The sequence below is a fragment of the Misgurnus anguillicaudatus genome, chromosome 3 (assembly GCF_027580225.2).
Source record: "Misgurnus anguillicaudatus chromosome 3, ASM2758022v2, whole genome shotgun sequence".
NCBI lineage: Eukaryota > Metazoa > Chordata > Actinopteri > Cypriniformes > Cobitidae > Misgurnus > Misgurnus anguillicaudatus.
The window spans coordinates 28303105-28447283 of NC_073339.2; the positions used below are offsets into that span (position 1 = coordinate 28303105).

A 144179-nucleotide genomic window follows, 5' to 3' on the forward strand; every position below is an offset into this window, starting at 1 on the left:
CTATTCATTTGAATGCAAAATACAATTTAACCACTAGATGGGGGAAAAACCTACTAATTGTCCCTTGAAGGCTCCTTTACTTGTCCCCTTCTTCCATTTAAGGAAAACAGGCTCTTCCATGGGCCCCAACCGAGATGGTGCCCCTAGTTTGTGCCCTTATGCAAACTGCGTCCTCTGCGCATAGGGAGAAGTGATACTGTTTGTTCGTATCCGGTGCTTTAGCATAATGTATAAAACAATAAATATTTGAAATATTAAAATTATGTTTTAAAAACACAATGAAGAGAAAACCAAAGCGCCCCCCCACAAATGGCCATTTACAACACTAAATCTATAAAGAAAAGAACTGTAAGCAGAAATAAAACACACACATACACACACACACACACAAAAAACATAAACGACGACAAGTTAACGTTTAATATGCATGCGCAAAGTTCTTCACAGAGGATTCTGATTGACGATTTGCTCTTTTATTTTTACTGGGAGGTGGGACTAGAGCGACAATTCTGTTGAGATCTCTCCCATTCATATCAATACCATAGACTGTAATAAAATATGGATGTAGTGTCCGTGACATTACCGGTAGGTTTGTGAAGAGCTTTGTTGAAGCCAATAGTTGGCAGGGCTTGCCATCACCATATTGGCATCGCGCCACCATGCATCATGACCACGGATAACTGAAAATGGGTAAAGAGGTGAAGCGTGGGTGAAGCTGAAGTGGCTGGTTGCTGAAAGCATGCCCACCTAGCTCAACAGTAAGTGACAGCAGTGGCAGTTCACCTGTCACCCAAGTGGCCACACCCTTAATTATGCAGAAATTTAAGGCTTAATATAATTTAAACGGATTAGTTATAAAAAAAATGTACCCCCTCATAAAGGCAAAATTATCTACGTTGACCTAAACCGCTTTTTACCAGGCTGTAAACACATTAATTTCTGCTGTAATTTGGGGCACTTCACAATGGGGGTCAATGGGAATTATCTCCCTTTTGGATCCAACCTCTAGCGGACAGTCAATGAATTGCAGTTTTAAGTCACTTCCATGTTGGCTTCATGATAAAAATCGGAAGTGATGCATCAGTGATCCATTTTGTTAACATTAGATATCTTTGGTGTGATGCGGGCTGCGGTGGAGTTAAAGCTGACTGGAAGATAATCATACATTACATATGTCTCAAAACCTGATTAATCCTTACGAAAATGTGGTAAAGTTTAATAACCATATTTTTTGTGTGTGTATTGATTACTAATAGCAAAACTACAGTAACTACAGTAAACATGTTTTTTGGTTTTACTGTAGTAAAACCATGGTTCATTTTCATAAGGGAATAGTCAGAATTTTTTTATTTATTTCCTATGCTGATTTTAATTTTTTTAATTTTTCATTTAACTCACCAATTGTTACTTTTATGATGTTATTATATTTTAACATTTTTGTTACTTTGTTGGCATTACATAAAGCATCAATTAAACGGAAATGAATAATTACATGTAATGTCGTGCAGAATAAGCACTAAATAATTTAATAATAATAATAAACTGAACAGATTGTCAATCATTTTAGAATTTTTGCTAATTAATTTACCAATTAAGTCATTCCTATCTGTTTAACATTTGTTTATTATTGTTTTATTAATTACAAAAGGTGATTTATTTAACCCTATACTGCCCAATATAATGCACATAACTAATATCTTGCTTCACCTTCAACCCTTAGTAGTTGTGCACACCAAAACTTTTACGCCCGTGGCCGGCGCATGTTTTCAATTGTTTCCAATGGAAGCTCAGTGTTTTTCAAATAAGCCAGCAGCTAGCGGTTTTCTTTCGCGCTGAAAATTGGCGCCCAGCGGTTTTTCCGCGCTCAGCGCTGAGTGTCGAGAGTTGAAAAATTTTCAACTTTGCAAGAAAAGCTCCGCTCGTCAATGTCAGTTCTCACGCAGCCGTCCAATCACAGTGGAGGTGGGGCGGGACAAGTAACCGTCTCACAGCTGACGTATCAGAGCCTAAGGGGTTGTGCACACCAAAACTTTTACACCCGCGGATGTTTTCAATTGTTTGCAATGGAAGCTCGTGTTTTTCAAATAAGCCAGTAGCTAGTGGTTTACTTCCGCCGGTTTTCAGCTGGAAGAAAACCGCTAGCTGCTGGCTTATTTGAAAAACACAGCGCTTCCATTGGAAACAATTGAAAACATCCGCAGGCGTAAGTTTTGGTGTGCACAACCCCTTTAAGCTTGCAGCCATTCATTAACTGGGAGTTTTTTGTCTATGCCAGAGTTCTAATTCATCCAGGGATAACACATTTTACGTTCCTTTTTTTCTATTGATTTGTAATTGATTCTCATTTACATTACATTAAGCCAACGCTTTTATCCAAGGTAACTTACAAATGAGGTAAACAATAGAAGGAATTAGAACAACACAAGAATTATTAAAAAAATCTATATTGATGTATATTGCATCTTTGTCATATATCCTAATTTTGTCTGGTGAAGCATCTAATGTGCCTAATATGCCTGCATATGATTATATGTGGCAAAATCTATCACTGTAATACCACAGCTATTAAAAACAGTAATTTGAAAGCCAAAACATCACAGATAAGTATTAAAGTTTATTCTTATGTGGTTTGTTTATCCATAAAATAAACCAACTCTTCCAAAATACATGTCCAGTCTTAGAGGAACTTAAAGTATATGCAGGTCTTCAGCAGTGTTCTGAAAAACAAAACATGGGAAACAGTATGGCAGTGTGAACTTAACACAAGTGGGCTGAGAGTGTTTGATCATATGTTAATATACAATTGTGTTAAAAAATAGCAGTGTACTTATAAAAGTGAATAAAGTGCAAAACAGTTATAGAGTTTATTTCCTTATTTCAAATGTGTTGAAAATATTACATTCAATTCCGAATCACAATTTATCAAGTCTGTCTTGTTCTTGTTAAGGGAAGCAAGGAAAATAAATATTAAGCTGATTCTCTGTAGACACTTAAAACTGAAGAAATTTCTTAAAGATTTAACCTCACTTTAAACTATTGAATGACGAATACTTTGTTGCATAACTATTGTTATTGATAACTGCTGCACATCTGTCTCATATCGAGTCAACCAACCTTTGGCATCTAGGCATTTCAGTCCAGGATCCACAGTTACTGTACATTTTTACGTTTTGCTTCAGAAACTGCATTTTTAATATCACCTCACATGTTTTCAATGGGGTAAAGATCAAGGGATTGAGCTGGCCATTCGTTAACCTCAATCATTTTTGTCTAGAACCAAGATTTTGTCCACTTGCTTGTGTGTTTGGGGTTGTTGTCTTGTTGAAACACTCATCTTAGGGATATCTCCTCTTCTGCAAAGGGCAACATAATCTCTTCACGTAATTATGAGGTATTCAAACTGATCCATGTTCACTCGTATACAATAAATATGCCCAACACGTCAGTATGAAAAATATCCCAATACCATGATTTTTTGCACTACCAGAAACTGTGGCTTGAATTTATACCCGGGGGTTGCCTGAGGTTCTGTTGATAACCACTAAACCCGAAAAAGAAACATTTTACTCTCATCAGGCCACAAAATGTTAATTTGCCATCTTGACTTTTCTTTGATCTGTTTTAAAAGTAGTTGCTTGTTTTCTTTCACGTGTTTCAGTTTTTGTTGCCATTTAAAAGCATTTGGAGATCATTTTAGCTGAGCATCCAAAATTTGCTACATGTTTTTATAAGGTTACCCTCTCAGATCAACTTTTTAAATAAAATAGCGTTGTTCCTCCGAGCAATTTTTTGAGCAGCCCATTTTTTTTAGCATATAGATTTTTTAACAATTGGTGAAACATTTGCTTCCACTCTCTAATGAACAAATTTTTAAATTAAATTTCACACTGCTATTATTTTGATTACACCACTTTCAATAAACGAGTCAATTACTCAAAACAAATAGTGTTGATATCATTACCAAAGGCTCTATTGTTTTTCTATTACACTACAACATCTGTAAGTAAATAATTTCCAATGCAGAAATACTACTACAACTACTACTAACAGTGGTTTATCAGGTTGCTGATGTTGCACTGCTTTTTTTTAACACAACTGTAAGCTGAAACTGCTGACATGGATGAACAGAAGATGAAAAGTATTTTCTTATGATGTCTTCAAAAGGGAATGTTCTATTTAATGGCCAGCAATCCAACGCAAAATAAACTGGAAAAACTTAACTGACAAGTTTATCACTATGCACCTGAGCAGAGAAGGCAAGTTTTGCAAAACACACACATCAATGAAGCCATTTACTCAAGCAGTTCCAAAGCAGTGAGGAAAAGCAGAGTAAGGTCTTCTGCACTGTCATACTAAAGAGGAGCAAATATTTTCTTTATTTTCTCTTCTTCATCATCAGTGCAAAAAGCAATCCAGAAAGAATCTTTTAGATCTGTGTCTGCTCTATATCTGTATCGGATTAGGACATACAAACTGGAAATTTTGATCTGAAAAGAAAGAGTTCCTCTGTGTTTATTATCCAAAATATTAGTCAAGAGATGCAATCTGAAGTTTTTTGAAATTAGATGGGTCCAGTTCTATTAGGTAGGTAAATGTAATCCTTGCATTGCTTTGCCATTGAGAAGCAAACTCTAAAAAAATTAAAAAAGTACTGCAGGTTTGAAGAAAAAAAATTGGATAATCATAACATCAGCTGTAAGGGTCCCAAGGCCTTCAATTTTTTTCTCTAGCATGTAAATGAGAAGTTAATGTTAGCAGTCATTCACTTTCACTAAGTCACTGCTTTTTATTCATCTTCATCCTCTTCACCCTCATCTTCATCCTCTTCATCATCATCATCATCAAACTGGTCCTTTGAATCCAGGTCATCCTCATCTTCAATCTTCAGGGAAACAATGAAACCAAAACCACCAATTAAAAAAAAATTGCTTAAAATACACCACACATTTTTTTTAGACAAACTACTAAGACTAAATAAGATAAACGAATCATCAGGGCCCGTAGAAGTTTTTAAGCTAAATTATAAGCTTTCTTAGAGGATTCCAAGAAGCTTTAAGAATATGGGCCCAGGTTCTCGAGTACAGTGAAAAAATTACCGTCTCTCCCAAGTCCTTGAGTCTCTGTTTCAGAGACAGAATCTTCTGATCCTGGTCAGCAAGCAGCATGAGAAGATCATCCTGTTCCTTTTTGGACTCCTGCACATCCTGCTGCAACTTGTCCTTCTCTGCTTGCAAGATGGCTACTGTGCTCGTGGCTGAAGCAAGATCTTTCTCCATTGATTCTTTGCTCTCCGAAAGACTTTTAACTTCCCCCTATTACACAGTAAAAACCTCAATTCATTTTAACAGCAAAGGGAGAGAATCTAAATGCACATTAGTGTCTTAATCCAAAGAAACATGAATGATTTTTAAAAATAAAAAAATCTTTTCAATCGGCCAGCAATTTTCCACACTTGTGTTTTCCCTGCAGTTTGTGGCGGCACATCCGCAAGACGCACCTCTACATGTATGCACGGCATTTGTGCAACTTAGCAGAGCACACCGACTGACGCCACAGGTGTTTGTACAGAAACTGTCATGTGACAAATGCGATGTGCAAACATCTATATGTGGTGGTAAATTTAGATTTTGTGACAGACTGACAACTATGCAATGGAAAAGCGCCACAATCAAAATGCAGTGGGAAGAGATCCAGCTATATCCCCTGGATCTGGCTCCAACCACGCCCCCTGGATGTCATGTTCTGCAGTGAGGCGCTAATGCCAATTTTCTGTTTGCCTCTCATTTTCTGTAATTACATTTGCGTTAAATCGACCAATTGGCCATACTGCTCTCTTAATATCAGTATCGACCATTAAAAACCCATATCGGTCGACCCCTACACAGGATACAGGGGTTCCCACACCTTAGTTAACTTCAAATTCAAGGACCTTTCAAGGACTTTCCAGGTCTAATACCCTCAAATTCAAGGAATAAATGTGGGGACACATTTCAAGTGAGAGCAAGGTTACATAGTGTAACATTTTAAGATACATCGTTACAGTTCCATTTTGAGGGAACTCACGCTGCGTCACAGCGGTGACACTTTGGGGATGCCTCCAGGGGTAACAGTACATTCACACGGGGCGTAAGCGCTAACGCTTCCCATTCACTTTTAATGGGCGACGTCATGCGTTGCCGAACTGAATTGTGGATCCGTCGGCACCGCGTTGAACATTTCTCAACTTTTCAAGCGGCAACGCGTGCATCAGATTGCCTCATGCAAATAACCTAGGCAGAGCCAGCCAATTACGTTTATGGAAGACCAGAGCATGTGCTGCGGCCACTGTGATTGACTGTTGGCCACGCTTCAGACAAGCCTTCCGTCAAGCATTAACGCTTTTGCCCTGTGTGAATGTACCGTAAGTGCGTCTGAATGTGTATATCAAATTCAACGGTGAGGCTTTATGACAAAGACAGGGTGACTCGGGAGCCAGGAAGTATATCGCTATCTGAAATATTGCCAAAGACGGCGTTACAGGGATGCAGGAAGTATGGCAAGGGGGACGCAGCATCTTGTTCCCTTCTCCGGGAACAACATTTACATACGTAACCCGAGACGTTTTCATGTGTCAAACACAATTATACAAAAAAGCATTTTGGTATAATTTTTATGATATTATCCTACACTACACAGGAAATAATATGGATTTTTTCCCCAGAAAACGTATTGCATAAAATAGATTCAAACACTTTCAATTACCTGTATCTATGTATGTACATTTTCAACCCCCCCCCCACCCTCACCCCCAGATTCACAAACTTTCAAAGATTTCAAGGACCCGTGGGAACCCTGAGGATATGCTCCAGCCCTCCCACAACCCTTCAGAAGACAAGCAAGTTTGGCAGGTACATGGATGAAGCACAGGTAGAAAAAAATGAACCCATAATTTTGAGTACAAACCTTGAGCTTTTGTGTTTCAGCATTCTGAGTAGAGAGTCTGCTCTCCAATTCTGCAATCTTCTCTAAGTAACCACTATCTTCTCCAGTGGCTTGGACTGCAGCCTGAAATAAAACAATAGTGAACTTAATAAGCATATAATTAGAAAGCAAACACGGTGCAATCAGTTTTTACACAGAAAGGCGTTTAAAAATGGTCCAAATCGCAGGTTAGGCTTGCAACAAAAAGAAAACAAAAGAAAGAAAAGGTGGTGACATCTAAAATAACCAATCACAGGTTGTTTTGTTAATTTGACAGGTATGGTAGTTTCTGACATATTCTTAAAAACAAAGCAGAATATACAGGTTCTCTAAAAACATTTTATTAGTATTTTAAACAAGACTACCTAAAATCTTAATGCCATTAACCTTACAATCAGTTTTACCTCAAAAGTGTTTTTCGTTAAGGGAAATGTACCCTTTTTGATTTAGTTTTTGATTAAGTGTTCTAGAAAATTGATTAAAATAACCTGTTCACCTTGTCACACAGATTTTTTTAAAAGTCAAAAAATAAATTCCGAGTTTTCAGTGCAAGTTTCTTCAAATAGTACATGGCCTGTGGCTCAGAATACAATGCAGTAAACTGAAACATCAGTACCACACTCACCATGGTCTCCGATCTTTTAAGAAGCTCCTGTCTTTCAGTCTGCAGCTGTGAAATCTCTGCTGTTTGGCTCTGCAGCTGAGCTTTCAGCAACTCCATCTCCTTCAAACACCCACAAAAATGTCTTTTTAGCTTCATTTAAATAATTGGTGTAGTTATGAGCAGGTACAGAGCAGTGCATATAGTTAGAATACTATTAAAGCTTTAATGACATTGTACAAGTAGGGACGGCACTTTACCTTCAACATTTCTGTGTTGTTCGAAGTTGATCCCTCTCCTGATGGTATGCCCTCAGCTTTCTGTGTGATACAAACCAATCATTTCCAAATATACCACTACAAAATAATACTACTGGAAAAGGTCAAGACGCTGTAATAATAATAATAAACATAGTTGCAAGAAGCAAATGCGGGGTCAAACCAAAAAGGGCAAAAAGGAAGTAAAGTTAAGTTGGGGTAAAAAAGCCTACCCCCATGTCTCTACGATGTTATGATGCTTTGGTTGTTAGGAAGTGAATTGGAATCCGACAATGATTAAACTCCAAGCCATGAAAGGAATCATCCATGATGAGTCATGGTTTTAGATGTAAGTTTGTAGTTTTAAGCAAAAATAAAAAAAAATCATATCTCTAGACCACTAGGTGGTGCTATGATGAAACGTGCATGTCACCTCAGGTCATGACTGTGATTACATGTAGCAAGTTTCATGACGATACACTTTAGTTTTGCAAGGTACAGCTGTATGACCATATGGCTTGCTTGCCATCAAAGGTTTTGTTCATTTATAAGGCCAACTAGTGGCCCAAGCCATCATCTTTTTGTGTGGCCTCAGACATCAACGTGTCAAATCTGGTAAAAAAATATCTCATTTTGTTGAGGAGTTATATAACTATATAGGTCTAAAACAATTTTAGACAAATTTATGCAACTTTTCTTTTCATTTATGCAACTTTTCATTTCCGATGGGAATTTTGACATTTAGTCATAAGTATATATTCCAAAAGCTATATGTATATGTGAAAAAAGTGGATATTCAAGCTTGTTTTTTAGCACTACTTCTCAATGTTGGACTAACCGTAAGGCAAAACCTGGCATGTTTGGTATCGTTGGACTCGGCAACGATTCAGGACTCCAAGTCCATTGAAAATACGTCAACTGCAACCTAAGTTATAGGCATGTAAAACATTTGTCTGAACACTAGGTTGTGCTAAGATGAAACCGTCCATGCACTCCCAGTTCCTGACTGTCATTACAAGCACCTGATGTTGTGTAAATACGCACAATTTTAGCAAAGATACAGCCTCAAATCCATTTTTTTCGCACTGTATGTAAAATTCGTTGACGCGGTATACAAAAAAAGGATTGGTGACTTGACACGAATTCCATAACTTTTTGCCCTGATTGTCTCTAGATGCTGCATACAAATTTGTATGGAAATCGGACAAAAGCTTTAGGACGAGTTTGAAAAAGTAGGTTTTACGAATAATTCAAAATGCCGGAAAAATAGAGTCCAAATTTGGTGTCCTCTATCTGAGTGCCAAATTTCCTAACTTTCCTACGCAAGTTTCTATGGGCTGCCATAGACGCAATGACGAAAAGAGAATAATAACCAAACTAACAATTTCATTAGAGGTTTTCGCCCATTCTTGGCTTGACCCCCTAATAATAAGGTTTTGGGGTGAGGATGAAGAGCTGAACATACCAGGCTGGTAATTTCATTGTCCTTTTCAGTGAGTTGTGTCTGAAGTAGTTGGTTTTGTCTGCGTAGTTCCTCGATTTGTTCTCTGAGCTGGCTTAGCATTTCTGACTGCAGGCCATTCACATGGGTTCCCTCTGCATTATTACCTGTCTGCTGATTATCTTTACCTGCAGAAAATAAACCATTAGTAGACTTAAACTATGTTTGTCTCCAGCCATGCAATTATTACAAATCTTTGAATTAACTCTTTAGGTAATATTTATGGGTTTGACACAGAGGACGGAAAAATTATATAATCATTGTGAAATCTTTACGTATCACCACCAGAAACATTATTACCTGAGATTTAAGAAAATTCAATAATTTGTACAGGAAGTGTGACAGCATTTCAAAATCTCTCACCGGGTGCAAACTTACAAAGTATAAAACTATGTAAAGTGGGGGTGTGATGAGACACTTACTCCAGGAGACGAGACATGAGATTGGGTTCAAGAAACAAGACTTTTACACTTTAAGAAATCCTCAATGATAAAATATATGAATGGGAAACGTAATTCTGAAATGTTCAATGTTCAACAATTTCCCTTACAATTATTTTGAAATTGATAATGAAGTAATTTGATATTTTTGGTAATAAAAATATTCCTAAGTGAGCAATAACCTTCAATATTACTTAATAATGACAATGAAATATTAATTGGTTCAAATAAAATATCAAAACCAAGCATGTGGTTTTATTAAACAAAAATATTGATATATATGTAATAAAAACCAGCATTATGTATTATAACAAATGTCGGCAGAAGGCACTAGCAGACTTGCAGATTTGATCTTTACTTTCACTTTAGATTGAGAAAATGCTTACTTTTAGCCAAACGTTTAAATCCATTTAAATCTTTAATATTTGTCTCTTTACATGCAGACATTCAATCATGTAAATTCAGAATGAGGGTTTAATCTGCTGAGACACTTCTCATGTGAATGGTTAACAAACACAATGCGTCTCAGACTTTATACGAGTACCAAAACGAACATTATTGGAAACCCAAATGTAAAAAGCACACGCAACTTTATGTTTTCTGGTTTCATGCCACTCACATGGCTCCATGATAAATCGCATGCAATTGTCATCCGCATCTCATTAGCAAACCCGGTTCTTTGATTAGTAGTAAATCGCCATCACCTGCTTTCAGATGGAGCCGCATTTACTACACAAAGCCATAGTTCACAGATAAGCTGGGCAATATCACATTCATTTACAAATCTGAAAAAAATTATTTTGCATTATCGCATTATTATAATGAATGCAAAATACATTTTTTCATATCCATAAAGTTCTAATAGTTTTGGCGCCCAATGTGCAGTGGTAGTACAGTGAACAAAGATTCTCTTTATTCAGAAATTTTAAAATACCTAGTTTGAGTTTAAGGACGTTGTACTGGTCCTTGTGCTGCTGGATCTGAGAGAGCTGCTGTGTTATGGTGTTCTGCAGTTTCTCATTTTGGGTTGTTAGTGATGACATTTGCTCCTTCAGCTCATTTATTTGAGAGTCCTGAAAACAAAGAGGAATAAAACCCATTCTTTAAAAAAAAACACACAACTTGAATGTTATTCATATGACTATAAACCACATAGCATGTTTACTATTATGTGTTACTTTATATGTAAAATAATGATCGAGACTCTTACAGAATGAAAGCACTATCCTTGGCAAGCGTTTATTCCTACAACATAGTATGATCGCTGACATTCTGTACCAGGTGTGTTTCTTGACTTCTTAATTTAGCAAAAGTGTATTTATACAAGAAATACTTGATTGTTTCTTGAAAAATAATCTGATAATGATTTCCCACTGTAATTCATGTCAGGGAGAACGTCTGATATAATTTAGAGTTGAAATTTAATGATTCACTAATAAATATAACTGGAAGAAAGAAGGTGTTTTCCCTAGATAGGGATTAGACATAAGTGTTTATATGTTAACTGTAAAATTACACAATGAATCCCTTTTGGTGGAGAGTAGTTTTTCCTTTAATTTTCCTTTAAACAATGCAATAGAAAAATAAGAATTTTAAAGAGGCTTGCTTTAAAGTTGTTAATTTTAACACAGATTGCAAATAAAATAAAGCAAACTACTTAACCTTTTGTATTTAAAGACAGACACACATCAAATATGAATGTGAAAGATGCCATTTGCGAATGCCAGCCACAATAAACATTTAAACGGTCTGTGGGCGGAGGTTAGTCAAAAACTCAGAATACTGATCTTTACAAATTTTGGGAAGTAGATGGCTGCAGTCCAAACCGGCCGTTCTCTGTGGTCATTGATAAGCGAATTCTGTTAAAGGAAATATATCGCTTGGCATTGAACTTTGTGTTTTATAATTTTGCAGGCATTATTTATGCTCTAACAGCAACCTTACACACCAACTAAAGTTTGAAAAAATGGGATGATGAAAAACCACCACTTTAAAGCGAAGCAAAGAAAATTAATTTTAAACTGTTATGTCAACATTTTTCTCTGTATACAGTGGGGCAAAAAAGTATTTAGTCAACCACCAATTGTGCAAGTTCTCCCACTTAAAAAGATGAGAGAGGCCTGTAATTTTCATCATAGGTACACTTCAACCACGAGAGACAAAACGAGGAAAAAAATCCAGAAAATCACATTGTCTGATTTTTTAAGAGTTTATTTGCAATTTATGGTGGAAAATAAGTATTTGGTCAATAACAAAAAAGCAAGATTTCTTTCTCTCACAGACCTGTAACTTCTTCTTTAAGAGGATCCTCTGTCCTCCACTTGTTACCTGTATTAATGGCACCTGTTTGAATTTGTTAGCAGTATAAAAGACACCTGTCCACAACCTAAAACAGTCAGAATGCAAACTCAACTATGGCCAAGACCAAAGAGCTGTCAAAGGACACCAGAAACAAAATTGTAGACCTGCACCAGGCTGGGAAGACTGAATCTGCAATAGGTAAGCAGCTTGGTGTGAAGAAATCAACTGTGAGAGCAATTATTAGAAAATGAAAGACATACAAGAACACTGATAATGTCCCTCGATCTGGGGCTCCACGCAAGATCTCATCCCGTAGGGGTAAAAATTATCACCAGAATGGTGAGCAAAAATCCCAGAACCACATGGGGGAACCTAGTGAATGACCTGCAGAGAGCTGGGACCAAAGTAACAAAGGCTACCATCAGTAACACACTATGCAGCCAGGGACTCAATTCCTGCAGTGCCAGATGTGTCCACCTGCTTAAGCCAGTACATGTCCGGACCCGTCTGAAGTTTGCTAGAGAGCATTTGGATGATCCAGAAGAAGAGTGGGAGAATGTCATATGGTCAGATGAAACCAAAACATAACTTTTAGGTAGAAACTCAACTTCTTGTGTTTGGAGGAGAAAGATGCTGAGTTGCATTCAAAGAACACCATACCTACTGTGAAGCATGGGGGTGGAAACCTCATGCTTTGGGTCTGTTTTTTTGCAAAGGGACCAGGACAACTGATCCGAGTTAAGGAAAGAATGAATGGGGCCATGTATCGTGAGATTTTGACTCAAAACCTCCTTTCGTCAGCAAGGGCATTGAAGATGAAACGTGGCTGGATCTTTCAGTATGGCAGTGATCCCAAACATACCGCCCGGGCAAAGAAGGAGTGGTTTCGTAAGAATAATTTCAAGGTCCTGGAGTGGCCTAGCCAGTCTCCAGATCTCAACCCCATAGAAAATCTTTGGAGGGAGTTGAAATTCCGTGTTGCCCAGCGACAGCCCCAAAACATCACTGCTCTAGAGGAGATCTGCATGGAGGAATGGGCCAAACTACCAGCAACAATATGTAAAAACCTTGTGGAGACTTACAGAAAACGTTTGATCTCTGTCATTGCCAACAAAGGGTATATAACAAAGTATTGACATAAACTTTTGTTATTGACCAAATACTTATTTTTCACCATGGTTTGCAAATAGATTCTTAAAAAATCAGACAATGTGATTTTCTGGATTTTTTTTCTCATTTTGTCTCTCCTAGTTGACGTGTACCTTTGACAAAAATTACAGGCCTCTCTCATCTTTTTAAGTGTGAGAACTTGAACAATTGGTAGCTGACTAAATACTTTTTTGCCCCACTGTATATTTAAAACTAGAGACATTTTACAACCTTTGTTATTGATAACTGCTGCAAATATGTGTTAAATCGAGTCAACCAACTTCTGGTACCTAGAAACTTTTCAGAAACTCGATTTTTAATATCACTCCACAGGTTTTCAAATGTGTAGAGAACAGAGGAATGCTCTGGAAACAAGATTTTGCCCTCTTGCTTGTGTGTTTATGGTTTTTGTCTTTTAGTGGCATTTCCTCCTTTGCAAAGGGCTATTCAAGCATTGGGGTTTTGGGGGGCAGTGGATGTGTTGATGATAAACAGCTTAGTTTCAATCAGATGGGTTTTTACTGTCACAATACTAACAGATCATTTTAGATCATTATGAATGTTTGTGCTTGTATTTCTGCACATCAGGATGTGTTTCGTACATAATATGGCAATGTTACAAAATGATCATAGAAACAATTTTAGGACGCGTTTGCGTTCACACAGAAGGCACACTGGCAATTTTATAGACTTATCCGGAGTGCTGTCTGAATGAGGTTACTGTATATAGTTGTATTGATGTGTTGTTACCTGTTCTCTGATCAGTTCTTTGTACTGGGTGACAATGCTGTCGTGCTGTTCTAGTGTTTTCTTCACCTCTTCTTCCTTTTTCTCTTCTTCGCTTGACTTAAGCACTGCTTTTGTGATCACACCTATGGGCAAATAAGATAAGAAAAGTGCATTTAAACACAAAATTGCACTTTTGTACACAATGTAGTTATTATTTGTGTCCCAGTAGCCGCATTTTTCTACTAGATGTGAACTGTAATGAATCTTCACTTAAAAACAGATCACTCAAGACTCGGTATAAGCAGGGCGCTATAGTGGGAAAAAATTTGTAGTTTCTATCCTGGACTTTAACACTAACCTTCTAACTCTTTGACAAGTTTGGTGAACTCATGATCAAACATCATGTGTTCTGGTGTAGAAAAGGCTGGTTGTGGTTTCTGGGCAGCACGGGAATACAATTCATGTTTGGTTATAAAGCCCAGCTTCTCCACAAAGTTTTCCTTCCCTATGCGCTTCTCAATCAACTGTTTCAGCTTTTCTCTATTGAAAAAACAACAACAAGAAAAATGAATAAATATCATGCATATCAAGAAATGATAATGACTCCTCCTTATGTTAAAAGTCTTTACATGTTAACATTTTATTTTAATCTACTAATCAATAAAACTAATGATTAATTCTGTCCCCATACTGACAGCTAGGGCTGTTTGATTCCTTCATCACTAAAGAAACGTAGGAACGTAGATCTAAAAAATAAAAATAAATACCAAACCTCTAATATTACCATAATATTAAACTATAAACCTAAAATATTTTACTACGGGCCTGTTGAATGCTTTATTCTGGTTAAGAAATGTTTTAATGGGTGTTGTTGTTTATTTTTCTGTAAACCAAACTCATAACCTTTAAAATGTCTTAAGAATAGGTACCAGAGCAATGTTTGGATCATGTTTCCCTTTTCCTCATATTCCAATGTACAGTATTAATAAAACAATACCTGGAAAATAACCAGACTGTTTTATTTAACAGCTGTTTTAAGCAAAAGAATATAACAATTTATATAATAAATGGTCTATTTTTTCTTTTTTAAGTCACTTCCAGTACATTGGAAGACTCTTATGGTGCGATTTATTAACTTTGTTGGAGACTGTGCATAGATAGATAGATAGATAGATAGATAGATAGATAGATAGATAGATAGATAGATAGATAGATAGATAGATAGATAGATAGATAGATAGATAGATAGATAGATAGATAGATAGATAGATAGATAGATAGATAGATAGATAGATAGATAGATAGATAGATAGATAGATAGATAGATAGATAGATAGATAGATAGATAGATAGATAAAGGAATCAATAATTTTTTGAATATAACAGTGTAAAAAGAAGAAAATAACATACTTTGTGTAATTCTCTAAGCTGTTGTCATTATAGTAAATACAAATGCCCAACAGCAGCGCACACAGACCCTGAACCAGTCTTTCATCCTCACCCAAATTTTCAGAGATCTGACCTGTCAACTAAACAACCCATTTAAGGAAACGTAACTTGCAACAAAAGGAGACAGAATTTACAATTTAGTTCATTAAAATCTTGGTCAATTCTAAACATATCTGTGATGCAATGCAATTCCCAAACTTGCTGGCTGTGATGAAAATTACAAGCCTTAAACTTACTGTATGAACTGCACAAACTTTTACCAAACTGACTGGCTGTGATAAAATGAACCATATGCAAATGTAAGCTTTTAATAGTTTTTTACAAATATAATGGGAACACTGACATGCTGATTGGATATATATCCATTAAGTTGATAATGTGTTTGTGTATTGACAGAAGGATACAAAGGGAACATTGTCTTGGTTGTGCAGGAAATGCATGACAGCGATAGGACAGTTGCAGATCCAAGTGCAGAGTAGCATTAGGAGTCCCACTTTCGTCTGCACCCTACTGCCCTGTAAATACAAACACAAAAAAACAGAGACTTATACTTATCACTCTAAGTTTTTTATGATAGAGATTTATTAACTTTCAGCTAACTTATATCCTTCAAAATATTGGGATTTTATTCCTTTATACTCCTTATTAAGCTCATATCTGCAGAGGCAAAATGAAAAGTAAGATTGCTGAATGTACTGAAAACCAGCTAACTCTCGTCTTTGGCACGGTGTGCCTTAAAGGCGAAGTCCACAATGTTTGAAAAACGCTTTGGAAAAGGAGACGGGCCGACTACCAAAACACACTTATAGCCAATCAGCAGTAAGGAGCGTGTCTACTAACCGACATCCTTGCCGGGTTGCGTATGTGTGGGGCGGGTCTATCAACAGAAGGTCCAGATTTTATTGGGGTAGAGGCGTGTTTGTTTAGGTGATTTCAAATATCAACATTGGCTTTCAAACATCATGGACTCCGCCTTTATTTGACCATCTTTAGGTCAAACTAGCCTTCAGATAATTAAGAAAGATCAATATAAAAAATGTGTCTGTGATGTCAGAGGGCCAAATGTTATTCAACATCTATAGTACCTGGTGTAGACAACAGTATTTTTATCCAATTTTAGTGCAATTTATTTGTCGTAGGGTGTTTCCCGTAGGGTGGTAATTTGTATACAACAATAAGTGTCGGGACTCAATACTCAATAGGCTTTATGCCCAGCTGCACTACCTCCTGAACTTCAGCCAGCTCCCTGCTTCCCGCCTACCATCACCGGACAAACCGATCAATCCTGGTGTGCCTGACCTCAGCAGTCACAAACAGATTAATCCAGGTGCGCCTGACCTCAGTAGTCACAACAACAATAATCAGACACACCTGGATTAATCAGTCCGTCCAACAATGGCAGACAGGAAACAAGGAGCCGGCCGAAGTTGTGCAGAAGGAAGCAGTGGATTTGGGCACAAAGCCTATTGTTTTATCTTGTGTACATAGTATACATAGCCATGGGTTATTAAGTTTTTTTGCATACAATGCATTCCAGCTATACAATTAATCAGTAATACATTGTGACAAGAAAGAGATGCATTGTTGCTGCTAGGTATAGCTAGGAAACAGAGGAAATATTTGAAAAGTTTGGTTTCAAAACGCGATAAACGTCTTTTTTTTTATGAGTTACTGCCAAAATCAGTATTATATCAGGTCAGTATTTAAAAGTAAATTCTTAATTTTGTGCAAAATCCAATATCCGCCGTGTTAATCTGTAATTTTTTTTCTCCCTTTTTTCCCAAAACGCAATGAACACCACTTCTCCTTTTCTACAGAATGCAATAAATCCGCTCAACAAATTACAGCGCACCATTCATGGATTTATTGCATTTTGTGGAAAATTTTTTTCGTTTTTATAATAAATCTTTGAAAATCAAGTTATAGATTTGAATTTTTTATGTTTTTATAACCTAAAGATGCTATGTGAAAGTTTGTAACAGAAAATAGTGCTTTTCATCTTGTCACTTTCTTGGTATAGAAAACACGTTTTTACCGAAATTTTGTCGAAATGGATTTATTGCTTTTTGGAACCAAACTCTTCATTTGTAGAGCTATAGCAATAATACTACTGCCTCTATGCTGTTTCCTTAAGCTGGGGACACCTAATGGTTTTCGCACAGATTATAAATGTAATTTGATCATGCCTATTCTTTTCCAGTTGTGCTTAGTCTTTGTTTACAATCACGGTCATTGTGATTTCACCAAGTAAAATGTGATCCTGAATCAACGTTTTAATCAAAGATACCCCAACTTACCCTTAACTCAAACCCTAACCATTTTAAACCCTCAAATTAGTGTGAAATAATAGATTGAGGAGTATTTTTTAAAAGCACCTAACCCAATCCTAAACCTAAATCTAACATGCACACTAATCCTAATCCTGCAATCTGATTGGTTAATGAAAATGTTGAGCCAGGATCAAATCCTACTTGGTGAAATCACGTTCACCTTACAATCACAGATAAAAATAATTTATGCAAGAAACACTCTTCATGTGTGTTGAGTCCAATCTTAAAATGTTTCAGCAAGTTGTTAGTTGTGCCCCAGCATTAAGGAACTACCAAAACAAAGATAACTACTTTCTCGGTGCGTACAGAAATTAGCATTATGCTAGAAAATCATTCAGTATGTTCATAAATATACACGAAAGTCAGTTGATACACGCAATGACACGCAAGGGACGCTTGATCGAGAAGTAACGTGTAGTTTGACGCGTTTCTTGTCCGTTTCTAAATCCGACACATGTAGTGGCTATCATGTAGTCTGCACCAGGCATAAGTCATGAAAAACAAGTAGGGATAAACTATGGAATTGTAAGTCAGGGTTTTTCCTGGCTCAAAATGATGTGGTGGTGCAATCCTGATGCACACATACTGTACATGTGTACCGTGGCTCAACTGCACATTTTACACTCGACATGTTATTGTGTACACGCAACAATTATTTACTTTTTTTTTAAAAAAACATTCAATTAATTAAAAACAACATAGAAGCAGTGTTTATTTACAGTTAACAAACAGCAAAGTTATTCAAAATCAAATGACATATAACCTTTGCAGTCTTTGGTGATCATTTGTGACCATCTGTGTCATCCTTTCATCAAATTGATCAAAATCCTTTCTAACTCTCATGTTCCTACAAACATGTACTTATTTCCCTGCTCCGACGAACACAAGAAAGACACCTTGAGAAATGCTTGCAACCCAAAAAAATACTATGGAAGTGAATGAAGCTCATGAACGGTTTGGTTACAAACATTCCTCAAAACATCCTCCTATGTGTCCATCAGAGCAAAAACACCTATACAGGTTTGCAACAACATAAGGGTGAGTAAGTGATAAAAGAATTTTCATTTTTGGGTGAACAATCCCTTTAAGATCCAAATCCTTGATCTAATAATAGTGTTATACTTAATAAATTATATTTAATATGAAGCCTTTATATTTTAGTCTACCATTGCTAAAATTAGTTAAACTAGCTTCTATCATTGCTTTCAGATGAATGCATCACCCAAGGCCTGTCAAAACAACAAACTTTTTAAGTAATGAACAAACCAACTCACTTGTCAAAACTTTTTCAATAATAAGCATTATCAGCATTATTATAAGTCTTACTAATAAGTCTTAATAAATGTGAAGAAAAGCTCTTTTACGGCATCTGTTTTGTGGTTCACTCACTGAATGAACTCTGATTGATTTCGCTTGGTGATTAATTGTTTTAATCATTCAGTAAATTGAATCGATTTAAAAGAATAATTCGTTTTCGAGCCATTACTGGTCACATTTTGTTAAACGCAACAACGTGATGCTGTGATGTTGAACCACCAAAATTTTTATGCATGAAAAACCCTGGTAAGTGTAATTTAAAAAGAAGAGTGGCCCCGAAACCAGACAGCTACAGAGACCACAATCCATATCCTATCACCGTTGTGCCTTAGAAAAACACATTTACCGTATTTTCCGGTCTATAAGCCGCGTTTTTTTTTTCATAACTTGGCTGGTGCTGCGTCTTATAGTCAGGTGCGCCTTGTAAGTCAGTATGAATTAATTTTGACATTTATGAGGCAAGAGACAACATTACCGTCTACAGCCGCGCGAGTCCGCCATATGCTGCTTCTGTATTTATGTAATTCAAAGGATTCAGTAATGTGGAATGACGAGTATGCGAACTTCACCCTAGTTGGCTTGTTCGGTTAATTTAGCCTATTCAACCTTCCAGGTAAGTTCTGTATGCTATGGTTTATAATTTAAATAACTGATAATATTACTTTAACGTACAGACATCTATTCAGCCTGCGGTTCTGTCTGCTATTGATTAGTTGAATAACTTGCCTTTCCAGATTAAATGTCTGTTCTTCAGCTTGGATTTTGTGAAATAATTTTCTAAATAAGCGCGACCTATAATCCCCTGTGACTGAAATATGCTATTTCATCTTAATGACGCATTTTTGGATGATGCGGCTTATACTCCGGTGCGGCTTATAGTCCGGAAAGTACGGTAACTCTAGATCACTCCTGGCATAACTGTAACTAAACAACTGGTTGAAAATCTGTTAGTGACAGAGTCAAAGCATAATGTTAAAAGCTTAATGTTAAAAGGTTACTTGAAAAACAGTAGTAGCAAATATTAGAATACAAGCTCAAGACCACCGTGAACAAGCAAGACAGGGTTGCACAATATACTATCGTTTAAGCACTGACATTGCATGTGCACATCTGTAATAGTCGCAGAACATGCAGCGCACTTCTTCTGAAAGGAAAACCATTTCAGATGCCTTTGCCAGTGTTACAGTAAAACAAGAAAGTTTTCAAAACGGCAGAGATAAACATTTCACCTCGCGAAGGACATGGTACCAATTTAATAACCCAAGAAGGTTTTAATAACCCAATCTGGTTGCTTGACAAGAGGTATGTCATAATACCATCACGCAACTGTTTTCCTTAAGTTGCCTTGGAGAAGTCATCCAATATTTTTCACAATATACAAAGCAGAAAAACACAATGTTGCAAAGTTAGTTTACCATTATCATGCTGCCCCAAATTTAAGTGTCTCAATGTGGATGGTAGTCTAAATTAAAACGCATTCTTCAAACAATACAATTTTGAGTGTTAACAGAGAACTAAAGAGTTATAAAATTAAAGAAAGCGTGAACACCAAAGCAGTCAAACACGGCTGAAAACGCCAGGCAGACGGCAACTGTGGCCACTTGTCCGTGTTTCTTCAGCTGAGGGCTTTGGTTGCTCTGATACTTCTGTTCTGTTTATCAGTAGTTGTACGATGCACCGGTTGGTTGTTGTGGTATTTTAAGTGAAAAGGGAATTTGCGTTTCAATCAAAGTTGAAATTTTTTTAACTCGCTTCTGGCGTTTTTAAAAAGCGCTGTGTTACCATTGGAAACAATTGAAAACATGCCGGCTGCAGGCATAAACGCCTTCGTGTACACGCCCCCCTAGCAGCAACATCATGAACCACTGATAAGTCTTACCATCATACATATATTTAATAAAGTTATTGTTAATGTATTAATAAAGCACTTATTTTTAGACCGTTTTATCCGGCGCACGTGCGGTGACGCGATAAGCGTCTGGTCTGAACTTTTCTTCCGGTTTCTGTTTGTTTAATGGACTGACTAGTTGCTGAAACTGAACTCTTAAACAAATATCTCGTCAAAAATAACAAATGTTTTGGGTTCCTATGTAATCTACGTGTTGTTTATTTTGCTTGTTATATAAATAAACTACTTTAAAAGGACTTTGTTGTTATTTATTCTTCGCAGAGTTTACCGGAAGTTACGTGATGACCACGAAAGCCATGTGTTTATGTTGTTACTGCTGAAACCGTCTAAGAAAATTACCCCAAACCCATATAGAGACACATTTATATGTAGAAATAAATCTGATACGAATCGGATACATGCATTTGCATATTTATTAATTAAAAATATGACACTGGCAAATGACGTCAACTTAGGTGGACACTACCCGCGACCACGACTCTTCTTCGTAGCGCAATGGAGGACGACAGCTTTTTTAAATTGTTTTGAATGGAAGTCCAGCGCTTTTTAAAAACGCCAGCAGCTGGCGGTTTTTTTTTTGCTCTAAAAAAACGGCGTTTACCAGTTTTTCTGTGCGCAGTGCTGAGCATCGAGATTTTAAAAAACTTAACTTAACTTTGGGTGTAAAGCTCAGCACGTCAATGTCAGTTCTCACATGGCAAGTCCAATTACAGTAGCGGAGGGGCGGGATAAACATCACAACAGCCAACCGGCGCATCGCCCAACAACTGACAAACAAAGCAGAAGCACAACAGCAACCAAAGCACTCAGCTGAAAAAAGCTGGCTGTCGGCGTCTGCCTGGCGTTTTCAGACGCATTCAAAAACTCCGGTGTGCACACCCCCCTAATGTCAGCGCTAAAAGATTAGTGCTGCAAACATGCAATCGAATGTCGAATGTAGCATAGATTTACATATACATCTATGGTCCGAGTTGTGCAATTGATTAGAGGCGTGGACTAATTAGCATAGTCATAGATCCTTAAATATGGATATTTCTCTTACAAAATCACTTCGATTACCCTCAGAAGACCTTTATCCCCTGGAGCCATGTGGATTACTTTAGCAAGGGATGGATGCACATTCTTTGGGCTTGAATGAAGTAGACCCCATATTAAACCTTTATATAGCTTGAAAAAGCTAGGACATTTTCTGAAATAACTGAAAATGTGTTTGTTTAAAAGATGAGGGACATAGGTATCTTGGATGGCTTAAGAGTGAGTAAATCATGGGGTAATTTTCATTTTTTGGCGAACTATCCCTTTAAGTGAATAGTTTTTGGGGATCATGGAAGGCATCCCGGAAAGTTGAAGAAACTTTTAAGATGCGATTCTAAACAGCAAAAAAAGTTAAATGTTTTGCCATTTACAAAATGTGACAAAAAAGTAATCATAATAAATGTTACTTTTGAGATGTTTGTTTACGTGAACGTTAAGTGAGTATTTTGTCGTAAAAAATTAAACTTAGTAGCCATCTGAAAGGGGTAAACAACAGCAGATTTTAAAGAGCCAAAATTAGATCCAAAATGCCTGTATTTTACAGAACATATCAGAAAACACCACAGCAGTTAAAAAAATCAAATGGTAAAGCTAAAGGGTTGCCAGGGTAAGTTAGGAAATACAACAAACAGGCCAGAAACAAAGCAAACAGAAGGACAGCAAAACAGCTAATGAACACCCAATGTGGAAAATGGGTCACCCTGCTGAGGCCAAGCCACACCATCACATTAAATTGTCCACACACAAAGTACTCACCCTCCGGCTGAGCTTATCACCCTGCAAAAATCACAGCACATTTCATTTTGAAAGTGACCACGAGCTACTATTCTGATGAGTTCCCAGTTTCCCAAAATTCATTTACGTTGAGGAAGATTTGAAAAACAGGCCAAAATCTGACACCATTGACCGTCAATATAAAAAATTCTGTACATTAGCAAAAAATGCACTGTACTTGGCAAGTCCAGCCCTGTTGAAAAGACTGGGTCTAGCTGATGGATAGTCATGATGGAACCAATAAAAATAGCATAGTTGTACAAGCGAATTTTGATTGTTAATTTAGAGGCATACTAGCGCACAAACTATTTCCAAAACACAACATATGCTGGTCTTTTCAACAGGGAGCGTTAAAAATAAATAAATAAATCAAATAAATTATAGAAATAACCGCTTGACTAAACATTAAGGTCTACAATTAAAATCTCAAGCTGTTGTTTTTTTCACACAGGGATGGCTTTGGCCCAATATACTTAAAACATAAAAATGTCCAAAAAGCCTTTAGAAGGTTAAGGTACCTGGGATAGAATATTGGTGCATTGCTGCAGAAGGGAAACAGGTGGCTTGCCCAGACTGGTGGCCAACTGTACCCGGAGCAGCTGTTCTTTCTGGGTGAGGTTATCCTGGAGCGCATGAGCCAGAGCCACAGCGGCACACCAGTTTGACAGAGAGTCGGCTGAAAACAAACCTCCACACAACAGTTGTCCCGCTGAGATAGAATTAGCTAAGGGATGGAGAGACAAGAAGACTCATAAAATGAATCCAAATAAAAAACAAACTAATAAAATGTGGTAAAGAGAAGGCTAATAAAAAGTATCAAAATCCATGAACATTTAAGCGCTTTTCTAAACATTTCTGTTGGACAGTTGTTTTCGTAAGACACATATCTAGAAATGTTTAAACTGTGTGGTGGTTAACTGACAGGTAACTGTTCCTTAGGAAAGCTCATATATTACATTACATTTATGTACCATATTACATTACATTACATTTAGCATCTATAGTTGAAGGCAGTAGTGTCGCTACTATCTCCCCCTGCCCTTTATGGTTCTTGTACAGGAAGCACTGGAAACAGTAGAGCACAGCACAGCGCAGAACAAACGGCTGTCTCTCGTTCACCATAGACATGAGGAGAACCACAATTGCAGGCCTAAAGAAAACAACAACAAACATGTTTATATTTCCTATTCTTCAACAAATAACACAGAATACATTTTATTGGGCATTTCTTCAATAAGCAGTGCTGAGGACAAACCAGGCCTTGGTGGATTGGAAGGTGCGTTAACAGATGCAAAGTAATCTTGATTCACTTCAGATCCACGGATGACTTCTGACACAGTATTAATGGTCTGCAACAAGAAGGGCGAACAGTTAGATGCCTATGATAATATTCACTATTTTAATGCATCTATTATAAGACGTATAAGAGCAATGGCTTTGTACACGGCGTACTACATTATATTCCTTCAAACTGTATGGCCACGCAGCGCTGAGACTTTACAAGGACTCCGCTTGTTACATATCTACATTATTTGCTATAGTAATGAGATGGCTATTAGCGCCTTGTCAAGTGGCTTTAATAAAACATTGAGCTATTATGTTTGTCCTTTGCTCATTTCCAGAGGCATCATGCCCATTTAAACCGAGAGGGCATGTGCAAATACGGATTTTGCATGCAACCTCCAAGTCAAAGAACCGACTATTCATTTGTTACTTGTCTTTTCATCTGTTTAATATCCACCACATTATCAGTTCTGTGCTGCATTCTCATCACTTTTTAGAGATTTGTCATTTTGATATGATTTTTTTGATCATGTTACATTTTGCTTCTTTCAGCTAGCATACGCTGTAGACGCAACAGCGCAGCTGCACACGTTTTAGTGCGTTCGCAAGCTCCTTGCTGCTGCATTTTATTATCTAAAGAATGAAAACGTTGTCAGAAATGTTCACAACACTTCCAAACCCGAGTACGGTAATGTGCAGTTATATGGAGGACCACAAGAGCCATGCAAAATGTAACAAAGAACCTCAACACTCAACAACCACCTGGACAACAAAAACAGCAATCAATACATTTGTTTAAAAATTCATCAATCAATCTACAAACAAACAGTCAAAGCCACAAAAAAATCAGTATGTAACATGTCATTAGCCAACAAAAAGTGAGATTACAAAAACATGCAGGAATGAAATATTAATCCATCAATAAATTGTTCAAATTAATATAACAAATAAATTGAACTACAAATACAGGTTTAAATTAGGCATTCAAAAGGGCATCCCCGTTCAACATCTCTGCTTTCATTTTCCCGATGGTTCTCCTTATTTTTTCGCTATTTGATTTGCTTTTCGTTTTGGCCTCTCTATTTGGCTTTTCCGTGACTCTTTGGGTCCTCATCCGAGATCTATAAATCTGCGCATGACATTCAATCAGAGCCAATCAGCGAGCTTGTTACATCCACCTGGCCATAGCTAATTTGCATTTCTCATTTGACCATTTGCAAGGACCCAAAGAGTCACGGAAAAGCTAAATAGAGAGACTAAAACGAAAAGCAAATCAAATAACGAAAAGAATAAGGAGAACCATCGGGAAATGAAAACAGAAATGTTAAACGAAAATGCCCTTTTAAATGCCTAATTTAAACCTGTCCAATTTATAAATCCAGTTATTTATTTCTCTTTTTAAATCGCTTTTTGAAATACAATTTGAAAATCATTATTTAATTAAGAATTTATAAATGCAATTTAAAATGATGAACTTATTGAGTGTTTTATGTTGTTTTTGTAAATTGTTATATTAATTTGCTATTTATTAATGGATTCATATTTCATTTCTACGTTATTTTTATAATCTCACTTTTTATTGCCTAATAAAAAGTTACTTAATTATTTTTTTGTAACTTTGTCTATTTATTTAAAGATTAATTAATGAATTTTAAAACAAATCTGTTAATTGCTATTTTTATTGTCCAGGTAGTTATTAAATATTGAAGTTCTTTATTACATTTTGCATGACTCTTGTGGTCCTCCATACAGTTAACCCTCGATGTTAAAAAAAGGTATGGTTAAAAATGTGTCTCAAAGTAATAAGTATATTTCTAGATACAGTGCCAGAGTTCGCATACAGTATGAAGTAAAATTTTGTGCAAAATGCATTCCTCTAATAATTTTATATAAATATATTTTTTAAGTTTTTAATAATTGCAAGGTGAAAATAAATGAACATTGTACATTACTGCATTATTGCTTTTGCAACATAAAAAATTAAATTAATCATGTCAATCGTTGTTTATGTCATTTTCATTGTTTATATACTTTATGCATGTAAAATTACATTAATTTTATAACATTTTGCAGTTGTTGTGCAAATGCCGTAATGGCACAATTGAGCAACATTAAACAAGCCATTAAAGAAAACGTAAATAAACATAAATGCTATATCAGATGCATGTCATTACTCTGAACTAACTGACTACTTTTAACACTTTTATTTGGGGTTTTTTCACATGAAGGCATGGGGGCTCAGAAGATTGTTAGAAATTTAAGTGGAAGTGCCAAGGAAAAGACTGTGAACCCTCTATAAAATTTCTTTAAAAGGGGCCATGACACAAGACTTTTATAAAATGCTAAATAAATCTTTGGTGTCACCGAAGTACACATGAGAAGTTTTAGCTCAAAATATTATATAAATAATTTATTATAACAAATTGACACTTTGTAGGTGAGAGCAAATATGTGGCATTTTGTGTATTTAAAATGCAAGTAAGCTGATAAAATTCAAACACTGATTGCAATGATGGTGGTTTGTTGCAATTGAAACTCAATTGTGCTGTGAATTATTTTTTCTCTCTCTTTCTCTCTGCACTAAATGGCTGTGCAGTGTAGGGCTGTCACTTTTCGTTCGAAAATCGATTGCACAATCGATCGGACCAACCAAAAAGAGTTTCGAAAACGAAAATAGGCAATCGATTTTAACCAAATATGTACACTATTAATTTTAAAAGAATTAAACAGTTAAAAATATAGATGTAACAAAACTCACAAACAAACAAAAAAAGGAAATAAAGAATTACGAAAGTGCAGTAGGTGTGCGAAAGCTAGACAGAAAATACCCAGCAATTTTACGCACCTATAGTTTCACGCTGTCAATCGCTGCATCTAGTGTTTTGCAAAGAAAATGGAGGACAACGTCAATAAACCTGTGCAACACGAGAGAGCGTCGAAATCGTGACCTTACAGGAGATGATGAGTTATGACAAGGAGCCACCCTTGCGAGCTGACAGCGACCCGCTTTTGTGATGGAAGATTGGCAGTACGAAATACGCAGCTGGCAACGAAGTACCCGAGTTTCCCTGGGACATCAGTGCGGTCGGAATGCGTCTTCTGAACAGATGGACATATAGTAAATGAAAAGCGCTCTGCTCTTGACCCCTAAAATGTTGATCGACTTGTTTTCCTGACCAATAATTTGTAATGGCCCTAGCCTTTTTGCGCACTTTTTATTATGCCTGCCTAGTGCCGCCTAAGTGTCGGTTACGTTTAATAAAAAAATACACAGCATGTTCTCGACTTCAAGTAAGTCTATTTAAAGTTTCATTTTTGAACAGTTGTTTGAAATGGATCGAATCATTATTTAAAATAATTTTTGAATTGCCTAAATCATAAAAGCAGCCGGATGAAGCCTGCAGTAATGTTTTTCATTTATGGCAGCAGTCCACTCTGCATATTTTTTTAGAGAATGTTGCACTACTGTTGCTGTTTTTTATTCTGCACGAAACTTGAATGAATAAGAAATATTGCTGACTTGTGCGTTTCAGGCGCTCTCTTTACATTTGTCTGTTATTTGGCGTTGAAAATGGAAACGTCTTTTACTTGGAAAATCGATTTTACAATCGATTCAATGAACACTTATATGTTAAAAATCGAAAATGATTTTTTCACAAAAGTGACAGCCCTAGTGCAGTGGTTGGATAGTGTAGATTAAGGGGCGGTATTATTATAATCAGATCTCCTTATGACATCATAAGGAGAGCCAAATTTCAATTACCTACTTTTTCACGTGCTTGCAAAGAATTGTTTACCAAAACTAAGTTACTGGGTTGATATTTTTCACATTTTCTAAGTTTATAGAAGCACTGGGAACCCAATTATAGCACTTAAACATGAAAAAAGTCAGATTTTAATGCTATGGCCCCTTTAATTAATGTTTATGCATACATTTCTGTGAGCTGTGCACAGTGTGCCCCCTTAAAAATAATTGGTGCTTATATCCATCACATCATCAAAATGAGGTTTAATTATGTGTGAAAAAGCCAATGAGACTTAAAATCTGAGAGCAATCTGACCTCTGTGAGGATGTCTGCAGGAACACCTGTAGCCATGAGGATGGTACACAGCTGTTGGAGGAGACCACACTGGAACATGGCCTTCTGACAGCTAGCTGTTGCCCCTGGAGAGTTCACTGGAGAAACCATTACTCGCACCAGCTACATTTTGACCAAAGAGATAAAATCCAACAGGAAATTATAATTCATCCAAAAATAATAAGCATATACAGCAAATATTTTCTACAAGCCAAGGAAGGTCATCCTGATCTCTATTATAATAAAGCAATTAAACACGTAAGCCATATGATACTATTTTTTACCTAATAAAATAAATACTTTTTTTTAATAATAATAATGACATTGCAGATTACAATATCTAACACAACTTAATACAGTGTGCAAGCCTTTAGGCTGCACATCAATATAGATTTAAATAGCTATTTCACAATTGTTTGGAAAGTGGCTATTTTGTAGATGTCTGTTTAATCTACACAATTTCAAATCCCATTGGTTTTACTGAAATTTGGTTATAGTTGCATGTACCTGAAGCATTAAATGGAGGTTGGTGACCTTCTGTGCCGACCAACCAGAGTTGTCATCCCCCACCTCAAACCAAGGTTTCATCCTTTGAATATAAGAGCCTTCCTTGAAAAAATTCTGGTTGGAGCTGTTGTTCTTCAGGAGGTTGAGCAACAATAAGAGACAGTCCTCCACCACAATACCTGTGAGGTGAGGATGGAGGTTAAAAAATTACCTTAAAGAATTCATGGATTTCAAATTTTAAGAGACCATTATTTATTGTCCAAATAAAATGATGTTTAAAATTTTTACCTCCATCACTTGAACCCTCCTCTGTGATGATATCAAGAAGTCTCTCAAAGGCATTTTCAAAAGCCACAATTTTCTGAATTGCAGCATTGCCTTTGGTTAGCTGCTGAAGCAGCAGGAGACCCTGAAGGACCAAAAAAGTAAAATTACTTAACAATTTCAGTTTCATTAACAACAAAAAAATCATGGAAATAAGAATCAATATCACTTACATCATTTCGGATTACTTCTCTTGAGTCAGCAAGTAGATCCATTAACCTGGAGACTCCTGCCAAATGAAGCAACATATCAATATTACATAATTCACTGTATATCAGAAATTGGGCAAATTAAGTTGCTTTTACTTATGATTTCACTCGAATCAAATGTGATTCTTTGCCAAATAAGTAAAGTGTGCATATTAGGCTAAGGACATAGACTGTGCCAATGGGGAGTATAGAAGTTCAACCCATTTACATTACAATAAACTACAAATGAAATTTTGTAATGTATTGGAAACTAAGCAAAAATATCACCATTCAAAATAAACGAAAGCCAATAGAGTCTGTATTATCAGGATAATAACACGGGATTTACACTTACATTAAATCTTTAATAAATTATAGATAAGCATATGACATACAGTGAGGAAAATAAGTATTTGAACAGCCTGCTATTTTGCAAGTTCTCCCACTTAGAAATCATGGAGGGGTCTGAAATTGTCAATCGTAGGTGCATGTCCACTGTGAGAGACATAATCTAAAAAAAAATCTTTGGACAGCTCTTTGGTCTTGGCCATGTTAGTAGTTGGATTCTTACTGATTGTATGGGGTGGACAGGTGTCTTTATGCAGCTAACAACCTCAAAGAGGTGCATCTAATTTAGGATAATAAATGGAGTGGAGGTATTTAAAGGCAGACTAACAGGTCTTTGGGTCAGAATTCTAGCTGATAGACAGGTGTTCAAATACTTATTTACAGCTGTATCATACAAATAAATAGTTAAAAAAATCATACATTGTGATTTCTGAATTTTTTTGGATTGTGTCTCTCGCGGTGGACATGCACCTACGGTGACAATTTCGGACCCCTCCGTGGTTTCTGAGTGGGAGAGCTTGCAGGATAGCAGGGTGTTCAAATACTTATTTTTCTCACTGTAACTTAGACACCCAAAGTAATCATGCCAAAAAACATGTATGGGATTTTAGAGTCAAATTCTTGAGTGGGTTTATTCCAGAGCTCAAGAGAGTTTTGGACTCCCATGGGGCTCACAAGGATGATCCCCTGAACCTGAGCACATTGGTTTTTCAAAAGTGCAGTTAGAAGCTTAACGCCCGGCCAGCGCACGTGAAAGTCAAACTCCTACCACAGACAAAACAGTAAAAAAGGAAAATCAGAAAAAAAAACAGATTCAACAAAGGCAGAAGATAGGTTGTCACATCAAGCCTACTTCCAACAGTGTAAGAAGAAGTGTGATATTTTCCGGTTCTTGGATGAACTTGTCAGTAAACTGAACTCCAATATCATCCTCCTGTTTTTGCTGGTTCTCCTCTAAAAGACAAAATGAGATACAAAGAAACTTATTCTTGCTGCTTTTACTTCATATATTCAACAAAGAAAATGTAGATGGGAACAGAAAGGTGAGAACATTTAATATTGCGATGTGATGCTAGGTGGGGATCGCTTTCCAACAGGATAAAACTGTAAAAAGGCAGTAAATAAGCTTTATTGTATGATGAAGCAATGGAATGGAATAGCAGTAAAGGGTATTAATACAAAGAGGGAAGACAAATAAAGCACATAAACCCACAATTTAAAGGAATAGCTAACCCAAAATGAAAACTAATTTATCAACTCTCAGGTGATTATAAACTCAACAGACTAGTCAATAACAACTGGATAAAAGATCCAATAATATGACGGCAAACCTGGCAAGGTACGTATAACACAGTGTCCTAACTAGCCGCAACACGCAATAAAAGGTATCTTTCCAAATAGGCGGTCTAACATTTTAGTGAAAACTGCTTAAGCGAGACCTGAACTTTACTGTCAATGTGTTTATTATGCAGATTGTATTTTATGAGCTTGATCATGATTTCTGTTAAAAGTGATATAAGACTTCATTTTAAGCGCTTATTTACTGACACATGTCAAGAGTGCATTATTGTTGTGCAAAAGTGCTATCAATATAGCCGCTTTCAAACAGTAATTTCAGTAAATTACCATGAATTTACCAGAATGAAATAACCAGTAAATACAAAAATGTGCTGTTCACACATTGGGCAATTAGGCAAATAGATGGTAAGGCATTTTAAACAACTTTGGTGAAGAGATGTGGACGTTATGTGTAAGAAACATCCGTAAACAGTGCGGGGGTAAATGCGTCATCTGTATCAAAATTTATGATTGGCCAGAAATGATTAGCACATTCTGACGTTGTAATTTCTAAATGCCGGTAATCCTTATTAACCGCTCACACGTAGTGCTTACCCGTATATTACTGGCAATCCTACAACACCTCTCACTGATAAATTGGCAGCACTGATTTACTAGAGGTTCTGTTCACTCGATTTGTTAACTGCAATTTACCAATAATTTACCTATAAAGACTGTAAGTGAAAAAAGGACTTAAGATGCGCAAGTGTGAATCTCTCCACTCATAGGTTTCTTTTTCTTGCCTGGACGCATGCTCTCAGATATGCACTGATCTCTATAAATTTCTGCATTGCCCATTGTATATTATTTCACATAACAGGGCTCCAGACTGCCACCAAAATTTGAGAGTGTGCCCCTGAATTTTACATCCAGTCGCACATGTGCGACCAGTAAATTTGACCTTTTTTTGTGATGTGACACTGATTTTGAAACAGCACATTGCACTTTCTGCATCTATCATCAAAGTATTTATTAGTAATACAGTGGAAATGTAAATATTTGGTTAGGATGTTGATTTACGGTGTGTGCCCCAAAATTTTCTGGTTGCGCCCCTAAAATTTTTCAGTTGTGGGCCACTGTGCTCCTAATGAAAAAAGTTAGTCTGGAGCCCTGCATAGCCTTTAAAAAACGATTCAACCCGCCAAAGTGGCTTGTGGAAGTGATTGTCTTACCCGCAACAGTTGAAATCTACCCGCCGTGTTAATGTCAAGCCCTGTTGATGATTAATATTCATAATGCGCAGAACTTTCATTAAATTAGATCTCTGCGTATACGGAGCTGTCAGCCAGGACAACGCAGAAATAGAAACCGTTTCTAAAACAGAAATGTCGCGGCATTGCGTCACAGGTTGTTAGGACAAAAGATACCCAATACCTGTTATTGTGTGTTGCATCTGGTTAGGTCACAGTGTAAGATATGATCTTGACAAAAGCTATTACAGTACATGGCTTTACATGACTTAGCGATTGAGTTATATGAACAACTTTCTTAACATTTGGGATTGACTACCTTAGCAGGGTGCCAGGCTGCCACCAAATGGAGCCCTGCTTAGGGTTATTCCCTTTACATAAAATGAAAAAGACTGGCCTGGATGTGTTTTTTAAACTTCACTTTTTGCTGCATGTAAGAAAGCTACATGGGTTTACAATGACATGAGGTGAGTACATGATGAACTAATTTTACATTTTTGGTTGAATTATTCCTTCAAGAAACTGGGGCAGTGGATAGGGTGAAATGTATAAAAACAGATAAAAACAAGAAAAGAACAGGAAAAGACAAAACAACCCATCAAAGCTTGACCTTTTCCCACATGGCACACTTTAAGATACAATATAAAGTTATCTTAAGAACAAAGATATTTATGCAGTTAGTGCAGCAATAACGTGACCTTAAACTGAACTACAACATAAAAGTAGAGCCTGACCAACTTATCTGCTGGCACCAATTTGCCACAATATTATTTTTACAGAACAGATAAGTGCAGATAAGTGCTTGTAAATGATATAATTACTTCGTTTGTCCAGCAGAGTGCGCTCCATTGTTTACTACTGGCGACTCTTGTCCACTTGCTACGTAATAAAGTCTATAAAGACAATGTGCTTATCATACATGTTTGCATTAGTAGGCTATGATTTGAAAACACAAACAAAAATCACAGAATCTAGTGATGAAAAACGCAATGTACTGTATAACGCGGAAGTTCATGGAATATTATATTTTTGATACATAAATAAAAAACAGGTCACTTAAACCAAACCTTTGGGAAAATTTTAACAATGAAAACATGAAATTTCTACGTTGTAGCGATTTGACCCCTGGTTTCGAAACAAAGCAATCGATCTACAGGTCTGAAAACACCTTTAGGCTGATTAAACAAAATCTGCTATTATATGAAAGTCTGAAACCAGTTAAAGGGTGTGTTGCAGGTTAACCACCACTGTCGATTAATGGGTACATAAATCACTCAAGATGTGTATATCATTTTTAAAATGTCTCAAAAATTTTCTTAAATACCAATTTTTTTACGTTTTTGGTATAACGTTTTTTTTTTACGCAATTCGGCGATGACGTCTTGTTGGGGAGAAGTGGAGAAAGCCTCAGCCAGAGCCATAGAAGTAGATGAGACATTTATTGCTGTTTAATACTTACGTATATAATATGGAAATCATTTATACATCGTAGGAAATATATAATGTGGTATACTGCAAAGTTACCATGCTAATTATTATTTATGATATATGTGGAGATAAATAAAACTTTGCAAATCTGCTGACTTGATCCATTCATGTCCTGACCACCAGGCTAGAGATTTTTAAACATCCTTAATCCACACTTACTAGTCTATCAAATAATATCTAAAATACATTGTTTTGTGAAATAAAAGGATGCTTTGTTATATTGTTTATGCGATCATAACTAATCACACAATCATTTTATACGCAGAAGCAGCAATCAGCAGCTGCAGCGCACTCCGACCACATATGTACTGTAATAAACAGGCGTTCGGCGGCTTTTTACATCAAATGATGTCAAACGCTATGCCATTTGAGGAGGGACCGCTCATTGCTCACCGTATTTTTATAAATCCTGTACATGGTTGGACCTGCCGAACAGGTTGAGCACTTTTATATACTTTGTTGAGCAGAGAGGCTGCACAGTTTGACCAGCGGGCTGCGGGAACCGGCCGCACATCACGCCGCCAGACGGTGTTGCTAATATAACTCGAAATGTATAACTATTATCAGATCGGCCCACCGGGAAAGTCCCGACTCTCCCGATTGTCACTCCGCTACTGGCTGTAAGGAAGTGAGTGCGTTTTGGTCGCTGGTCGACCCCGCGAACAGATGTGACGTGCCTCACTCAGCTTCCAGGATTTGACATGCTGTTTGTGCTGAAGATCGCATAAAGGTACACCCATTTCAGGCAGGATCATGGACCCCCTCAAGCCAGCACGCACGAGTATGTTAATTTTTGTTTACTTTCTACACAAAGTTATGCTAACGTTATGCTATCTGGCTGTCTGCCTATCTCTCTATACTAGCCTATCCATCTGTCTGTCTGTCTATGTATTTATCTATAATCTGCGCTATCATAACTGTATTTTACTCGTCTCTCTAGTCACTCTTAATGCTCTGAAGGCGGCTTTGGTAAATTCTTTCCCCAGCGTGACGTCATACAGTGCGTTGTGGGGGAAAGGAGAATCATTGCAAACCGCTGTACTTTTTCATATTATATTCCGTTTTGTGATACCCAACAACATAAAATACAATGGATAACAGTTTAAATGTTTAATATCAACAAGCAATTTGCACAAATTCGTTGAAAAATTTAACCTGCAACACGCCCTTTAAAGGTTCCGTTAACAGTGATCTTTCCCAATCAACTAGTAAAATGCTGAGGGATGACTGAGGTTTTTAATGCATGGGTAGGCTAGTGGTTAGACAGCATCATGCACAAAAAAAGTGCTTTACCTTCAGAATCATCTGGATTAAACATGAAAAGAAAAAGGAGTGAGATCAGATATACAATATACCCTCTACATAAAAAAACATATACAGCAGAGACACTAGTATTAGACCGAAATGTTTACTGAATGTGACAGAAGTACTTAAATGAAAAAAATTATTATTAAAAATGCACCAGTGTATTGGCCGCCAATATTACCATCTAATTTTTTATAAATGTAAAAACCTCTTAACTGGCGCCGTATCGTGTATGGGACACCTGAGTTTACTTCTATATTTTGATTCCATTCGAATCTTATAATGACAAACTATATATCATTAGAAAGAGCTAAGACTCTTGGTTACATATTTCAATGTTTAAATTATGTAGGCAGAGTAATTGAAATATTAAAAAAAGAGTGCGCCTCAAAAGATGTATCAGAATTCTGGTATCGGAATCGAAAATGGAAAAAGTGGTATCGGTGCATCCCTATTTGGGACCTGATCGATGTTAAAAAGTTATTAAAAGTGACAAGACAAAACTATCTTCCTCATACTGGCTGACACATCTGACAAATATATGACTTGTAAGGCTATAAATTTTGATTTTGAAACGCAAGACCTCGCGTAAACCCTGAAAATTTGCTCAACTTGCCGACTCAATTGCCAGCACAGGTCAGAAATAATAAATGGATCCAATCCATGTTGGATGAATATGTTTTAATGATGCAGCAATAAACAAGCCCAATTTTAAATATTTTAAAACGAGATCAAAAAAATTATCTATTTTAATTGAGCAGGTGGCATCGGTAAAATTGGTAACGGAATCGGTCAATGGTTTGTTAAAATCTGTATCCTATCGGTGCATTCCTAATAATTATGTTATCCTTAGGAATGAGAAATGAGACATGAATTACAGGTTTATTGGTGATTTCTGGACACTAAAACTAATAAATAAAAAGTGAACTAGAAAAGACAAAAAAAAGTAACCTACCTTGTTCCTCCTCCTCATCATTGCAAACAATATTGTATAATGTGTCCAAAGCATAACCCAGGATTTCAGTGTCTGAGCTGTTAAAAAAAATCCCCAGAAAAATGCACAATGTGTGTTAAATAACCCCAAATTCCACATCACAGCACATAAAATAAAATAAGATAAAAAATGCTTTAAAATAGTTTTAAACATACCTATCAGTCTGCAGAATATGAATCAAATGGTCCATTGCCTTTGTTCCCACCTCCGAACGGTATTTCTGTAAAATAAAGTGTAAAAAACTAGGCTTAAAGAGTGTCCGAAAGTGATCTCCAGAGTTCATATTTGCCATATTAGCCTCTGCTTTATTGAAACAGGCTGCCCATAGCATAGAGATCTGCTCTGACTGCAATGTTAGCTAATAAACAATAAAGATATAACGCCCATTCTGGGCACAGCAGTGTTTCCCATACATTGATTTATCTGTGGCGGCCCGCCACAAATAGATTTCTCATGATTCCCATTTACATTATTATTTTACTATTCAAAACGGCTTAATTCATTATAGCGAGAGCTTAGCGTGCCTCTCTCCTCCCTCTCTTTCGTTGCGTGCAGCGTGCCTCTCTTACATAACAGTGAAAAGTATTTTAACTCCACGTTCCTCCGTGTACTTTCTTTTTCGCGTAAACGTCAACAGTCACGGACGTTACTGACAGAGAAGACGGCTGATCGAGTTCATCATGCGTGACTTAACAAAAGGTTAGCAGTAGTGTTTCCCACACATACCCGTTCTGGTGTGAGCTCTCTCCATACCCATGATGCGGTATGCCCGTGCACGTGTTCTGTAGTCATAACTCTGTGTAACAGCAACAGTGTATTCTCTCATATTTCTGAATTTGCAACAAATTGTCTGCGCTATACGCAATATACAACAAAACTACCACTCGTATTTAAAATAAAAAAGCGCTCATAACACAACAACACTAATGAGAATAGCAACATCAGTGGGATGCTCATTCTGCCCACTTTGAAGGGAACAGCATTGCACCCAGTAAACGTGTGTGGGGCTGCACAAGCCGTTCTATCTCTCTCGTCAGGCACAAACTCTATTATACGTTCGCAATCTCTGGACTTAGTACCAGCGCACTGTGCCAATAATGTAACGGGACCAGGCCAGCTGGAGTGGTCTGCGTCAAATCAAAGGGGCAGCCCGCTCTGAGTAATAGGAAATAAAAGTATCAGGAATAAAGTAGCCACTCATAACCGGCTTTTCTCTCTATCAAGGGGGAAGTGCTTCACCCCAATACTATGCAGCGCCACCCTGGCGGGAACGCGCTTTACAAAAGAAAGGAAAGGTGTGCACTGCACAGGGTAAGGTAACGGGGTGAAACACTGCCGAGTGATCTGGATGTTGTGGCCCCATAGTAACATGTGCACAACGGCTCCTCTCACACATGGGGGTGCCTATTACAGTTTTTTGCTGTCAGCTGTGGACAAGCCCGCTGCTCAACACAGGTGTGTCGGGTGAGCCCCCCGGCTACGTACCCATGACATACCATAATTTTTATGCAGAACGTGACATGTGCCTAAGGCTGCAGCTGGACCACAGGGATTTTAGGTCAAAAACACCTATGGTTTCCATGACAACAAAACAGAAACTGAAGATAACTCGGGACATGGCACCACTAACAAATGACTCTATGATAATATAGAACAATGTGCTAGTAGTTTTTGGATAATCTTACATATTGTGCCTTTAAATTCTTAACCCAGAGCTTCATTTTACACTCAAAGCAAAACTATGCTACACACAAAGTAATTTTTAATACATCTACTAATATGTTTTGGAAAGAGATATCGGGTTCAGGGCTCAACATAGAGCATATTTTTAAAAAATCGGCTTTGGCCGATTTTGCTGCAAAATTAGGCTGATTAATAGGCAGGCGCATCTGCGGGCACCTATGCGTTGTTGTAGAACTCGTGACGCTGCCTCTTGCTGCAAGCAGATCGCTCCCGTGTGTGTGCAGCCGTGCCTTGTTCACAAACAGCTTTAGTAAACGATGGCGGGATCGCGCGAATTAAGCAGCCAGTACAACAGCGCGACGGGCTTGTGTCTCGTGGTGCACTGTCCGTGCAAAGATTAGGCTCATTTCATGTGATTAATGAGTGTTGATGATCTTTGTCTGCGTGACAGGGAGAGCAGATCCGCTAGCGTGCACCCTTTCTGTCATTAAACTGTCTCCCTGCTCGATGTCGAAAGGTCGGAAGACCAAATCATACCCACCGAGGAAATGTTTTTCGTGTTGTTACAGTAACACTTTGTTTACAGTTTTGCGCTGCTCAGCCTGTATTAGAACTCAGTGCGTCCGATTCGCGAACTGACTCCTTTGAACGGATTCGTTTGAATGAACGGTTGAACAGATTTGTCCCAACACTAAACTCACAAGACGTCACTGTCAGCACAATCAGTCACTTATAGTGCCTCAGAAATGAGAATGTAAATGTGTTTAGACTCAACTAAAAAACATAGACATTTTACTATGTTAACTTTATAATGAATAGATAATTTATCAGGTCTATCAAATAAGGATTTTATCCTACAAAGCAATAAAAGCCATGGTAAAAAACTGATCAAAGATGATGACAGCAGAGTGTCAGGTAATATCTGTGTCTGATAAATGCATGGTGCAGAGGAGGTTGTAAAACTCTTCAGAAAGAGCAGTCATAATATTTTTAAATACTTTGACTCAAATAGTGATATTTTTACATTTAAAATATCTGCTAATGATGAGAACATTTTGATTATTATGTACATATAGAAAATCGGCCAAACAGGCCCTGATTTCTAAATATCGGCATCGGCCAGAGAAAAAGCCATATCGGTCGACCTCTACCCCAGAGTACTTTTGTGAAGTTCTAGATTAAAATACCATATAGATAATTTATTATAGCATGTTAAAATTGTAGGTGTGAACAAAAATGTGCCGTTTTTGGGTGTTACCTTTTAAAAGCAAATAATATATTCTCTGCACTAAATGGCATTTTCATGATTGAAAAGTGCAGATTAAGGGGCTGTATTATCCCCTTCTGACATCACAAGAGGAGCCAAAATTGAATTACCTATTTTTCCCATGCTTGCATAGAATGGTTTACCAAAACTAAGATACTGCTTTGTTCTTTTTCACATTTTCTAGGTTGATAGAAGCACTGGGAACCCAATTATAGCACTCAAACATGGAATAAGTCAGATTTTCACGATAATCTTTTTTAACAAATGATGAACAAAATGTATATGTATACAATTATATTTGACTTAAATTATTATTATTATTTTAAATACGAGACACTGAAATCTTTTTTCCTGGGGCTAGTGAAATTTATGGCGGGGCTAGTGAAAACCTGAAACGTAAAAAATTATTTGCGTTGAGCCCTGGAGTTACTAAGCTGGACATCTTTTTTTTTTGTAACTATTGTGTGTATATATTTGGCAATACTGAAATGTACATAAATATATCGCAGAGAACTTTGCTTATACTATAAACGGAAGGAAAAACTATCAAGTCCAAACTCTAACATGTTAATTACTTGCTTATAACATTTACTTGTATAGTCATATAACTTGTATGAATAAATGATGAAAAAAAAAATTGGTATATTGTTTAAATAATCATGTCTGATAATCAGAAGGAGCTGATATACTGTAGCAGCACCTGACCACAACTGTCATATTCTATCGACATGACAAGAATGAATTGTTGGTCACCTTGGACAAAGACTTGAGGGCTCGGACAGCATCTCTTCGATCCTCCAACAAGGTGGATGAGGCCACACGGTCACACAACCTCTGAACCTGGTAATGAACAATAAGATCCCATAATGCTTATATATAAACATTAGACACACATGAAAAGTGCTAACCTGTGCAATGCATATCAATGCAATGCAATGCAATGCAATGCAATGCGATCACTGATTATAATTACATAAACAGCATTAAACTCACTCATTGCTTTTGGTTACAATAAGTACTTTGACTAAACAAATCATCATAAACAAAAAATGAAACTCACTGTCTCTGCTCCTGTAGGTTGTGGGCCTGTTTGTTGTCCTCCGATAACTCCAAAAAGGTAATTCATCTTTCTTCGTGTTTACGTGATTATTAATAATCTACAGCTTGATCGTCAGAATTTAAGGTCAATTGAAGCTCAGATTCTCCAGGGCAGGTATAGAGTAAATGTTATTAAAACAGCTGCTGTCCGATGTTGATCCACGGCGCACCTCTACGCACGCAGCCCGGAACTGACGCGGATGCGCACGCGCAGATACGTGGCGATACGTGGCTGACCATAGGACCAACAATCTCTTAAAGAAACAGATACACAAAAATATAGTATTTGCATATAAATAGCTCGTACACACTTTTAATAAAAACAGGATCTTTAGTGTTAGAGGTTCAAGAGTATGTGACTTTTATTTGATTTTGAGTCAAAAAAAAGCACCGGTTAACTTCATTAGCTAACATTAACAAACAGCCCTTCTCCATAATTTTTAATTTATCTGAATGTTAATTTAAAAATCTTTTAAAAATCAAAATAACCAAATATGTTTCCAAATATATACATTTGTCTACAATTCCTATGCAACAGATGGCTGGATTAATCAGTGCTGCTGTCATCTATTAGCCAATTCTGTCAAAGCATGATTTTCAATATATATTTTCTTTGTCAACTTAAGAACAGCAGTATTAAAGTCTAGTACATTTTGACCACCTTCCTCAATGGATTGCATATTGACTTTTTAGTGCTGTCTGTTCTTCCATATGAAATGAAACAAAATAATATCCACCTCTTTTATAACTGTGGGATAGAGCTGTATACACTAATCGTGATGATGCTTGTGTCTTGGATAGTAATAATATACCTTTTAATGAATCTCTTATTAACCACACATTTAACTGTTTTTTATTTTTCCAATAATTGGTGTAATATTTTAATAATTTTTCTCCTTTTGATCTTTACAGACCTTAATACCTAAATATTGTACTACCTCCTTGATTGGTATACTAAATATATATTTTAGGTTAAATTTTTTAAGGACAATAATACACAATTTTTAATGTTCACAAATAAGCCAGATATAGATGCAAAAATATTAGGACAGTTAGAAAGGCTATCAATACCTTTTCTAACTTCAGTTTCATTTAGTAAAAAAGGGCAATGTCATCTGTTAGTCCAAAAGCTTAATGCCATTAAATGGTTCTCTTTTAAATGGGACATATCATGAACATCTGACTCTTTAAATGTTTAAGTGCTATAATTGGGTCCCCAATGATTGTATCAACCTAGAAAATGTAAAAAAGAAAAACCCAGTAACTTTGTTTTGGTAAACCATTCTCTCCAAGCATGTGAAATAAAAAGATAATTGAAATTTGGCTCCCCTTGTAATGTCAAACCCAAAAACGACACATTTCTGCTCACATCTACAAAGTGGCAATTTTAACATGCTATAACATATTATCTATCTATGGGGTACTTTGAGCTAGAACTTCACATACATACTCTGGGGACACCAACAATTTATTTGACATTTAAAAAAGTCTTATGAAATGTCCCCTTTAATGTGTATGGCCAAAGTTTGTGTTACAAGTAAAAAAAGGTGAGATCGGGCATCCCTGACGTATTCCCCTACGTATAGGCTACTAAATCTTGTTGTCGTTCCATGTGGTAACTTAATCGAGCTATTACAATCATTATATAATGTTTTGATTGTTTGTTTAAAAAGTCCCAAAAACAAAAATCTGTAATGTTTCCAACATAAAATGCTTTAAAAAAAATCAACAAAACAAAACTATTATCTTATATTAAGGGGCTGTATTATCCCCTTCTGACATCACAAGAGGAGCCAAAATTGAATTACCTATTTTTCACATGCTTGCATGGAATGGTTTACCAAAACTAAGATACTGCTTTGTTCTTATATTATTACAAATATGCTGACCTTTTCTAAAGCCTGATTGACATACATCAATTATGGGATCAAGACAAACCTTCAATCTTTTTGCAAAAATACGTGCAAAACAAAAATGTTTGCATCATTATTGATTAGTGTAACAGGGCACCAATTTTCTAATAATAATAAATCCTTATTGGGCTTTGGTACTGTTTTATGTAAAAGTTTACAATTTCCCCATTCAGTCCACAATGTCATTAGTGGTAAGCCAGTAGAGAGGGTTAAAACAAACCTAGATTTTTTGCACCCACAGATTTCAGATATTCAAATCGTTGTATCACGGCCAAATATTGTCCTAAAACACACCATACATCAATGGAAAGCTTATTAAGTGTTGTATGAATGGTGATGTATAAATATTTGGTTTGTGGTCCAGGGTTACAAATATTATTATTATTAATTCATGCGTTGAGGGTGAAGTATGTAAAATTATAATTGATTATAAAATAAAATAAATCTCAAAATGAGGGAGTTACAAAAGTCTGAAATTTGTGGTAAACTACACAATAACAAACTGCACAAATTTGTTTATTGTCACATATAACACACTCAGAGCTGAAACTGAAATAAAAATACAACAACAGTACAAAAAGCTTATGTTCTTTGTCCACTTAAATAGAAAATTACAGAACATCTAAAAATGTAAACCTATTATCTGGATGAAAAAAACCTGACCATTTTTACAGTAGCATTACAGATTTATTTGTAAGAGAATTGTTTAAATCATAATATGTAAAAAAAAACTGAATTTAAGTCAGATGCATATTCAGCGTTAAAAAGCACAGTTATGAGACCAAGCCGTATGATGTGATTTCTTATTTCTCTTTCAAAGTATTTGGCTGATTGAAGTGCTGTAAGTCTAAATAGAAAGGCCATTGTGGCATTTATTTACACAGTTATTCTAATCAACCAGGTCCAAACATAAAACAAGAGCTAGGTTGTCAACATGGGGAAAGAGTCTCTAGGAAGGACGTACAGTACCAACATACTATCTTCAGAACCTTCCATGTATATCTGCAACCTAAATTTTGAGAAGAAAACAAGTCTTAAAAAACTAAAAGAAAAGTCAATGCAATGTCCCTGATGAGGATTGTCCAAGAAATATTGCAAAGAGTGCAATCTACCTAACACGGAAGACAATAAACATCAAAAATAGCGCTACATCTCAAATCAGTGCAAGTATTAGACTGAGTACAACTGCAAAATGACAGCAGTGCCAACTGCAATAAATGTTTCTCCAACATACAACATTTTTGAATCACAAAGATATACAATAGATGTGGATGTCAACAAACAGATAAAAAAATTACACAGCAGAAAAACATTACGTTGTGTATATATGGATGACATACATTTCTATTCTGTTTAAATAGCTTTTAACAAGATATATCTCTCATGTCTGTCTAGAAAAGACTTTAACATTTTGGCAACCTCCTTTTATAATCAAACACAGAGAAAATGATTATAAAAATTATATCATCACCAAACGATGCAGAACTCAAAACCAATTAATTTGGGAAGGTCATACATTCACCAGCAAAGCTTCTCTGCACTATGTATGGCACTGCCACGTCCTTAAAAAAGGTTTAGAATTAAACTTGTATCACAAAAACATTATTGTTATGAAACTTAATGATCATAAAGTGACTTTGCCTTTAGAAAAAACATTCAGCATAAACTCAAATTTCCCATTCACAAAAATCATGAAACTTTTTCACTTTACAATTTTTCAACTACTGCTTCATGCACTTGGATTTTTAGGCATATTTGAAACAAAAATATGTATATTTAAAATATAAAAAGAAAATTATGGAGACGTTATTGTATTTTCGGTCCTCATAAAAGTTTCTTCATGATCACAGATTCTTTTTCACGGAGTCAAATTAAGTACTTTTAGCTCACAACCACTTTTTGTAATTTCCTCAATCAATTTATTTGAAGGCTAGACAAACAAAATAAAAACAACTAAAAATATATTCTAAACGCCATCTTTCAATCAATTTTCAGCAATAGTAACTAGAAAGTAAATCAAGTACAAAAATGTCACAGCAGAGGTTAAACTTAAAACTATAAAAACCAAATCTAACTGATCTAACTTCCCCCAAAATGTTGTAATTGCAACCATTTGATAAATCACAGACCAAAGGATTTACAGTACAGTTTTAAAGTGAAAAACATAATATATGTTGAGCCAATGTGTTACTCAAGTCATGTATCTGTTTCACATGAGCAGCAGAAATTCCAAATACAAAAAGGTATAAAATCTTAAAGAAAATAAAAGGACAAAAGTGTATATGTTTTTACATTGATTTCAGTTGTAATTAATGGACATTGTACCATTTCCAAACTAAAGGTGGAACTCTATTCAACGCCGTGGAGCAGTAAAACGACCCTCACTCAGACCAGCGCCTCTACTAGTACCCGCGCCTGGTTTAGGTACAGCGGCACCTCGCGACGGTGGACCCCTGCCATCACGGTCTCGTATCATACCACCTCTGGCAATGCCACGCGGTCCACCTGCACCACGATCATTACGCCTTGCGTCCCTCCGATCCTCTCCACTACGAGTTTCCCGTTCACGCATGGCCCTCGTCTTTTTTTCCTCCACGTTGAGACGCACATCACCACGGAACATAATGGGCTGAACACAGATGTAGGGAGAGACAACAGAAGGGTTAAAAAAATGTAAATTATGTCATTATTTACCTAATACTCAATTGGCTGTCTTTGTTCTTTGCAACCAAAACCAATTTTTTTACACCAAGTGTGAATAGTGACTGACTCTTCTCAGGATTAAAAAACCCACACAAAAGCATAAATAAATAACTCCATGTGACTCGTGCCGCATATTTTATGTGTATAGTCATGGAAGCTTTAAGAAGTTGAGAAGGGGGGGCACTATTCACTAAAACTGTAAACAAAAAAACAACACAATATTTATAATCCTTTTTGATTTTGGTTCTGAGGAACAAAGAAACCCTGATTTCAGCAACATGAAGGGGTGAGTAAATGAAAACCATTTAACACATTACATTTGGTGACAAAAATATTAAACTTATATCTTACTTTGATTCCTAAAATTCTTTGCACCGGTTCCGAATCATCAAAGACAACAAAGCCAAAGTTGGGTATCTTTCCTCCAGTGCCCTTGGTGTTAATTCGTAACTCAACAACATTTCCAAATGCTTAATGGAAAAGACAAAGAACAAGCACAATTGTAGATATGACATTGAATTGACTTCCTCTTTGTTAGATATGAGGGAACAGGTTAGCATCAACAACCCCCCCCCACAAAAAATAATAAACTTACTCATAAAGAAGTCTTTGAGTTCACTCTCATCAATGTCATGAGGAAGATTTCCAACAAATAGCTGATGACTATCTGGATACCGGAAGAGCCTTCTGTTGTCAATCTCACTCGACTCATCACCTCTCCCTGAGTAACATACAGGTGGAATTTCATCAACTATGACTATGCAGGCACCAACAGCACCAATCTGTTTCTGTCAACACTGTCCGATTAAGCAGACTAGTATAAACAAATAGCCGAAGCATATTTGCAGCTGAATGACATAATTACCTTTATTTACGAAGCTGAAATGTGGTTTTCCAGTTTGAGATTCCGAGATGCCATCTAATGATGAAATAAATAAAAATTTAGCATTGAACAAAAAGGCAACCAAAAAACTTGTCTAATGGGAATAGACCATAAATGAAAAACATTTGTGACCCCGCCTGTGAAAACCCAGCTAAAGTAATTATCTTTGTGATTTACTGTTTTTTTTTATAAAATCATCCTAGATAATGTAAAGAACATTCTGTGAAAAAATACCCTTGATATCTTTAAAACTAACTGAGGCCGAAGATTGAAATTAAAGTGAAATCAAAACTTTGATGCTCATAATCTAGATTTTGCTTGGCTTTCACATGCAGAGTCACATTTAATGAATATATTTTTAAAAAACTGACATTATTGGAAAGACAACATAAATATTAAGTTATACCAGATCTAGGCCCTCTTAAGTTTACAAAGGGTCTGTCACGGACACGCTGGTCACATGGATGAATTAAAGCTGGTGACGCGTCAAGCTTGGTCTCAAGTCTGGGCTAAGAGCAGTAAAAAAAAACATGGAAATAACACATAGATCAATTTTAAAAACTTAGCATTAAGGTAGCTTTTATGGGGGCCGTTTCCTGGGCTTAAGCTAGTCCTAGACTAAAATGCTTTTTTGATGTCTTAACTTAAAACGGCTTGCACTAACATATCTTAAAATAAATCAGTTTCATCGTTTTGTCTCAAGATTCACACACCGTACATTTTTTTTTGAAAGGTATGTTTGTAAAAACTACTTAAATGTCCTAATATAACTAAGTCCTAGTCCTGGATTAAAGGAGCGGTGAATCAAAAACTCAATTTTAACTTGATAATTTGTTATATAAGAGGTCATCATACTTAAATGAACATCCTGCAAGTTTCAGAACTGAAAACGTCCGTGCTACTGAAATATAACCGTCTTTGGCACCAAGCCAGCTAAAAACTCCAGTCTAAAATTCGGAAATCTATGACGTCAAAGTAGAATTGAAACACCTCCCCATAACCAAAAGGACAAGTCTACTTTTGTAGCCCCGCCCACAGCTTCGCGTGACACGTGTGTCTCAGTAAGTAAACATGTCTTTAAAGATTGACAAATTTAACCAAAATGACTTTTTAAATACATTTTTTCTGAGAGACTTTTATTTTGACGCGGTGATCTGTTATGATACCATGGAAACGCTTTTTCGGTTGTGAAAGAACCGCGTGGGAACAACCATGGGAACAACAGAGAAGCTAAATACTTCAATTCGGAGGCTTGGAACTTAACATTAGCAATATGCTTGGATAAAGTTTGCTTTTGAAGAAGTTCCAGCTCGTGTGGGGAGCGTTTGTTAACGTTGTGGACATGGATTCATTTGTAAAGAAGTCGATGCTGGATTTGCAGAGAGACTCAGTCAGAAGCACCACTTATATTGGATCTGACAACAATGACACAGCAGTATAATTCACAGTAAGACATTTTACTTTATTTAAGTTACTGCGTTTCACTATTGCTTTGTTAAAAGAGATTGCTTGATGTGTCCTGTTGTAACATCCGTGTCTAAATACGTTTGTTGACTGTTTTAATTTACTAAAAACATTAAACGATTAATAAAGGTACAACACTTAACAATACGACTGTAATTTAAAGGTAGAAATATACAAAGTTAGTTATAAGGAAGGATTTATCAACCGCAGTTTAGATTCTGATGCCCGTTTACTGTGTTGTACACGGTAATTTAGGCGAGTTGCGTTTGAAAGGTCAAACACTCAACAAAGCTTATTTTTTATCATATAACTGTGGTATTTAACATTACGTGAATGTAAAAGCAACCTCACAAGCACAATAGAAATATACAAAGTTATTGATAAGGATTTATTAGCCGCAGTTTAGATTCGGATGCACGCTTACTGTGTTTTATACGGTAATTTAGTCACGTCGAGTTTTGTTTCTACTTTAATATACGTATTGTCATTTATGTGTATCATGTTTAGCACCCAGAATCTTTTGTGTCTCAAACATATTTGTGTTCGGCTGCTATTTTTATCACATTAATGTTTTTAAAACATTTCCCTACATGTAATGACGGGGAATGAAGCTGTCCAATCATAGCAGTGGGTGTTTACGTTCAGGTCTTCAATGCGGCCCGCCCCTTCAAACGAACCATTTCTCAAGACAGCCACTAATCCATGTTACAAAATAGCGTATTACTTATTGCTTTTGATGTTTTTGAATGTAAAAACAACGCGAAATGCATAAGTAGACATCAATCAACGTCATAAAGCAATAAAATCGACCAATTCACGGCCCCTTTAATCTAAACCCTGTCTGGAAAACCGCCACATAAAGAATAAATAACTTAAAGTAGCTACCTGTGAGTTTGGTGCTTTAACAACATGGGGTGAACTTCCAGAGGATGGAACAGTCCCACTAAGAGGCAAATTTTTGCTGGTCACAGAGGCCCAAGAGAAAGTCTGAAATGACAATCATGATTTAGCATAACAAAATATATTAGAACTTATTTCAAGTAAATACTATACAGTTCAACCAAGATTTAACTTTTTTGGGTATTTTTGCAAACAAAATGACTGACTTGGCAAAAACAAAAAAACTGATTTTTTAAATTACGATACCATAAATACTTGGCTAAGGTAAGTAAAGGGTTAAATAATCAAGTAATAATTAGCCATACAATAAGAACAAAGAAGCAAATGAAAATAGAACATAAATATAAACAAAGATACAGACACAACCAGTCCTTTAAGTTTTTACCATTTGTTCTTGATTAACATTAAGAGGGTGATTCTCACGAAACCATTGAAACACCACGGCACTAATGATTTTAGCTTTAAAATGTGTAATATACTAACACTAAAATGCATCAGAATTAACACAATACTGTGTTCTACCTTGCACAATGTGTGATTTCAACATAAGAATTTATAATTGTAAATTTTATCTCATTTTCTGCTGAAATTCTCATTACCGCAATGTGTCCGGCTGTGTTTGAACATGCGTTATGTTGTAATTTAATCAAATTAACACAAAAATATTAAGGAAAAAAATAAATGGATGTTTTGCTAGACTACTTTAGATGACAGAAAAAATATTTACTGAATATTCATGTATAATAATAATGAAGAAAAATTAGGAAAATGATGTGTCCATGCCTGCTGTTCTCATCCTGCGCAACACTTTTTGAGAACAGTTTAAGCACACATACAGAATTTTAATAAAGTTTGATTTTGAGTGACCAAGCACATGGACCAGTTACTTCAAGATGGCTACCAGGTAAGATCATTTTTTTACAGTTAATTAGAAATATTGTCTTGTCAGAATGCTTACACGACATTTTGATTATCATTACCGCAACAGATGCTTATTAAATGTTAATTTGATTAATAGAAGCATAATACTTTGATTTTAAATGCATGTGCAGAATCTCCAAATTATGTTCTTTCAGGTTTGTCATGTCATTTTGAAAATATGTCAGTGTTGATGTTTTCTGACTGTTGCGGTAATGAGATTTCTTAGGACTAATCTTTTTAATTATGTTACAAAAAGTGTTAAATGATAAGTAAAGGTTTTTAAATTAATGTTCCCATTTACTCCAGACTTTGTTTTTCAATGTCTGGTGGGAAAAAAGTAAATTTAAGCAATTTTTACATTTTCATGCTTGACATTTTTATGAGAATCACCCAAGAAGACACGTAGAAAAGAAGACAAACACCGCTGCACACAAAAACATTAATTGCACATCAATGTAATTTTTTTTACTTTATTAAATGACCAAATTACACTTTATTTTAATACAATGGTGGTCCTCACAAGCTGTTAAATGCAGCTTTGCTGAACTGTGCCATAAACGAGACACTATTGGTTATTTAAAAAAGGGGAAGGGTCTTCTCAATAGTTCCACACTGACTTCCTGTTGCAATTAAAATTAAGCAACCACTTAAACTAATGCTGCGCATTCCAGGGCACGCATTCAGTAAGGCTTTAAAGGCAGGTTAGGCACATTTTTTGCTGGTTAAAAATCTCCTTAACATCCTGAGTCAATCACTGACTAAAGTGGTCTAAATATCTCCTTTGAAAGGCATAAGAACATAACATGTACGTCCAATCATTCCATTCTGTTCAAAATCGAAGACAGAATGCCCTACTTGTCTCTCAAATTACTTATTTGCATACCTCCGAGTCCGCACACCCTGTTCACGCAGACAATCTCCCATTATCAACAATGTTATTAAGTCCACAGTTTTCCTGGGGAATTGGACTATTTTGCCACTGGTTGTTTTTTCCCGCAAGTTAAATGATTCAGTCATCTATCATTCATCAGCTGTCAATCTTAAGGTGAGATGATTTTATTTATGAAAGCAAAGTATTGGTATTTGGGCTAGGACCATTGCTCTATTAATTGGACATTGGAATGGTTTTGTTATGCAGATCTGGCAAATCTGCATGTTCCATTACACTATGCAGGCCAAGCAAGAATGGAAGGCAAGCAGCAACTACTTAACATTCCTCCTGAACTGACAAAACATGGCACAGGAAAAGGACGTAAAAACAAATTTTGCGAGTTTAAAAGTTTTCTGAAATACTTGTGCTGGCGAGGTGAATCACACAAAAACAAACTCAAAAACACCCTTGCTTTGGCCAGAGTTTGTTCAAAATTGTTCGTTTATTTTAGGGATGAACCGATACCACTTTTTCCTTTATTGATACGATACCGATCTGATAGTACTGTATTTCATGAACAATTTAAAATTGCACACACATATATACTGTACACACAAAAGCAAAAGAATGTCAAATGTGTAGAGCTCTTACTGCTCCATCTGTATAATTTTACATTTAAAAAAATAAAATTTAAAATGATTTACAAGAATGTCAGTGTTCTAAATGACTGATTAATCATGGCGGTGTTTAAGAGGACATATGATAGGTACGTTTGAGCAAATAAATAGGCTAAATATATTTTCCTTAATTTCCAAAACTGTTACATTAAAAAAAGTCTTCAAAGCAGATGGGTGTTGATGGGAATGATGCGCTTAAACATCCTGTCATTTACACTTATCCCGGGCACAAAATGATGCACCCCAAAGAGAATAGATATTTTATGTGCTCAGCACATAGTGTATTACATTCATCCATCGGTTCCATTCAGATTTTGTTAAATCATATGTTTAAAGGGTCATTATGGTCCACAACACATTTCTTTTTAGATGTTTACATTTATATGTGTGTTGCACATCACTTACAGTGGTGTGAAAAAGTGTTGTCCCCCTGATTTTTTCTTGCATGTCCGTCATACTTAAATGTTTCAGCTCATGAAACCAATCCAAATACTAATCAAAGATACCACAACTAAACACAACATGCAGTTTTTAAATGAAAGTTTTTGTTATGAAGGGAAAACAAAATCCAAATCCACATGGCCATGTGTGAAAAAGTGCTTGCCATTACCCCCTGTTTTTGGAAGTTGTGTGTCTCATTACGTCTGCCGTAAAAGTAACACAGCATTTCAGAAACAGAACATCATACCAACAGTAAAATATGGTGGTGGTGGTGTGATGGTCTGGGGCTGTTTTGCTGCTTCATGACCTGGAAGACTTTCTGTGATAAATGGAACCATGAATTCTGCTGTCTACCAAAAAATCCAGACAATGTCCGGCCATCTGTTCGTGACCTCAAGCTAAAGTGAACTTGGGTTCTGCAGCAGGACAATGATCCAAAACCATAGACTGTAAAAAAGATGGACATAGTGTCCGTGATATCACCCATAGGTTTCTGAAGATCGTTTTTGAAGCTTAAAGTAGGCAGTGCCTGCCGTTGCCATCTTGGCCGCGCGTCACCACGGATCATTCAAGGATATCCGAAAATGGGTAAAGAGGCGGGATGTGGGGGAAGCTGAGGTGGCTGGTTGCTGAAACCCCCCCCCAGCTCAACTCTAGTGACTGCAGTAGCAGTTCACCCCTCACTTAAGTGGCCACGCCCTTAATTATGCAGAACTTTAAGGCTTAATTTAATTTAAACAGATTACAAAAAAGTCACCCCCTCACAGTTGTCATGAAAGGCAAAATTAGCTATACAGACCCCCCCAAAAATTTGTACCATGTTGTAAACATATTTTCTACTATAAAGTTGGGCATTTTAACATGGGGATCTATAGACCCTTTTACTATTTGTATACAATGATTTTATCAACTTTTTCAACAAAGCTACCAGATCTGTGTATTATAGTGGAGTGGATAGAAGACGTTAGCAGATGGCCAAATACATATATACGAATATATTATATCAGTGCAACCAAACGCAACAACCAGACAATTTGATGCTGGGAAACCATTTTGATAAACTTTCTGAGTTGCTAACATGTTGGAACCACTGGGGAACACCACCACTTCCATTGCCAAAATGCACGCGCAGGCTTTTTGATCATGTGGGGTGTAAAAGGGTCTAAGGGAATTGACTCCCTTTTTGAGCCAGCCTCTAGCAGCCAGTTGATAAATTGCAGTTTAAATCACTTCCGTATTGGTTTTATCAGAGAGATCAGAAGGTTGCCCCTAGTCCAAAACACACCAGCAAGTCCACCTCTGAATGGCTGAAGAAAAACCAAATGAAGACTTTGGAGTGTCCTAGTCAAAGTCCTGACCTCAATCCTATTGAGATGCTGTGGTATATGACCTTAAAGGCGGTTCATGCTCAAAAACCCTCAAATGTGGCTGAATTACAACATTTCTGCAAAGATGAGTGGGTCAAAATTCCTCCACAGCGCTGTAACAGACTCATTGCAAGTTACTGCAAACGCTTGATTCCAGCTGTTGCTGCTAAGGGTGGCCCAACCAATTATCATGTTTAGGGGGCAAGCACTTTATCACACAGGGCTGTGTGTTTGGATTTTGTTTTTCCTTTATAATAAAAACCTTCATCCAAAAACTGCATGTTGTGTTCACTTGTGTTATATCCGATAAACATTTACACTTGTTTCATGATCTAAAACATTCTGCGACAAACATGCAGGAAAAAAATCAGGAAGGGGCCATCACTTCTTCACACCACAGTAATAGCGGTCACAAATTGTATTACAAAGTTGAAACTTTGTAGTATAAACATGACACTTTAAAATACAATTATTGTATGTGTAAATAAATCAAAAACAACAAAGGTGTGTCTGTAAAAGCGAATCTTTCAAAGTAAACTCAACCGTGGCTACGTGCCTATCGCCACGTTCGACAGTACAAATTATTTCTTGGGCTGCACGCGGACGACCATGGACCAGTGCGGTGCCCCCCGAAGCCGATTATTACGTCACAGGACGGCACGCGTACACGGACGGACCGAGTATACTTCGGGCATTAGGGTGCAAACCCTCGTGACCGTATACACCTCAAGTGGTTAAACAAGCCTCAGTTACTAATTCTAAAATGACCAGTGGCTGAATGATATACACGTTGAAGTGTTTGCCATGATGATATTGGGGGAATATTGCATGGCTGGAAAAGCCTCGCAGCCAATCAGATACGAAAACCAGAAACAACTGTTATATAAATCGGTATATACTTACATTTCAACCTTTTGCTCTGCAATAATGACATGAAACACATAACATTTGCCAACAACAATTATACTGTAATAAGAGATATGGTACTTCATGTACAAATTGCTCCAAATGTCAAAATTTATGTACCTTAGGTGGCTCCTGTACGTGAGGTGGGGTTACCACTGGAACTGGTGATGGTGCCTTCTCCTCAAACTCCTCTAGAATTTTCTCCTCAACCTTAAGCTCCTCAGGCTTGGGTTCCTGTGAAACTTCAGACTCTGATTCCATTCCTGGCTCCTCATGTGCTTCTTCAACACCATTGCTACAGCTGAAAGAAGATTTTTGTTAAGTGGTCACTAGAATATTTATAAAGTGGGGAGCAGTAATTCACACAAGCAAAGATTTACTCAAATTATAGATTTTTGTTCAAAAGAAGTATGCTATATCAGGATTAACATACCCACCCAAATATGCTATAGCCTTATAAGTTAAAATGGACACTGTATGTGAATTACCTCACAGGATGTGTTTCATAGTAGTTAGCGTTACTAGGACTCTCCTGGAGAGGTTCAGGTGATGGTTGCCTGTCTTCCTGCTCATCAATCTCTTCTTCTGACTCTGTCCAGGGAGAACACATGAAGTGCAAAAATCATGTTTTTTCTAACGTAACAGGCCTTCAGCAGCTTAGCCTAAAGAAATTCCAATGTCAACACATGCAATGCAAATACTTTTGAATATGGTCTCATACATAATACCATTTTATACAGCAAGTGCTTTATGTATACACATAAATATAATTATTCTTAATTATCAACTAACCTTCATCAATTTCAGCCTCAGAGTCCCCAAAAACTTCATCCTCATATCGAAAGATGTCATTGTGAACGTAAAATTTGTTTGCCACAGAACCCTAGACACAAACACGGTCAAAGATAAACAAAGCAGATAATGGTTAGGATAGAACATGACAATTCATATGAATTTCTCAGCATAATAAAACGCAACAAGACTCAGATTAAAACGTTGAAAAAAAAAACTATTTTGCATACATTTTATACACACAATTTTCTGTTTTTAATTCGTGAATCAATTTATTGTTTAATTTTTGTCTATTAATTATTTACACACATATGTTTGTACAGTTTAAAAGCCTGTTGTTGATACTGTTAGGTTTAAGGCTTGTTATATTTATGTAATTTCTGTTCTATTTCTTTATATTGCTTAAGCCTTTATCTGTAACTTATTTTACCATGAGAAAAATTGGCCAACCATATTGTCCTACATACTGAAATACTTTATCATTATGAATAACATATTTCATAAAATGAAACACACAGTCTATAAAAGGTCGTCATCAGCATGAACTATGTTTTTTCTTCTGTATCCAATAAATTGGTTTCCAGCACAACAATTACCTCACAAAAATAGCCACACAATAGTACATAACCTTAACATCCTTCAGAGGTTAAGTAATGCCTAGTTCATAGTCAATTGCAGTGGTCAGGCTCAAGGCTAAAACTGCTACAAGTTGGTGCATTTTCGTTTTCACTTTTACATGAAATAACATTTTTTCTATTAATCAGTGTTTAAAGGTTGTAAAAACAAGGTATGACTACTCAATGGAAAGTCTTGATGTAATTTTGGATAAACGCATATGGTTATAATTATTTTACACACCTCTGGGGCCAGCACAAATGTCTGTAGGAACTTCCGCATAGGTTGTCCACTATTGGAAAGTTCTCCCATTACCTGGACAACCACACCATCGTTCAGAGTGGCATGGGCATCCACATGTCGGATTTTTGTGTGACACTCACTGAATTGCAGGGACATTACCTTCTTATGTATCTCCTATAGAGAAGCACAAGAAATATTGCTGGTTATTTTTATGATCCTGATTTTTCACACGTTACACATAAACGTAACAAACATAAGACTTACAGCTTGTCCATACACTGCCTCTGACAGCTGCCCATTTGAATCCAGTCCACCGTGGACATAAGATGAGTTTCTCCCATAAAATCTAAATAATGAGTAAAGAAGCATTTTAAATATTTGTAATTTTTCTAATAGTCATGGAACATGAAGAACTGATTATGATTTTCTGGCATCTACCTATGCAGAAAGTCTGGTGCTTTATTGAGCAGTGTGTAATACTGTCTTACGAACTCCCGCCCTACCAGCAGGGGACTGGGCTTCTCCATCACCATTTCCTTGCTAAAGAGTCAGAAACTTAAAAATAATAATAATAATAATAATAATAATAATTATGATAACAATAATAATCTGAACATTAAACATACAACGTTTTAAAACAAAAGCAATGTTTCTGATAGCAAATTTATTTAGCAGATTAATATCTTTGTACTCAGTATCTTTAACCTTTCAAAAGGACCCTAAATGCGTTTCGTTTATTATGATTCTTAAGTAAGAGCTGCATGTGCAGTGCATCAATAAACATGACCATCACAAACATTATTATTAAAAATCATATTTGGTCTCTAATAACTAACGTTAACGCCTTAATCAAAAGTATGACAAATAGGTTATGCTGTTAAAATGGACACCAAATAAGTATGTACAAAATAACGAATTAGGAGGATTTCTTTATTTGAGTCACTTACCTCTTTCTGTGATCTATGATTTATGTAAGTGATGATAAGTGATCAAAACAAGAAATGTTTTAAGTTCAAAACTCAAAACTGTAACAGTTGTATAAGCGTCAGTGTCCGCTGCTTGAAATCACACAGCGAGATAAATTTCATCTGTTTAGAATAGATTCTTATTGTCTAACCCCTGCGAACTGGGACCAGAACCCCCGTCACACTAAACCAGCCAATCAGTTTCTTACACTCTATAACACAATTACGACGTCACTGCAACGCATTATTCACAATCTGTAAACAACTCCATAGTTTACACGAATTACGGCTAAAACCTTAAAATAGTAACTAGTTATATAGGTTCTTTATATGATCAGGTATTGGTGGTTTATTACTATAGGAGATCACTCAATTTCACTTTCATCGACGGTAGTACATTTTTACGAAGCACTTCCTTGTGTTACATTTATTAATGGCCGACTTATTTATTTAAATGTGCTAAAGTAATTTACTATTTTTGTAATGCATTTCATGTGATAAACAATACGCGTATACACTGGTGTTTTATAAATCACCAAATTATCGCGAAGGGGGTTGCTCTATAAAGTTACAGCTGAAACACAGCACTTCCGTCGGAACGTTTTACTCGAAACACATCAGAGAGAAATAAGCAAATAAGAGGCTACAAGATAAGTATTCCGTGTGATACAAAACCAATTGCCTTTAGGGGGCGTTTCACGGCTCACACAAACACATTTCTGGTTAGCAACATTAGAAAGCTCTTTGTTTTATTAAGTTTTGTCTGTCACAAAACATAAAATAAATAATGGAAAATACATGTATTGTTAGACTTGTGCAAAACATTTTAACGATAAGATAAAGATCGAAGATAAAATAATTTTAATTTAGCCAATAAACGAGACTAACCTAACCAACCTTTGTTGCCATTTAATTTAAATACACCGTGAATGGATAAAATGAAGCTAGAAGAATACTAAAAATTTCAAATCCAGTGCGTTTGACGTGTTAAGGACATCGACCCTGTTTCTAAGCCCCGCCCATTTCTAATACACGCTCATCTTACTTAACACTCTTCCTGTTTGTTTATTTCTGTGGTCAGAGACCATTGCAAGTGGCATAATAATAGCTGCTAACTGTATTCGTACTTATTTTCAGTGTTAAGCGTTTTTCCGGAATAGATTTTGTGTTGTAAAAATTGATAAAGCTTAGTGAGATAAAATTTAGCTAACGACGTTAGGTTAGCAAATCTAGACGTTGTCCGAAACAGAAATGCAGGTGTTACTCGTGTAAGTCACATTATCTCACATTGATTAGGTTAATTCGTTGTCTTATTTGAAATTTTATACAGTAACCGGTAACCAATGGCAGGAACAGTAAGTCTAGAACTGGACCCTATCTTTCTGAAAGGACTAGGATACCTTCACTCCAAGAGCAAAGACTCAGCAGAGAAACTAAAGGCCCTACTGGATGAGTCTTTAGCGAGGGGCAGCGATTCAGTCTATAAAACATCACTAAAGGTGATTAATAAAATCTATTTATCTATGTTTAACTGTCAGATGCTTTTAAGTTTTAACTTGCGTCTCATTCATTAGGAAGCTGAAGTGAGCAAGGTGTCATTACCAAAAATGACCAAGCAAGACTCCAAGTCCTCCTCCAGTTCATCGTCATCATCCAGCAGCAGCAGCAGCAGTAGTAAAACAAGCACCTTAGAGAAGACCAAGAAAGAGGGCGAGAAAAGGTCCCTGGAAAAGGTGCGTATAAAGTAATTTATGCTTTTCCAAATTACTGTATATGACATTATAGGAAACCACTAATTTAAGGTCATGTTATATGTAGATTAAGGTTGAGTCTGGCGATGGACCGGAGCCACCTAAAAAACCTCGTGTTGACAAACAAGACAGCCATTTATCTACAGTTGCTTTTCAAACCAAGGATATTCCAATCCCAGATTTCACAGACAATGATGAAACAAACGCTGATGACTTCGCCATGGAAATGGGCCTTGCTTGTGTGGTTTGTCGGTGAGTTGTTATGTGACAATGATGACTGGGTCAAATCCCAAAAATGACTGAGCCTTGAGCATTGTGACCTTGATCAAGGTGTTTAAAGGAACACGCCCAACATTTTGGGGATTTGGCTTGTTCGCTGTGTCCCCCAGGGTTGGATGGGTCCATGCATACCTTTCTCGTCTCCGTGCGTGCTGTGGCTCTGTCTGACGCAGCCCCCGCTAGCTTAGCTTGGCATAGCACAAAGGCTGGAAGTGAATAGCTCCAGCTAGCATACTGCTCCCAATACGTGACAAAATAACGCTGACATTTTCGTATTTATGTGTTGTGATTTGTATAGTCACACCGTGTACAAATAGCAAGGTCATATGAGACACAGACATTTTTGAACGGTATACATGCTGGGAACTGTTTGCTCGGAGGGCGAAGCACTGCTGCTTGGGCGGAATGATTTGCACAACTCTGACCGAACTCGCTTGTTCCCCACCAGGGGGCTTCGCTGGTGCTGTGAGCAAATCACTCCACCCATTAGCAGTGCTGCGCCTTCTGAGAATATAGTTCCCTGTATGTATACTGTTAAAAGATGGCTGTGTCTCATGTCACTTTGTTATTTGTACGTGCTGTGACTATACAGATTTCAACCCCTGGGTAGGAAGATGGTTGTTTTGTTTTGTCGCTTATTGGGAGCAGTGTGCTGGCTGGAGCCGTTTACTTCCGGTCTTTGTGCTGAGCTGGGCTGGCGGGGGCTGCGTCAGACAGAGTTACAGCCTGTACAGAGATGAGAAAGGTATGTATGGACTTATCTAATTCTGGGGGATACAGTGAATAAGCTAAATTCCCAAAATTTGGGCGTGTTCCTTTAAAGCAAGATTACTCCAGAGGAACCGAACCTTTTCGGTTTAAAGTGACTGCCAGTGGGCTTTGTGCCCAGCTGCACTACTTCCTGAGCTTCAGCCGGCTCCTTGTTTCCTGTCTGCCATTGTTGGACAGACTGATTAATCCAGCTGTGCCTGACCTCAGTAGTCACAAACAAACTGATTAATCCAGGTGTGCCTGACCTCATTAGTCACAACAACAACAATTCGACACACCTGGATTAATCAGTTTGTCCAATAATGGCAGACAGGAAACAAGGAGCTGGCTGAAGTTCAGGAGGTGATGCAGCTGGGCATAAAGCCTATTGACTTTAGTTTGTTAGTATGTATACTTTACTTGATAGATTCAGCACACATCGTTAATCATGAAATAGACAAGTACTGTTCACATACAGTATGTGAGCGATGTATGTGTGAAATCCAGCTTTCCTTTTTCTTTTCTCCTAGACAAATGACAGTCACCTCTGGCAATCAACTAGTGGAGTGTCAAGAGTGTCATAATTTGTATCATCAAGAATGTCACAAACCTCAGGTTACTGACAAGGATGTCAACGACCCACGACTTGTGTGGTACTGTGCTCGATGCACAAGACAAATGAAGCGAATGGTAAGATATGCCTGTATGTGTGTAACTTCATTACTTAATTGATTTGATGGTAGTGACACTCACTGGGGATGTGTTTCTTAATGTTTCAGGCCCAAAAGACACAGAAACCCCCACAGAAACCAGCAGTTCCTTTGGCAACAGCAGTACCTATGTTGAAAGATGCACTAGTGAAGAAGGCTGAGATAAAACCTAAACCTGAAACAGCAGGTTCATTCCAGGCCTTCAAGAGAACAGAGGTGAAGGTAAGTGTATTTACAACCAGCAGAGATAGTACAAACTTTACTGTGAAAGCAACATAACTTAGAATGATGAGATCAGTATTAGGGATGCACCAATACCACTTTTTCCTGTCCTTTATGCATATACGCATTCCATTTCCGTTAACTAAATATCTTTATGTATTTCTTTGTTCTTCACATTAAGCTATCTAGCAAATTAAGAAGACTTTAAAGGTGCCATAGAATGTAAAACTAGAGACAGATGAATAATAAGAGTTCTGTACATGATAATGACCAGCCTGGTCTCACTTTTAATATGCAGTATTAATGCATAGATTTCATGTTTAAATAGATGTAAATCTTATGCTTTATCAATTTTACAGCTACAAAACAAAAGATTTACAGATCTTTCATACCATAAAGATTGCTTTATAATTTCCCTTAATAACTATTTTATAGATAATGTTACCACCCTAACCCTACCCCAAACCCTACTTTTTAATAATGCATAAGGTATTTCTTTTATATTATGCAACGTAATGAACAGAAATGTGTAGAAAATGATAGTAACAATATAGCACTAAATAAAGCAATAAGCCCCACGAAGCGAAGTGCCTAAAACCCCCTTAGCTGTTATAAAATGCACTGTAACGCCACTGCTTCGCGGGGTTTATTGCTTTTATAAAATGGTTACTTCATATACATAGCAGGGTTTCATAAAATAAAACACAAATAAGTTGTAATTATATTAGTACAAATATTACTCTTCCACCAAACAAAGTAGTTCCTCAGAATCAAATGTGGCTGCAACAGAGTGCAGTTCTCAAGCAACACAGATGCAGCAAAGACAAAATGAAAATATGTACTGTTAGAAATTAAAAGCATAACAGACAGACAAGTGTAATCACAATAAAAAAAAAATTTGCGTGAAATTTCAAAAGAAGTACCAATAGTAGTTAAAATGACGATGTGCTGCAGCCATGGTTTTCTCTGGAGTAGTTATTTGAAATACAAGGAAGTATTAAAGTTATCAAGCTGCGCATTTCAAATTTAAAAAATACATGGACTGAAAGACAGCAATGTCGCCAATCTGTGATATAGCACAGAAGAGGCAAGGAGCGTATTTGAGAATAAATAGAAGGGAATTTGGGAAAAAATTTAGCTGATTTCATAGGGCTTAAACATATAGGGGTGGTTTCCCGGACAGGGATTAGTTTAAGCCAGGACTAGGCCTTAATTAGGAAATACAAACAAAAAACATTACTTGTGTGCATTTTGAGGCAAATCAAAGGGCACTGATGTATTATAAGAGTGTAAGTTGTTTTGAGTTTGGACAGTTCTTACATTTATTTTTAGGCTAGGACTAGTCTAAACCCTGTCCGGGAAACTGCCCCAAAACGTCTGTTTACTTAATGTGAGCTACTGACATGAGCCTCGCTGTAAAACAACCATTCAGAGCAGAGCCAAATATATTACATATGACCCTTCCAAATATATGTAATAATAACAGCTCATTTTATTCTGGGGACAAATCCCAGGATTGTAAATGGACATGTAAAACCATTTCTGGATCATTTTTGCACTTAATAAAGTCACATACCTTCCATGTAGATTCTGGAGAACAGTTAACGTATTGAAACAATGCATTTTTTGGCACCTTTAATTATAGTTCATGAAAACATTTATGGTGCTTTTACAATACTTTGTCCTTAATAGATTCACAGTAACAACAACGGGTAACGTACAGTATCAGATTTGGATCGGTCTCGTTAGTCCGTACCCGATCCAGCAAAAAAATATCTGGATCGCCCCGATACCCATCTTAGCTATCAGATTGGTGCATGCGTATGATGATCTTCAATAAGTTTTATTTTTCTATATAGACATCTGCAACATCAGGAATCTCTTCTGGCAGCAGCTCGTCTTTGCCCCCAGGTGGTGGCCTTACAGGGTGGGCCGCATTTACAAAGACTTCTAATGTGGGACCCTCCAGTACCAAGTTAGGCACCAGCCAGCCAGGTGGTAGTAAATCTACCCCACCTCCCTCAGGCTCTAAAGCTGTGGGACTTTCTGCACTGGCCAATGTTAAACCAGGTCTGGCCACCAAACCATCTGGAGGCAGCAGTGGTGGAACTGGTAATGGGAACAATGGCTCCAGCACAGTGCCCATTAAACCACCCCCTCCCCTCACACTTGGGAAGCAGGTGTTGAGCCGTTCGACGAGTGGAGACAGTGTGGGAAAAATGACTGTGACTGGATCATTGTCTCCTGGGGCAGCACCGTCTAGCAGCCTCGGAGGCAACGGTGGGTCAGGAAGCAATGGAGGGGGCAATGGGGGCAATACGGGTAGCAGTAATAACAACAACAACGGGGCTAAAGCATCAGCTGATGGAAAAGCACCCACTTCCCAGGAGTCTCAGCTCAATGCTATGAAACGTCTGCAGATGGTAAAGAAAAAAGCAGCACAGAAGAAACTGAAAAAATGAAAATAAAGAGGGTGAAAAAGCAGGATTAATTTGTTAGAGCAAAACAAATCCTGTATGTGAGGTCAGATACTTGTATTTCATTGTTACTGGTCATTCTGATGGTTTGGTTTGAAGATGTGCCTCATTCTGTCTTAACCAGCCACATAAATGCAAACAAGCTGCTCCATTTTAATGATGTGTTAATAAATAACATATTTTTTAATAAAAACTTGGATTATTGCTATTTTTTAACACTACTTTTAAGTAGCCAATTAAATGCAATACTTATAAAGCAATGTAGGAATTCAAGGTTATAAATTAGGAGCTCAGATGCAAAAGCTGCTAAACGCCACCTCTATCAAAAACAATATAATGATATTAAGCGAATGCTCTCAGACCTTACGACTTATCAAATACTTTCATTCAGAAATACCTGTTTGTTGGCAGAATCCATTAAGAGACTGATAAAAAAAGCTAAGAAAATGTGTTAAAAAAACTAAATTACTATGCACAAGGGAATAGAAAAAAAGGTCAGCTGCATCATTTTTATTCATTTATTACTTAAACTCATATATTTATATTACTATATACAATAACCAATTAGTGATTTTCATCTGCTTTTGCAAAATATGTTTTCTCTAGTAAATTACTATAATTCAAGCAAACACTGTTGGTAGCATCATATGTAGTGCAAATATCTGTGCAGGATTGACCTTCATGATTAAGTTGTTTTAATATATTTTTCTTTAAATTACATTATTATAGACAAACAAGACAATTAAGACAAACTAACAAAATGTCTGTTTTAAGCATATGACATTTTTCCAAGGTAGTTTGCAGGAACGTAGCCTTTCTGTCCGTTAGCTTCAGCAAGCCACCATTCTTTATTCCCACTGAGGTCTGAAAATTTTAGGATACGAACATGCTGGTACTCTTGAAGTGTGAGCTCTTGATCACAACGTGCCTGGAATGCATAAACTGCATAGAACTAAAAAAAAAAGATTTTAAAGAATTAAATGAGTCCAACATGTCCAGTATAGATATCCATGGAAAATACAGTAAATATAAACATAAAATTGACCCAATTTACTTAACAAATGTTCCTGGAGCCCATTTCAATAGACCATTTCAAAGATGTAAACAACACTGTTCCAGAAGCACTTCCTGTTTCAGTTTTTTAACACAGATAAACGTTGGGATAAAATACAACCAACCGAACATTTAGAACTGAATCAAAAAGTAAAACAAGCATCTTACAGATAATGATATTTGTGAAATAATAAAAAAAACTGTCACAAACTGAAACAGGAAGTGTTTCTGGACCAGTAGTGTTTAAATCTTTTGAAATGGTCTATAAGGAGATTCAATCAACTCGGAGTTAAAACTTGAGTTGGTTTACACTGAGATAGGAAACTTTTGGTTTTAGAACAGCTGATCTGAGTTAGTTCAAGCAACTCTGGGTAAACTGACTCCCTTAGAGTTAAACAATTTAATTTTACCATTTTGGAATCCATTCAGCTGATCTTTTAGCATAGCTTAGCATAATTAATTGAATCTGATTAGACAATTAGCATTGCGCTAAAAAATGACCAACGAGTTTAGATATTTTTTCTTTTTAAAACTTGACTTTTCTGTTGTTATATTTTATGCAGATGCAATCCCATTGACACAAGAAATGAGGACTTGGTCATAAAAGGCTACCCGACTTTACAAATGTTTGGTATTTAGACTCAGGGTGCCAAAAGCACATGTGCGCTGTGCACAGCAGCACTACCCAATACCCCAGCGGCTTTATTGCTCTGAAACGTAACTTCTGCAAATGAATGCAACATCATCATCTACAGAATTCTCTATAAAAGGACATGACATTTTAGTCACATTGACCAGTAGTTTCCAACATGTTTTCCTTGGGCCCCTATACAGTTGTGCTCAAAATTATTCATATCCAGGCCAGATTTTTTATTATTGAATTATAATTATTGAATTGAATTGAATTTTTATTTGGTGAATAGGTAATTTATGACACGAATGTGGGTAAAAACTGTAAGACATTGTATTAGAGATATTAATGAAAAACATTACGTATTTTGTCTTTTTTTTACATTTTGACAAAAGGTCCTATGTCCAAAATGTACGTTATTTTATTATTTGCGTATTATAGAAATACCAGCCATATTGTCTTTAAGACAAGAAGTTAGGGAAAAAACATTTAATTCCCCCAGTCAGTAAAACCAATAACCATAAACCAAATCTATAGATGCTTCCATAGGGCAATTATAATAATAGTCTTTCAGAAATGTTACTGTACAACACATTTCCTGCCTTACACATCTGTATATCCAATACATATAAAAAGGCTGTTGTACTACACAGAATATTTTTGTGTATCTTACATGTTGCTCCTGAGAGGGGTCCTCCTCGTCCTGTGGTTCAGAAGGAGGAGACATGCTGTCTGAGGTGCTGTTATGACCGAAGCTACGTGTACTACTGCTCCTGCTGCATGACACAAACAGACTTAAATTGTCAAAGTCTTCTGTTCTCTCAGTCACCTCGCGCTGGGGGTTGTAGGATTTTAGGAACGAAGAATACACGTAGCCCTGCGTACCTACAAGAAGAATGGAATTTCAGTTTCAGCTTTTAAGCAAATCTATGCAAAAAAAGGAATCATCTTAAGTTTACGAATACCACATAATAAGCAAGGTAACATATACTTGGAAGCAATTTTTTACCCTGTATTAGGGGCTTTTGTGGCTAAATTGTTTTATTACCCAATAACCTGAAATACATACAGTAGTTGATGCAGGCAATAAGTCACCTGACATACTTAGTTACAAACAGAACATTGGCCCTGTTGTGAAGCAACAGTCTCTGTGGAGGTAATGAGAGGAATCCATACAGGATTTCATTACTCTCTGCTTTAAGTCATGGAGTGCTACTTCAGAAAAAATGCTTTAAAAATGTCCAAGCCTTTTTAATTCTTAAGTTTAGAAATGCACCAAATGGATCTTTGGTCTGATACCCATTTTAACAAACAACTAGTACGATTATACAATTTAAGAACACAGATCAGATGTTATTTCTGAAATACTCTTATTTACAATATTTTCACAAACTTTATTTTGTACAGATATAATTTTCTTTGTTCAGTTTTTATTTATTTTACAAAGAGAAAATATTGGATTATGCAACTGACAATATAAAGTCCTTCAAGTTCACACAGGTAATTTCAGCGTTCTTTATCAGCCTTTTCATGCTATAACTAATATGCAGATGGTTTTAAATTGATCGCAAATTGGATACAGTTGTGCTCATAAGTTTACATACCCTGTCAGAATTTATGATTTCTTGGCCATTTTTCAAAGAATACGAATGATAACATAAAAACTTTTCTTTCACTCATGGTTAGGGGGTGGGATGAAGCCAGTTCTTATTAATCAACTGTGTTTACTCTTTTTAAATCATAACAGAAACTACCCAAATTACCCTGATCATGTGTGTGTGCGTGTGTTGGGGGGTTGGTGTTGCACTGATGTTTCTGGATTCTAAGTCTTGGGGAAAGCAAAAGAATTGTCAAAGGATCTGCGGGAAAAAGTAGATCTGTATAAAACAGGAAAGGGATAAAAAAGATATCCTAGGAACTGAGAATCCCAGTCGTGTTCAAACTGTAAGAAAGAAGTCGCAAATGAGGGGTTCTGTTAAAACCACAAACTGTCAGGAAAATTGTTTGGAATGCAAAGAAAAACCACCAACTAAAGGTACTGAAGGATCCTACCTTAGATCCTCACGTGCCGAATGTTTTTATTATTGTGTTTTTTTAATGTTTAATCATTTATTTACATAATCATCATAATCATTTTATAATCATTAGTTATTATCCATTTAATTATTGTATTTGATTATTTAATATCATTTTATCATTATCAATTTCATTATTATCATTTTTATTATTACATTATTGTTTTTATTCATTATTCATTTATTCATTCATTATTATATTTCTGTTTTTATTATATCATTCATTAATTCATTGTATTTCTATATTTTATATGTCTCTTGGTGGTTCAGTTTCACATTTGAAGTTTCATGGAGCTGTTCTGTCTGAGTTGTAAACAAGATAGATAAAGAGAATGTTTATGAAAGCCCAAGGACTAAGGGATGATGCAGCTGAGCAAATTTGGATATAACAAGGTGCATGCTGTATTCCTGGGTAGACGGGGGTAGACGAGGTTTGAACATTGAGGCATATGCAACTGAAACTAACTGTCATCAATAAAACTCTGTTCTATTTTATCATCTAAAACCTCCGTCTCACGACTCTGTTTACGACTCTGTTTATATGCTCTCCTCTAGCAACGATTGATCAGTTCTGTATCTGACAGATGCTTTAACAAAGTAAACGTATATTTTCTGACGTGATCTGGTGTCCGGGGCTGGATCGTTTTTTATTTTGTCTGTGGTGTGGAGACCAGATCTAACAGTTTGGCGTAGTCGGCAGGATAGAATAACAAGTTTTGTTGTCTCTATCCGAACGAGGAGTCGGGATTTTCTCTCGCACATCCAGATGTAAATGTTTCCAGACCACTGGCTTCTGACTCCAAGCCGCGAGTGAAGACGGAGGGTTAACCTCGGCTGGTCCGGTGTCCTCTCTCCTGACTCATCCACTTAAGCAAAAGCAAAAGTGAGTGTGTTCTGTTCTGACATTTTGGAAAATTCAGTACGTACTGTGTTTGGTAGCTTGTCTACTGGTCAGATTATATTACTTTGATAATGGAGCAGTCAGAGACTGAAATCAAGCTAGATGATATAATTAAAAAGCTAAAACAACAGCTGAAAGAGTGCTTTAAGATCAAACATGAGGAAAAAGAAAAATTCAGTTGCTAAATATAACATCAAATATAATATAACATCAAAGTATGTTGGGCGGTCTTTAGGTTACAAAGACAAAAATAAAGACATATTAAAGACGTATCTAAAGAGTTAAAAAACATGTGTAAAGTTCAAAAAATGAAAACCCGAGAATTGAAGCGTATCCCTTGGATTTTTGTCACTTTGTCTAAATGTAGAAATTGAAAAGTGAAAATGTAAAATCAAGACAAACATAACAGAGATAAAAGAAGTTATGGAGGGAATGCTGAAGGGGTTATAAGATAGATAGTCAAAAGTTAAAAGCTCAGTTGAAAATAAACTAAAATCTAAAATGGCTTATGTTTAAGTTACAACTCTTTGTTGATCAAAAGCAAATTACGTCGGTTTTACCAGATTTTAAATGCATGCGACACTGGTAGTGACATCGATACAACCAGTTTCAGATTTTGACACAGACAATGATGTTTGTAAAAGGGTAAATCATGTCCTTTGTGAGTTCAGATGAGTATTTTGGTTTTGCTACTTCTATGCTGTGCTTGGCAATGAAGATCTGCCTTTGCAAATGCCAGTTATACCATGATATACATGATATATGCCGTTTAATTGTACAATGTTTAAGGAAGTTGCTTTTCGAAATTTGCCATGTATAAACATAACAGTTAAGGGACAGGATTATAAGTTTGTGGTTGAATCTTCCAAATTATTGTTAAGATTACAGCTGCTATCAACTGTCTGATAAAAGGACTATTTCATTAAGCTCCACAGGAGCGTACTCAACCACAGAATATTTCTCTAAAATTTTGATGGGTAAAATAAATGATAAAGTGTTTCAACTCTCATTTTGTTAACTAAATAAAATATGCTCAATAAATTTATGTTCAGATACGAATGGTGTGTGTGTGAAAGACAGTGTGCTGTTTTTCATAGAGTTGAGGGCTCAAAGTAAGTGTATGAAGGTTAGAGTAAGTGGAGTAAGTGGAGTAAGTTTATGATGGTCAAAGGAAGTAGGGAATGTTAAATCCATGATCAGTTTTAACTGTTTGGAAGCTCTGAAAGAGATTTATTTTCTTTATTGGTCAGAGATGGGTTCAGCATAGTTTCAGTCAATCTGCCATGAGCAGACAGAAAAAGTTTGAAAAAGTTCTTGGTGAAACTTTGAGTAGTGAAAATTTAACTGACGATAGAGCTAAAAGAGATGTTTGGATAAACCTTTAGGTTTGGTTTGATGTAGGAAGGAACAACAGTAAGTAGTTTGGAATGAATTTGCAAGTTGTAAATGAAGGATAAATGAAAGTGTTGAAAATCACTAAACGTTTGTGTGAGCAAAGGAGGGGGTTTGAGAGGCACTGTATCTGTTCTTCCAGCAATTGCTGAAGCAAAAACAACGATAAGCTTTTCTCATCTCTTCTCTTGTTAAAGCTTTGAGAGAGAGTGCTTATGTGTAGCCTACTCTATATGTTAGGGTCCATATTTTAAATACATATTTTATTTTCTCATTGATAAGAAGCAGAGATAACAATCTTTCCATCTAATTTTCTTACAGAAGTTTCTTTAACATCAGAAACAAAACTATTCATGTTACAGGAGAAAGTTTGACTTTTCTCAGAGAAACTCGGTGTTATGGCCTAGGTAGCAGCTTTGCTGTGCGGTACGCAGCTGTGAATTCTGTGTGCGTCATGATGTTGGTTGGCCTATCGAGATAACTTGAGTTTTATTTTGATGTTTCTCTGTGTTAAGTTTTTTTTGGTTTAAGTATACTTTAAGTTTAATCACCTGTCGAGAATAGGGGAAATGAGATGTGTGAGTGAGTGTCACGTGTCATTTATGTTGCTTAACCCTTTTCCAACAAGCATATTTTAAACAGGGGTTCGTAACATAAATGGGGACTCATCCATGATGTTTAGATCTTCCTCTCATTTTTCAGTTTGTCCCACATGTAGTCACTGTTGCAATTTAGTAGGTGACGTAATTCAGCCATTACATGGTTTGGATGTGTTGATTAATTTGAATTCAGATTTGCAATTCAGAAATTGAAATGTAATATGGCAGTTATGGATCATGGAGACTCACAGTTGATTATAGAGTAGCTAAGCAAACCAATACATTGATAAGATAAGACCTCTTGTGTCTGACTCATCAACGATTTTAAGCTTGATTAAACCGGAACACAACTGGTTTACAGTGTTTGATATTACTAATGGATTTTGGTCTGTACCTATTGTAAAAGAAATTCTATCATTATTTGCTTTTACAATTAAGGTCAACCTGATATCAGCAGTCTTTGCAAAACATTTAAGACTTTTAAGAAATTTAAGACAGCAAAGACATTTGAAAGATTTTGATTTAACATCAGTCATCATTCAATATATTGATTATATATTGATTTGTTCAGAAGACAAAAACTGAACATGAGAGAGACGTCAGGCTGTTTGATTTCTTGTACAATAAAGAAGTAACAGAAGTAACAGTAGTAATCTTTGACCCAAATTCAAAGTGTATCGCAGGGTAAAAGACAAAAAACACCTAGTCGCTGTGAGGCAATTAAAAAAAAAAAAAAAAACATCTATTAACAACTATTTAAGAGCTGAGATCTCTTTCTTTTTTGGGTTTATGTAATTACAGTCGTAATTGGATTGAAGGGTATGCAGAAAAATCACAACCCTTAAAAAATTTGTTAAAAGGTAATCCAAAGGCCCAAGACTCAGTTAACTAGACTCCTGAAGCTAACATAGCTTTTGAGGGATTGAAAGAAGCCTTATGCGAAGTTCCTGCACTTGGCATGATTGATCACAGAAAGTCTTTTACATTGTATGTTAATGAACAAAGGGGTTATATGACATCTGTTTTAATACAAGAAGATCGAAATAAGTCTGTACTGTATGGATATTATTCACAATAACTTGACTTTGTTTTACAAAGCTGGGGCCTTGTTTACGAGCGATTCAGGCAGTGCATTTGGCCTTGCTTGGTCAAAAAGATAATCATTATCTGCCATATTCTGTTTATGCTTTATTATCTTTAAGGAGAGCTGCTCGTATGACATTGAAAAAGGCACACCATCAAATCCAGCTACATTACTTGGTCTGTCTGAAGCAATTCCAAACAGCCATGATTGTGACTGTATAGATATTATACAAGTATTAAATGTTTTTAGACAATTTGCCACTTAAAAATTCCAATTTGATTGTTACAATGATGTGTATCTTTTGTGGACAAAAGGGAAATGAAAGGCAAAATCACAAAAACATGTGAATTGGCTAGTAACAAAACTAACATTTATATTTTAATATTTTGTTATGCCTGTGGAGCTGTGCATAAATCTCGAGCAGGTTGGCAGCAGAGAGGTTTCCTGAGATGTCCCGGGAACAGGTTGCGGTAAAAGCCCACCTGAAGGGAGATTCTAGTGAGATTAAAGGGAATACCTTGCTGACCAGGCAGCTACGGTTGCCAGCCGCATGAACGGCAGAGAAACTCTTACTGCTTAAAAGTGTCATCTATGGTGACAAACAGCTCACAGACATAGCTGAGAAGATGATTTTCAAATTCAATGCTCCAGAAAGGAGAAATGAGAATGATTTGAAAATAGTTGCAACAAATGACAATATTTGGAAATTTTAACACCAATTTGTAAATCCAAAAGTCTTTTCCTTATTTGGTCACACAGATACACAGTGTCGGACGCTTAGGCGTTTTTCAAATGTGTTCACATTTTAAGGCAAATTGGTGGGCGAGGGGTTTTAGGAAACAAGCAAAAGAAATTGTTTGCGGATGCGTAACTTCTCAAAACACAATTCGGCACCCAAATTCTATCAGTTGTAAGCAGAACACCTCAGGGCTGTTTGGTGAATTGCAGAGTGACTTTATAACCTTACCTAAGTGCGAGGGTTGTCAAGATATTACAATTATAACTGATAATTTTCTCGTTTGGTGTAAAGGTTTTCCTCACAAAGAAAGGCTTTGCTGCCTTTATGGCTAATATGCTGGTTCGAGACATCATTCCAGATGAAATGAAACATTGATTCTGATCAGTGTAAATGCTTTACTGGTCAGGTATGTCAGGAAGTCTGTAGGCTTTTGGAGATTCAATGGCATAGCTGCCATGTACTTCAGACCTTGCAGAAGTTAAGTTACATTTAATATCAGATTCTCTTTTTACATTTTGTATGGCTTTGATTGAAGTGGTACAAAAAAAGCAAAATCAGGTTCAGGATGCTGTAACAATTATGGACAACATAATATTGTGCCAGGGCAAATAATTTATAAAAATTTACAACACTCAGGTCTAAAACCAAGATGGGACGATCCTTATGCGGTCCTACTAGGTACCCCTTCAGCAATAAAACAATAAAATTCAACAATAAAACTCAGCAGTGAAGTTGCTAGGTAAACCTAGATGCAAAATTAGCTTATACTCCCCAAATCTTAGACAGACGAAATGCTGTGGGATGGAGTAGTGCATGAGAAGAACCTCGTTTTTTTTAGGACGAGGGGGTCACCCTCATGTTGAAGATAGGGGGGTGGGGGGCAAATGTTTAGCTCCTCCAGAACCAGCCTAGTCGTCTGAGGGTGTCTATAGTTTCTATGGGAGTCAAAGCTAGTTATTTACTAGCAATAGTCAAAACTAGTTGTTTCCTAGCAATAGTCAAAACAAGATATTTCCTAACAAATCTGTTTATACAAAGTTGTTTTTTGGCCATGGAGCTCTCTTGTTTTCCTCTCTTTTGTTTTTATGTTTTCGCAGAGATATATGTCGGCGGCCTTCAAGAAATTCGCTGAAAAATAAAGCCTTATCATGTTTACGAGTCTACTTGGTGCCAACCTCCAGCAGACAGCAGTTGGAACTCCGCTGTATTTCGAGATTCTGCCGGAAGGACGGACTGGCGAGACTTCGTGGATTCCGGTTGATTCCATGAACAGAGACATTCTGAGTTTCAAGAATCACAACTGACATGGTTGCAAGTGTTGTCTTCATGACATGACAGAGTCAGAGATATATTAGATGTGATGTGTGTTTCACATCTGTTCAGAATGATTCATGGATCCACTCTAACTGTATGCACTCAGTATTTGGCTATTAATTAACATATATACAGGGGTTTTGTTTTAAAATTTAAGCCATTTGGCTGTTATACAAGATTTATCCAGATTAAAACTAGGCAAATGGGTCATTTTTAATTATGACATTGAAGTGTATGAGCCAAATTAACACAAAGACAATGTTTTTGCTTTGTTGATTTCTGATCACGATTCAGATCCATTATTCCATCCATGGTTAGAAATCACAGTAATCTTAATTCGGCAGTAACTCTAGCTCATACATACGCTAAGATGCTTAATATTTCCAATTGTTGGGTATGTTAATCTTTTCTTCAAAAATCGACATCTGTATGTACGTCCATTACCGCTGTCTGATTTGATCTCCATCATTGAACAAAGTAACATGGGTAACATTTGTAAAATTCTAATTGATTTGATAATCGACATCTCTATTTCATCTTTAAACACTCTGAGTGGTATTTCCACAGTTGATGGTTTACACAGTTGATGGTTTTGGTAGACACCAGTTGATGGTTTTGCTATCAAAGTTGCAACCTTACCAGACAATTTGTTTATCTTACTATGCCCTATTGCTGGGAAGAGATGCTGAAAATGGCTGAAATTGTTAAAGTTGGAAATGGCCATAGCATAGGCATTTAGGGGTGGTAAAGAGTATATTTTCATGATCTTTGGGGGGATTCTAATTGTACCAAATCATAAGGCGAAGTTGGTATCAATTGTATTATTATTGAACCACTGGTAATGTCAAATCCTTACAGATGTGTTTTTAAGGTTGTCGATTATTCATGGAAAAGCAGTCTGCTATTCACAAGCAGTGTTTGCCACTACAAAAAGTTATCTTATCCAAGTAATTCCTGGTATTTACCTGCATACAGCAATACTGAATCAAACCATCGATTTGCTCTAAATGTAAGTTTAAAGGGAATTCTTTCTGATATTGAAGGAAACGGGGTAAACATTACAAACTAGAAATGCGTTTCCAGTTTTCCAGATGTGACAAAGCTCTTCTGATAATGACAAATGAAACACTATTTGCTCCTAATGGTACACACTTCGTTTGTGGTAAAAAAGCTTATCCATTTCTTCCTATGGGCTGAAAGGTAACCTGTTATTTGTACCTTTTATCAGCAATGCGAGTAGTGTCAAAGGATTATGCACTTAATCATAAGACATACTTAACGTTTGATTTCTGATACTAAGAAATGGTTAAGAAGACTTTTTCCATTCTTAGGGGTAACTGATTTACAAAATGAAGTACAAGCTTTACATGAAGCATTTGAGGTTACAGCGAACGCCAATCTCATTTCTATTGCTAATATTTCGGACGAAGTAAATGCAATTAGAAAAGTTGTTTTGCAGAATCGAATGGCGCTTGACATGCTGTTGACTTCTCAAGGGGGGCAGATGTAATTGTAATTGCGGCCGAATGTTATGTTGCCTACATTCTGGAAGATTCTGGGAAAGTGGTTCATAATCTGGCTAAGTTCTGCACAAACGAATAGCTAAGCTAGATAAAAACCATGGTCTTTTCTCATCTGACTGGTTTACATTAATATTAGAACCACTTTGGAATCATTTAAAAACCACTTTTGGTAGTCGCAATTTCAAAAGTGTTTATCATCTTGCTCTTGTACATAAGAGTCATAAGGGTGTTGATTTGTCTTATCAGATACTTGACTGTGACAGGCCCATCAAGGCCATTATCCAGTGTAAGACACACTCCCTCAACCGACGCTGGTATGCGGAATGACGGAAATGACCTGTTCTTTTAAGAATATGTAGAAGGGAAAAGTATGGATAGGTACCATCCAAGCTTTTCAAAGATACATTTTGATAAAGATTATGAAGGGTTGCTTGCAATAATCATTTAATTTTGTCATATATGATTAAGAGGGGGGAGTGAAGGATCCTACCTTAGATCCTCACGTGCATAATGTTTTTATTATTGTGTTTTTTTTTTAAATGTTTTATCATTTATTTACATAATCATCATAATCATTTTATAATCATTAGTTTTTATCCATTTAATTATTGTATTTGATTATTTAATATCATTTTATCATTATCAATTTCATTATTATCATTTTTATTATTACATTATTGTTTTTATTCATTATTCATTTATTCATTCATTATTATATTTCTGTTTTTATTATATCATTCATTAATTCATTGTATTTCTATATTTTATATGTCTCTTGGTGGTTCAGTTTCACATTTGGGAAGTTTCATGGAGCTGTTCTGTCTGAGTTGTAAACAAGATAGATAAAGAGAATGTTTATGGAAGCTCAAGGTCTAAGGGATGATGCAGCTGAGCAAATTTGGATATAACAAGGTGCATGCTGTATTCCTGGGTAGACGAGGTTTGAACATTGAGGCATATGCAACTGAAACTAACTGTCCATCAATAAAACTCTGTTCTATTTTATCATCTAAAACCTCCGTCTCACGACTCTGTTTACGCCTCTGTTTATGCTCTCCTCTAGCAACGATTGATCAGTTCTGTATCTGACAGATGCTTTAACAAAGTAAACTTATATTTTCTGACGTGATCTGGTGTCCGGGGCTGGATCGTTTTTTATTTTGTCTGTGGTGTGGAGACCAGATCTAACAGTACATACAGGACCCTCTGAAAACGTGGTGTTTCAAGATGCACATTAAGGAGGCAGCCGCAGTCCTTAATAAATCAGCAGAAGTAACTACACAAATGCCACAAAGTATCTTCCTTACAATACGCCAAACAGCACGGAGACTTAAACCAAAGTCATTTTAAGTGACAAGACCAAAATTGAACCTTTTGGCAACAATCATAAATGCTACATTTGCAGAGAAGTCAACAAGGCCTATGATAAAAGGTAGGCCTACACCATTGAAACACGGAGGTGGATCGCTAATGTTTTGGAGAACTGTTTTGTGTGAGCTACAAAGGCACAGGAAATTTGTTCAAAAATAAATGCAAGATAAATGTTATCAAAGAATACTGGAGGAAAATTTGCACTCATCAGCCCAGAAGCTGTGCGTGGAATGAACTTGGACATTCCAACATGTCAATAATCCAAAACATAAAGCCAATTCGATCTGTTACTGGCAGAATAAATTGAAGATTCTGTAGTGGCCATCTTAGTCTCCTGACATTAAAGGCGCTCTAAGCGAATTCACACGTTTTAGGCCATAAAACATTTTTGTTGCATTCAGCAAACATCTCCTGACTATCCGCTAGCTGCCTGACACACTGTAAAACAACGCGGTCTCTGTAGACAGCCCCGGCTCCACAAAGGGCAACAAAAATAAAGTGGCGCAGCCTACAACCACGAAACATAACAAACATGTTCCAGGGATTTGGGGGTGGGGTTTGGGGGGTTAGTGTGGGTGCAGATGAAGAGGGAGAGTGAGAGAGAGGGGAGAGGAAGGAGTTAGCTATGCTCCGTTTTGTTTGACAACACTTCAAACGTCAACAAGAAGTGGCGTCACACAGATTCGCTTAGAGCGCCTTTAATATAATTGAGCCACTCTGGAGAAATGTCAAACGTGCAGCTCGTGCAAGACAGCCCGAGAATTTACAGTAACTGGAGGATTTTTGCCAAGAAGAATGGGCAGCTTTATCATCTGAGAAGATAAAGAGCCTCATCCACAACTACCACAAAATACTTCAAGCTGTCATTGATGTTAATAGGGGCAATACATGGCATTAAGAACTATATAATAAATGGCTTCAGCGAAACAATATCCATGAGTGAAAAAAAGTTTTTGTGTTATCATTCATATTCTCTAAAAAATGCCAAGAAATCATAAATTCTGCCAGGGTATGTAAACTTATGAGCACAACTGCAAATCGTAAATTTGGGTCATTGTTAATTCTGCATGAACATAAGGGATGAATAAACAAATAGAAAAAAAACTTACACCCAGTGTCTACCAGCCAGCGGCTTGTGCTGCCCATAGGGTCTTTTTCTTCTAACAGGGCCACAAGCTCCCCCTCTAGCAGGCTGATGTCTTGTTCTTGACAGGCATTGCAGTTACGCTTCAGCTGATATAACCGATCCACGGGATACTCTTCCAGGAGCCGGGTTCTGTGTTCTTCTGTTTGTCTGTGAATCTCTGGGGCCTGTGAGATTGATTTGATAGTGCTTTTAAAAGATTCATCCTGTAAGCTGTAAAATCACTCATATTTGTATTTCGTAGAGTTGCTCCTGTATTGCTAAGTGGTAGAGCATTGCGTTAGCAGCGCAAAAGGTTTAAACCCAGGGAACACATTGATAAAAATGTATACCTTAATGTAATCCACTGTAAGTCGCTTTGGATAAAAGTGTCTGCCAAATGCATAAATGTAAAACAATTTTATTTTTAAACTTACCATTTTCCTTTCCCGTTTCTCAAAGCTCACTTTGCGTTCCATCAGCTTTTGATAATTCTCTTTGACAAAAGATAGGTTGCTCAACTCTTCCATAATAGAATTTTGGACTTCACTTAAGTTTGACAAGGGAACCTAATTGCAATAAAAAAACACATTAAACTGCCATTAGACAATACTTAATACAGGTACATGTTTGCATGTTTGTGGCAGTATTCTTTTACTGAATGGTCTTGCTTTTTTACAGAAAATCTAAATGGGGAGACCATTATCATGCACTGAATGGGAACGTTACGTTTTGGGTTTTTTTAAAAACTATATATAGTATGTATATCTGAAGATTATTTTTGCTTAGAACACAATGGTTGTTAACACAATGGTTGCAGGTTTGGATTCAGCAGTAACCTGATAATAACTTCTTGAATTACCATTTTGCCCTTGAGCAAGACACTTGACCGTGAGATTGCTAGAAGAATGTTTTTTTAGCAGGATTCATTTTTAAAATCTTTCTTATCTGCTTTTAACTTACCGGTAGATGATGTATGGGTGGCTGGGCTGCATCCATCAGCTCTCTTATTAATTTTACTATAAAAATCAAGCAGTTGGTGAGAACTGTCCTTACAGCTTGGTTAAAGCATTTCAGCTCATCAAGCAACTGGGCATTGAGGGCGTCATAGTCCTTTTTGGCCTGGCCTTGTTCTTCTTTGGAGGACCGGGAATCCAGCTGGCTGCAATAGTCCAACAGTTTATCATAGCGCTTTTGGATAAGCTTCTGGGGAGATGCAAACATTCCCAGCAGGGTGGAGAGAGGAGCCAAAACCAGATGCTCCATCTGATCTTTCTGAGAAACATTCAAATATTTTAGCTGGATGGATGCTTACCTATACCAAATTGTTAGCTTTTTTGCAAGTGCACACATGTAATTTTTCTCTAGCAAAAAGGATTTACTCAAAAGTTTGTGTGAGAGGAAACACTACTTACAAACTTTTTATATGGGTCATTGCCGTTTTTCTTTGTCTGCAAGCCGTTTGTGTCTATCTTGTCTGAATCCTTCGTTATAGCTTCAAGGTCCTGTGCGTTCTGAACTGCAATGGATATCATCTCCTATAATATAAAGAGAAAATAAAAAACAGGATAGATTAACTTGTAGGTCTCCAATAGTTAAAGGAGGTTTGTTTAAGCATTTTTTTTTAGTTACCTGAGTGAAAAGCAAGTAACAGTGGATGTTTTTCACCAGCTGTCTCACAGCTTTCTCAAGGTTACGGAAATGTTTCTCCTCCTTGTCAAACCTTTCATCTCTCACCTGTGAAAAATAAAGCAGCAATAACGACACACTTACATTATATTACATATTACAGAGGTTTAAATTTTCATTACAATACCTGGGGCTCAACACCAGTGAGAATTTTGATGTGGCTTGTCAGGCGTTCCGATTTTTTCCTGATAGAATGAATGTTAAACTTGTTGAGTTTGCCCATCAGTGAGGTTTCATCGTCGGACCTTTTATACTTCAGCACTGAAATGACAAGTTTTATATATTAAATCAGTGGTTATCAAACTTTTGACACCAAGTACCACCTCAGAGAATGTTTGGCTCTTCAAGACCACTACAATGACTACCATTAAAATACAATAGCGTAGTAGGCCTAAAAATTAAAGTAAAGTTAAATGAGGCAGTTTTAGAAGATGTATACATAAAATTAAATACAAAACTTATTTTAGATTTAAAATGTATCCAAAAGTACTGTAGTTACATGTTAAACTGTATTTAAAGATAAATATTAAATGAAAAATGCATTGCTCTTAACTACGTTTTTTAACGTGTTTAAAATTTTTTGTCATCATTTACTATATGCCACAGAGTACTACTAAAAGCCATCGAACAAATTCAGTCACTTAAAGGTAAATACATCAATGTGGTGCATTCAACTTATACACAATTTCCCTAGCAACAGGCAGCAATTAGTACGGATGAACTTAATTACATCTTCTGCTCTCACTATCAATACCGGAGCACCGCAGGGCTGTGCGTTAAGTCCGTTCACTCTACACAAATGACAATATCAGCCCTTCGCATAAAATACTTCATATATTCTGACGACACAGCCATTCTTGCCCTGCTTAAAGATAACAATTCTGGATTATCACACCACTGTCATGCACTTTACTCAATGGTGTGAGTATAACCACCAGAATCTTAATGTTAGCAAGACAAAAGAGCTGATAGTCAGTGCCTCTTCTTCACCCCAGCACCCTATTGTTATTCACAATCGAACAGTTGAAATAGTATTCATATATAGTTTCATATATCTTGGAGTAACACTGAAAAATACACTTAACTAAGATCGGCACATTATGGACATTCAGAAAAGAAGTCATCAAAGACTGTCGGTCATTTGGAAACTCAAGGACTTAAGGTTGCTCCTCAATTATTATTGCTACTTTGTTAAAAAAATATTCAGTCAATTTTATTCAACTTGTTTTTTCGACATGCTTTCTGGGCCCAACAAAGGTGTCCCTTATTGCTGCAAAAGGTATAAGTCTTCCAACACATAACCCTACAGAACTTAATAAAAGAGCTATTATACGCATTGCAATTTCAATAGAACAGGATTGCACACATCCATTTAATGAGTATCTAGCCCCACTGCTCTCAGGGCGCAGGTACAGGGCAGTGTTGTGGAAAGAATTTCCCCTTGGGACACTAAAAGTTAACGTTTTAAAGTCTTTGAGAGTAAAAATATGTCACATGGAATTTTATGTTCTTAAAAACAATTGTTTGCTCTATTTATAAACTCATTGGTTGCTAATATGAATGGTGATAATAGTGCACAAAAGAATTATAGAATAATTAGTGGGGACATTTAATACAGATTTATTATTGATTACTAAACTCCACAGCAACCTTTGGTCCTTGAATTTGAAGGGATACAGTAACAGTAAAATTACTTAACCGAAATGATGATGTGTCATTGACCTCATACACACTGCATTTAAATGTGGTTGTTACTTCACCTTTTAGTGCTTAATCCTGTTCTAATTTACGGGACTGACAACCGCATTCTACAACCGAATTAACTCTCACAAAATGCAGGTAGTGACAACAGCATTTACAGAAACTGCATTTTTGCATTTCTCTGCATTGTGTGTAACCAAACAGAGCAACTAGTTGTTAATGAAGTATTTAAATGTGCATCATTGACATATTTTTCTCTTCTGAAAAAATAAATGCCTAGAAGGGAACAAAGTTTTTTTTATGTGTGGTGTAGAAAATGACAATGGCACAAGTGTTTGCTGAATAGTGTTGCCAGATCTTGCATGAAAAATACAGTAAACAATAAAAATCCAATGATAAACCGAAATAAATCTAAATGCTTTACATCGACAGCTTCTCACTTTAATAACACCAAAAACTTGATCGCTTCATAACCCTGCTGAAAAAAAACAGCATCAAACCAGAATGGAAATTTTGCTGGTTTAGCTGGTGGTCACCAGCATACCAGCACCAAAACACAACATATGCTGGTCTTGCTGGTATGACCCATAGATATGTATATAAAGGCTAGATGGCTCAAGGCGGAGTCCCTAACGGCATCACCTGGCGGCCATCTTACGACAGGGCGCTCGCTCACTCGTAGCATTGAGTTTAATGGTGCAGGTACTTTTAAATGACCATAACTTGCTCAATTTTCTACCGAATTTCAAACGGTTTGGGTTTTTACAAACGTTATTAACGTGGCTATAATTCTGGATGCTTTAACATGTTTCATGAATTTATTTTTTATTTTTAGTATAGGTATGCAGTGTCATAGGTACATCTTTGACGTTTATAACAAACCAAACCGTTTGAAAATCGGTAAAAAATTAAGCAAGTTATGGTCATTTAAAAGTACCTGCATCATTAAAACTCAATGCTACGAGTGAGCGAGCGCCCTGTCGTAAGATGGCCGCCAAAATGCGGACGTTGCACTTCATTGGCCAGCAGCGCGGACGAGCCATCTAGCCTTTATACATATCTATGGTATGACCAGCATGGGATGCTGGTGCTAATGCTGGTTTTGTGCTGGTGCTAATGCAGGTTTGGTGCTGGTTTAGCTGGTGCTGATGCTGGTTTGGTGCTGGTTTAGCTGGTGTTCACTAGCAAACCAGCACCAAAACACAATATATGCTGGTCTTGCTTGTATGCTGTTTTTTTCTATCTCTCTATCTCAAACTTTTACATAATCTATTTTACATTTAATTCAGTGATCCTTGCATACCACTGGGGGGAGCTCCACTTTGAGAACCACTGTACTAAATAATAAAAACTCTGACATGGACATGATTTTGTGAAACCATGTTTAATTTTATAGTTATCCCCAAAATATGTGTGCACTATTGAATAATCTGCATTCTATAAGGCCTAACTTCTTACGTATACTTTCCAGAAATGTGCACTCCATATAGCATATACAACTTCTTACCAATGTCTTTCCTCCTCTTGAACTCATTAATGTTGATGTTTATAATCTTCACAGTGGTCAGAGCTTCCTGTAAAGGCCTGTTGTCCGGGTGGTCAGTGGGTGTGGAATTCCACAATTCGGTCAATAGCAGTGGGTATTTCATAACACGCTGCACTGGTTTAATGAGTAGAGAACCCATATCAAGCAAATTTGGCTTCCCTCTACAAAATAACATTGAAAAAACGACTTAAGAAAATACATGTTACTTTAGGTAGGCTAGTTCAGGTATCAGTGTCTAATAAAAGTCAACTACTATAAGCTACAGTCTAAAGTAAACTTCGCAGGAATTTGTATGTATTTTTACAAGTTGACTAATTTGTATGAATTTAAACTAATGCGTACACTGTAAAAAATTCCGTAGAAATTACAATGTTATTGCAGCTGGGTTGCCGGTAATTTACCGTAGTTTTAAATTTATGTTATTTACTGGCAAGGGTTTGTTCAAAGTTAAATAAATCTTAAACATGAACAAGTCTTTATCTTTACAGAATAAAACTATACAATAACAGCCTCATGCAAAGCATTCTGGGAACCAGAAATCATCATCAACCTTTTTCTGTTTTTTTGCTTCAGATTTTGTTTCCCAGAATGTTTTGCTTGATGCTGTTTTTTTAGTTTTACTCTGTAAAGACAAAGACCTGCAAATGTTTAATGTTCATTTAACTTTGAACAAAATGTTGCCAGTAAAAAAATAAATTTAAATCTACGGTAATTTATCGGCAACCCAGCTGCAATTTTTTTTACAGTGTATGATTATTATAAAAAACAACAATGAAACCCCATCACTGGGGCAAAAGGAAATTGTACAAAAACGTACATAATTGTGGTCGTACAAATTATTACAAATAGCCACCTCATAAAATACATACGAATTTCCATATGGCTGTGTTGAATAAACATATTTAAAAATGTCTAAATGTCTTTATACTTTCTGGGTTGTGTTATTTACAACAGTGTTTACATCATAAAGAGGGTACTTACTCTTGATCATATATTTGCCTGTGAAGGGGTGGACAACAAATTATTAATGTGCACAGGCCAACAGCCAGAACAGTATACTTTTAGTAAGGGGTAAATGCATTTAACATCCGTACTTAAGTGCTGATATACATCTCCTAAAATGCTGCTGGATTTCCTCGTGTCCATCATAGGACTTGAGTGAAGCATTGGCTTCGTCGTGATGATAGCAGTAAATTTTGTAAACATCTTCTATGACAGATTTGGCCTGGATAAACACTTCTCCTAAAAAAAAAGATCATTGTTTTGTTAGAATAAGGTTTGTTACTTAAAGCAATGTTTACATGACCCTGTGAAATCCATGGTAAAGTCTTTTAGGAGCATCAAAGTTAGATTTCATTTACAGATTTCACTTTGATTTAAATTTTTGACATGGCCTTTCTCAGTCAATATATAAAAGAGTTTCGTTGCAAAACGAGATAACTCAGTTTTTTTAATTTTTCAGAAATATCGTTTTTTGGTTGTGCATATCAATTCAATTGCACTTGGTTTGTTTTCATTTAAACCTTCATAACTTAAAAAAATACAGCTAAGTAGCACCATAAAACAATATAATAACATAACATAATAATAAACATGTTGTGACAAAAAATGTTAAAAACGGATTTATCTCGTTTTTCAACTAAACACTTCATATATAAAAATATCAAGGTTATATTTTCACAGAATGTTCTTTATGTAGAACGAGTTTATGTCGAAAATTGTAAATCAGTTTTGGGTCATATATATGTTTAAAAAATTACCTATGAGGTGTGTTTCAGGGTCAGGATCAGCTATGGCGTCTTGCAATCGTTGGAGCAGCTCAGCAGAAACAAAACACACAGACTCAAAGTTGGTAAACAGTCGGTCCACATCAACCACCTAAAGAAAATCCAATAGAGCCCATTAGTCAATGTGACTTTTGTTTCTCACAATTTTTTTTTTATTCACTTATAATCTGTTATTTCTTAGCTCCAATACAGTTACGTCCAATTAAGGAAGAAATTTCATGTATGTTTAAAAGAATAGTTGAAGAGCTCAGATGCAAAACCTTCTAAGTGCATCTGACATGTTTTCTTGTAGATTAGCATGTTTTATCAGACTCATAAATGGATTCTGCCAACAAACGGGTATTTATGAATAGCCTGAGGCCAGGGTTAAGTGGATTTGAAGCTAAAGTATTTGTAAATGTATGTGCCAAGAGCTTTCGTTTATCAAAACGGTGCTGCAGGAGTACTCACTGAATCTAAAAAGTATGACCACATAAGTCCAATTTTGGCATCTTTACACTGGCTACCAGTTAAATATTGCATACAATTTAAAATATTACTAATCACCTACAAAGCCTAGCACCCTCGTATCTTAAAGAATTACTATCAAAATACAATCCATCACGTACACTGCGATCACAAAATTCTGGCCAATTAATTATCCCTAGAATATCAATTTAAAGCTAAACTTAAGACATTCTTCTTTAACAAAGCATTCACATAAAATCTCAAGTAAATGTACCTATCCTGCAATTGTTAGTTTGTCCAGGACAAAGCATTCACATAACTCATCTGGGTAATATACTTATGCCGCAATAGTTAGCCTGTCTGGAACCGAGCGGATTTTAAACCAAAATACTGTATGACACTTGCATTACATGCGAACGGCCCCTACGCTAATAGGATCCTGTTTTTCTCTCCCTATCTCGTCCTCGACCCCGAGGACAATGAGACAAACAGACCCAGTTCCTGATGCTGTGAAGATCGCCACACCACTGATCTACTGGCTGTCCTTCACCGTGATGCCCAGCCGATGCCTGACCAGCGACCATCGGCTGAACCAGTTTAATCCGCCTACCCGTTTCATATCCCTATCGTGTTTATAAATATAAATATATATGTATGTCTCTCAAGGGTTTTTCTCCTTCTAGGAGTTTTCCCACAGGGTTTTTTTTCATCCCATGGAGAGTCAGCCAACATTGGCTTAATTTAGCACTTTCCTGTATTCGTTGCATTATTACTACGCTCGCCAACATTGGCTTAACTTATAGCACTTTCCTGTATACGTTACATTATTACTACGCTTGCTTGTACGGTTTATTATGAGCCGCTGTTTTCTGCTTCTTATATTATCTATCGATTTTTCTGTGTTTTCCCCTACATCTATTCATGTAAAGCTGCTTTGAAACAATTAACAATTGTGAAAAGCGCTATATAAATAAAATTGAATTGAATTGAATCTATCTCATTTTTGAGGAGGTGGCATTTAGCGGCTTTTGCATCTGAGCTTCTCAGGTCTTTCTGGAAATGTGGTCGTGTGGCTGTAATGTTATGGGACTATGAACATGCCTGTGCTGCTCTTAAAGGAAGCAGAACCTCTCTTATGCAAAGATCCAAGTCCTTCTGATAATCTCCCTCTGTCCTAACCAGCTCCTCAATGACCTTTAACCGTTTCATCATCCTCCTTTGGCGGATCTCTTCTGGATCCATACACGGGGAACTGGGTGATGAGAGATCATAGGGGGACATTTTCTCTAAGAACCATAAAAGATCAATTGTACATATTAGATGTATGAAAACATATTTAAAATTAAAAAGCAAACACATGAAATATTCAAACCCATATGATATTTTTACATATAAGGTTATAAAATATTTCTCAAAACAATATGCAAATTGCTCTTGGATTGACCTGAAATAACAGATTTTTATATTATTGTCACTATAATTGTAGGTGCTTTTCAGCTGTGCTATTCTTTTAATAACTCATAAATAGATATCAAAAAACACATATCTAAGCAAACTAACAAAAATTATACATGGCTACTAGCAGGCTGAAAAGTTAAATTTGGTATGTGCTTTAGGAAGTGAGATAATTCTTTGTTTCATGATCAACTCCATGTAACACTTCCTCCTTACAGTGTGTGAGCGAGCGAGAGAGAGAAAGGCTACAGGCAAAGGTGGGGCCAAGAGTCATATTTCTTTTGGCACAGTGATGTAATGCTGAAGTCTGTGCAGGTCTTCCGTAGCTAAAAGACAGATCTATTCTTCACATAGACAAATATTTTGAATCTTTTCTGATACATTTGTCAACTCTTCATGTATGCAGCAATTAAATAATATCAAGATTCTCTCTTTATAGTGGCCTCATTGTAGTACACTCTTTAAAATGAAGGTGCTTCACAATGCCATAGAAGAACCATTTGTGGATGAAAACATGCACTTCAACGTCAAATAGGTGCTCGACCAAAAACCAAGTAAGAGGATTAAATGTAAGTCAGCACACCAAAGCTCCAAATGCATCAAAATGTATTTAAAAGACTTTGCGTGGTGTGTGATGTTTCAAGGTCTTCATCAGACGGTGCACTGATATAATCTGAGAAGCAGGTCTTAATGTAGTATGAGACAATGGAGGAGTTGTATTTCACTCTCATTCACACAAAATCACATAAAGATATCTGCCTTAAAGGAAACACCACCGTTTTTCAATATTTTCCTATGTTCTTACCTAAACTTAGACAAATTAATACATACCTAACTTTTATCAATGCGTGCACTTCATTTTTGCACAGCACATTGCGAATGTGTTAGCATTTAGCCTAGCCCTATTCATTCCTTAGGATTCAAACAGGGATGAATTTAGAAGCCACCAAACACATATGTTTATGCACTTCGACCTCGGCACGCAATAACATCATCACATGTTACTGCGCGCCAATGTCAAAGTACTGCAAACTAAGTGCTCGTCCGCCATACAATATAGTAATAGTAAAACATGTAAGTGTTTGGTGGCTTCTAAATTCATCCCTGTTTGGATCCTAAGGAATGAATGGGGTTAGACTAAATGCTAACACATTCATGCTAACCCATTCATAACGCTGTACAACGATCAAGTGCACGCATTAAAAAAATGGTTATGTATTAATTAGTCTAAGTTCAGTTAAGAACATATTAAAATATTGTAAACAGTGGTGTTTTTCTTTAAGAATCCCCATAATATATGGTACATACTCAAGGCACAAAATCAGGCAGATTATTTTTCATTCATGATGGAAAGCTTGTGAGCTTTATTGCAGGTATAAAGTGAATCACCATCAGTAAAGTCACAACAGCATATCAGTCATCAGTAATAAATAATTCTGGTGAACCAGCATCTTAGCCAAATCTCATGAAAGGAACATTCAAAGCCTGTCAGAAGACTTTTCGTTGGAGCTAATTAAAACATGCCGCACAGAACAGATCACATTTCTGCGGGAAAACATTACAGGACTGAACTCTAGTGACGTGTGTTCTGTAAATGTTGATTCAGCTCTAATTGCTTTGTATTGTATCAATAATTATTAGCCTATCAGGCATTAAACCACTACGACGCCCACTGTTTCTGGCTGGTTTGATTCAATAACATAAAGTAAACATACAGGATCCAAACATTTCTCTGAAACACACACACACACACGCACGCACATGTGAAACCAGCCCCGCAAGTGCCTAGTAAGAGCTCATGTGATCAAGTGTTTGCTTTGGACTTTTTTCCACTTGAACAGACATAAAGGTATCAGGAAAATTAATTACTTGCACATTCATACCAACTTAAAAACACAATTTTCTTTCCATCATTAAATTATTGTTGAGTTGTGCAGCATGATGTCTGAGTCACCAGGAACTCAAGCACTGGGTTTTATTAGCATTTCCCGTTTACTATAGGCCTCATAAAGTATTTAACCTCAAATGCGGTCTTTGTTGTGTCATACAAATGACATAATATGGTGCAATAAAAATGTAAACATCCTTAAATGTCTCAAATATATGAATGACATTTAAAAATGACGTTTGCTGGAACCATATGAAGATATATTTATGGCTCAGAATGGTTTATTTAACAACTAAAATCTTTAAGATCCAGTGTTTATCTAATACCATAAATGCTAACAATTCTATCGTCAGATTATTGATGTTTCAACACACACAATAAGAAGCTACTGTAAAAATGCTGACATAGCTAAACTAACGTGCTGCGTGTACGCTAAGTGACATTTAATACACTTAACGTACACGCAGCATATATATCACTATAGACATAACATGGCTTGTTTGTTTGGTAATGTAAATTGTGAAGTCTCAGAATTATCTACTGTATAAACGACAAATCATATTAATATAAATGCAATTGTCTAAAAACTAGAAAACCTGTATGACAAGACCGTTCTCATAGCTATTACATGGCCTCATGACTTGGTTGGCCTGACAGGCTTCATTCCCTTTTCAGTACGGGTGGTTAAACTAGTTTTGTGAACAGCTGATGTCACTGTCAAATTGTGATGACATTCACATATCACTGCAACACAGAGTCTTTTGACATTCATTCATTCATTCATTCAATCATATGAAAATAAATAAATCCCATTATATTTTTCATTCATTTACATTTCTTATTAATTGAGTCTGAAATGACCTGGCAACACAAGACAATGGCAGTGTGAAAACAATTAAATTGAAATGAACTTATTACATTATCAGATGTAGTAACTTCCTGATACAGTAAACAACATAGACATTGTGACTGAGGTTGTTTACGAATGTTCCACAACCGTGTTCAGCACTGACCGAGGTTCAGTTTGCATATGTGACATCAGTCCACCATGGGGAATAATGCTCTCTCTGTAACGTAACAACGCAACAGGTGCTAAGCATCAGTACGCACATATGCTCTCTTTCTCTACTTTACTCCACACAAACATCCAATGGAATCTGAGACGGCAGACTTTTGTCTCCATCATCAAGGATTGAATAAAAATTATATCACTTTAAGAGAACCAAACTTTATTCAAACCATCTACAAGACATAACAAATTACCTTTAAGTTTAGCACTATACTCTGTTTTGTCAGAATGGCTCCTTCTCACCAAGGTCCCGATGTTGATGTCACCTTTACAATCGCTATCATCCACAATAGTATCTGTCCTCCTTCTCTCCAGGTATCTTAGGAAAGGTTTATTTCTTCTTTTAATGGTTTTATCCTTTTCTTTTTTATCCCCCTTTCCATAGTCTTTTTCATTCCCAATGCCCTGGTTGGGATCCATGTTGACCCCTTTCTGATCCCTCTTGTTTTGCCGTCTGGAGTACAGGTAAAAGAGAGAGAGACAAGGGGAGAGTCTGGGAAGCGGAACAGGTGCAGTGGTGCTCTATTGCTGTGTACACTGACACCATGTAAGTAAACCCTCCCCCTTCTGTTTCCGCCCATACCTGCCACAGGAGAACGAAGGCCACACCTCCTCTTTATTTCTGAGTGAAGTGACAGAAAGAATATAGAGATGAAGAATTCTGGTTGTTTGAGAGTCTAATCTCCCTTGAGAGTCTGTGGGGGCATATATCAATTGATATACCCTGTTAAACATCTTGCAGAGTGGCTATGAAACTGCAAGACAGAATTTGCATACCTGTTGGACGTGTGGAATGAATAACCAGAGTTTCACACCAACAATTACAATACAGAAGTAAAAATCTGTCTGTCTGTCTGTGCGTTTGTTTGTCTATCGTGTGATCTATCTATCGATGATCACATAAAAGGTAAAAAACACAATACAAACAATGTATATCAGAAACACAATCTTGAAATATGTTGCATACCTACAGATTATTTGTCAGGATTGTGTGTGAAAATGTAAAGTTTCATAGACTATGGAAAATGTAAGTGGGTGCAGACAGAGTTAATATTAAACAAGAAGGAGGGTTTGATGACTTCATTTTTGAAGGACATGACAAAGGTCGCCATGCTGAACAGGACTGTAAAGTTTCCAAATTGTCAATATTTACAAAGCATTATGACAAAGCTGGTGTATATATAAACACCATGACCAAACATTTCAACCATATGAAATGCGATGGAAAATATCTAACAGCATTGTGAGGGGGGAATCTGTGTTGTTAAATCACAGATTGCTCAAATAGATCAGTTTAAACCAGATAAGGCAAGTCATAATATTGTGCATTACAACATTAATAATCTGGTCACGCTCCAAAGTTTCAAACTTTAGAATTCAGAGTTCGATTTTTTTTAACAAACACAAATATATTTATTATTTTAATTTTCCATTTCTGTGTTCATACTTGTGGTTGGATCGTACCATTATCACCAGGGTAGGGGTGTACAGTACTGTACTACAGTTTATATCAGACCACCATTAACTTTGCACAAGATTATCTGGACATTGCATACTTAAAATGTGCATTTAGTGAACACACAAGCAACTTTAGCAAACCAAAAATTTTATTTTCGACGAGGTATTTGTTTCAGAGATCAGTTTAGCCACTAACCAGACAGAAATAAATACAGACCGGAAGTTCACATCGGTTCAGGTCAGGCAAACTGCATCTCACAACCAAACGCACGCGAGAAGTGACAAGGAAACAACGTAAGATCACCGGAGTTCTTAAGTGAGACTGGGATTGTTATTAAAAATGGAAGCCCGCACGCGATTGAAATGATTTTTTTTTACTTCACTGTCACCTTAGGGTTTCGGTAAATTTGTTACATTTTGATGGTGCAAATAAAAAAAAACGCAAAGGGTTTTTCATAACTATACATCTCCAGAAACGTGCTGCTTTTTATGACCTTTTATCCTTTTTTTCTGTTTTGAATTAAGCACAAAAATGTATTTAGAAACGTATTTGTTTTATGTTTTTTTTGTTTTGGAAACAAATATTGAATAAACACGTAATTTGTTCATCATTAGTTTCAAATAGAAAATTATTAAACTAATGATAAACGGATTTACACAAAATAGGACGCCACTTAAATTTTGCCCCTGCAAAAATACGTAGTTATTCACAGCAAGCTTACAGGCAAGTTGTGGTTTGTCAATGTTTTGGTAGGTGTGATTAATGCATGTAGTACAGAAATGTGATTGTTAAACTTACATTTCATCAAAATCTGGTTAATCTGGTATTATGAGCTGCATAACAGAGTATATCTAAAAGAGAAAGAATGAATGAATAGATGCATTCTTTTACCCACAACAGAGAGAAGTAGAAAAAGGATCAGATTGAGTTTCTTTTGTTAAACCATACAACAGTAACAGGTAGACTATAAAAAGAAATAAAGAGTTCATTATACAATGATAACAATGATGCTGTAAGAACTCAAAATAACTCCATCATTATCAGTGAGAAATAAATATTTAATGAATTTTTATTGAAGTTGTAAAAGGCTTTGCTTTCTTTCTTGGCATTAACAAAAGCTAAGTCATGTATTTTTAAAGTAAACCACATCAGACAGTTTTTAGCTTTGTTGCAAGTTTTGTCAAGATGTGATATGTTTTTTTAGGATGCAGAGTAAAAATGTACTAGAATGACATCTAATGTGTGTAAACAAATCATTACTCTAATTTACTAAGAGGCGAGCAACTCTGCAAGTAAGTATTTTATGGAATACTATGCTGTTTCTGCAGATGACTCTGTGATATTTATGGTTTTGTGTACCTATACACAACTAAATACAGATTTCTAAACCCTTTTTGGAGTGTTTAGACACACACACACATTCTGGTTTCCATGTTTTGTGGGGACATTCTATAGATGTAATGCATTTTATACTGTACAAACTGTATATTCTATTCCCTTCCCCTATCCCTAACTCCAACCATCACAGAAACCTTTCTGCTACTTACTTTTTCAAGAAACATCATTCTGTTTGATTTATAAGCTTGTTTTTTATGGGGACCTCAAAATGTCCACAGGAGGTCACAAATTATTTGTATCCCTATCTTTGTAGGGACAATTGTTCCCCACAACGTAATAATTACCAGGTACACACAGGTTGTTTTTGCATAGGCCTACTAAAGGGTTAATGGTGCTATATGGTGATCAACAGTAAAAATGACAATTTGTACATCTTGGAAAAACGACAAACCACCAACAATCAAGAGTGCATGATTATATGGTGTCATGGCTTTGCAATCAAAAAATGTAGTTATAATAGAAGTCAATGGGGCAAAAACAGTAAATGAAATCTGATGCTGCATAAAAAGTAACAATGCATCAAAGCCAATGTTTTTACTAATCTTTGACATGCCCAAGACAAAATAGTTAAAATAGTAAAATCCAGTCCACAATCACTTTTTATATTAAAAATCAGTCTCTGTGTTTTTTTCCAAATCAGTGACATCATTTATGAACTTGGCAATCCGAGTTAACATCCTGGAATTTTTGTAAACATTTGGTAGTTTTGATCAGTACTTAGGTTGATTAACAGATTTATGTAAAAAAATTGAAAAAAAAAATCATCTGATATTTACAGTCGTTTAATTTAGTGGATGTGTTTATCCATGAACAACACGAAAGGGTAATGAATTTGAACAATGCACAAGGGTTAAAATATGCCAGTGCCATTGATTTGTCTCAAGACACACACCTGTAAAGTCTTTTTAAGGCAAAGGCATGTTTATGAAAGATGCTTAAACGTCTTAATTTAACTAAGATCTAGTCCTGGCTAAATCTAAGCCTTGTCTGTGTACCGGGCCTATATTTCTTGCAGATGTCAATTCACTTACAGACGATTTTCAAAATAAAGTGTTGCAACCATAATTTAAATGTTATCATGCTCTGACTTTTGAAGTGTTCTTTTACACATAAACATATTCATTCATTTATTAATGAATTTAGCCAATCTCTCACTTTATTTTCACTTTATTCAAATCAAATCCAGGGAATTAAAAAATAGTTTTATAAGGCCTTAAGCCTTTGCTAATTGAAGGTAATTTTGTTCTGTCAACCTGTATGATTTTTTTGAAAAAATATATTTTGAGAAATTATGGTAAACACACAGCAGTATGACCATTGACTTCCATAGTAGGAAAAAAATATTTTGGAAATATTGTGATAAATGACAAAAAAATATTTTGATAATTGATGGTAAGCACACAGTTGGCGGTACCTATTAAATTCCATTATATTTTTTATTCCTACTATGGAAGTCTATGGTCACTTACTGCTGTGTGTTACCATCATTTCTTAAAATATCTTCTTTTGTATTCATCAGAAAAAAGAAATTCATACAGGTTTAGAACAACATGAGGATGACTAAATGATGACAGCATTTTTATTTTAAAGTGAACTATCCCTTTAAAACAAACAAAACATTATTTCAAAACAAAACTGACGGTTTTACATATCTTGTCTGCCTATGTTGTCCTGAATATGTAAGCGTAATAAATGCATAAGCTACTGTACTGCAACAAACTAAAAGTTGAACTGTGTTCAAACAAATGTGAAAGAAATCAAGAAGATATTTTGTAACTATGATTATACCAAGGATAAACAGAAGATTTCATATTGAACCTTCCAAGAAGTGTTGAAACCAGTTTCATCTAGATAACATATGAGGGAAAGGACATTTACCTGCATTACATCATGTGATACTTCCTCCATAACCTGCAGTCAAAAGCAAACAAATGGCAGTGAAATGAGGTTATATGTAAACATCAAGTATCTACAAGGATTATGCAGAGCATATAGTTGTCTTTTACAATACAATTTTTTTTACTTTATCTACTTTTATATTTATATGCAATGGAACAGCCTGAAGTAAGATATTTAATCCTTTTTTCCCCAAAAACGTAACCATGAAACTTACTTTCCTTCTTTAACATAGGTGATTGGACTGATTGGATCATATTCAGACAAAAAATATATATACTGTAGGCTAATTGACATTGACAATACAATGAACTCCCAACAAGTAAAGTTACATCCACAAACAGTGTTTCACAAAAACTAAATGCCACAAAACTATCAAATTTGTATGTGAAATTGTTTTACAAACCAACAATTATAAAAACATTAAGAACTGAATATGCATAGTTAAACGATGTAAAAATCAATGAAATAATGAGCCACATTACTTACCACATGTAAGTGGCATATGTAAAGACATTACTTGTGATACATTAACTCAAGTACAGAATGTTGTTCCATGCGCCATCTGCTGTATATTGTGTAAATACCACCATTTGGTTTAAATAAGCATGCCTGTAGCGTACCACGTGCTTACCAAGTAACCGCATGTATATGTTAAATTGTTAAATAAGAAACATTCGTTTAACATGTTCAACTGAAATATCTCCGATGCAACACTTATGTACCGTTAGAGTTGATTAGTTAGGACAAAAACCGAGGAGAGTCAAATGTTCGGTAGGTGGCGATACTGCTTTCGAGGAAGCTCGGTGGCCAAGAAGAGGAAGAAGAAGAGGAAATACACATTGATGTTAAATAATGCGTTTACTTGTTCGTAATGCTGCGAGTTTTTCTCTAGCGTATTTCTGTTCTCTAAAAAGAAAGTGTTTAAATCCAGTCGTTTCATCTCATGCAATAAGAATGATGCATTACTTAATGGAGATGAGAGGACGACCGAACTCGCCTGACTACAGGATTTACCTCAGTAAGTTTTGACCTTACTACGTTACCCTTTCAGTGTCACGCCTAATATTTAACTTTTCTCAAGTAACTGTTATCTGTTAATAAAATGTCTATAAATAACAAAAACAGAGGATAAATGCAAGATAATAAATGCAAAAGCCTCACATTTAAACACATTAATAAGTTAAAGGAAAACACCACCTTTTTCCAATATTTTGCCATGGCATGCTCTTATCTCAACTTGGACGAATTAATACATCCCTATATTTTTTTCATTGCGCCTCATGAATGCGATAGCATTTAGTCTAGCCCTATTAGGATCCAAACAGGGATGAATTTAGAAGCCACCAAACACTTCCATGTTTTCCCTATTTAAAGACTGTTACATGATTAGTTACACCAGTAAGAAATGTGGTACAAAATAAAACGTGGCGTTTTTTTAAGCGGATAAAAAATTGTATGGTGGAAGAACACTTAGTTTACAGCACTTCGACCTCGGTGCGCAGTAAGATCATCACTCCTGACCACTTCCCCTCTTTTTTAGTTTGAGCGAAAGTCCAATTTAAAGTCGTCCGTAAGGTCTACAGCTCTAGGCTGTAGCTACGCCGTAGGTTATCCGTAGCTTTGCGTAGCCTGACGTGCACCTCGCCAAATTTTTAACAGTGCGCCAGTTCTACATGGACCGCAAGCGCTGTGATTGGTCCACTAGATACCCTCCCGTCAGGTAAAATAAATTGCGTCATAGGTATTTCAGTTTGCGAGGGTGAGAACAAAGATGGGTCAAGTTGAAGAGTGTGTTAGCTGAAACTGCAACAAAAGTTGCTGTTTATTTACTTCTATCACTGCTGGTTTCTCAAAACATGCACAACTTAGCCGCGACTACTTACACTTCGATTTTTATACTTCTGCGTCGTCGTCTACGTCGACGTGCAAATACACATGCAGACCGCTGGTAGGCAGTATCCCATGTGTGACCACAGTAGCAGCATGACCGTCAATGAGGAAGCAACTTGGATAGCAGTTTATCCCACAAACGAAGAAGAAACAGCAACTTCCTGTGTATGTTTTGAGAAGATCAGGAGTGATGGAAGTAAATAAACAGCGACTTATGTTGCAGTTTCAGTTAAATCACTCCTCAACTTGGCTCAAACGGTGGTGTTTTCCTTTAGGTTACGTTGATGGAAAATTAAAATTTGGATGCCAAGTTGTGTCATGTTTACTTTCCAGAAACCTCAGATGGAAAGTACATATCTCCTTTCCATGACATTCCTCTGTATGTTGCTGATGAACAGGTAGGTGTTGGATGTGTTCTTCAATGTATTACTCTTAGGTTAGGCGAAATCTCTCGGTCATGTAATGTATAATAATTTTACTTGCATTATCCATTTTATAACATATGTTTTCCCCCACATAACAGGAATATGATGTTCCACCAAAGAAACTTAAAACAAATGAGGTAACCAGAAATAAACAATCACAGTAGTCTTGTAGTCACATACTCTGTGCTAAAAATATTTTTTTCCAACAGATTCTCTTTAATATGGTTGTAGAAGTACCTCGCTGGACAAATGCCAAGATGGAGGTATCCTTATCTACACAATATTTTTTACCATGTGCTAAACAGTAGGATTAGTTAAGTGAATTAATCTAACTTAACTTTAGAATCTTAGTTTCCACACCTGCTTGTGGCTATGTTGACAGTTTTGCCCACGCCTACCGGCCAAGAACTTTGACATCTGTGCCAAATTTCCTGACATTTTCAGCATGCTCAGAGCCTTAAAGGCCCTGTTCTTTCTGTCTTTAGAAGCTTTGATTGTGTTTACAGTGCGCAGTATACCATATTAATGTTTCACGTGTAAAGAAATCCATTATTTTTCACACAATTTACTTATCTGTATACCACTGTTTTCACTGTCCTAAAAACAGGCTGCTGTCTTCCTTGTTATATGAAGTCCCTCCTTCAAAAAATGCGTATCGAGTTCTGATTGTGTAGTTTGTTTACGGTGTTTTTGAATAGCAGCTTAGCTTGCCGTTAGCTTAGCTGGCGAATGATGTATTCTTGTGGGTGGAGTTTTGTCAAAAAAAAAAAACAGTTCTACTGACTTCATTAAAGCAGGAAATAGAGGGCTGTAGTCCAAACTGGTCTTTTAATGTAGGCTTTGAAAGGCGAATTCTGTTTAAGAAAATATATCGTCTGGCAGTGAACTTTGAGCTTTATCATTTTACAGGTATTATTTATGCTATTATAGCAACATTATACACTAACTTTAAAATGGGATCAGAAAGAACGTGACCTTTAAATACAACTGAATGTAATATTAAAATTTGACAAAAAAGCCTTTCCCAATTTTTCATCAGCAGTGGGTCTTTATTTTCTAACCATGTCTTGATCAACTTAGAATAATTATATTATAACCTTTTAGAAGAGGCCGCCACGCCCGTGTCTTAGCTTTTGCCCATCCCTAACGGCCTACAGCTATGATGTGTGTGCCACATTTCATATTATTTTAACCATGCCTGCACCTCAGTGCTCGGGCCCTTATAAAAACATTTAAAAAACAATAGTGCTCTGCACCTCGGTGCTTTGGTCCTAATAGTAATCCTTAGGAAAAACAATAGGGCTTTACACCTACGGTGCAGGCCTTTGGCCTGCTCCTCGGTGCCCGGGGCCTAATAAAAACAACAAAGTAGTATTTTGAACACCACAGTTTGTATTTTGTGTTGATAAATGATGTCTTCCTTAACTTACAGATGGCAACAATGGAACCATTGAACCCAATAAAACAAGATGTGAAGAATGGCAAGCTGCGATATGTAGCTAACATTTTCCCACACAAAGGTTACATTTGGAACTATGGTGCACTTCCACAGGTATGGCTCTGGTTTTGTTTATGGTTATTTTATGAAATGTGCACTACATCTGTCTTGAATGTGCTTGTAAGTTCACCGTGAATAGCATTTTTGTGTTGTAAGTAAAGTAGAAATCATTATTTTGATTATTTTATTCTTATTTTATATTATATATATTTTTTAATAATATAGACATGGGAAGATCCCAATCACACTGATAAGGACACTAAGTGCTGTGGAGACAATGACCCCATAGACGTGTGTGACATCGGCTCCAATGTGGGTATCAAACTTAAGTGGAATTACATATGTAATACAGCGCTTTGCAAAATCATTAACACACTCAGTTGTATATTTCAGAGGTGATAAAAAGAGAACATGGAGATAGGATGAAACACTTTTTTGTTAGTTTTTTTTTTTTAAAGCAGAGGGTCTGTTCTTTCATTTGATATATTGTATGATTATATATTTAAAGAAGACCATTTTTCTGGAAGGCATTCAACTTTTGTGAAAATCTTTAAAAAAAATCCTGTTGCTGGCTGCCAGCTTTTTTTTAAACCGCTGCAGGGAAAGAGTTAATTGTGTCACTTGTAATTGTGCATCTCTGTGGCACAGGTGTGTGAAGCCGGGCAGGTAATTCAAGTTAAGGTTCTTGGAATTCTGGCTTTGATAGATGAAGGAGAGACTGACTGGAAGGTAATAGCCATTAATATAGAGGACCCTGATGCATTAAACCTAAACGGTGAGTTTTTAGTAGGTTTACATAGTTATTTTATTATTTACATTTGTGACAGTGTAATCTTCAGAATTGTGCCATTAACAGATATTGAGGATGTCAGAAAGGTTAAACCTGGTTATCTTGAGGCTACTGTGGATTGGTTTAAAAAATACAAAGTGCCAGATGGAAAGCCTGAGAACAATTTTGGATTAAATGGACAGTTCAAGAATAAGGTACTCTCCCATTGCACATTGATGGTGAAAATACAGTTGATATATTAAAGCATCTAATGCTACTGTTGGATATAATTTTAGGACTTTGCCATAGAAGTCATAAAATCAACACACAGCTACTGGAAAGCATTAGTGACCAAAGCAAAGACAAAAAATGTTGAAATTGTTTGGTGAGTGTAAGTTTTTTTTTTTTTTTTAAATGACAGTCGAGATTTTGTGTGTTTAAAATGGGTACTTTTTTGTTTGTTTTTTACTGTAATTTGTAAATTTGTGAAAAAAGATTAAATATGTTGTCAATTAAACTGACATTTTTCTTATTTATAGTCAGAACACGTCTTTGTGTGATAGTCCATTTAAATGCAGTGATGCAGAGGCAAGTGCAGTGGTCCAAGCTGTGAGTATTTATGTACTTTAATATAGATAGTTGTTGCCGTATCTGAACAAACAACACAAAGTATTTTGCTGTTGTGTTGCAGGCTGCAGAATATGGGGGACCCCTTCCAGTGTCTTTTGAGGGTAAACCTGCATATCTTTGTACATATGTATTATATACACTTAATACGCTTTGTTCATAGCATAATCTTATTCTAATATTTGAATGTTTCTTTTTTTTACAGTGAACAAATGGCACTTTTTGTCAAAGTAAAGTTTTATTCGACAGATCAGTTAGCAGTGTAATCTTATAAGGTAAAAGATGTCAGAAAGCAAATGATTACACGGTTAATGGCACAAAGATTTTTACGTTTTGTAAATCTATTATTTTTTTTAGACTTTATTTATCAAAAAACACAGTGTTGCTTGCTATACAGTATGTTCATTTGTTATTATGTGAATTAAGCAGGTAATTTTTTATTTATATTTTTATAATTTTCATACAGAAAATTCTGTTATGTGATTTGCAGTAACATTGTAGTGTTTTTGTAATTTAGGCAAGGCAAGTTTATTTGTATAGCACATTTAAGTTTATTTGTAAAGCGTCAAGTGCTTTAGATAGAAATAAAAAAAAATCTAAGAGGAAAATAAATCTTTTAAAATAAGAGACATTTAAAATAACAATAAAAAACAAAGATCAATGAGAATTTAAAATAACAATTAAAAGAAAATTAATGTGATTTTAATAGAAACAGTTTAAAATGTGTTAAAAATAATAAAACAGGAATAAAAGTGACTGTAGTTAAAAGTGCAGCCAGTGTGAAGCATCAAAGGGCTCATTCGGTAAATTAACAATTAAACAGATATGTTTTTAATCTAGATTTAAAAGTGTCTACTGTTGAAGCACAATATTAATGTGCTATATAATACAAATGTTTTAGTGCTTAATCGTGTCAAACGCAAACTTAAAAGGATGTTAAACATCTCTATAACCTAGCGGGTTTACTGTTATTTCACTTAATTTGTGTTCTTACTGTGCCCGATGAATGTATTTATATTTACTTACACTGGCAGGTCACTTATGTCACAAATCACAAGTGTATTAGTAGGATGATACTATACTATAAAAGTTCGAAGCTGCTGATCCAGATCTTGTGTGACCTTAAGGCTGCGGTATACTTTTTCCGCACCTGGCTCAGTCGTGCACGCATCAGAGCAGCTTTTAAAGTATACTCATTGCGGCTACTCGCAGATGGCCGCATTCGACATGTACGCAATACAAATGATTTCATACTCAAATGATTACTCTATCAGGCCATCAGGGCAGCACTCATTTGGTGACATAAAACATTTAGGATAGGTGAAGAAACGTAGCCGATCCACCATTGCAAACACAGTTTAGAAACAAACAACAAGAAAACAAAGAACATGAGTCAAACATTATGGTGACGAAAATGCTCCACAGCTTTCTGTTCTTGAAAGAAGTAAAAATTAAAGACGAAAAATGATAGTGTGTGTGCAAATGCTGTCTATCCTGCGTATAATTGTTTGTAGTGGAGTGTCCTGTCTCAATATTTTCACGGACATGCGCTGTTGTACGTGCACTGTACGCACACGGCCGCGGATCCTCCTGATGACGAGATACAAAATGTCCATGTATTCAACCAGTCACAGCTTTATGGAAGTGTGTTTAAATAACATCTGTTAACATTTAGCCAAGCATTGGGCAATGTCAGAAACAGAACATATTTACTGTGAAGTATGTGTTGTAAAATGTGATGCAGTCGACCGAGAGATATGCCTAACTAAGTAACCTTCTATAGAAGAATTGTTTTTAACGATCTAGGAATAAAGCGAAAAACAAGACACAAGTCTAGGTTAAGTTTGTCGCGGAAGCTATTGCTTGGAATGAGATGCTGTCCACTATGTTCAAGTCTGAGATACAAAACTGAATTTTTCCTCATAAAAGCGTATGCAGATGGCACTACTTCTCATGAGGTCAATTTATTGAGTTCATTGTGGATACAAGGAGAAGCAAGAATGCACATGGTATTATACATAACGTTATTATACGTAATCATAATGTCATAATGAGAATAAAATGTTAACTTAATAAATGCTTATAGTAGTAAAGTTATAAAAAAGCATAGGTTTTACTGTTTACAAAAGTTCAGTGAACTAATGGAGTGCCATAAAGATGCTGAAAGAGATGTTATCAATAAACAAGAAATTATCTCAATTGATTTGTTAAAAAAATTATGCATTAAACTCGTTTGGATGTCGTTTCAGAGTTTCTTTCTTTCCAACTTCCTATCTTGCGACTCTTAAAGTTAAATTAAATCTTAAATTAAAGCCAGTATTAGAACTATGGCGACTGACTGGGATCAGGAAAGGAATTGTTTAGTTAAAATAACATAAAAATATGTTTTGATTTGACCAAAATGCTGCAAAGTGTAGATATACAGCTGTAGTTGCTGCCAAACATGCATCTCCATACTGGCAACATTTTGTTCAAAGTTAAATGAACATTAAACATTTACAGGTCTTTGTCTTTACAGAGTAAAACTAAAAAAACAGCATCAAGCAAGACATTCTGGGAAACATGATCTGAATCAAAAAACAGAAAAAGGTTGATGATGATTTCTGTTTCCCAGAATGCTTTGCATGAGGCTGTTATTGTATAGTTTTATTCTGTAAAGATAAAGACTTGTTAATATTTAAAATGTATTTAACTTTGAACAAACTCTTGCCAGTAAATAAAATAAATGTAAATCTATGGTAAATTACCGGCAACCCAGCCGCAATAACATTGTAATTTCTACTGAATTTTTTTACAGTGTAGGGATGGGACAATTACCGGTTTCACGATTAACCACGGTAAAATGTCCTGATGGTTAGTTTATCATTTAAAATTTAATTATCATTACAACCTTATTTGATTACCGTGATTTTGAAAACTCGCGGTAAAGCCTGTCCAGCCAGAATCAGTTTGACGCAGACGCGCACATGCAACATAGTTTTTTGCACAAGAAGGCATTTAAGGGATAATGTATTGTATTCATTCACGGTAAACTTATTAGACAGATTTATTTATTTATTAACCATGAAATATTGAGGGACAGGTTTGGTATTTTACACTTGAAGCCCTGTTTTCGGATTGTTTGTGATGAGGTGGAGCGGTTTTGACTGAAATTTGGACGTGTGGTGCTGTCCCGGGAATTTTCGGGTGTTTCTTGTATCACCTCCCACCTCTACAATGGCTGCATAGGTGCACTGGAGCACTCCTTCCTAGGATGCATTGGACTTTCGTTTGCAGGGACGTGGGGCTCGCCGGGTGGTCAGGGGTGTTCACTCATATGCTCACACAAAAATCGCTGCAAAAGATGTGTAGAGGTGAGAGGTGATAGAACAAACACCCAAAAATTCTCAGGACAGCATCATATGTCCAAATTTCAGTCAAAACCATTCTATTTCATCATAAAGCCCTGTTTTCCGATTGTTTAAGTGTAAAATACCGAACTTGTCCTTTAAATTGTGATTTTCAAAAATAAAACTTAAAAAAAAAAATTTCAGTGTGTGTATCAGTTATTTTTGAACATTTCAACAATTTTAACAAAACCATAATACTATTGATATTACCGTCCCATCCCTAGTAAGAAGGGATAGTTTTACTCTTAATAATTGATATATCAGTGCCATAACAGACTAATTCTGTGTTTTAGTAAAAAAAAATGTATTCTAAGGTGAATACTTTATGAAGACTTTGGAGAAAATGCAAATAAATAAATGATCAAAATTGATTAAAAAAAGAAACTATATATACTTGAAATAAATATAAATTTTATTAAAAACACCCGCAATTCAGGAATCAGGAATGATAACAAATCAACAAATAACTTTAAAATAAACTGCATTCAGTTCATCAGTACATTACAATACTTACAGTATTCAACTGCATTCTTAATTCAACATTTTAAGCATAATTTTTTAAGAATACAAGGGAAGCAATACAAAAAGGCAGAAAATAGCACATTTAAATCTTTAGTGTCTAATGTCAAAATACCAACATGTACATCAACTGCTAGCTTAATGTAAGAGTTGTTCACCCCAGTATGTTAGTTGAAGTCAGTAAGTCGTTCAAGTAAAGTTGACTCCACTCAGAGATACTCCAAAGCGTCTTCAAGTATGGCTACATTCTTGTCACCCACTATAACCTAGTTTAGGGGTGCCCGGGTATCTACGGTCTTGCAGTTTAACTCCAACCCTAATCAAACACATCTGAACCAGCTAATTAAGATATTCAGGATTACTTGAAAAGTAATAAAAATTATATTTAATTAGGGTAGGAGCTAAACTCTGCAGGACTGTGGATCTCCAGGAGCAGAATTGGGCACCCCTGACCTAATCACTCTTTTCTCCTACTTCATACACAACTTGCTACTCAAGCTGGGTTCTGTACACCAAAATTAACCATCTAATTTCAACTACAAAATGGATGGTTCCTCCTTAACTACATGAAAGTGACTTAAATAGAAAATCTTAAAATGTAAACGTTGCTGTTGCAGGAAAAAAACCTCCAGTAACCTGGATACAAACAACAGATTTTGTTAGGGGCTAAATTTGTGATGTGTGGGGTTGATGGTACATGTAACAGGAAATCAATCTTCATACATAACAAAAGCTGGACATAGAATAAAGAATGGACTTCTGCAATGCAAGCATGTGGTATATACAACATGGCAATTTAATACATTTACAATAATCTACCTATTTTAAATTTACATACATTTTTGTGGTATCTAAAAGTTTTTTTTGTTGTGAAAAACAAATGAAGTGCTTCCATTTCTTTAAATGTCAGAGTGGAATGAGTTGCTTTGTTAACTTTTCAAATGCATAATTAACTTAAACAGATTGGGGTATAAGAGGCTTTTATGTTTAGTGGTTGTAAATACATTTAGCCTCTAAATATACATATGCAACTAAATGTGCATATAATTAAACGGACTGGGTCTTAAGTAAAGAGAACATGCATTGCTTTATATGCTATTTTCCCTTTTACTCAGTGCAATGTTTCTTGACAAATTTCTGAGCATTCCACTTTAACACAGTATGAAAATGATTCTAACACAGTATGAAAATGATTCTAACAAAGTTAGCCGTGTGCGCTATATATATATATATACAAGGATTTCAGATGAAAATGCTGATACCTGAATTAGAAAGAGAACACAAGTGATATTTATGCACAGCAATGAGCTGACATATCCCTGATTAAGCAATTCAATTGAAACTTTAAGTTCAAGTAATACTTTCTAGTAGATCAAAAGTGTTGAAAGTACAAAGTGAACTTCGCATCAATGATGGCCTTTAGGTCTATGTTATATCTGCTACAAAGTGTTCGGAAATAAATAAAACACCTTGATATTAGAATTCTATTGCCAAACTAGTTCTGAGGTATATGATTCTATATATCATTCAAAAACCTTCTCACCACCCTTTAGAGATTCTCACATTGTATTTATAGTAGGTCAAGTAGCACCATTTGAAAAAAGGTCAAAGGTTTAAACACAAAGAAAAGGTAATCTTTACTAAGCTAAAATCTAAGCATACATTTAAAGCGTATTAATTTACTGTACAAATTTAAATGTTTTAATACAGCCAAAGTTGCATTATGTAAGATCCCCTACAGCAAGCCATGCCAGCTGCCTTTTAATCACTGACGCTAATGTAAATGTAACCCTGTTATGTGTTCCTTGAAAATGCTTTAAGGACAAAATAGCGACCATTGTTTAACCTAGAGACTGTATCAGTTTCACTAAGCTAAGTATCTGTTCATTCTGAAATTTCACTTTTCTCGAAGTTCTTTGTAAGAACATTAACGGTACAAAAAATGTATCATAAATGGCTCAATATATAAGTATAAAGAATTTGTAAAATTGTGAAAGCACCAGAAAAAAATCAGTAAAGGTGTCTTTTACATGTTGTTCAGCTGTCAAAAGTATGATATCATCAGTATCGTTTACCACATTTAAAAACTAAAATTAATACAGTAAACATGTTTTGAGTTTCACTTCGTGATGGAGTGCCATCCAAATAGTAGATAAGTGAAATTTGTCAAGATGAACTTTAATGTTGGCTTCACAAAGCCCTGTCTGAATAGCTAAAATAGCTTCAAAAGCTTGAGGTTTATAAGTTTACAGGCCATACTGACCATGTAGATAGAATCAAGAGGAAAGAAAAGAGAAAAAACATAAGGCATGAGCATTTTACGGTCTGTGCTGAGTTTGTGAATGTGGCTTGAAAGCTCAAGTACTTTTTTTACAGAAAAAAAATTGAAAACTATTTCATTTTTGGCATGTTTAAATGCAAGAAAACTAAACATGTTGCAACCCAGGTCAGAACCACCTCTGTGCCACATTTGTTGTAGGTAGTTTGAAAGCTCTAGAAGTAGAATTCATCTGAAATATTTTTCTCTGAAGAATTTTTAATTTTAAATATTTGTCAAGCCAACATAGTCATCTTTCAGATTGAGGGCAGAAAATAAATACCCTCACTATGATAAAAAGTGCTTCTAAATCACACAATGAAGCTAATTCTGCTTGCTTATTTTAAAACAAGTTATTATCAAAATTATTGCCTAATACTTAAAAATATCAAATTGTGTTTTTAAAGAAAGGCATTGGAAAACATGTCTGCATTCAAAACACTCCCTAGCACCACGGAAAACATAATGATAAGCCACAAAAGTCATCAAAAATGAATCTTTGTTTCCAGTAATTTGTCCAGATTTGTTGGACTGTTAGCACCATGGAAGAAGAACAGTGTGTAATCATAATCAGATCAGATAATAAATAAAAAACTTCCTATTGGTCAAACAGTAAAGCCTGACTTCTTGAGAGCTGACAAACCTGATGTTTAAATTCCTATTGATCTATCTGCTCCACCTTTCTATATAGTGATGCCAAATCTTACTGATCTTTTGTCAGTAACCTTCAAACAAACTGGACAGGCATTCTAGACTTTTTAGCCAAAAGCTATCTGCAACACTAGATGTTAGCACCATGTTTGATGCCACTTTTACTAATGTGTGAATGTTCTTAACCTAAGGAGGTTTTCACAGAAAATCATTGTAAGGCCCAGTCACCTTGGTAAAGGCATAGGGAGACGTGTTCACATACGTATTGGTAGTGCAAGACATTGACCGTCCATTCAGCATGAGAAGGAATTGCTTGTATTGATTCTCTGAGGGTTCGGAAGGGTCTGTATTTTCTCGCTTCACTTTCTTATTACTGCTCTTGCTAGATGTGTTTTCAGCACCGTGCTTTTCAGCATCTTCCTCTTTCTCTCGGGCCTTCTCTGCCATCTTTGCTTCCCACATAGCCAGTCCATGTTTTGCCTCATTCAAGTTCTTGTGTTGGTAGAAGACCAGAGAGATACGGGTGGGATGGTTGCGATCAGGTTTACTAAGTGGCGTAGTTGCATGAAGCTCACGCTTGGCACACTCTATAATGATGGACCCATGGCTAGGTGCCACTGCCACCCCTCCAATTTCAGGGTTGAGGAAGTTGTGCTCACTGTCAGACCACACTTCCTCTTCTTTTTGTTCTAAAGTCTGAGAGTTTGGTTCCTGGTTGACCTGGGAGTTGGGGACGTTATCATTTGAAAGCTTCAAACTTGGAGGTTGGTTAGGATTGATGCAATCATTGCCCACAGGAGGAAACACCTGAGAGATGCCATTTGATCTGTGAACGTTCATCTCTAAATTGTTACCTTGCATTCTTAAGTTGTCTAGACTTAGAGGAAAATTTTGACTATTCTGGGAGATATTAGATTTGGGATAGACTTCAGACTGGCTGCTTTTGTTTGCAGCTGCATAGTCCAAATATGAATGCGCCAAGGGAGGCCTTAAAAAGGCATCAGGTGGCATATTAGGGCTGTAAGCTCTGTATTGTCCAATAGAGTGCATGCCAGGTCTCACATTACAGGTGTTATAACCATTCACAGGCATTCTTGACTCTCCATAGTGTGATGGGTAGTTGACCCCATAATGAGGTGCATTGTACTGCTGCTCAGGGTAAAGTGAATTCCTTTGGGACTGATAAATATCCATATGCTTTACACTGTTAGAGTAGTAAGAGGCATAGTTGTCCATGGGTGCTCCTACATTATGTTGGTAACCAGGGTAGACAGGGTTGGGTGTAAGTGACCTTGAATATGGAGTGGATGCATTCATGTAAGAGTTGGGCATATTTTGTGAATGGAGATAAGGACTGGTAGGGGATGGTGTTTGACGATGCAAGTTTGCTAGTTTAGAAGTGTTTGGTAAGGTTCCTTGTGCATTTGAGAATCTAGGAAATGGTGAGCCAGTGTAAAGAGAAGAAGGATTGGGGTGTGTTGGCTGTGGCTGCTGCTGATGGGCTGCATAAGCATTAAGGGGCTGTCCAGTATCTGGAGTTTTTTTCATGTTGTTTGAACCTGGATGAAATATAAAGAAAGGGAACATTAGACAAGAATGTAGTGTCTTTATTAAAATGTATAACTTTCTTCTTCTATACCTGTTATTGGTGTGTTCTGGCCTAGATTCTCATTAACACTTTGTTTCTTTGCTTGCTGGGTGTTGTCCGTTTTGTTTGGTGTGTTAGGGTGGGTTGACTTGTTTACTGCAGATTTCCTGGAATCTAGCTTCCTCTGCCGGCAAGACTTGACAGGCTCCGGCAGCATACGCACCTGTCTACGAAAGGCACTAAGTACCTGAATAGCACCAGTCTTGGTCTTCTCCAGCTGAGCCTCAGCACTGCCAAACTCATCAGTGGATGAGGCCTTGTATAAGGGAAGCACATGCAGTTGCTCATCTTCAGGGATTTTTCCAATTTCACGATTGTCCTCTCGTGTAAGCGTGCAGACCTGACAGGAGTGGCGGAAGGGAGACTTAGGTTTATTCTGTGATATCATAGAAACTCAGCTGATGGCTTTGGTAAATGTTGTTCATCAAAGGTTATTGTCACGCTATCATATTAGTCTTACTAAGGATTTCTAATTTGATCTACTATAAACCTTTAATTCTTACCACAGTACTGCCCCCCAGCATGTTGTGTAGGTCTCTGTGAGCATGGGCACAGAAATCCAGACAGGCTGTCACCCCCGAAAATGGGCGTCCTTCTTTTAGGCCCAGACGGCAATCGGGAGCTCTGTGCTCATGCTCCACCTGTCAAAAATGGACAGATATGAATTTTGAGGCATTTTATATATACAAAATCTAAATACCTGCAGGTGGTTTAAGTACGTGTATTACACTTTAATACTTTGATATATACTAAAAATAATAAACAACCACATATTTTTCTCATAAAACCCGCAAATGTGCTAAATTAACATCCTATATAGTATACCCTTTTAACATCTAAAACGGAGCTTATGTAAATAATAATGTGTACCTGATTGGAGTAAGCATCAGGTGCCATTTTTTTATACACTGGGGCAATTAGAGTTGCAAGACCCTGGAGATTTTGTTCCAGTTTCTCTTCCTGTAAAGGAAATCAAAGATCTCTGTTAGCTGCATGTTTTATGTCCTTTATTGTGTGTTTCTTTGTGAGCATCTCACCTCTTTGGGATCATCCCCAAGCAGTTTGAACTTTCGAGGGACTTTACTCCTAGCAAATTTGCAGCCATTATAATACATGCTCCATGAACAACCAAATGAGAAAGAGGCTCCAGAGGCATCCGGTTCAAACCCCTGGCATGCACATGTTCTCCTGTAAATTATGACGGATTGTTGAGTTTAAAAATATTGTATTGTAAATAATATTGTAACTGTAAAAAATGCTGTAGTTATGCAGCTGTTTGCCAGTAACTTACAGTAGATGTAATTTTTTTATTTACTGGCAAGTTTGTTCATGGTTTAATGAACATTAAACATTGAGGGGCGGTTTCCCGGACAGGGATTAGACTAGTCCTAAACTAAAATAAATGTAAGAGCTGTCCAAACTGAAAACAACTTGCATTGACATATCAAAACACACCAATGACCTTGTTTTGCCTTAAAATGCATGCCAGTAATGTTTTTTAGTAAGGCATGTTTGTTAAAACTAGTTATATTTCCCAATTAAACTAAGGCCTAGTCCTGGTTTAAGATAATCCCTGTCCGGGAAACCACCCCTAAGTCTTTGTCTTTACATAATAAAACTATAAAATCAATCTCTATGTGAACCATTTTTTCCTTCAGATTTTGATTCCTAGAATGCTTAGCATGAGGCTGTTATTTTAGTTTTATTCTGTAAAGATAAAGACTTCAAGTTTAATGTCCATTTAACTTTGAACAAACTGATACCAGTAAATTACATAAATTTAAATTTACAGTAAGTTACTGGCAAACAGCTGCCAGCTTACAGACTGTAATTTCACACATTGCAGTACTAATAATAATTACCAACTTCCAATGCTAAAATTAAATACTGTAAAATGGAAAAAGAAAGGTCCCGCACACTATCCACTTGCAAAAATATAAATCATTTATTGCAACGTTTCGATCTCTCGATCTTCTTCAGGCATTAATCATATAAATGATTTATATTTTTGCAAGTGGATAGTGTGCGGGACCTTTCTTTTTCCATTTTTCAATTTTGGACTTTCGAGTCCTGCTCTCCTACGCACCTATTGCACACAGGTGTGCGATGTTCATGTGATTTTAAAATGAAATACTGTAGCAAAACTTGCAATGCTAACTTGCAGACCAAATTTAAAAATCAATATGGGTGTAATCTGAATTAATAATTTACAGTGTTGGTCAGTGAATATCCACACTAGCCGTTTTTCAATGTCAAGGAAGGATCCTCGGAAGCCAGAATTTCGAGGATGTTACGTCATCGACGTCCGTCGAAGGACTGTTCCAATGTCTAGGATCCTCTGAATTTTTAGCCAAGGACTGAGTCCTTCGTTCGAGAAATATCCCATATACAGGAAAGGATGCATATGTGTATCCTTCGCGCTCTTGGCGCGCTGAAATTACCCACAATCCTATGTGCGGAGCACCGAAAGCACACCTTTCATTGACGCAGTGATGTGCACTTGCTAGCCTGTTCCATTTAACGTGTTCTCCGAATGATTAAGAGGATCCTTGTCTAGCCTCTGAAGGAAGTGACTTGTAAGGACTAGTCCTGCCAAGGAAGTATCCTTGACATTGAGAAACGGCCTGTGTCTGTGAAATAGCCAGCACTTGTACTTACTCCTCATTATGAGCACATCTGCGGTTGGTTAAAGCACCGTGTTTTGTTAGAGTATCACTGAGTTCCGAGTAGAGGGAGTCAGCCAGGCTGGTTGATATGCCTTCCCAAACCAGGATAACCACCACTATACAGGATGTCTCACAAGAGTGACCAACTCGCTCTCGCACTATTACCAAAAGTTTTTCATCAACACTTGCCCTCCGTATTACCTACACAAAACATTAAACATTTAATGTATACAACTTAGACCATATAAAAAAGAAGAAATTGGAAACTTGTGTCATTTGCAGTACTTGTGTTTTTCATAGAAGGTTACTAGAAATTATTAAAAACAAGCATGCCTTGATATGTATCGCAGAGACCAAGAAAACAGACATCCAATAGTTTTTGACTTTTGATTCAAACAATTACAACAACAAAATAATCAAGGTAAAGCGAAAATTGTGCCGCATTCCGTTTCTGACGTTTCGTCTTGTGTTATAAATCCAGCATGTCATAATCAGCTGCACCGTGGTGTTTCAATCTCTCTCTCTCTCTCTCTCTCTCTCTCTCTCTCTCTCTCTCTTTGTGTCTCTCTCTGGCACGTGCAGGGAGCTGCACTCTTACAACTTTTCAAAGTCTGATTGCTAAGTAGGAATTTTGTTTATATTTGTAAGGTTTTATGCATTTCAAGCGAGCTGAGGCAAAATTATCCCTCAAGTTTAAAATTTGAATTGCGTGATGTTGGACCGATGTGTTGTAAGGCACTTCTGAAGGCACCACTGCTTTGACATACACGTATGTAGCGTATTGCATACAAATACATTGAATTGAGTAAAGTACTAGTAGCTCCCTTTAAAGACACAGAGATCATTTTTATGTCTGTCCCTCCCGAATATCATGAATCCCCCATACAAGTCATCAAGTTATTAAAGTGGATTTCCTAGAACAAAAAAGTTTTACATCTAGAAGTAACTGACATAAACACATTGTCAAGGTAATCGATACCCCTGAGCTGGATAAAAGTAAATTCTATTTACCCATTTGGCGATAGGGCAACCCTGTGAGCTTTTGCCTTCTTTTCCGGTATACACAACTTTCTCAATTCTAATGGCACTTCCAGACAGTCCAGACCTGTCAGGGAAAATATAGTGCAATGTCAGTGTTTTTTTTTTCATATTTTGAGATAGCAGGTAAGATATAGAAACTTGGTTCTGTGTGTGCATAAGGAGTACATAATATACCGGCTTTCCATAATTTCGCGTATGCCTGCAACAGTTGATGCTGCTCCTAAGTGTGTATAATATGGACCTTCATCCTTTTCACTGATTTGATCTATGGAATAGAATATAATGAAATGTGTTGTGCATTACTAAATGTCTACAACAAAATAGTACTCAAATATTAAACATTTCACATGAAACAATTTTGGAAAACCATTTTTGTATACATTGGACTGAAGAGAGCTATGTAAAACTTCTTACCAAGACAGTGACATGAAGGAATATCATATTGTGTCTTTGAAGGTGTATTGAGCAGGTTTTTTATTGGAGTATTAAGCAGCTTCATGGGTGAGTCTAGAAAGGACTGCAAACCATTTTCAATCTTTTTAGATGGGGTGAGGTCTTTTGATTTGCACTGTTCATTGATATTCCCCTCAGTACTGGTTGAGAGCACAGTCACATCTCCAGCCATCTCTACCTTCACCTTATTTGGTGACTTGATGACCAAAGACTTTCTTTCAAACATAGGTGAAAGCTCATACTGTTTCAATTGCTGTTCCATGGTAGCTAGAATGCTCCTCTGCTGGCTTTGATCACAAGCCAATGAATGAGCCTCCTGCTTTACTACAGGCATGACTTTGACTTTGTCTTGATCTTGCCACTGCTGAAGAGGTGGCTTTTGAGCTGGGACCTCTAAACTTGGGTTTTTGGTTGTCAAGGACTCCATATTTGACCTGGTGTGGTTGGGATCCTGCCTCTCCTGCTTCTGCAGAAGGTGCATACGCAAGGCTGCATGCTTCTGCATATCTGCTTGAGCACCTTGTGTTGACAGAGACCCTCTCTGGATTTGGGCACAGGTTTCTTGAAATTCAGCTTTCTGAAATGTTTGAGTAGGTGTCTGCAGACTATTAAAATTAGAATCTTGTAACAGGTGTGATTGTAAGTGTGGATGCTGGAAGAATTCCAAATCATTGTGTGCCCTCTGATGGAAACCTTGCTGGTAGTGTTGATGCTGTTTACTGGTGCTCTGAGAGTACTGTATGTTCTTTTGCTGGAGTTTTTTTTGGATCTGTGTTGCATCACCTAGCTCAGCTTGAACTTCATTAGACAAAAGCTGTGTGTTTGACTTAGAAGGGTCTGAAAATGTAGATTCATCTATCATATTCTTATAATCTTGCGATATTTTGTAAGGTAACATTTGTGATTCTGAATAAGGGCAGTCTTCCATTTTAGGTCGTTTCAAGATTGGTTCATCCGTCTGACTCATATTCTTATAATCTTGTGATGTTTTGTAAAGTAACATTTGTGATTCTGAATAAGGGCAGTCTTCCATTTTAGGTCGTTTCAAGATTGGTTCATCCGTCTGACTCTGAGAAGCTCCTTCTGATTGTGGATCTGCTTGTATACTCTGTCCATTCTGAGGGAGCTGATGAGGAAATGAGCCAGTGGCCTGCTGCAGAGGCTCAACAGGTGGTGCCTGAGAGAGAGAGCCAGAAGACTGTTGAGGGAGCAGTTGTGTAGGTGGTTGAGAATTTTTGTAACTATTTTCCGTCTGACTTTCATGTGTGGGAAAGTTGGGCTTACTGAAATTTTGCGAGTGTAAGCTGTTTGGGGGTATATGGTTCATCGGATGGCTTTGGCTCTGTTTAATTTTTTGCTGCTGCATTGAGGCAGCCTGTGAAAGAAAAAAATCCCATGTGTGGGGGTGTTTATTAGATGTCTGTGGTGGTGGAGCTGAGTTTAAATCAATCCAGTCGATGTGGGATGATTGATTTGTACTTTGTAATATTGTCTTTTTCTGATGTGGTTGAGGTTTATCTTGTTTCTCATGTAAGCTACTTTCTGGCTTCTGCATCTCAAGGGTTTGTTGCTGTGGTAAAGAGGAGTCTCTGTTGTCCTGGAAGCTTCCATCAGCTGATTTTTTCTGTGCCATTTGTATGTTTTGTTGTCCCATTTGAGTCCTTTGTGTTTGAAGGCTGTTAAATGAATTTAATGTACCATCTATTTCACTTGAAAAAGGGGAACCTGCCACCTCTCTTGGCAGTATATAGGATTCCTGGTTGAAATCCTGGTTGGACTTAGAGAACATGCTTAAACACTCATAGTCATTTGAAAGGCCTTCTTTATCTTTTCGAATCTGTGAATAACCATCGATGCCTGTCTGTGGTGGCACATTGGACTCCAAGCCTCCCTTACACAGTGATTGTTGTTTTTCCATATCTGAGAGATTAGATGGAAGATAAGTAGACTTCCTTTGCCTTTTGTCCGCTGCAAAGCTAACACAGTATCCATTCTGTGTAAATTCTGGGTTGTAGCCATTGAGGCCTTGAACCTCTGGGGGTACCTTGGCTAGTGGCTCAGAGGCAGATGTTTGGGGTGAACTAGGAAAACCTGAGGTAAATGAAGGTGAAGAAGTTGCCTGTTCAGACAGGTTGCTGGTTACTTGATGCACTTGAGATGAGTTGGTTTGAGGTGCAATAGACACATGCTCTGGGTAGTACTGAGACAACGTTTTCTCCAAAAGGTCACCAGTTGTGCCCTTGACTGAATGTGGATTCTTTATAGCACCATTGGGCATTGGGACCTGCTTGTTGCTCGACAATGAGAAGATATCTCCACTGGGAAAGTTAAAGTTTCTCTTGCTTCGATTTAGTTCATGATGCACTGGCTTGTTGTGCTTCGGGAATTCCAGATCCTCATCTCCATTCATCTCTGAACCAGTGCAGAGCCTTTTAGATTGGTGAAAGTCTAAAAATGTCTGTTCACCAAGTGCATTCTTCATATTTCCATTCATCTCATACATGCTTTGATCAAACAACCCTTGAGTGTTATCAGGGTTTTTCATTGGAAAGACTTCCATGCTGGACTTAAAATGGCTCTGGTTGGTGTCCCCATTGAACTGCTGAAATAAGGTTTCAGGTGACTGGTCTCCATTCTGTTGCTTAATGTGCAGTTTCTCTGTCTGCTGAGTGGCACTGGTTTGTGAAAGTGGTTTGTGAAGACTTTTTTCCATCTCATGGCTCGTCTTTTCTGTTTCCATCTGGTCTGCTCTGAGTCCATTCACGAGGCCGCCCTCTCTGCGTCCTACAATACATCAACAATAACAAGATCAGTCATGTAGTCTACATGCAAAATGTATGTCTTTTATAAAGAGAATATCACCCTGTAGTATAAAAAGGGAATAATTTTTAAAACACGTTATAAACTACACACATTAATCAAATTTAGTATTTTTGTTCATTTAATAAGATAAATGTCCATTTTAACTTTTTTGCTCACCAGCTAAATAGGCTACACTGTAAAAATGCAGCATGAAGTTAAAACAACTTGGTTTTGCAAGTCAATTCAGATTATTATTTTAAGTTTTGACCTGTGATAATTTGAGATAACTGACATAGTAAGTGACTGTCTTAAGGGTATTCTCCATTGAGCACGTATATTCGTTGTGATAGCTCCCTAGAACAAAAATAATTGATGTCCCATTAAACCCAAAGGTTTTTCGACCACTTTGTCAATTTCCTTTTGCGATGGACAAGTAAACGGGTTGACCAATGAGATCTGAGGATTATATTACGTTCCGGGAGCTGTGTGAATAATTTGCAGGATGGACATAGACATTTGGGAAGGGGCAGTAAACAGCTTAAACGATCATGATACAGTTTCAACTCTTGTATCATGAAAGTAGAAAACTCCTCGTTCTTTTTTCTTTCTCTGCTATCCAGGTATGTACTGTATGTGTCTGCTTTGGTGCTATGAGCAAAGAGCATAGAACCCAAGAGGCAAACAGTCACTGGGTGGCGCTTGGGTTCCGCAGCCGCCATTTTGGGGTGAAAATGGCAAAAGGACAGCAGCACAAATAAACAGAATGACACTGTCAAAGTGGAATAAAAGAACGCAATGTTCTGCAATCCACTGCAAAAAAGTGTGAAAAACAGTGTGACAGTACAAAACTTGCCTTTCATCGTTTTCTGCTAACTTTAACAGTTTTTTTGTGTAATAGTTAACTTAATTCCTTTAGGAACTGCAAGTCCTAACCCTAGAAACCATAATAATGATTTATATGTACATGACACTAAGTTAGAATGAGATTATTAAATTCATTTGTTGAATTAACTTATTTCATTGATAACTTATTTTTGTATGTAACATATGTTTACCTCAAACGGTCTGTTATAACTTTTGGTCCTGATTTTACCAACATGATCTCACGGAAAGTCATGTTATAGTCACGCAAAATGTTATCAATTTATTTGTGCTTTTTAAGTATCGTAACCACTAATGTCTTTTTTGTGACACACGCACTAATTTCTATTAATAGTTTCTCGTCTTCTTTTTCGTGTCATTTTATGTATTGTTTTCTCTTTTTTTCCCCCTATTTTTAAATCATTGTCGCTTGGGGTTAGATTTGGGGTTAGGATGTACTTTTATGTATTGGTTTCTACATGGTTTTCTTTCGCTTTTAAAAATATTGGGGTTAGAGTTGAGGTTTGGGTTATAATGTCTAAAAATGTAACCGAAAGTGATTCTAAAAAAAAGAAAGTCGTGCAACGCACACAAAAAACTATTTATAGAAATGCGTGCTAATGTCACGAAAAAGACAGTGCTCAAGGCATGATAAAAGCTGAATTTTGTGCCATGGACACGAATAAATTAATCAAATTTTGCATGAATATAACATGACTTTCCGTAAGATCTAAATTTCAGACAAGGCTTAGCCTTAGTTAAATTAAGACGTTTAAAAGAATCTTTTGTAAACATGCTTTTGTAAACCTACTGGTGTGTATCTTGATACAAATACATGGCACTGGCATATTTTAAGATCGGTTAAGAACAAATTATTTTAATTTGAGATAACTTAAACATGTGTCTAGGCTTAAGTCTTGTCTGTGAAACCAGGCATAGGGGAACTCATTCTTACCCATTATACTTAATTTAGAGAGAAATCTACAATTAATGAATCTCAGCCAAATCCGAATAGAAATTAGTAATAGATAATTTCTCAAATTAAGTCATCAGTAAATTTAATGAAACCTACAGAGAACATATCAGACAATACAGCATTTAATGTTGTCTGAGGTGGAATCTAACCATTAGTATACACATTTCAGACAATTTTAGCCTACTTTATTGATTAGTTCCATTTTATGCCAATTAATATATATATATTTACCATTACTATAGTTACTATTACTCCATTAGGTCTGAAATATATATTGTATGTTTTAATTAAAGGTATTGCGGAGGATTTTCTTTTTCCGAGTGGATCATCAAAACTATTGGTCCTCCTAGTTGTCAATCAGGAGTGTTGGGCAATTGCATTTTTTTTTAAAGTGGAGAAGGCAGTTCTTTAATCCGAGGAAATCCTCCGCTACACCTTTAATACATTGATTAAATCCACAAAAATGTAATCCCCTGAAACACCACAATTCCAGTAATATATTTAGTGTCCAACATTCCCATTTCTCTGGTGCATGTCCTTAATTTAATTTCATATGTTGGTATTCAATGTTTATAATGCTAGTACTTGAACTTAAAAGAATTTTAACAGAAACTGACATGGTTTCCAGAGATAAAAAAAAAGGAAGACACAAAGTCTAGAATAAACTGTTTAAAGAATTTCCTGCTCACAGCGCAGCAAGAAGCTGCTGGACTTTCAAAATGGTGTTGCAATTGAGTGTTCTAATAAGTTTCGCTTCTGGGCAGTTTATGTTCTTTGCTACGAGTCAACTTCAGCCAAGTTGCGTCTTCATCTGTGAAAAATGATAGGCTGGCCTCTCAATAGTGGGCTGCGCCACCTAGTGTGTTGGCATAAAATACAATCTTGTTCAGCGAAACCCATCTGCCCTGCAAACTGTCAAAAAATCTTATAAGACTTGACTTAAAAAAGAGCTTTAAAAAATGTACACAGAAGGACAAAATGGACTGGCATGCAAAGCATCTAATACATAACAGATTCTGCAAGCCATATGGAATGTTCTCCATCTGCTTGGGTCCAGAATAGCATGATTAAAGGAAAGTTAAAAACAGCTTTGGAATGGAGTTGCAAGTCTTTTGGGTGGTGAATGGTGCTTTGCCCTAGAAATGTAATCGTGTTTTATGCACAGATCCTAAGATTTATTTTAATCAGGTGCTGTTTTTTTGTAAACCCTTATAGAACTTAAGGACTTATATCAGTTTATCAATAATGAATGAAAACAGTTAAAATGTGACATTTTTTGTGACATTTTTCATAAAATTGCTACTCTGTTTGATAACATGGTTTAAAGTTAGATCTACTTTTATTTGTGATTGGATTGATTCCTGCATAAGCATTCAGCAGATAAATAGCAAATGCTGTAACATGAATCCATTCCAGAGCCATTCCAGAGTTTTGCAGCAGCTGGGGAAGCCAGGCAGCTTCACACAGTTGGATTAACCCACACTAAAAACCCAACAACACATACGATCTCTTTAAGCAGGCATAACAAAACAAGAGATACGTCCTGTATGCTGTCTATAAATGCTCTAATATACAACTCAAACAAAAATCACTCATATTGACATCATAAGCTCTGTATTATAGTATTGTGTTGACAGCACCCATAAATTAAAATTAAAAAGGCAAGATTGATACTTGTATTTTGCATAACATTCTATTCAAAGCCTGGGTTAAAATTTATATTCAAAATGCATTTTTCTGTTTGTGGTCTCAGTTTTCACTTTTAGCAGTCCAATTGCTGTACTAACACAGTAAAACACCACAGTTCTTAAGTCAACATCAACGCACCAAAACAAACAATTAAGAAAAATCCATAACATGATGGCCCAAGTCTCAATTCTTCACAACTAGGAGTGGCTTTGAGTTCGGTTTGTTGTCTATCCTGTTTTTTGACATTCCCTGTTCAATTCTCAGACTCTGTTTAACCTTTTACTTGTAAGACTTTAAATCTTTACTTCTAATTAAAGAATGGTAAAAACTAATCAGTACTTCGGTCCATTGCTGAACCAGAATCCACATGTATAAGAAAGCTGTTACTGCAGCTGGTTTTTGTTGGTATTTATTGAGTTAACAGTTATTAAGAGTAAACAGTTCTTTAGCCGGAGGGTTGTGAATACACAGCAAGCCAGTGTGGAGAGATATTTTAGTGCATTTCAGTCTCTTTCACGCGTCACAATCTTACAATCTGTTTGTCTGTATGCCATTGTCACATAAGTGAACAACAGATATTTAATTTATAAATAACCTTTTTCAAGTGATTAAACTGCTGATATATTTCAAAGATACCAGAAGTCAAAGACATTTCTGCTTATCTGATTCTTCAGTCGTACTTTTGAAACTTCATACTTTGGCTCCCCCTCACTGTAATCTGATCACCAAGATCACGTGCAAGTGTTTTTTAAATGTCAGCCAGACGCAGGGCTGTAAAAGTGTCTTTCTTGCTTTTCTGCTATGAAGAAGTGCCATGCCTTATTTTGCATCCTAACACGAATAAAAAAAACCATAATGCAATAATCCAGTTGACTTAAAAATGTATTTTACTGTTTAAAAAAACAGGAACAAAGAAAACTAGAAGCTTGTTATGGTCTTCCTTTTCAAGTGTCATGCTGCCACTGTTGTGTGTCAGCAAAAGTGTCAGTATATACTTCTCCAGCACACAGACAAACAGCATACGACACACAAGCTTTAAGAAACAATGATTTAACTAATAAACTGTGAGCTAGAGCTTTGAACACCATCTTAGTGATGTTTCGTTTATTAATAAGAAGCCAGAACACACTAACATAAGAATGGAAACAAAGAAACAAGGACTTCTCTGAAAAGAAGGGGTACTCGCACAGCATTTGCATGTGTATGGGGGAAGGGACCATTATGACATTGTGAGATATGTTTTGTATTGATCATATGTAGATCATAATAGACACATAATTAATGTGATATGATATAATAATTGAAAAGAAACCAAACAGCTCTGGTGTTGTATACTTTCAAAGTTACCTATTTTTTTCTGTATTCTTTGTTCATTCACATTTTAAATCTTCTTTGTCGGAGAGGAGTTTAGGAGAGATAAGCTGGACAGATACACTTTTGTTTGTAATTTTACCCTAAGTAAGGTCTCTCTGAAGAGTCGGGTCTGTGTTCGTTGTCCTTTGTTAGTAATAGAAAGCAGATGTGGCTCTGCCGTTACAATTTGCAGTTTTATTTGTTCAGTTTAAACAGTCTTTGCATTAACAGAATTAATGCAAGCAGTAGTTATGTGGTTTTGCGTTTTAACATAATTATAAGTTTAACCTTTCCAGTTGAGAATGTAATACTCTGATCCCCAACAGGTGTAATGTTAGTAAGAAGGCATCTACAGTGTGCAGAAATGCTAACCTAAGCACTTACTGTATATAGGTTTGCGAATCTTTTTGCTACACTCCAAGAAATACTGGCTTGTTTTGGTTCATGGTTGGGTAGAATATGGAAAAACCCGTTGGATAAAATTTTATTATAATATTTCCATATTTGATCCAACCATGAGTTGATTCCACCCAGCATTTTGTTTTAAATGTATAGACATTTTTGTTCATTTGAACAAAAAATAAATTAAAATCACAATGCGATCACAATTTTATTTTATTTTATTTATTTTATTTTATTTTATTTTATACATTAGCTTTATTTTATGACTCAATTTCATCTTTAATCTTAGCTTTGGCCCAAATATAAACTGATTTTATTTTTTTTAATTTTTATGTTACTTTAACTTAAAAAATTAAGTTAAACAATTTCAACTTGATTTCATAAGTTATGTCAACTTTTTTAAGCCAAAACTTAAAATAGTAGGTTGAATTGACTTGAAAACCAAAAGTGCAGTTATAGATAACCAGCAACCTGACCTCTCTTCCTAAAATAAACTTTCAAAACATACTTCCCATATATACTTCTTTCAACTTCTTTCTTTTTGATTTCACTGCCAAAACTCCTCCCACTCTCTTTGTGTCTGCACCAGTCAATATATCTGACTAATTTGATGGACTGCTCCCGGTGTAAAGCAAATTTCTTTCAGAGAGCTCGGTACCCATGGTGATCATTATACTGTTGTAATAGGGCCATCTGGTCTAAACATTAACTGAGCAGTAGCGAACCTCCAGGGCCCTGTAGGCGCTCAGAGAGGGCCTGAACTTTGTTAAAATTAACGTGTCAAAACATAACATATTATTTTTAGTATATGTCGGCCAGTTTTCCTAATTACAATAGCATTGCAAACCGATCGGCGCATGATATCAAAGTACCGTGAAAGCATTTGAAAGCATACAGAGCAGTCAAATATCACGTTATTCATGTTCAGATGCCCGCTGATTGGTCTGCGCAGTGTCACATTAAGTCCAGCACACTGTGATTGGAGTCAATGGGAGACTCATTTCAAATGACAGAAAAACTAACCAATCATATTGTTTCTCTAAATGGGTGGGCTCTGTTATCACTAACTTTATAGTTCCGCCCGCTTTGGGGATCCTCAGATAACCAGTCTAGTCTATGGTAAAAACTAGTAAAAAAGTAGGTGGCGAAAATGCACCTGTTTTGCAACCACAATATAGTCAACACAATCAAATTAAAAGTAATACAATTAACATAATTAAATTTAAAGTAATTTGATGATGAAAGGCAAGTTATTTAAAATCTAAGAGGCTGTGTACTGTTAGCTATTAAGCTTCATATAAGAATTTTCTGGTGTTGATTGGTTAGGACAGTCTATAGCCCTCCCTCAAACCAGAGCCATTGAAAAATATAGTACGCCTCAGATTGCTTTTATCCAATGTATAAATTGTGATAAAATAAAATATGAATGATGTCTTTGACTAAATTCTGATTGAGTGGGCTCAGCCCACCCCTGCCCATGCCTAGAACCGGCCCTGTTTGTGTAGTAAATGCCACTCCATCTGAAAGCAGGTGATGGCGATTTACTACTAATCAAGGAACCGTCTTTTTATCATGCAGCCTATTGACTGACCCAGATAGAGAAAATGCAAAGGGGTAAAGACATGTGCTGAGCATACTGGGATCTGCACTCTTTCATAAGTGTGAAGCTGAGTTTTATTTAATACCCTGACATATAAACTGAAAACCTTTAGTTTACTTTCAATGAAACTTTTCTTTCATTGTAACTCTGGACTGGGGCTTTCTCTTGCAATGATGAGAATGAGATGTTCTGAGCTGTTCCACCAATGCTTTTGATTCTTAAGCCAGCCACAATTCAAATATTATTAGTTGACCTATTCATTTTTTTAAAAAGATGTAACAGTTAAAGGCCTTATAATGCGTTCAGACCAGCTGCGGTAGAGGCGGCAAGCCGAGTGATTTCAGTGTTAAAGGAATAGTCTATCCTTTTGCCATATTAAACTATGTTATTACCTCAACTTAGACAAATTAATACATATCTATCTTTTTTCAGTGCGTGCGCTGTGCAGTGCGTCGTGGATGTGTTGGCATTTGGCCTGGCCCCATTCATTCCTATGGTACCAAACAGGGAAGCCACCAAACACTTCCATGTTTTCCCTATTTAAAGACTGTTACATGAGGAGTTATACCAGTAAGTATGGTGCCACAAAATAAAACTTTTTTTTGGTAGCATAGGAATGAATGGGGCTAGGCTAAATGCTAACACATTCACAATGTGCTGTACAGTGCACGCATTGAAAAAAGATAGGTATGTATTAATTCGTCTCGGTTGAGGTAATAACATAGTTTAATATGGCAAAAGGGTAGACTATTCCTTTACGTCAATGTAAAGATGACACGCGTCTGGAGGTCTCGCGGCGCGAATGAGGTGTTTAGCACGGCACGGTAGATGCGATTCCGCCTCATTCACGCGTCTAGCAAATGGCACAAATTGAGCGTTGCCGTGGCAAACGCGCAAGTTAAACAATTTGAACTTTGGCGGAAAAACGCGTCACGTTAACCAATCAGGAGCTTGCTCTAGTAGTGACGTGATTACAGTAAGCGAGCGGAGGCGCAGAAGCCTATGGAAGGACCTCCTATGACGCGAATTTCCGTGTGAATGTCTCGATGACTAGAATTTCATGCACGGTTTCACGTGCGAATAAAACGGGTAAACTTCAAATGTTCAAGCGGCAAACTAGATGCTGTAGATGCGATTTTGACGTCTCTAACATGGCTGGTGTGAACCCACGGTGACACAGGTGTGTACACAGCAAGAAAACATTTCCCATACACAGTTTTGAAAATTACAGATTTTTAAATGCATCTAAATCACCAAATTGCCATTCATTTGCTAAAATAGTTGCTTAGGAGGAAATCAAACCATAGCTTGCATTCAGTGTTAACATCTAAAATTCAACTGTAAATACTGTACCCTGTGGTTGTGGATATCTGGGTTAGAGACAGTTTAGTTTCATGTTTTTTAAACTGTAAGCACTGACTCTGTCAACAAAGTCTTCACTAGTTATGTTTCCACCATTTTGGAGTATTGCATCAGAAATGAGTGTTAGAAACGGCAACTCCCTTAATCCGCAAAAAAGTTTTTATGCTTGCTTGATGTGGTTTTTGACTTATGCGAAAAGAGTAAATGTGAATAATTGGATAGAAACTCATTTGCCATATACATTCTCATGTTGCGAACATTAAAGCTCCAGTCTACCTCACTATCATAAATGCAACTTAAATGAGTAGGACACATGATGCGAAACCCAGCTATTGAAACGTTCCTGTTATGTTTCTCTTGATGTGTGATTTTGAGTTAAAAGCTCTTTAATCAGGGGTATTTGTTAAGCTGGTACAATAATGAGTACATTATAAAACTTTTAAGAATTATCTTTTAAAACGACATTTTGACCCTTTCAGTCGCTATGCAGTTTTTAGGTTTAAAATAACCAAATTGATCAACACACATACAAAGTGTCCTAATGCAACTGATTGCTAAGCAACATGTAAACCAATTTAAACAAAAACTCTCAGTTTAAAAGTTTTATCTTTGAGTATCTGCTACATCTGCACCGCAGATGAGCGAGTTGCAATCGATGTAATGCTGGTGACTTCATTGATATGTTAACTCACTTAACACTTGACTTTTAACTGGGCATGTAGATATGCTAGTATTTCATTAATAAAATCCACGTAAAACATTATAAACATGCTGATCAGGTGCAGACTCGACTGTTTTAAAATGTTCTCCATGTTATTACGGAGAGTCTGCCTCATAGACGATTTCAGCAGTGACAACATAAACAAACAGCTTTTATGGCCCAAACTTAACTTCCGTAAGACTTCCGCACAGAATCAATAACAACACAGTCATTCTAGAGTAAATTATTTTTAATAACAAGCAAAATAATTAACCAGTTAATTACCTAGTTCAAAACATAGCTAAAGCGTATCAACCACTGAGCTAACCTTACTGTGTAAAATTATTGTATACAATGTTAACTAGAGAGCCTTAGATTCTTGCCTGGCTGCCAAATTCAGACCATGCTCACTGTCTCCCCTTGTCTTTTGGAAACCTAAAAGTATTTTGCTCTTAAAAATTGGTGCTGAATAGCAATAAAAGCTTGTAATTATAGAGGAACCATTTTTAGTGCTATATAGCACATATGGTTCTACACAGGTGCTACATACTGTATGTGCTACAGTATATAGCACAAAAATGGTTCCCATATGATTACGAGCCAGTGAAACACTTTTAGTGCTATTTAAAATGTTTATTTTAGTGCACCGTATGAGTAATTCCTTAACCGTGACAGCTCTACTGAGATATCAGTATGGTTAAAACTTTTGGTTAAAACTTAATTTTTCATGTTAAGGTTAACATTTGCATGGAATTGCTCAAATTTGCGAGAAGCACAAAACGAAATATTTTTTATTATCAGGATATGAAAGTAGCTTTATGTCTTACTGGTGTTAGTTCTTTAGACATCACTTGTTTTTTGCCCAGAGTAAATAACCATTATTAGGAGGCATATCCAGGGTCAAGTTGAGACCTGTGTGCCTCCAAAGGGGACAGCACTTGTTTACGATACACTAAAGATAATATGGGCACACAAAGTAATTTAGTTATTTTGCAGGCACTACTGTTCCTATAACATATTCACTTCAATTTTTTACATATTGTGGCATCAGAAGAATTTATTGTTATGCTTGTCTCTTCAACTTATTACGGTTTATTATTAATTACACGTCTTTACAGAATCTCCAACCTGTGGTTAAGGCATTTCTCTGACCTTTCAAACCGGCAGTTAATGACCAGGCTGATTTTGCTGAGTAATGCATGTCAAGGCAGCTCAAATGTTTTGCTGCTCTGGGAACATCTCTTAACCATATCTTTAATCTTGGAGGAAATAGGTGATAAGAATGGTGTACTATACAAGCGCCTAAACTAACCTTAAGCTGAACCCTAACAGAATGTTTCAGGACTAACAAAGAACACGAAGACTTTCCGAAAAAAATGGTTCAACTTTATTAAACCTTCTTAAAAGATACAAAATCATGATGCTTCTGAAATATTGACTCATTTCAAATGTTCATGTTGATGCATAGGCTGTTGCATAGGATTGCAGTGCAAATTATCTCTCTTCTGACACATACTCATCATGTATATTCCACTATGAAGCAGGTTTACCTACTACACAAACATGTTTAGCTTAATTGAGAAACTGTTTACATTTTAGATCAAACCCTGGTCATTTAAAATCTCTAGAAGTGGGTTGGAATGTCATGCAAGGCTTTAATAATGTATAGTCTTGAAGGACTTTAAAACCAGGTTGTCTTTTGGTAATAAAAAGATGGCAAACATTTAAGGATTGTACATGTAAGTGATACACTTTTCTTGCCATTTCAGTTTATCATTAACTAGCCTACTAAAATAAAAAATGGTTAAGGCCATGTAGATGGAAGATACTGAAGCACACGAGCAACTAAAAATAGGATTTTAAGAGAAGGGGAATTTTATAAGAGGACCATTGCATCATGAATGACTCAATGGCCCTTTTTGCTGTGAGAGTTGTTGGGCTTGCAAGGGTCCTGGCTGCGATTAATTTGTCTGCTGTATTAGAAGTGTACACAACCACACACACACAAGATTTCACAGACATGTGTAATAAACCGTTAGTTACTCTTTTGGTCGACCTATTTCTGAGCAAAAAATCCCCTTACAACGTGAAGCATCATTGCTTTTCGAAATGACACATAGTTGTGATTCATCTGACATATAAAGTTTTATTTTTTTATTTGAATAATGAAGCCTTTATGAAACTAAATGTTATGCTTTTATTGACATCATTTTTCTTCTAAACAATTGTACAGAAAATCCTTAAAAAATGAAATTAACTGTTAACATTTACTTTTGACTTACTGTATTGCATCATCATCTCTTTAATTTCAGAGTAAATACTAATACAATATGGATGCTTTTATAACAATAAATGAATAATGGCGGCGATAAAACAAGGAATTAATTTTTTTGGATTTCATACAGCTAAAATATTTTCCACTCTTGACCATGCTGTCATGGAAACAAAAGCTCTAAATTCCTAATACAATTGGCTCGTTTTTTAGCTACCTCATTGGCTAGCGCAAGTACATCTCCCTGTCTAACCCTGTGACCGCTGTCTTTGAGTAGTGAGTTTCTGTTTGTAAACAGTTGCCATGTGCACATGGACACGTGGAGTGCGCTGTTTAGCAAATTCAACTCAAGCTTAAATGGTGACGCGATAGGTGCGCTAATAAGCTGTAAAACTTGTCACTATTGTAACTGGCATCCAACGTCTGATGACTGCATTAAAGAAAAACAAATGTTTTAATTGATATCATATTACTTCCAGAAATCCAACTATTGGGACCGTGTACAAAACGGCTTAAAGCACGGCTGAATCAAGTGCAATACAAGCTATTGGCTATCAGTTGAGGCTATTAGTAGTTGTTACTCTTTAAAGAGACTGGAAACAGTTACAGCTCTTTGTGTAAGTTGTAAACTTCTAGAAGAAAATAGAATAAGATCAATTAAAAGGCCAAGAATGGTTAAAAAACTTGTTTTCCACAGGAGATTTCTCAGTGGTGAGAGACAAAAGAAAATATAGCTCATTTATGTGGAGTCAGCAGAATTCTCATTAACCCTTTGATTAATATTAATCTAAATTTTGCCTAAATAATTATTGTTCTTCTTTCTCCTACTAATTCAACAGCAAATGTATTAATAAAAAAATATATGTTGCGCAAAGCATTGGTTTAAGAGCAAAACAGCATGCAGAGCATTCTTGCTTATAGAGTACTTTAATAAAAAAATGTTTTTGCTTCTAAAAGCAATAAAGAGCAAAGTTACAAACAGTTTCAGCTATTCTGTGTATTGTCAGCAGTAAAAACCATGTTCAACTTCACCAGGTGCCTGGGTAGTGTTGACATTACAATCAAGCTTGTTATCACATAAGATTAGAGAGAAATATGTTTGAGTGTTTTAATACATGAATATCAAAGATTATCCATGATATATGTAGAGCTGTAACTGAAAGTTACATGACATATATGATGGTGCTTTGTTTCTTTACAGATCACATTGTTATGGACATTAGCATTTGCACTACCTCTTTATCATGTTTACTGACAGCGCCCCATTAAGCCCTGCAGGCATCTAAGCAGAAGGTTGGAATACACAAGCTAAATACACAAAATAAGAGGACTTTTATCTGCATTATTCCAGCAGTCAATTATGATGCAAATCTTAACAAGGGTGTTTAAAAAAAGAAACAACTCATTAGTACAGGTATAAAGGTTTTCTCTTGTAGCCTGTGATAACTGTTAGCTTAAGCTAAAGGGATAGTATACACAAAACTGAAAATTGTGTAATAATTTCCTTACCCTCATGAAGTTCTTTATTATGTTAAACACAAAAGAAAATCTTTTGAAAAATGATGCACACTGTTTACCCATTGACTTCCAAATTATTTATTTTTCTATGGAAGTCAATAGGTACCATCAACTCGGTGGTTACCATGATTTATCAAAATATCTTCTTCTTTTGTGTTCAATAGAATAAAGAAACGTATACAGGTTTAGAACAACATCAGAGTAAATGATGACAAAATTTTCATTTTTGGGTGACCTATCCCTTTAATACAGCTTAATGTTAAATGTTAACCCCACCCCCATATGTCCAAGATCACAGAAAACATTTTAGACTGTCAGATGTGTATGTACGAAATATCGGTTACTACATTTAAGTCTTAGATTTTGGCATTCACTTAAAATATTATTGTGTAAGTTTAATAAATATGGTTATGCAAATGTACAATTTAACAAAGGAAATTCTGTTAATATCAGACCAGATAAACATTTGCTCTTCAGTTGCCCCCAGCTAATGGTGCTGTGGGGTTGGGTTTCAGTTTTTTAAAGCGCCTGACCTTGTGGGCTTCCACCACTACGCTTCTCTGTTTTTTTTCACTACTCTGAGTTGCTGTAGTCTTTGTGTCTGCTTGTCATTCACTGGACTGAATGCAATGAAAGCAAGCAGCTCCACTATTCCCAGCCAAACAACCTAATTCAGTTCAGCTTCACGACAAATTAAAGATAAATAAAATAATATTTCAGATTAAAAAAATACTCTAGCTCATTCACATCAAAAGAAAGGTTTTCTACTATAAGCACTAAAGAAAATACCCTTCAATTCCTAAACCACTTCAAAATTTTCTCTCCATTGTAATAACCAAATAAGGTCAGTGTACATTAAAGAGATAAGAAAGAATTTTGCTCTTAGCACAACAGAAGCATTGGGAAATAACGTCTAAAGAACTGATCAATAGCCTCACAAAAGGCTACAATTTTCCATGGTAAGCACATTCCCAAAGCTCTCCAATACACAAAAAATGAGTAATGAAAACAAATCTGATTTAAATGCTTTAAAATGCTCTCGCTCTTTACAAGCCAATAAGAAAGAAACAGAGAGAGGGAGAGAAAATGTCAGCCATGTTGGTAAAGCTTTATATAAAATCCACTCATTATTATGTCAGCTCACGGTTTAAGAAAGAACAGCACAGTGCTAAACAAAATCTTGAAGCCATTAAAGAGACCCTGGGGGCCAAAGGAAACGAGGCAAGAACAGAAAAACCGGTCTCACCTTGTTTTAAGTCCCTCCACTTTGTTGAATTCCAGCAAACCGTCTAAGTCTCCTCTTAAACAAATCCTAAAGGGCAGCCATCTTGCTTCTTTCTGTTCGTCTATGAAACAGACCTCCACATCAATATTCATGGGCCCGTCTGACGTCTGCTATCATCATCAGAGAGAGAAATTCTGAGTCGCTGCTGGCCCTTGATATGCATCCAGACAGAGCCCATAGACACACGCTCACTCTTGTGTGTGCTTCGACAGGCGGAATGCAGAGTGAGACGGTCCAGCGTGCGAGTGTACAGATCAGAGGACCTGAGCTTGCCTTGCCGGCAAGCTGAAGTAATTGCAAAATCGCTTTCCTGCTGAGTCCTCTCCACACAAAGGGCTCGAGTCTCTTTTCTTCCCCCTCCTTTTTGCTCTCTTTTTTTTAGCCGCACACAATAGTGCACACTTTGCTGGCTGCCCTAAAGCACCGGAGTGGATTGCACGGTTCATGGTTCCACCCACTCCAGAAGCAAAGGAGGGAAAACCCCTTGTAAGTCAAATCTACAAAGTATGTCAAATGGAAACAGGAAATGAGAAATTAAACCAAATGTCTCACTCATGCTTTTCTGTCTTGCCTCTTCCGGCTTCTAAATTCTGTTTGTCTGTCTCTCTTTATCTTCTAAAGCGGACAGTGAAAGGCGATTCCTCACTCTCTACTAGTGAAGCACACTATACTGCCTGTATTTACATGTGCTTGGTCTTATTTTGGCACACTAGGTTTCGCCGGGTACTCTGGAGAGGTTCACATTGACTTGTATAACAAGCAGGAGGCATGGAAATTAGTTTAAAAAGCCACCATGATACACATCCCTGCCAAGAGGAGAAATTGGTTTAATAACAGTTAAACTCTTTTCTCCTTTTCTCCAGTTTTTTCTTTCTTTTCTCACAGCTTCTCTTAACAGTACATCCCTGTGTGCTGTCATGTACACGTGCAAGCTAACGCTAACCCTTCTCCTTCCACCATTAAGAAATTTAAACATTCCTTTTTGTGCTGCTTGGACATTAACAGGTGGTTCTTGTCTACAAAAAATCCGCCTTTGGCTCCACTCTAGTTTTGAAAGAGAGACCCCACCTCTTTCCTGTGGTCCACTGCCTAGCTTGAGTGACGTTTGTTGACTCAATAGTTTTAGGCAGGGAGTAGAAAAGAAGATTTGTTTTTACACAGTATGGAGGAGGGGCAGTGGGGGAAGTCAGGAAGGCTTGCATGAGCTGTTATCACCAGAACTGGCCTTTCCACAGAGCAGGTCAGCAGTGGTGCGGCAGGAGAAGAAGCCTTTTTGAAATGTGGAAAGAATTATAACAAATAAATGAATTATATCAAGGAAAAATTAAATAGCTGATTTTGAAATGATGTGTTTTAAATTTAGGGTCACTACACTCAAAAACGCAGGGTTGTTTTTAGCATGGTTATTAATAATTAATTTTAAATAATGGTTAATACATTGTAAGTTCGAAAACTACTTTGAACAATAACATCTTTGTAAAGCAAAGATTCAGTTTGGCCTAAACACAACTAGGCTATTCTGAGAACTGTGCTGCTTCTTTGTTTTCTAGTAGCCTATTATACTCAAGAATCTAGAGTCTGTAAAAGCTGTTTTGTTGCAATCTAAGTAAGCATTCAAAGTCTGACCAAATGATGCTAACAACAATTAAAGAGTACAAAGACACTACAAACTCTGCGCACCTATTAACAATTAAAGTATAGTTGCAAATGCAACCAAGCCACACTTAAGCATCCCTCCTTGTACCTGCGGTTGTAATGTTATGGTTTGTGAGGTGTCAGAAACGACAAATCATTCTTTCTCGGCACTCCTCAGGGAAAAGCTCTCACGTTGTGTGTGAATGAAGGGTTGACCCCACAATGCAGGGTACAATAAAGAAATGGACACACTTTTAACGTGAGTGACCTCACATGTCGGCTTGATTACCAGAATTAAAGAGAGATTAAACTGACATTTAATAACGAATAGAGGGCTTGAGAACATCTGGTATCTTTTTGCTTCTTAACAGAGAACCCAGACACAACTCAGCATAAGAAACCTGATAAATTTGTTATGGGCCAAAATTACTTTTAAATTATTTTTACATTAATTTAAAATAATAATAGTCAGCTTTTAAAATATAGCTGCATCTTATAATACGGACTACCGGCACAGCCGGGAACTTGATTGTAAATTTCATCACCGCCCCTTTTTGGGGGAAAAACAAACCAGACTTCTCATGGGCTTCCATAAAGAATGGCGGAACAAAGCAACGTTCGTCAAATTAGTGTAACAACGCTATCCAGTGATTGCTGGAAATATCACTAAGGCTAGTTGTATGGCTGGACGGAAAAGTGCACTCAGTACTCTTAATATAAAGACATAATATATAAATACGAAGTAACTCTCAAATACGAAGTAAAATCATTCACTGGCTCCCATGTTGACTCAATGAGGTACGAATAAATGTCCCGGTAAGACACCTCTGGCCAATAGGGAGCATTGTTACCCAAATTTGATGCTGGGAGAATGAAAGGGACATGTTTTTATATTGACCAAATTAAATGTGTTAATGTATCTTTCGCGCTCTATGGCAGCCATGGTGGACAGATAATTACTCAACATGTTTAATCTGAGTTTTTTCGTAAGTTATTTACGCCTGTCAGCTGTGTACGAACGTTGCTTTGTTCCGCTGTTTTGAATGGGGGTCGGTGGACGGTCTGGTTTGTTTTTCCCCAAAAGTGGGCGTGACCTGTTCAGAGACATTCTATGATGTTGCGCCGGTTGTGCGTATGTCCGGTGTCTTTTTTGTTCCTGCAACTGCGTTCCTGCAACTGCTCGGAGCATATGGAGTCCCTTTGGGAACAGCTCTCAAAGCATCTAATTTATAGTTCTTTTAATCCCTTACAACAAGGTGTAGTGTTAGCTCTCTATCCTCACCTTCTAATGGTTATGCCAAAGCTATTTATTGGAATAAGGAATAGGAAAATATTTTTTCTGCCTTGAAAAACTACACTTTAAATACTGGACACCAAATAAGTTTTTCATCATCTAATGATCTCTAAATCCCTTCCCTGTTTGATATGACAGGAAAAGAAAATTATCGAAACTTGCTTTATTTAGGAATCCTTTACACAATGTTTTCAACCAGTTGCGGTGTGGCTGTTTGCTTATGACAACGTTTTGGGATCCTGAATTATAACCAAAATAACAATGGCGGCCTACATGACTGTTTGTGCTGCTCAAGAATACTACGTTTATTAATGCTTCTCCAACAAAGTTTACAACATTTTTGCATTTGATAGTCCAGAGTCAGTTCAATATTTGAATATTTGAATAATTCAGAATATTTGGCAGAACCAGAAACCAAAAATGGCATCCTCATAATCCATTTGTACACCACTGGCTACTTTTTCACAAAGTGATTATACCTTCAGCAGTCACAATAAAGACAGAACTATTGAGGCATGGAAAGCTGCTGCAGATGAACTGACAGAAAAGCTTCAAGGGATACAATTTGGACCTTTGCACTGTACACTTTTATGTAACAATCATATCATTTGTTTTGATTACAAATATTTTTAAAGATTCGGTTGTCTGGACTTGGAGGACTGCTTGGAGGGGGTTTAGTTTCTTGCTTTTGTTTACTATTGTAAAAATGTTGGACAATCTGTAACTAACCTTCCTTAACCTTCCTGATCACAAAAATCATAGTCCGAAATTAAATTGTCTCTTATCTTAGACAGGCTTGTTAGTGTTAGACATTCATTTTCTATTACAATAATCCCAGCAGGAGGGCAAGAGATCAAAATCAGGGAGTTTAGAGACAATACAGAGCAAGCAGCAAAACAACATTACATGTACAGAGCAAACCAACACAAAGATGTAATAAAATCTACTAAAAACATCCCATTCTGTCTTTGGTTTTTCTAGCTTTTTTGTATTTTACTCTATAGCAATTAATCTTTTATAATGACACATATTTTGAGTAGCAGTTAATTAATCCCAGTGTTTCTCCTACTGCACAGCAGGTTTCGAAAAGCCTCCATTCTCAGACTAACAGTTGCTTCCGATCCAGAAGGTCTGGGGCTCTTCACGCATTCAGCATACAGGTGCCTGCTTTTCTCTCTCTGTAGGGATGCAGGATTTTATGAGTCTCTATTCACAAAGCCTTATTATTCTCCCAGCACAGAACACAGGCCATTGAGCGCCTTCAGGGGATGAGACAATATTGTAGCTTCTGGTGTCCCTCTCTGTTCCCGTGAACTCCAGTTCCACTTCTGCTCTCCAAGAATTTTATTTGAATATAAAGACAGCTTTATTTTTTATTACTACGATTTTACATTTTTTATTGACAGTCATGTGTAAAATATTCATATGTGACATACTACACATGCTGTTTTTTATATTTATTTATTTAGCAGATCTATTAATTCAAAGCAACATTAAAATAAACTAACATTTATCTTGTTCGCATTTGTGTTACACAGTAAGTGTTTTTTTAGTTCTGGATACATCTGAATATTAAGATGAATTAATAGACATATTTAACATTTAAAATTGGACATTTTAACTTTAATTCACTAAAACACTGTATCACTTCATTATCATAAATCATAAGTGAATTTTATTATAAAGTATTGATTATGTGCTTTTTGGTTAAAATAAGCAGCAGTGGAGCAATTTTAAATTACAATGATACTTGGAGCTATTAAATTAACAATACTTTGGCGAACATAAAATAACATTGTTGATCTCTCCACAATTATTAACCAAAGAAGTCAATTTAAAGGAGCCGTGGCATGAAAATCTGACTTTTTAATTGTTTAAGTAATTGGGTCCCCAGTGCTAAAACTTCACATATGTGCTCTGGGGACACCAAAGATTTATTTGACATCTTAAAAAAGTCTTGTGTACCCCTTTAATGCTTGAAAAGTCTTTTTTTCACAATTCCTTATGACAATTATACATTTTCCAAGTCTAACTATGAAGATTACATGTAACTGGAGATGAAACATTTATGTTCTCCACGTAGATTGTAAACCATTGAAAAATGTAAACGTTATTGTGATTTTCATCCAGAAAACTGGATCCAAGTCCCCTGTTTACATCTGTGTTTTTCGGACTTTAAAATGGATTTTAAAAAGTAGTAACAAGGAATAAGTGGGCCACCATCTGTTAATTTACCAGACAACTTAAACAAGTAGAATACACCCAATGTAAGCTACATTCAACAAGCTATCCAGATACAAATGCATTAATATATAAGCCCATGCACACTTATCTTATATAGCAAAATATTTGACATAACATTTAAGCATTTATCTTAAATTTAATCCGAATCAATTTACAAAGGTTAAAGCAATAAGAAAATTATAGAAGATAGGAATATGAGAATATGAAAAATCCAGATACACTTAATGTAATCATTAAATAAAAAAATAAAATGATTGTTTGTACTACAGTTTTTGTATACTAAAACTATACTCCCCTATTAACACAACAAAATATCTTTCCTTAAAATTCAACCTAAACTAATACTCTGGTTGAAGATAATGATAAAAACACTCCACAATTTTTTTTGGATAATAATTATATGAACTGAAAAGATCTGTCAATGCACTATAATTCATGCTTTACACTGTGTATGCTGTACCTTTTACTTTGACAAGAACAAAAAGCACTAAAAATTATTTCTTGTCCTGTGGTTCCCTCTAGTGAATAAATGTAGCATTACAGCCTTATTCTATCAGTTGAAACGTGAAATTACATACATGCTTGTGTTTTATGTGTAATTGGAGTCATACAGTATCATGAGGGATGATATAGCCTACTCATCAACTAGATAACCTAAAGAAACTATGACACAACTTACAATTCTTCTTGTATTTGTACTAATTTCCTTATTAGTCTTATGTTGTCTAATATTAGCCTACATAACACACAGCAAACTGTGTAATGATCAATCTCCCTCTGCTACTTAGGTTCACACATCCTACTGACACCATGTGGTGCTACAATAACCATTTTATGCTTAGGAACCATATAGGACTACAATCAAAATAGCTGTAACACACTCTGTTTTAGGGGTCTGTACCTCATGAAAATGTAATTACGGCTCTGCTGTCATCAGTTCTGATATACTGTACAGTGCCTGTCAATAGTCTTTAATCATTTTTAGAGACACATGCATGTTCCTATCTTTAACTTTATATGCAGGAAACTAGGTAATTTAATATATTATTGTTCAGATATTGGTACTCATAGGATGGGAACCTCATGGACCTAGAATTATTACAGCTTCCTTCCGTATGAAGAAAGCGAAGATAAAGATGAACGTCATTCAATGCTATGCACCCACAAATGACAGCGACGAAAACACCAAAGATCAGTTTTATGAGACTACAGTATATCATAGAGAAGTATCCAGAAAAAGACCTCACCATTCTGATGGGAGACTTTAACGCCAAAATAGAAAAGGATAACACTGGATATGAAGAAGTCATGGGGCGAAATGGACCAGGAAATAGAAATGAGAACAGGGAGAGGCTAGCAGACCTGTGTGCAACAAACAACTTGATAATCAGGGGCAGCGTTTTCCCTCACAAAAACATACATAAAGCCACATGGGTTTCTCCAGATCACACAACAAAGGACCAGATAGACCACATTTGCATCAATAAGAAATTCAGAAAGTCCATGCAAGATGTGAGAGTAAAGAGAGGAGCGGATGTGGCCTCAGACCACCATCTAGTGGTGGCTATGTTAAAGCTAAAACTAAAGAAAAATTGGACAAAAGAGTACAAACCACAACAGAAATATAATACCACCTCCTTGAGAGACCTTATCAAGTTACAAGAGTTTAAGATAACCCTCAGCAATAAGCTTCAAGTGATAAAGGAGCTGCTTGAAGAGGAAGAAAGCCCCCTTGAGAGCAAGTGGAAAGGAATTAAAGAAGCGGTTACATCAACATGCCAGGAGGTGCTTGGCCCCAAAAAATACCACCATAAAGAATGGATCTCTGTTGACACACTGAGGAAGATCCAGGAGAGGAACACGAAGAAAATGCCTTAAACATAAGTCGAACACGAGCAGAAAATCAAGGCACAAGCAGAGTGCACAGAGATAAATAAAAGAACAAAAAAGAGCATTAAAGAACATAAGCAGAAATATGTAGATGAACTGGCAAATAAAGCAGAACAAGCAGTTAGAGAGGGAAACATTAAAGAACTTTATAACACTACCAAGAAGTTAGCAGGGAAGTACAGTAGACCCGAGCACCCGGTCAAAGACAGGGAAGGAAAACCAATCGTGGGGGACCAAGAACAGAGAAACAGATGGAAAGAACACTTTGAAGAACTCTTAAATAAACCAACACTGGAAAATCCACCAGACATTGGACCTGCCGAAACGTACCTACCCATAGAGGTCAGCCCACCCACAAGAGAAGAAATTAGGATAGCCATCAAGCAACTCAGGAACGGTAAAGCAGCAGGACCAGACAGCATCCCAGCTGAGGCGCTGAAGGCAGACATAGAAACTACAGTAGGAATGCTATATCCACTATTTAAGAAGATCTGGGAATAGAAACAAACACCGATGGACTGGAAAGAGGGATATCTCATTAAGATCCCTAAGAATTGAGACATTAGTAATTGCACAAATTATAGAGGGATCACGCTGCTATCCGTGCCGGGAAAAATATTTAATAGGGTCCTGTTGAACAGAATTAAAGACCTAGTTGACGCACTGCTGAGAGACCAACAGGCTGGATTTCACAAAGATTGATCCTGCACGGACCAAATTGCAACGCTGCGAATTATAATCGAACAGCGTGGATAGAGAGACACTATTGAAGCTTTTACACCATTATGGGATACTGGAAAAACTCTCCACCATTATAAGGAACTAATATCAGAACTTAAGCTGTAAAGTGATACATAGAGGGCAACCCACAGAGTCATTCCAGGTAAAGACAGGCATCAGACAAGGATGTCTACTCTCACCATTTCTCTTTCTACTGGCGATCAACTGGATTATGAAGATCTCTACAGCGCAGAGAAGGAATGGAATCCAGTGGACACATTTGAAACAGCTTACTGACTTGGACTTTGCAGATGACTTGGCCCTACTATCACACACACAGAAACAGATACAGGAGATGACAACTAGCGTAGCAGATACCTCGCACAAATTGGTCTAAACATTAACAAAGGGCAAGAGTAAGATCCTCAAGATCAACACTACCATCACAAACCCGATCACGCTAGATAGAGAAGCATTGGAAAAGGTAGATACATTTACTTACCTGGGTAGCATCATTGACAGCCAGGGAGGCTCAAAGATGGATGCTAAACAAAGGATAGGGAGAGCACGAACGGCATTTATCCAACTGCAGAACATTTGGAGATCTAAAGAACTATCAACCAAGACCAAAATTAGGATCTTCAATATCAATGTAAAAGCAGTTCTTCTACATGGAGCAGAAACGTGGAAAACAACAGTTGCCATCACAAAGAAAATACAAGTCTTCATTAACAATTGCTTACGCAAAATACTAAATATACATTGGCCAGAGACCACCAGCAACAACGAACTCTGGAATAAAATCAACCAGATGCCTGCAGAAGAAGAGATTAAAAATTGATGTTGGCGATGGATAGGGCACATCTTACGTAAGCCAACAAACAACATCACCAGACAAGCCCTAGCATGGAACCCACAGGGCAGGCGGAAAAGAGGTAGACCAAGGAACACATGACGCTGAGAACTGGAAAGAGAACTTAAGATCATGAAGATGACCTGGAACCAAATGTAGAAGAGAGCACAGGACAGAGACTCCTGGAGATCCCTTGTAGACGGTCTATGCCCCAGTAGGGGTGGAAGGCATAAGTAAGTTAGTAAGTAAGAAAAGCAGCACAAGCTCTGCCCAACTTGAAAGTGAACCTGACAGAGGAGAAAAAGAGGCACCTGGTCAGAATAGAAACAATCCAATAACACAACTGCTTGCCTTAACACACTTACCAGTATGGTAGATTCCATGCATCAATTAACACTTAGACAACAACCCGAACACACCTGTCAATGCTTCGTAAGAGATCACCCCACCTCCCCACAGCGAGGAGAAAAACTTTTTTATCTGTGGCACAGAGGGTCACCGGGCTCGAGGATGTTTCTGGAAGCAAAAACTGCACGGAAACCGCCACTACCAGGGGATGTAAATGTAAACTTGCCACAGCAGTATCTCCTTGCTGTAAAGACCAAACCCTCAGTGACAAAGGAAGGTATCAGCAAATTGACAGTCCATCACCGCCTGGAACTAAGAAAGAAACTATTGTCAAATTGATGGGTAAAAATACCCTTTGATGTGTTGGCTGTCATTATCGTCAACTTACAAGAAAACAACATCCCCCAACCTCTCAATTAATGTCCCTTTTCTGGTGAAACACATCCCAATTGAAAGGCCGCTGCTTGGCATTAATGTGGTACAAGAGCTAATTCAGGGCCAACCAGAGCATTTAGTTCCAACCTTAGTTTTATTTTGCTCTCAATTGCAAAAGCAGTATTAAGTGAGGAAGCCAAGACTCTGGTTAGTTTTGTACAGACTCCTGAGCACAGTTGACAGTGGGGGTGGTTGAGAGTAAACTGAGACAACGTTTTGATACTGGCAGGTGAGGTAGCATGGGCAAAGTGCAGAATACCACCCAAATGGATCAGTCTGGCACAGTGAGTCTGTTGGAGATGGAAATAATGTTGGCTGCATCCTGATTCTGTGAAAAAGATGGTTCACTACGTTGTGTGTGGATTATCGCCGCCTCAAAAGGAAGACTGTACCAGACAGGTACCCTTTGCCGAGGATTCAAGACCTGATTGACACCCTGGGAGGGTATTCTTGGTTTAGCATCCTTGACCAGGAAAGGCTTACCATCAGGGCTTCATAGCAAGGGTTCAAGACAGATGACCACCTTTATCACTCTGTGGGGACTATATGAGTAGGTGAGATTTCCATTCGGCCTGTCCAATGCACCAACAGCATGGAGGGGATGCTGGATGATCTCAGGGGTGAGTGCTCTGCCCCATACCTTGATTACATGTTGTGTTATGCTGGGTCGTTTAAGGAACATGTAGGAGTAATCAGTTCTTCAGACTCTTAGGCACCAAAGAGTAAAACTTAGGCTTGAGAAGTGTAAACTCTTCCACCAGGAAGTCCAGTATGTGGGTCGCCTAGTTTGGCCAATGGAGTGAGAATAGACCCGCACGATCTTGAAGCAGTGAAAAATTCAAGAGTCACAGACCCAAGACAGTGGGACAGGTGTGGAGACTCCTTGGATTCCTTGGATATTATTGTCCATTTATACAATTTTTTACATGTGGCCAATCTACAAACTACTCCAGACTCAGCCAGGGGCAACAAAGAATCAGTACAGTCAAGGGAAGAGAAAAGGTCCCCAGAACACCAGCAAAATGTGTCAATGAACACCTGAAAATGCTCAACCTGCTAATTGACATGCTAGTAAACCCCCCCAGTTTTGGCATATCCAGACTTCAACATCCCATTTGTGCAACAAACTGATCAGAAAGGGACCTCAGGGCTATCTTATATCACTCTATTTTCTAATTCCTGCATGTTTTAAAACCGAATCCAAAATTTCAGACGCACAGGTAGATGGAGACGCAGCTCTGTATTAAGATTAAGCATTTAGGACAGTACATCTCTCAGAAAAAGTACTAATAAAGATCATTTTAGATGTTTAATGACTATTTAGATAATTGAGGTCGCTAGATGAGGGCTTAATGTACTTATTTTTATGAAAACGTCAATTTCGACCAAAATCGACATTTAAATTTGTACAAAATCGTGAATTGAATGCCAGAAAACTCGGGGGGACACCGGCGAACTGAATTAGCCATGTCTGATGGTGCAAAGAGCTCTAACAGGCTCTCAGAGACAATAAAGGCACCACAGACATACCCACAGTGGAGCAGCCCAGTGAAGCAAAGGTTCCCTCCGAGGTGCACTCCTGGACTGCAGGAAGGGGGCGAGGATGTGTGGTATTGCATTCACCTGACTCTGTGGTTGGAGTGCTGGGTTGTGAAGATACCGGATTGGCGTCTTCACACATCCAGACATGTCCAGTGCCGACAGAGGAGTCAGCTCTGCGCTGTCCATGGTACCCGGAAACCTTTGTGCACCTGGAAAAGTAAGGGGAAACGCTGGGGAAAAAAGAAGACTTGGGAGCCCTTGAGAACATTTAAAGAAAAGTTCAGCTACATTTTTACTTGGGGTTTAACAAAACATCCATGCCACATAAAAAATCGATTTGAGGTACCTTTATTTTGACACTCTCCATGTCCTCATTCCTTGACATATTCCTTGCATTTCTGTTTATTTTCATTTGATAGAATCAGCAAGCGAATGCGATGTAGCAACAAAGCGGTTGGAGCAGCAAAAACACAGTGAAAGAGACATAAAACGAGCATGTGTTTAGCACAGCAAGTAATATTGTTCATGCAAAACGCAATGTAAAGGACACTCCTGAACATGTTGATCAGTTAATTTTTTTTAAAGAAAAATCTCCTGAAAAGAAACGACTACAGCACTTGTTTGACTGTTAGATCTGATGTTGTGTGACAGATCAAATGCTTAAGTTTTAACAACTTTATTTTTTATATTTATTTTTCAATATGATTACATTTTTTTCTAAAACTACCTCAGGGATTGTCACTATTGCACAGTTTGCCACAACATACTAAAAGACTTTGACTATTGCCATCACAATCTTGATTTTGCCCCTCATTATTAATTTTTCTTTATTTCAATTTTTTTTTATTTTTGGTTAGTTTGTTGTTGTAAATGTTCCAATTGGGACATAGACTCTGCCAAAGACTTTAATTAAATGTTCATGTTATATATTTTGGTTGCATTTGTAAGTAAAAATGTTACTGCTTAACTAGGCACGTAATATTAAAATATCGATAAATTAATAAAATTGAATTGTAATCGCACCAAAGAAATGTTTGATGTATCCGCTGCGCGATTTGCACTCCTAATCTTACTATATTGAAACTACAATGATGAAACAAAATGATGTAAAGTTAATTACTTTATCTTGAATACACATATGTGGAAAGTGTTCTAATCTAATGAGGCATCTCACATCATCACATGCTGCCATGTCACATGCTGGCATTTCTCTTTAGTGTCCATTTCATTCAGTTAATATTTTAATATTGGGGGCATCCGAATTATTTTATATTTTTTAATTATTTCACAATAGTTACTTTATGTGGTGATTAGTTACTTTTATAATTACTAACTCAGTTACTATTTGTGAGAAGTAACTAATAACTATAACTAATTATTTTTAAAGTAACCTGCCCAACACTGTGTGTGACAGACACTAACTTTAACCAACAGTTTTATTTAGAAATTATCAGCACACATCTTTTCCTTCTATTGTATAGCATTGGAAATGTTTAACTTAAATCCTTTGTGTATGTTTGTGGGCTATGTTTGTGATTTTCAAATTCTTTAGAATGTATAGAAATGATATCTCTAATGATTTTTTTGCCACACCAATAAAATCACTGGGTCTTATCTGGCCACCCCTGAAAAAACGTTCTGGCTACGCCCCTGATACTAGTTTGTCGCCCCATTCTAAACAGTCAAAACCAAGCCATCTCGTTGCCGCCACTAGAAGGCGCAGTTCAACAGTTGAGCTGAATAGGGGAAATCTGTGCATTGTTTTCAGTTGATTGAAATATTCTTTTAAATTTTCCTTTTGGGTTTATTTTGGATTCTTTATTTTGGTAATGTTTATATAATAGTATTATATAACATTTTTTTTATCACAGGGCGGTTTTATGCTTAATTGGTTAAGAAACGTTCTATGCGTTTGCATTATTTTTTACTCAATGCACTTCCTATGTAATAGTTCCAGGTCAGCATTACAGTTCCATATCACTATGCCAAGTTTAACTGAAATAACAGATTTATTTAATTTTAACAAATAAAGCATATATATGTGGTAGCGAAAGAAATTAATTGAAAAGAATAAATTAAATAATCAAAAAGAGGAGACAATGAATACAGTAAACATTGATTGCGTGCTTACTCAATTTTGTTTTTTCCTTTATTCCTGATAATATAAAACTAGAACAAATTATACATAAAAACTCAAGAAAAAATATAGAAATGTTGTTAGGCCAAGTTGTTACCATCGTCCCATTACTCCACACATAAGTGCAAACAATTTACGTCAAAAGCAATCTGCATGGGTAATGCTCTCTTTCTGTCTCTCTCCATCTCTCTCTCTCTCACTCACTGTTAAAAGACATTTTGTAATTAGCAATGGAGGCTTTAGATGAGATGCGTAAGAAAATACTCTTACTCACCATAGCAATTTAAGGACAAAACATTTAAAATTGCCAGTGTGTGTCAGTGTATCAGTGTGTGGTCATACTTTTGTCATAGTTCTGTAAACAAACAGGGATCCAAACTTCAAGTAATGGTGTTTCTTTACACACATCAAAACAAACACAAGTGTTTTTTTTCCAAGTCAAAACACAAAATAGTAATTTCACAGAGAAAGAAATCAGTCTACATTGTGTTGCCTCTCTGGGTCCGGCCACAACATTTCGTCTACATCACTTGCAATGTCCTCTAGTCCAAGGCACCAGGGAAAATATCTATTGGAATGCCGTAATATCCAGGCCTGACATGATGCCTGGGGCCTCAATAATAAAAGTGTGACGTAGGAACTATCCTACATTTTATCTAAGACCATTTCTGAAATGATCGTACATGTGATTCAGAGAAAAGGAGCGTACGCACAAAAAAACGTGCGTACGCCTCTTTTCCAGATGTGCAGTTTATAAAGCACAAATGATCTTAAAATTGTGCGCAGCCTAATGCTCTTAGAACTCCGCCTTGTAAACGCCCCTAATTTAATTCATTAGCATATAAATATTAAATTATCAAAGGCCAAATTCTCTGACTGCTACAATGGCAGTGGTCAAAAAAACATCTTTGTTGTTGATTGCTTAAGTTTTTAATATTTCTAAATTCTAGCATGGAAACTTTATTGACATCACTCAAGTTAAGGCGATTATTAGTGGACCTTTAAATTCACGTGTTTTATTTTACTTTAAAATAAGGTTCATTAGTTAACATAAGTTAACGTATTAACTAACATGAACAAACCATGATCATTCAATACATTTGTTACAGCATTTGTTCATCTTTGTTAATTTTAGGTAATAGAAACAAAGGTTTAATTGTTTTTCCATGTTAAAACGATTGAATTCGCATTCACAGTGCATTAACAAGATTTTAATAAAGTATTAGTAATTGTTGAAATTAACATTAACAAAGATTAATAAATGCTGTATAAGTGCAGTTCATTATTAGTTAATGTTAACTAATGTAGTTAACTAATGAACCTTATTGTAAAGTGTTACCCATTTAAATATATTTTTTTAAACGTAAACGTAATATTTGTGTCTTAAAAGTTTTGTTTCAGTTTGCCATGCCTCCTGCATGGCGGTGTAAAAAATAAGAGATTTTTTTACTTTAAAATCCAAAGATCGTATCATAAACTGTCTGAATATATTCCATATGGATTCATTTGGATTACAGATGTTTAACATTAAAATCGATGCATGGGAATAATTTATATGATTTTTTTAAATACCCATCACTCTTAAATGTTGCATGTCCCATATAGGCTACATCGAGGCTTTAAAAGGTAGTTCCTTTTACGTCCTTTTAATCATTGAATTTGTTTTTTACTTTCATTTAATAGGCACGTTTTGTAAAATTTACATATGCATTAAACACCGCGAAACAATTTAGCTATATTTGTTTTATATTTTTTGAAAAGATGACGAACTAGAAAATCATTTCCTGAACCTATGGACACATTTTTGCATCGGAATTGCCATACAATTAAATAAAATCAAAATAGGCCAACATATTTTGTTTAAAATATATTCTAAAACCTTGTTAAATTATTTTGGAGTAGTATGCCTTTCCTTCTTGTTCATTTTCTGTGTGCATCATTGTTGCATGTTTTTATTCCTATTCTGCATAAATCAACAGCGCGGTTTGCATGCTTCGTCCTTGTTGCATTAGTTCATTAAGATAAATCTGAACAGATTTCTGTAGTTCAACAACTCTGAATTGTAGTTGAGAATGTAATGGCGCATTATTAAAACATTGTCGGGTTTAAATTGGGCTTGGGCTTATAATTACAGTTAATTTGTCGGTCGGGCCGGGCTCGGACACAACGTGCGGGGGTTTCGTTATGTTTTTATGGGGCCAATAAGCTATAATACAGATGATGCTGACGCTGTAAAAGTTTCGAATATGCCTACCTGCAATACTGCAATATTGCCACAAGGAAACGTTCATACGTCAAGTCGGAACCTGACGTGGAGGTAAGTACTTTTCCACATCAAAGACGAGTTTTATAAATCTGAGCTTTGGAGTGGATTTGAGCGTACGCACGGTTTAAGATCAAATCTGTGCGTAAAAACACTTTATAAATGAGGCCCCTGGTCAATGCCTCCTCCATTGCCTATAAAAGGGTTATAAAGGGTCCAGCGCCAGGCAGAGAAGAACTCTTCAATTGGATTCAAGAATGGAGAGTATAGGGGGATTTGTAAACCAGTTCCGGACCAGAGCAGCCCTATGGAAACTAACATTGTCCCATATGATGACGTATCTAGTCTGCTATGGTCTCTGAACATTAGTGAGCATGTCATGTAAGGTGTCCAGGATGTAATAATGTGTGCAGTGTTATATGGGTCTAGGGTTGCATGATGGTGAACAATACCTTTTTGACTTATAGCTGTACACATTGTTACCACCACATTGTCCTGGGACATTGATTATGGCACGGTGTCCAATAATGTTCCTGCCACGTCTCCTTGTTTTAGTGAGGTTATAACCTGCCTCATCCACAAAAAGCTGCTCATGACCCATGGCATCTGCCTCTAGCTCCATCACTTTCTGGACAAGACAAAACAAATGCAGCACAGCAGGCCCATGCGCAGCATTACAGTATGCATTGCCAGATTCAGTACCAATGATACTAAAGCTTACCTGCACATCGTCATATCCAGGGCTGTGCCGATTAATCGAGCAAATGCGTGTTTTCTCAATTAATGAATTTGAATGAATTACGATGAAATGCCGCCACATTCAAAAGCCAGAGGCCACTCTCGTGTAGAAACGCCATTTGTGCCACAGAAGTACAAACACTATGCCAGGAAATGTCTAAATTAATATTTATATTGCTGTTCTTCAGATTGTTTTAGGTATTTTCATGATAATAAAAATATTTTGAATGATTGTGTTTGACCAGTGTTGCTTTTTTAAATGCACGTTATAAACGACTCAAACTCATAGTGATTTTAGATTGATAAGGACTTCCTACTGATCACAGAGCCTTAGTACACGCACAAGCTGTGCATGATACACAGAATCGGAGCCTTGCGATTCAGAATCGATTTCAGGCAGGTCTTTTTAATGGGGAATGCAATGTATCGGCACAGCCCTAGTCATATCGCACTTGTTTACACATTCACTGTTTCTTTCAAAAAGGACTCTGTAGATTTGTTTCATTCAGATTCTGTAGCGGGCAAGTACACATAATACAGAAATGCTCACATTATGTATGTTTTGAAAGGTGGTGTAATCCTCAATTATGCGCTGCTCAATTTCTCGTAACCTTATGGAATTATTTGCAATCACCATATTGACTATATGGGTCTCTTGTTCTGCAGTGAACATTATTCCTCTGCCCCCAGCATCTGGATATCTAGCAATTCTGTAAATTAACAATTTCAGTATTTTCACATATATGGTATTGTTGTGTTTCTCATTAGAGTATGGCAGTGCTACAAAAGTTAATGCAAAGTGACCGTACTAACTGATTCTCATTTCAAAATGTCCTTATAATGCTTTCAACAGTGTAGCGGCTCAAGTTAGGCTGAACCGTTAGCCAGCTTCCCTAAGGGTCATTCCATGGTTTATTACATGGTCCACTATTGTAGCTCTGATGTCATCAGTAATTCTATTTCTTTCTCTTCTTACCCTTCTTATCCTGAGGACTTTTCCTTATCTTCAAACACGCTATTATTTCAACTATAACAATTTTACTTGACATTTATTTTAATTAAATATTATATTCAATTTCATTTCTGTAATACCGCTATTCTTAGTAAATCATAATATTTGTTAAATTGCCAATTATATCATGTGTCCCGCCCACTCCTCACCATTCTTCTCAGAGTGTTCAAGCCCATTTAAGTAGCATTTTTATATAGAAAAGGGCATTTCCACAGTTTCAACCCATAGATAAATCAGATATAAAGACTGTTACTCATATTGTCTACTGTGAGGCATGTCAGCAAGTTGCATGCACTCTCTATGAACCCCATATTCCATGTGTTTGTGCCTAAGATGAATAAACCAAGATTTTCTCCTTCCGTGAAGTGAAAACATTGTGAGCTTTTTTTGGGCAGATTTTATAACGTTTGAAAAGCAAATGCTCTTATGTAACCACAACCTCTATAACATGAATGTTTCTATTAATGTATAGCGTCTTTCTATTAATGAAACAGCGTTCTATTAATGTACAGAGTGT

The 144179-nt window shown here is 36.5% G+C and overlaps 6 protein-coding genes across 11 annotated transcripts; 2 read left to right on the forward strand and 4 right to left on the reverse strand.

The window, feature by feature from the left end:
- Positions 1-4357: 4357 nt before the first annotated feature.
- On the reverse strand, positions 4358-40054 carry uso1 (USO1 vesicle transport factor). Of its 3 annotated transcripts, XM_073863837.1 has the most exons (25): positions 39808-40054; positions 39501-39587; positions 35953-36017; positions 35759-35835; positions 30336-30436; positions 30140-30247; positions 29120-29170; positions 28911-29031; positions 28623-28801; positions 28098-28238; positions 24011-24101; positions 23744-23900; positions 23271-23472; positions 22735-22755; positions 15792-15902; positions 15349-15467; positions 14297-14478; positions 13960-14081; positions 10694-10832; positions 9284-9447; positions 7822-7881; positions 7586-7684; positions 6943-7044; positions 5097-5312; positions 4358-4882 (listed from the first exon to the last, which is right to left on the reverse strand). In XM_073863837.1, exons 1-25 carry the CDS (start codon positions 39871-39873, stop codon positions 4787-4789), a joined length of 2877 nt encoding a protein of 958 aa, XP_073719938.1. In that variant the 5' UTR covers positions 39874-40054; the 3' UTR covers positions 4358-4786. The 3 variants fall into 3 exon arrangements, with proteins under 3 accessions (XP_073719938.1, XP_073719939.1, XP_073719942.1); XM_073863838.1 differs by lacking the exon at positions 22735-22755 and having other exon boundaries at positions 39808-40053; XM_073863841.1 differs by lacking the exons at positions 35759-35835; positions 35953-36017; positions 39501-39587; positions 39808-40054 and adding an exon at positions 34792-34831.
- Positions 40055-42258: 2204 nt separating this feature from the next.
- g3bp2a (G3BP stress granule assembly factor 2a) lies at positions 42259-55688 on the reverse strand. 2 transcript variants are annotated; one of them, XM_073863852.1, is made up of 13 exons: positions 55489-55688; positions 54980-55081; positions 54806-54887; positions 54542-54715; positions 53684-53774; positions 53380-53482; positions 53012-53192; positions 47694-47795; positions 45751-45853; positions 45327-45380; positions 45057-45182; positions 44813-44931; positions 42259-44387 (listed from the first exon to the last, which is right to left on the reverse strand). In XM_073863852.1, the coding sequence occupies exons 2-13, from the start codon at positions 55072-55074 to the stop codon at positions 44112-44114; spliced, it is 1506 nt and encodes a 501-aa protein (XP_073719953.1). In that variant the 5' UTR covers positions 55075-55081; positions 55489-55688; the 3' UTR covers positions 42259-44111. The 2 variants fall into 2 exon arrangements, with proteins under 2 accessions (XP_073719953.1, XP_055061286.1); XM_055205311.2 differs by having other exon boundaries at positions 54980-55096.
- Positions 55689-55757: 69 nt separating this feature from the next.
- On the forward strand, positions 55758-61888 carry ints12 (integrator complex subunit 12). Of its 3 annotated transcripts, XM_055205314.2 has the most exons (7): positions 55758-55896; positions 56837-57005; positions 57081-57239; positions 57325-57509; positions 58817-58976; positions 59066-59218; positions 61078-61888. In XM_055205314.2, the coding sequence occupies exons 2-7, from the start codon at positions 56850-56852 to the stop codon at positions 61678-61680; spliced, it is 1416 nt and encodes a 471-aa protein (XP_055061289.2). In that variant the 5' UTR covers positions 55758-55896; positions 56837-56849; the 3' UTR covers positions 61681-61888. The 3 variants fall into 3 exon arrangements, with proteins under 3 accessions (XP_055061289.2, XP_055061290.2, XP_055061287.2); XM_055205315.2 differs by lacking the exon at positions 55758-55896 and having other exon boundaries at positions 56523-57005; positions 57331-57509; XM_055205312.2 differs by lacking the exon at positions 55758-55896 and having other exon boundaries at positions 56529-57005.
- Positions 61889-62199: 311 nt separating this feature from the next.
- arhgef38 (Rho guanine nucleotide exchange factor (GEF) 38) lies at positions 62200-87637 on the reverse strand. The gene is made up of 14 exons (XM_055205310.2): positions 87277-87637; positions 83772-83956; positions 82197-82314; positions 81531-81678; positions 81418-81435; positions 80398-80597; positions 77317-77450; positions 77133-77237; positions 76916-77038; positions 76464-76775; positions 75938-76069; positions 75487-75688; positions 64053-64264; positions 62200-62647 (listed from the first exon to the last, which is right to left on the reverse strand). The coding sequence occupies exons 1-14, from the start codon at positions 87500-87502 to the stop codon at positions 62465-62467; spliced, it is 2298 nt and encodes a 765-aa protein (XP_055061285.2). The 5' UTR covers positions 87503-87637; the 3' UTR covers positions 62200-62464.
- Positions 87638-92602: 4965 nt separating this feature from the next.
- Positions 92603-99290, forward strand: ppa2 (inorganic pyrophosphatase 2). Its single transcript, XM_055205316.2, has 12 exons — positions 92603-92856; positions 94062-94126; positions 94252-94290; positions 94363-94416; positions 95586-95705; positions 95877-95963; positions 96300-96426; positions 96508-96635; positions 96717-96805; positions 96960-97029; positions 97112-97151; positions 97253-99290. Exons 1-12 carry the CDS (start codon positions 92691-92693, stop codon positions 97279-97281), a joined length of 1014 nt encoding a protein of 337 aa, XP_055061291.2. The 5' UTR covers positions 92603-92690; the 3' UTR covers positions 97282-99290.
- Positions 99291-100827: 1537 nt separating this feature from the next.
- Positions 100828-127030, reverse strand: tet2 (tet methylcytosine dioxygenase 2). The gene is made up of 10 exons (XM_055205318.2): positions 126513-127030; positions 109693-112515; positions 109453-109543; positions 109249-109342; positions 108230-108438; positions 106609-106759; positions 106442-106531; positions 106075-106212; positions 105563-105911; positions 100828-105482 (listed from the first exon to the last, which is right to left on the reverse strand). The coding sequence occupies exons 2-10, from the start codon at positions 112469-112471 to the stop codon at positions 104122-104124; spliced, it is 5262 nt and encodes a 1753-aa protein (XP_055061293.2). The 5' UTR covers positions 112472-112515; positions 126513-127030; the 3' UTR covers positions 100828-104121.
- Positions 127031-144179: the final 17149 nt, after the last annotated feature.

Bases quoted from the DNA above. Each gene is read 5' to 3' on its own strand.
- uso1 (XM_073863837.1), bottom strand. From the start codon at position 39,873: ATGAATTACCTTTTTGGAGTTATCGGAGGACAACAAACAGGCCCACAA. The intron at 30,437-35,758 runs GTAGGTTACTTT...TTTGTCTTTTAG, and splicing joins TGATGAGGAGGAGGAACAAG to AGGAGAACCAGCAAAAACAG. The intron at 22,756-23,270 runs GTACCTTAACCT...TGATTTTTGCAG, and splicing joins GCACCAATATTCTATCCCAG to GGTGATAAGCTCAGCCGGAG.
- g3bp2a (XM_073863852.1), bottom strand. From the start codon at position 55,074: ATGGTGATGGAGAAGCCCAGTCCCCTGCTGGTAGGGCGGGAGTTCGTA. The intron at 53,483-53,683 runs GTTAGTTGATAA...CTCCCTGGACAG, and splicing joins TGAGGCTGAAATTGATGAAG to AGTCAGAAGAAGAGATTGAT. The intron at 53,193-53,379 runs GTAATTCACATA...ATCTTCTTTCAG, and splicing joins TATGAAACACATCCTGTGAG to CTGTAGCAATGGTGTTGAAG.
- ints12 (XM_055205314.2), top strand. From the start codon at position 56,850: ATGGCAGGAACAGTAAGTCTAGAACTGGACCCTATCTTTCTGAAAGGA. The intron at 57,240-57,324 runs GTGCGTATAAAG...TGTTATATGTAG, and splicing joins AGAAAAGGTCCCTGGAAAAG to ATTAAGGTTGAGTCTGGCGA. The intron at 59,219-61,077 runs GTAAGTGTATTT...TTTTCTATATAG, and splicing joins TCAAGAGAACAGAGGTGAAG to ACATCTGCAACATCAGGAAT.
- arhgef38 (XM_055205310.2), bottom strand. From the start codon at position 87,502: ATGGATCCCAACCAGGGCATTGGGAATGAAAAAGACTATGGAAAGGGG. The intron at 82,315-83,771 runs GCATGTTCATAG...GATTTTCTTTAG, and splicing joins TTCCTTTAAGAGCAGCACAG to GTGGTTGATGTGGACCGACT. The intron at 76,776-76,915 runs GTAAGTAGTGTT...AATGTTTCTCAG, and splicing joins ATGACCCATATAAAAAGTTT to AAAGATCAGATGGAGCATCT.
- ppa2 (XM_055205316.2), top strand. From the start codon at position 92,691: ATGCGTTTACTTGTTCGTAATGCTGCGAGTTTTTCTCTAGCGTATTTC. The intron at 92,857-94,061 runs GTAAGTTTTGAC...TTTACTTTCCAG, and splicing joins TGACTACAGGATTTACCTCA to AAACCTCAGATGGAAAGTAC. The intron at 96,427-96,507 runs GTGAGTTTTTAG...TGCCATTAACAG, and splicing joins TGATGCATTAAACCTAAACG to ATATTGAGGATGTCAGAAAG.
- tet2 (XM_055205318.2), bottom strand. From the start codon at position 112,471: ATGGAAACAGAAAAGACGAGCCATGAGATGGAAAAAAGTCTTCACAAA. The intron at 109,343-109,452 runs GTATATTATGTA...TTTCCCTGACAG, and splicing joins CGCGAAATTATGGAAAGCCG to GTCTGGACTGTCTGGAAGTG. The intron at 106,213-106,441 runs GTACACATTATT...CATTTTTGACAG, and splicing joins CTGATGCTTACTCCAATCAG to GTGGAGCATGAGCACAGAGC.